This window comes from Ambystoma mexicanum, chromosome 7p (genome assembly GCF_040938575.1).
Source record: "Ambystoma mexicanum isolate Mex_15411 chromosome 7p, UKY_AmexF1_1, whole genome shotgun sequence".
NCBI classification, from domain to species: domain Eukaryota; kingdom Metazoa; phylum Chordata; class Amphibia; order Caudata; family Ambystomatidae; genus Ambystoma; species Ambystoma mexicanum.
In genome coordinates this window covers 584,908,199-585,052,377 of record NC_090939.1, presented here as the reverse complement: position 1 = coordinate 585,052,377, position 144,179 = coordinate 584,908,199, and positions in this window count along the sequence as shown.

The following is a 144,179-nucleotide window of genomic DNA, read 5'->3' as shown; positions in this document are numbered from 1 at the left end:
CTCTGGAACAGCCTCCCTGTCTCTCTGAAAATTGAGGAGAACCATCTCCGGTTCCGGAAGCTCTTCAAGACCTTCCTCTTTGCTTTTGCCTTCTCTCTTCCTCTCCCCTGCTGATTTCCTGTCTGATACTGCACTGGTCACCTGACTAACCTCTGGTTTTGGGCCGAGGTCCCTGCCTGCCCAATTGCACACCTGCACTGCCTCTCAGCAACCCTTGCACTTGGGTCTGTAACGGTAACCCTACAGTTCCCCTACCTGCATTTTTAGACACCTGCTGTCTGCACCTGCCACCTGCTGGCCACACTTCTTGTTATTGTTTTGATCCCATGTACAGCACTGCCCCCCTTTCCCCAGGGCACTTTTCCCTCCCTCTCCCCTGCACTTTCACAATCTCAATGTCACTTGGCCTAGTAAGATTGTTGTCTCTGTCCTCCCTCTGTTCCCCCTTCTTTGCCTCATCGCGCCTTGAAACACGTGTGTATAGGCGCATTACAAATGCCATATCATATCATAAGGGGCAGAGTTGTGGTAACTGTAAATGAGTTTGGCTTTAGTTCAGTGGATTTACTGCCAAATTACCACCAAACCTGTAATGAGGTCCCAATGTTTTATAAAACAAAGCATCACATTCACATTGTGACTATGATACTGTGAAATGAATAATCAACACAAATGGAGCACATTTTAATTTAATTATTAAAATCCAAAAGATTTGCAAAAATGCCTTGTGTTTCATTTTTAACAATCAGGACCAAATGTTTGTTTTTGATTCTGTTTAACAATATAAACATAAGGAAAATGAGTCAATTTTTCTACTGGCACAGAGCAATATGTTTTCACACTATATTTTGTAACAGCAAAGAACAAGTGTAAATGACACTTTCTAACTCATTGTGGGTACTCAGCAGAACTTGCAAAGTGTATCTGCGCTGTTTCAATAATTTCCAATGCAAAAGCAGGTTTTTAGATTCCTTCAGCCCTAAAAGCTTGCTTTGATTTTTTTGTTTGTTTTGTTTTATATCTGTTTTAGTAGGACATGTAACTTTACAAATATATAAAACTCTTATTTTTAAAATCATACAAAGGAAAACCAATTAAAACAGTATAATACATTGCATAATCACATTCTTAAAATATATTAATGTAAATTTCTTTTCTTTCTGATCCCTTCCTCAGATATATTGAGCTAAATTGCCTTTGTCTCTAATCTATTTCATTTATGGAGCACTATCGCAAAATAGGAAGGATCACTACATTACACTATGCTTCGATCTCTAGTTTCATTAGAAACCTAATTGTATTTAAATTTAGGGATATGTGATCGGCATTAAAAAACATTATCCACATTTGGTGGGGTGTCAAGAGTCGATAGTTCTAAAAGAACTTGTGGAAATAATCATGCCTTAACATGTTCAACTTTGGGCATTCTACTACCATATGTTCTAATGTTTCCAAGTGGCTCGTTGATTTACAAAATCTAAAGCTAGCTTTAGTTCTGTCACATGATCTTGATGCCAGGAGTGTGTTTGTAGGCCATATGTCGAAATGTAGGCGCATAAGGTGGGTGTGATATGTTTGGTCAAGAAACTTGACCGAATATCTTGGAATCTGGTTTGCTCTTTTTAGAATAAGATGTCTCCTGGTGAAGATCTTATATTTATTACATTCCTTCCAGGTCGCATTCCAGTCAGCGAGCCATCATGTTTGTTTAGCTCTGATAGGATTATTGTCATTCAAGGCCTGGTCAATGTCTGCTTTGATCATATTTAATACACAGTACTGCTTCCATGATGTTAATGGGACCTGGGTGTGTTTTCTAACAGATTAAGTAGTATTGGTAGAAGAGAATCACCAAACCTATCTTTCGTCATGCATTTGTTACTATTTGAATTGTCTCTAGATATTGGTAGAATATTTTTCCTGATCACTCCCTCTAAGTAATCCCAGTAATTTTATTATTGGCAAATAAGAGAATTTTCCATATTTCTCAGTTTTGCCTGGGAGGACAATGCTTGGGTTTTATATTTCAAGTCATGTTTCTATGGCTGTTCGGTTTTATTGTCATTCATATTTATACGTAAGTATTTATATTCATGGAATATATTTCTAATTTGTGTTTTCCTATTGCCCAATTGAAGGATACAACTCTATTTAGTCTGCTATTTGGGTAAAGTCTGAAAATATTCGATTTGTTTATTTTTATGGTTTATGTTTATGTTTATGGTGATCATATTCTCCGGTGCAAATTGTATTAGGCCTTGCAATTGTCTCTGTAGCCCCAGTGGTGTTTCAACTAAGTCATCAGCATAGAATAAATATGAGATTGGGTAGCTACAGAGTTTGGGCAGGAAAATTCTCATAGTTTGGCAATGTTTATACATGTCTTTTATGTAGAAATTAAAAAGGGCTGCAGCCAGAATGCAACCTTGTTTCAGACCCCTAAGAGTAGGGATAGGCTTGGATAAAAGGCCTTCCTGGGCTATTTTGACTTGTACAAATGTGTTGTAGTATAATTGTTGTAGTGCCCGCAGAAAGTAATTAGGGCATCTCACCTCTACTCATTTTTGCCATAGGTTTTCCCTAGATATAGAGTCCAAAGCCTGTTGGAAGTCGATGAAGGCTAGCTAGCTATATGTGTTGTTTGGATCTGCATACTTGATTTTTAAGGTCTGTCAAAATTAGTAAATTGACCACTGTTCCTAGACCAGGAACAAACCCAGATTGATGGGCGTCGATAAGGTTTGCTTTTTTAAGGCAATTGTTTCAATATTAATCTAGCAAAGATTTTTTCTGGGATGTCAAGTGAGGTGATCGGGCGGTTAATTAGATGATAAGCTTCAATTTCCCTTCTTGAACATTGGTATCAATATTAACTGTTTCCAAGATTCCAGGATGCAGACTTTGCTTATCACTTCTTTGAATATTACATAAAGAATATTTGCCCATGGTTTTGGATGGGTCTTCAAGGTGGCATTTCAGAGTCCATCCGGACCTAGGGCTTCTGATAGGTTCAGTTTTATAATTAGGATCAAGATGTCTATATGATGGAATTGGGGAGGCGGCAGGTCAGTATCCTGCGTTTGTATCGTAGTCAAAATCGCATCTGGGTCAGCAGAAATATCTAAAAAGTGGGTTACCCGTGTATCTTCAGAAATTGTGTTTAGAGGCAGCACCGTTGTGCCTGTATTATTTGCTTTATTTAGGAGTTTCCATATATTTTAACTGGATTTGGCTGCTAGAGCTGTTGGCATCTCCTCATTTTCTTTGTGCCTTTTGAGGGCTTTATGATGTTTTGTAAAGTTTTTATACTTGGTACGCATCTTAGAGATTTTCTCTTTGTATTTCTTGAAATTTATGGCTCTTATGCCTTTTATTTCTGCCCTCATTTTTGCTCTGGCGGACTTAATAATAGGGTCAAAAAGGTATTTTTGTCTGAAAGCAGTACACTTATGCGGATGGGGAATCTCAACAAAAAACATGAGCTCCTGGGTATACACTGGCTGGGACATTGATGTTGTAGCATGGTTTTTTGACATGAGGTTTGCCAGTAACTGGGATCGTTTTGGCGGCGTCCATTTAAATCTGTAGCGACCTTCTGACAACTGACATTGTGGGGGATAATATTGTCTTCTAGAGGTGGAAGTCTGTGTCCAGGTAATTTCTAGATTATTATGATCACTATGCCTTGTGGGCACAATTTTAAATTGATCTACCATTGTTAGGATATAAACGCATAGTCTAAGATTGCTGTTGACTGATCCATTTTCCAAGTTGGCTGAGGTGGAAAGTCTCCCAGAACTGTTTGATTAAGTATGGTAAAGTCTCTTTCTTGCATTCTTGCATTAACTTTAACCATCTCCTTGCCTTTAGTTTAAGCGATGTACCAATCTTGGGCATACATGGTATGTTCATATCTCCTGTAATTAGGGTTTTATATGGATTAGGTTAATTTGCAATCAAATCAAGCATTAGATTTATTTAATCGAAAAGTGCATCGTCCTTGAGTAAAGCAGGTTTGCAGCACAGCTTTAGAATAGCCATATACATCGTCTGGTGCATTTGGAAATATCAATTTTGCCAGTTGGATAAAAGGATTTGGAGATACCCAAGCAGAGAGCGAGGCTCTCATCTCTAATTTCATTCCAATCAGCAGGCCAGGCATGGGTCTGCCTTTTGCCTGTTTAATGGCAGGGATCAGGATAAGGGTGTAATTTGGCCAAATGGAGGGAGTTGTTATCCAGGTCTGTGTAAGATGATATATGAGTAGTGGTATTCATTAGATGTTTAAACCCTCGAATATTCCATATGGCTGTCTTGAGACTTTGTGCGGTCGAAGAAGGTTGGTGTTAATCCTTTTCATTGTGTTGGTCTCTTTTATCGCATCTTTAAGCCACTTCTATTTCGTTTTCTGCTCTGCATAGATAGGTCTATCAATATAGACTGCTTGTGTGAGGTTACGGCTAGTACCCTCACAGTTTATAATCAAAGGTTCTGGCTTTTCTGTGGGCACTCAGGTTTTTCTCTGAGATGGCAAGGGGATGGTTTCTCTCTCATATTTCTCGTTATACAATTGTGTGTCCCTCCTAGGATCATAATGCCTCATTACAACTGTTCCGATCTGGTAACAACGGTGCCGGTAAGCATACCGGCACCGTTGTTACTGGACTGGCACAGTACGACTCTGCGGGCGGGTGCCATCCCACTCCCCAGGGTCAGACATGGCTGGTGGAATGGTACCCGCCCGCAGAGTTTCATGGAAGCACCGGCACCGTTATTACCATTATTAACGGTGCCGGTGCTTCCATGGTCCCCATAGCCATTGAGTTCTATGGGACTGAAATGGAATGGGGATTTACAATTCACTGGTGCCTGATTTTCTGGAATGATGGGGTTGTAATCCCACTGTGTTACCGGCAAGCCAGGCGCTAGTAAATCTTGCAAGTCTGGCGGCAACCCACTGGTAGCACCAGCAGGGTTACAGCCAGACTTGTAATGAAGCCTATAGTCTTCATTCATCGATAATGTGAAGCATATATTTTTAAGGGCATCTTTTTCCTCATAGATTGCTTGTTTAACAATTTGTGAAGATATGGTTAATCTTCCTGTATCCATATTGTGAGTTCTTTCAAGGTAAACTAATTGAATGTCGTTTGATTCAATTAAAAAGTTTGGAATGTTTCAAAAAGACAGTAGAGTTGTACAATTTGGATATGGATCGCCTCTTTGTCTATCATTCATTATTACATTTAGTGTATCCTGAGAGTGTAGAGTTTTGTCATCTTTTTAGGGAATTGGGAAAAATAGGGAAAATCGAATCTGACTATTGTGCTTTTCCATGCTATAACGTTCTGTTCATTTGCACACTGTGTTCCTAGGCCCCCTAGGGAAAATCAAATATGACTATTGTGCTTTACCATGCTATAACGTTCTGTTCATTTGCACACTGTGTTCCTAGGCCCCCTAGGGAAAATCGAATCTGGCTATTGTGCTTTTCCATGTTATAACGTTCTGCTCATTTGCACATTGTGTTCGTAGGCCCTCCTAGTTAAAACTGAATCTACCCATGGTGATATACTGGTTCCTCACTGTATCCCAGGATACTCTGTCAACCTGCCATGCTGTGCTTAAGTCCAGCAAACAATTCATATGATCTCCTGATCCATGGCTAATATGTTAGGCCAAAACATCTTTCTCCCCATCTGGATATTATTGGCCCTACAACTCCTTGCCAGCAGTACTGTATTCCTTCCCAACGATACTATACCAGAAGAGTTCAGCTCTCACTCATCCATCTTGCCAATCATGGCTCCTAACTCTAGTAGCCTTACCCTCGCTAACCACCACTTGTGCAAGCCGTTAGGAGACCACACCACAGTACCATGCACTACGACCAATAGAAATCTTAAACTGCGCGCTAGACTTCCTAAACTATACAAGCCTCGGACTAGATCCTTACCTCCCTCCAATATGAAAACTAACTGTTACCGTATCTTAATGACTAATACTGCCAAATGCCCTTCCTCCCCACCCTCCCCCTGTACCACACCCATCCCTAAAACTATGGCGCATACCAGGTTGTATACGAATTGTTCGAATGTCAATTGTTCGAATAGCAATTGACCTTCTGCACAATTGACCGAATTTAAACGGTCAATTAGGATATATATGCGGGGGGGAAACCCCTGCAGCCCCCCACCCAATCCAACCCCCACCCCAAACCCCCTCCCAATCCCCTTATATTATTATTACACCAACCCAACCCATAATATATATTAAAATGACCATACGGTCAATTGTGCAGAAGATCAATTAGGACCCCTATTATTCGAACAATTGTGTCATTTGAACAATTGTAAACAAACAATTCGGGGAATACTGCATACCAGCCTTACCCTACGCTCAACCACAACCATAATAGATAATCAACTACTTAAAGGTGCCCTCCTTAATGCAAGATCTCTGGTGGCTCATGCTATTGACATAGCCGACATAATCACAAAAGACAGCCTGGACTTCCTAGCCATAACGGAATCCTGGTTACATGATGCTGCAGGACCCACACTCATGCTAGCCATTCCGGAAGGATATACCATCTCCAGACAAGACAGAGTTGGAACCCGAGGAGGTGGAATAGCTATCATATCGAGAGAGAGCTTATCAATGATATGATATGATATGATATGATATGGTATTTGTAACGCGCCTATACACATGTGTATGAGAATAGTCCCTCCCCAAACCCTGCTATCCTGCGAATACCTTTACATCAAACCCCCGTTAAACAACTCCCAATCTCTCACCATGCATGTAATATACAGACATCCTGGGCCCATGGGAACTTTTGAGGAAGACCTGCATAATATACTTGCCAGTAATCTCAAACTTACTTCCCAAGTATTACTGCTTGGTGACTTTAATTTAGGTTTCAACGATCCTTTGGATAAACAGGCACTCCAAATTGCCAACTCCCTCAAGGCACTAGGAATAATGCAAAAAGTAAACAAACCCACCCACATCAAGGGCAGAATTCTGGACTGGGTAGCTGACTATAATTGCTCAGTCACCATTACCTCCATTTCTACCTTTTCATGGACTGACCACTTCCTAATGTCCATGACTCTATCCACTACCAGACCAATAATCATAGCTCCTCAAGTAGCGCCACCTTGCCCAACAAGAATGAAAAAGAATATCACAGTAGACAGTGTGATCCCTAATATTCTACCTACCTAAAATTCTCTGCCGGACAATCTTGGCCCTAGCACCATGGTGCAGGAATACAATAAGATTTTGCTCTCCACCCTGGACAAAGTCGCGCCCCTCAAATTGAGACCAAGCAAAGCCAAAGCTCGGCTTAACAAGTGGTTCACTCCACAACTGAAGGACTTGAAAATTCTAAAAAGAAAATGTGAAACTGCCTGGCGCCTTTGCCCCTCTAGCAAGAATAAAAAGAAGCTAACTTCCACAGCACTACACTACAAAAATGAAATCTGTCAGGCAAAACGAAATACAAAGAATGAACGTATTGCTAACTCCAACTCTAGCATGAAAGAACTATTCATAATACTTAGAGAATTAGAGTCCCCCATCTCCACACCAGACATCGGTATCAAGAACAAGACTTGGTGTTCAGAGATCCAACAAGCCCTAACCAACAAAATAAACACCCTACAACTCAAAATAAAAAATAAGAAAGACGCACTGAATTTACCACAGCCAACTAACTCTCTCCGACCGAACAAACAAATATTGATCAAAATAACAGATTCCTTTTCACTAAAACCTCCATTCTAGAAGTTGAAAAAACTATCCTGTCACTCAAACCTTCCAATTGCAAAGGAGATGTGTGCCCAGTTTATATCATAAAAGATGCTGCTAGAGACCTCTCCCCTTTCATATCCAAGTTGATCAACGCCTCATTTGGCTCTGGCACCGTCCGAGCCAATCTCAAACAATCTTGGGTTCTCTCACTTCTGAAGAAGCAAACATCCGACCCACTCATCGCCACTAATTACCGCCCCATCACAATAATACCATTTTTACTTAAAATCCTGGACAAAAATTGCTTACCTACAGATCCAAAAATACCTCGAGCTACATAAACTCCTAGGGGTCAGACAATCGAGTTTCCGTCCGCTACATGGGACGGAAACTGCACTGATAGACTTGAAAACACAGATCGATGAGCTGAGAGTCAAAGGGAAGACAGCACTACTGCTGTTACTTGATCTCTCAGCTGCATTCGATCTGGTAGATCATAAGGTCCTCTGCAGGCATCTTGACTCAGCAGCCCACTTCTCCGCAGATGCCGTCAAGTGGATAGAATCATTCCTGAGTGACAGGACTAGCAGAGTATTCCCACCATCAGCGGCGGCCGATCCGACCCCCATCTTATGTGGGGTCCCTCAGGGCTCTTGTGTACCTCCATCTCTGTACAACATATTCACCAAGCCATTGTTCGATGATCTGGACCTTCTGGGTATCACCTATACAAATTATGCAGATGATACACAGATCCCCCACCCACTTTCTGGGGATCATGGGAAGGACTTGGCACTGGTGAATAGGATCTACCTCATTATTCAGGCATGGATGGCTACACACGGTCTATGCCTGAATGATGACAAGACAGAGTTGATAATTCTTGGTACCCCTTCCAACATCTCTAAACTAGGTCCTGAATACGATTCATTCATTATTGATGGCAACAATACTATAGTCTCTAAGGAGGAAAAAACACTAGGTTTCTACCTAGATGCCACTATGTCCTTCAATAAACAATTGAAATCCTTGGCTTCCACCACAGCCTACACGTGCAAGCTTATTAGGGCAGGCAAGCCTTTCCTCTCCAATGATAGCTGCATTATACTGGCTAGAGCATTAATCCTATCCAGAGTGGACTACTGTAATACCCTATACAGTAGTGCCAACAAAACTAGTATCTAAAATTACAAATTCTTCAAAATAATGTTCTTAGAGCTGCATTAGGCATCAACAAAAGAGTGTGCATGACCGAAATCAGACGCCAACATAAATGGTTATCCATTCATAATTAAATACAACTAAAAATTGCCTCCTTGACACACAAAGCATTACACAATGCTGCCCCCAGCTACCTAATCAACAAACTGTCAAGATGAACCTCCAGCAGACCCACCAGAGTTGTCAATACCAACTGCTTGGTGGTTGCAAGATTCAAATCTTCCAAGATTGGAGGCAATAGCTTCCCTGTGAAGGCCGCTAAACTTTGGAACTCACTGCCACATGAGTTGCGAGTCGACCTACCCTTCGCACTTTTTAGAAACAACCTTATCATACACTTAAATCTGATTGAAGACTAGACTCTACAGAGACTACCGTACACAAGCACACACTACTTCCATTATCACAAACTATTGTATATCACTGTACATTATGATGTAAATAACCTTTTTCGTGTAACCTACTACCTGTATATTCTGTGTCCTATTGACATTGTATCTCTTGTGTCAATGTATTTTGTTTGCCATTGTGTAACCTTGTAAGCCTCGCATAACCTTTGCTGCGCCCTGCTACCCCTGGGTCTGGTGCGCATTAGAAATTCAATAAACAAACAAACAATACAGATTTTGTTGGTGTCATATCCTGGTGTATTCCATTCATAAACAATTGAGAGTATGGCATGGGAAAGATTGCACTGACACATTGAATTACTTGCGCATAACATATTTCTGTTTCCTCTTGTTGATGAAGAGTCTGAGGAGTATTCAAATTGGGGGGTGTTTCAGTCAGTGTGTATGAACTTCCTTGCGTAGAATGCACTGAGAGCTCTGCATCAGTGAGTAGATTTAGCTTATGAGCTGGCTCACATATGGAATCCTCAATTGAAGGTATGCTGAGTGTTAGCAGTGAATCACTTGAAATCAGACCTATGTTTTGTTCTATTGGCTTAACCAGACAGACATTTCTAATGTCCACATTCAATGATTTGGAACGTTTACTTTTTTTACAAGCATATTTCAATTGGTTTCCAGAAATCGGGGCATTTCTTACATGGGATGTTTTATTCCGGCCAATTGCCGGTTTCCCACCAAGAGGTCTGCATGATTTGACATTGCCGTTTTCTAAGTATAAAGAGCCATGCAGTTGATGGTAAAGTGGCTGGGATCTGTTAACTCAAGGTTTGGTTTGTTTTATTCTGCGTGTTCAGGAGAATACGCTACTGGTGGCTACATGCGATATAAGAGGGGAAGAGAAGACAAGCAAGCGGGCAAACTGCAACAAAACAAGCAGTGGACATGGGGGAGGAAGAGGAGGAGTTGTTGAAAGGCTAATCAGCTGAAGCAGCTGAAAAGCTGAATAGCACTCTCGAGCACTTCCAGGATGCGTGTGCATGATGAACGCACCTTCCAGTATTTACAGGGGATGTTGCTCCCTTGTTATTCCCTGTCCGCACCCAGCCTGCTTGCACATATTAATGAATATGTTTTATCTAAACAAACTGCAAGAAATCTAAATAATACACTTTATTCTTGAAAATCATACTAATCATGGGGTGTGCTCTATAAGAAAGCCTCCTTTGAATGTATGGCCCACTCACGCCTTAAAAATACTAGTGCAATTTCTTGTGTGTCTACATAACTAATCCCTAAAACTAGTGCATGTTATCTCCTAGTTACATACTGAGATCTTTCCTCAATACAGCTGTTAATTGTTATAAAACATATCATCCGTTTTATCTATAGTGTGTGTAATCGTAGCGCTAGTGTGTTTGAGAGCATTTCCTCTCATTATTTGTTGCTTCCCCATTATAAATACAAATGTTTGCATCAATGCATGCACTTTTAACATTGTTGCTGAAAAAAGGTGTTTTATCTTATTAATTCTTGCTGTACCCCATAAATATTTACTGTGCTTAATACTTAATCTTGTATCATTTCTATTGTGGTAACCTACTTTTTTTAATGTAATTCGTATTCATAATTACATTTTTATTCTCGGTGCATGTCTCACAAACTGTGTGATCTTGGGCACATTTTGGTTTGCAGTGCCTCTGTGCTGTGCAGCGGGGGAGATGTTGTCCCCCCTCTTGAAGCTTGCCTTATTTTGCTGTGGCTTTGGTGCATTTGCTTGAGTCTGCATGTATAATATCCTTATGACTCTGTGTATTATGGCGCATATCCCATTCCTCCTCTCTCTGTCCTTAATTGCCAATATCCTCACAGTTCTGGTTACTCTTAGCACTCTCCTGTGCTTTCATTTGCAATCTCTGTCTTACTTTTGCTCTCCCAAATTGTGTCCCTTCCCATTCTCCTTCTCTCCTTCTGCGATCAATTTCCTATTTCCTTCTGCTGATATACTTCCTTGTCTTTTTGTTATAAATTCTATGAAAATAAACTCTGTGCATCTGCTATTCCTTTTGGTAGCCCACTGTAACTTTTTAGCTAAGCACCTTTCCTTTTTCCCAATTACTTTTCATCAATGTTTCTAGATCTGTTTAATGGTTTCTTCCCATTGCCTTTTTCTCATCTGTGTAATTGCCCTACGCATGCTTATAATACATGCTCTTTCAAAATGTCCCATTTATCACTAATAAACATGCCTATTTTGCTTAAAATGAGATTAAAAATCAGGGGTGATCTAGTGTGTGCCTAACAGGGAATGTATCTGGCATTAATTCCAAAATAACCAACATACCCTTTAAAATGGGAATGGTTTGTGCAATTTTAAAAAGTGACCTAATGGGACAAATCTAGTTCAGATACATGTAATGACTAGGAACAATTTCTAGTGCAAAACAGTAAACTCACAATGGGCCTCATTATGACCCTGGTGGTATGGGTTTAATGGAGCCGGTAGAGCTGCTGGCGCCGTTAAACCCATACGGCCCTATTACGAGGGAACCCGGACCCAAGTTTGGAGGCAGCCACATCCTTATTAAGGGCATGGCTGCCTCCAAACTCGTAATGAGGCCCAATATGTATTAATCACATATAGCTTTCTTGGCAAAACAACAATGTTTTCAAAATATATATCTTTACTTAACTGGACAAACACAATCTCATATAATTCAATCAAGTGCTCCTTCAGCACCTGGTTTCAACATAAGATGCACAAATCGCACAAAAAATGATTTCCTCAAAACCTACAAACTTTTCTATTTCGTCAACTGGTGTTTGTCATATGGACCTAAAGCTGAGCTCCCCTACTCAAGAAACACAAACATTACATGTGTGTGTGTCACAAAAAAACCCTAAAAAACTAAAGTTAGTTCAATGGGCCTCATTAGGACCCAGGCGGTAAGGGGTTTACGGCGGCGTAAACAGCGCCGACCCTTACCGCCTGATTCCGAGGTCCCTTAGCGCCATGTAGGATTTAACACCTGCTTTTAGTCAATCATTATAGTCAATCATTATAATGCTCTCTCTAATAATATAATAATGTTGATCCAAAATCACTCTACTACCATACAAAACATATTATTTTGTTCTCAAAAACTAAAAGTTACAATTTTTTGGTTGAAATCTGTCTTTTTTCTCAATTTAGTCTATGTATGGTCATAGATGCGTCAGCTCTAGCCACACTCATTTTGATCACATTTTCATGAATTGTTATTTATTTTTATGTCTTAATGTTCATATACATATATACATCTACACCAAGCTTATTTTCGCTGGTGTCTTATGAAAGTATGTCATTTTATTAAAAAAACAGCATGTTCCTCATTTCTCATGCAGAAGTGATCCACGGTTGCTTCACCATTAGAGCTATCTCATTTGAGCTCTCTCATGTTTTCCCTGGTGTCTTGCCTTTCACAAGGAATGCAAGCAGCTCTGTGGTTCTGCAACTATTAATCACTTCCTTGTTTTGTGTCAGCTCTAATCTCAACTTTGAAAAAGTCTTTGAAACTCCCTAGTCTATTTCAAAACAACAGAATGCTGTATCCATTTGAAATGTAACTCTCACGTTGCACAACATGCATGGTTTCTGTCCACACATTGAACTTTAAAATAAATACATATCTATTTTCTTTTCACTCCTAGGGCATGCCATGTTCAAACTGTCTTCATTTGTTCAAAGCACTCTTGTTATTTTAGCTCACAACCCATCCTGGAATGGTATTAATGGCACGCTTTCCTAACCAGAGAAATGCTTGTAGACTTTTATTTCACTCCACTCCTGTCTAGTTTTATTTCTGTTCATATTGATTTTATTTATTTTTTACCCCTTACTTGATGTCAATTCTTTGTTCAAAACGTGTAACACAAATGGTGTTTTGCATAAGTATTTTAACTTAAATCACCACTTTTAACATTTTAAAACAACAAATATGAGCAAGAACCATCAATTGCTGCTCCATCCTCTTATTTCAAAGAATTATCTATTCTTTTGATTGGTGCCAATTGTTTCACTACACTTATCTTTATTCACTGTTACTTCTTTACAATTCTATCACTCTTCAATACTTTTATTTCACAAACAAAATGTATACTAGTCAAACATTTACACATTATAAAGACTGTCATTACCTCTTCACCTCAACTTTACTTTTTACCCTATAAAGGGTTTGAGAAATTACATTATGCAGTCCTGACTGTGCATTTTATATTTTGTCCTACTCCTGCTAGTGTTTGAAATGTTTCCTTCTAATTCCCTTTAATTAGGGCTTCTAGGCAGCATCTCTTTATCTTCCCAATATTCCCCCATTACTCAAAATGATCACAATCCCCTTTATTTGTACATAAAACATGTTTATTCATTTTCTCCTGCCTCTGTCCTTCACAATACATACCATAATTCATAGATACCAGGTGTACTATATTGGCGGTCATGAGTACATGCTCTTGACAGAAATTAGATCATACTGCAGTTTGAATTTTATGAATTTTATGAAAGACATAGGGCCCCACATTTTAGCGGGATTCTCGTAATGAGGCTCCTTGTCTTTGTTTGGCAGGGAAAAAATCCCAGGTTCTCAGGCATCATCAGGCATTCAAAGCAAAACCTGTTCCCTGGCGATGTTTCTTTCGAATCTACCCCCATAATGTGCGCAAGACTTTGTGGGTCTGAGCTAAAAGAAAGAGCTTATCTTATCATGGATATCACATGCTTTCAGGCAACACATTGGCATTGCTGACAAAACAGCATTCACTTACAGTTCAAAGGACCCCTTTGCCTTTCCATGGTTGGTTACTGTCTCTTTTACAGGATTGCCATCAGGAAGATCTGGAACTTGCACCATAACAATCCTGTCACTGACAAGTGTATCAACTGACAGGTACTTGCAAAATACTTCCTAGCTTAATTTGCCACTACTAAATATTGCCATCAAATAACCATCTTCATGTGCCATTGCCAAGTTGTCTCATTAAATGCTACATTACAAGTATCTCTCCCAATAATTCACATGAGCTGCACGGAGACTCCTCTCACTAACCTGCTAACCACTTTGCCTTCCACCTTACACCAGACACATCAACCAGCCACCCACAAACTGTGCGTGAACACCAGCTAGTGCCCTCCTCCCGCACACACAATAAAACCAGCCGCATGCTACCCTTGTCACATGCAACCCCCGACCCATCTTCACTAACAGGGGACACTTACTTAGCAGCACAGTAGGATAGCTACAACTAGGAAACCCTGCTCCATACAATCACCACAACAAATAGAAGCATAAAAGCACAGAAAATACAGATTTTTCCGGACTGCAGTCATCAACACTACAGGTGTTGCTTTCTTCCTCTCAAAAAGCACCCCCCCACCATCGTAAAATTCTTAGGGGGAAACGCCAGTCAAAGCTTGTACTATTCATGACCACTTTACACCACAATACTTTCCACATCGCCAAGAATTTCCATCAACTTTCTGGACACACGAACTCTGCCTAGGATTTCTATCAACTGCCCAGGTACTTTCCCCGTCGACACTGCCTCCTCCCTTCCTCGCGGACTCTCATGTCTTTGTCCGCAAAACTCCTATGGTACAGAAGGGCTAAGCGGCTTTCATCTCCCATGCACTGACAATGAAGAGAGCAGGGCATGACAAAAAGGATACAGCATTGCAGTCTTCATCTCCCATGAAAGCGTGGCCGTTCTGGAAAAGGCAGATGGTCAAACATTTTCAAAACGTAATATGAATGTGTTCCAGGAGCGCAACTTATAGCGAGCTCCCCATTTTGGAGGCACAATGAGGACAGGGGCCATCATAGTGTCGAGCTCTAGGCAGTATGTTCCTAAACAGATCTAGGTTAGGGTGATAGAGGGCAGAAGAGTATTACATTGATTGAAGCCTTTAATGTCCCACATGCCGCTTCCCCACTGGCTCCTTCACAGCGATTGATTGGCAGAACTTGGAAATTTGCAGGACCTTATTTTGTATTTCAGAAACAAATAAAGTTGGGAGTCACACAAGAGTTCTGGCAAAATGGAGCATGATTTGTTCTCTTTGCCTGGACTCAAAATGTCACCTCTTAGACAGATTCGCCAATGGAGATGTATCCCTAAACCAGAAAGCAGCACAAGATAGTACAGTGAGACAGGAAGTCAAATGAGCCGCCAAAAGAAAGTTCTCATGATAAAAATGAGGAGTAGGCATCTATCTGAAAATCTGGATGAAGCCCATTCCTTTTTCCAAACAGGCTCCAGCCCCGGTTTGTATTATTGTATCATCCTTATAAAGGAGGACGTTCTGTCCATAGGAAATAGCCATGGGAAAGGGAGAGGAATAGGGAGCGAGGGAGAGGGAGTGTGAGAGAGCGAGAGGGAGAGAGAGAGAGGCAGGGGGGTGTAGAAAGAGATTATAAGCTTTACCTCAAGGATCTACAAGTAAATACTACAGGATCCAGTGGTAGCACTAGCAGTGTTGGTATGAGTGTTCAAGACACCAAAAGGAAGCCGATTGTTGCAGCTGTCAAGCTAAACAGGGTCTTTAAACAGAGTATAGACTTAGACTGAAAGGTAATGCCTTTGAGTGGTGTGACCCAGATACTGTCAAAGGAATGCACAGCAAGTTCAATGTCCCGGGAGGATAGCTCAGTGGCAGCGTGCGCGTCTTGGAAGCAAGACGACACGGAGCAACAACAGGTTCGATCCCCGGGTCCGCGCTTAGAAACCTTTGGGTGTTTAAGCGCGTTATAAATACGTAACTAAGAAAAAAAAAAAACACACACAATTACGCAAGACAATTCCTGTAACAGCGCCTCGATGCCTGCGGGCTGTGTGAGCGCTTTATAAATGTAAAATAAAAATAATGTATATTACTGAGTCTTAGACAAACAACCACAATGCACACGTCATGGAGCAGGTCTCCAGAGAGCATATGTTAGAGCATCACAAGGTTACATGGATCCTGTTAACAGGAATTCATTAGTCAATACATTTCTTAGATAGTCCTAAGTAGAAAAGGCGCCCTTCGCCATCTCCAATCGTCTGTCAAACAAGGACGAAGCAGCCAGCCAGTACTCAGTGTATCTATGCACTGTGGTTCTGCGGGTACGCATGTCTCTCACTAGTGTGCATACAAATCCCTGTGCCTTGCACACACAAGTGTAGTTCCTCTCCAATCAGTTATCTGTCTTAACCTGACAATGGCATTGGTCACCAATCTTGATCTACATTTTAGGCACAGATTAATCCACATTGCTACAATTCTTTTACTTTTATTGTTTTTTTTCGATAACAGAATCTTTACAACAATAGGTTAAACAACTTTTAAAAATCAAATCAAAGATAATATTTACATTTGATTACATGAAACGATGAAAAATGCAAATAAAAATGCAAAAGAAATATAAAACAATAAATATAACATTATATAATAGACGCATAACACAATCAATTACCAGTACAACTGTAAAACCATTCAAGTGAGCAACCAAGAAATCACTAAGGACCGTTAATTCAGCAATACAATTTACATTGAAGTGGGATAATGGGAGAAAAAGCTCCCCCCAATCTCCTCGCGACCATGGCCTAGCGGATCGCGGCCCAGACACCCACCACGAGATGAATTTGTCTATCTACCAGATGACAAAATACCCTGTTTCAAGAACATAAGGATATGCCCACCAGCCTGCCCTACTCAAGCCGACACCTGCGGCATGGATGAACTCGACTAAGACCTTAACAACAAGCACCCACATCGTTAGAGATGCCATAACGACCTAGCCAACTGCCAAGAACACACGTGCCACCATGCACACTGGTCACTCACACACCAACCTACACAAAGAATATATTCAGTGCTATGACGTAGGTGACGGATACACCCACTGACGCGCATCTTTATTATTTTTCACATAGGTTTTTTAGTAATGCAGAAACGCAAGACGCATAAAGCACTCGCGTATACGCTTGCTGACGCTTCTCCCACCCCTCGCATCGTGATGAGAATATAAAGAAGACGTAATACTGCCTATGAAGCCATGTCAAACCGCAACACAGGGGCCGTGCATTACACATCCCCACCCATGAACCAGGCCCAAGTAGGCCGCAAGCAAGAACTGCCATGAACACTGAATGAGCGAGAGTACACGTGCTGATCACGCAGAACGAGCCCAGCGAGAGCTCACAGCCAAGGGGGCGATGTTGCAACTCGTATGCTGCCAGCCGGCGCCAAGGTCACACCTGTAAGCAAAGCCTAGCACACAGAATCAAAATACGACTTTAAATGTGCAGAATTCCGCCCCAGCTACGGTCTCTCCACACGTGACCAAGCCGACCTGACAAAGTGCCAGACACACGAGGAAGACGTCGCCTGGATCCCACGTCTGGGACACAAGTTGCAACAGTGAAATGACTACATGGACACCTACAGCGATGGGAATGGCCTGCTCTCAGGCCTATGAGCAAACCACACATTGTCTGCACAAACACATAGTTACACATTGTTGCTAGTGACAGGTACACTGCGAGCTGGGAACAACGATGGTCCCAAACTGGGGGGCTCGCGGGAGGACCAATCAGAACATGGGGGCACTCATCACTGACGCCACTAACATTAGCCAATCATTAGGGGACTTCATGTAACAATTCTCAACTATCTAATAGAAGGGACAACCCAAGTATACCACCTGACTCCTCCTTAACCACTAATATTGCTCTCTATATGTATACTATACTAACCCTACCACTCGAGGAACCAATCCGGAGTGGCAATAGGTTTTTTCGCTAACTTTCCCAGGTGAAGCAAGTAGCGCATCATACTGCGGCAAAAAGGGCCTGCAAGCCCCATGAATTTTGAGAGTCTGGACGGACGCGTACAATCCTAGACCCATCCCTGCCGTTGTTTTAATAAACAGCAGAACCGCCTTGCTTCTTGTGTGTGTCTCATACTCATTTTTGGGGAACACGGGAGGAGTTGGGGCCTCCCAGCCCAGAGGTCCGCGGACGGCTCAGCCGACCCCGGGATAACCACCCCGACAAGTTGGAGGCACTGCTGAGATCTGTTTACGATCTACCCTTTCATTTTTTATTTTTCCAAGGCCTCTTGTTGCGAGAAGGCCCGGCGGTGCGGGCCCCCTCTGCCGCTGCCCCCTTTTTGAGGACTACAGGACCATCGCGGTACTGCAAGAAGACCGGACAGCGCAATCCAGATATTGGCCCTCGGGAGCCGGTTGAGAAGTATCCCGCCCGCGGTTGGCGAGTGTCCAGACGTGGTCCAGACGAGGGGAGGTGGCGAGCCGCTTGGAGGGGTGCACACAGTCGAGCAGCCCCGCATCAAGAGAACTTGGTGAGTATGTCACACCCAACAAGCAATGTGAGATTGTGAGGGAGGGGGGAGGAGTGTAATAAGGGCGGCGGGAGGTGTTACTAAGGTGTGCGGCGAAGATTTGATCAATTAGTGTTGACGGTGAAGTGAGTGGTAGCGGGACAGGTGCGAGAGCCGTCCGCTACAACGTCACAGAAAAGGGTGGGTGGAGAAAGAAAGCACCACGTGCGGTTGTTCATAGACACTGATTGGCCTAGGTCGTGGCCACCTGTAAGGGGGGTGTGTGTGTGTGTGGCTTTCCTACGAATTGGCGGTTGTTGATCAATGAGTAGATGAGGATCCCTATTGATCGATCAATGAAGCTCGATAAATAGATGATGTTTTCCTGTAGGTGGTAGCTAAATTGTTGCCTTGTACGGAAGATAATTGGCTGGTTAAGCCCTCCCTTTGAGGGGCGTATCACACGCGAGGTGACGCAGTGTGCGCAGTCCGATGACACAAGTGTATTGTTGGTTACCTTGTTCCAGGCGTAAAAAGAGGACAGCTGTGGGGATAAGGGGGACAAACAGTTGAAACTTATTGCGCGCTCTATTGAAGTGTAAAAGATCTTACCAGTAGTTGTTGGAAGAGGTCGGTGACGTCACCCGTAGGGCTTTCATAGGATACCTTGACCACACAGCATTGTTGAAGGGTGGTAGGGAAGTGAATAGAGGGCAGGGGGTGAGCACGGAGGTCGCCGGCCACCCCAAATACCGGACAGGTGGAGAGGGGGAAGTGACCGCGCACGGAGAACGCCGGTTACACCGAGTGAGGTGAAAGGAGGAGGGGAAGAGAAAAGTGGGACGGCTGTATAAGCACGTCAAAAAGGACACGCAGCTGCAGGGGGCTTCGTGCGCCGTGGCCGCGGGGGGTCGTAACGGTATTAAGGAAGAAAAACGAACACCGGAAAAGACAGTATATTTTCAATTGTTATATTTGGCTGTTTTCTTTTAGCGGACGGTCGCAAGTCCCCAAACTACGGGGCCAGGTAACGACAACTATACTGAAGAGAGCTAAAAACACAGTGTAACCATGTCATACGGGTTAGGATCGGGAGGGTGGGGGAATACCCTCACTATCCCACTCCAGCATATGTGTAAAACACTATCGCCCCATAGGGAAAAACTGATCAAATACAGCATAGAATGGACACAAGGGACAGACAACAAAATGACGACACCCTGGCCGCCTAACGGCAGTTTCGACACATACGTCCAACACTCACTACTGACACACATGCATAACACGTACAAGGGGAAGAAGTTGGCGCATCACGTGGAGGTGTTTAACTTATAGAGGATGTTCCAGGGGTCCCGACCAGGACCAACCGGGATGTTCACTGTGGAGGAAATGAAGGAGGGGAAGAAGATTAAGGAGGAAGAGGGAAACGGGGAAAAGGAGGTTGATAGCGCACAGTGTGCGGGAAGAGACCGAGAGGGGGACGAAAAGCTTGGCATCGCAAATGAAATAGAAGTAAAGAAGGAAAGGACCGACGACAGGCCCCTAGCGAAAGTAGCGAAGAAGGAAGAAGGGGGTTATATCCTGTGACGGAACTATGAGAAGCAGTAAGGCAACAACTAACGGCAGCTGAGGGATATTCGAACCCCGCGTACAGCCCACCACCATATACAGCTACAGGTAGCTACACAGGGGGGTAGGAGGTGACAAGTACGGTAGGCCCAACTTGTACGAAGGTGCACGCAAAGGAAGGGAAGAACAGTGAAGAACCCATCCCAAACATAGGACACGACGAGTGGGTAGCAGCGCAGGTGCTGTTAAAATTGCGAGGGACACTAACGGGATAAGAAAAGGAGGTAGTACGGAGAATGAACGATGAGGGTAGCAGTGAAATAAGAGGGGAGGAAGTTAAAAGGAGAGAAGGGGAGATGTCAAGAGAAGAGGAGGAGATGTTGGAGGAATGATTGGCAGAATTAAGGAATGAGCAAAATGCACTGATCAAACAGCTCGAAAAAGTGGAACGAGGGAGAAGGCGGGAAAGGAAGGAAAGTAAGGATGAGTTAGAGAAAATGAGGGAACAAACTGAAGAACGAAAGAGGGAAGCCGAGAGGATGAAGGCAATAGCAGAAAGGGTATCTCGAGCAGCACAGCATGACAGGAAAAGAGAGGAAGAAGAGAAAGAAAAGGAAATGGAAATATGGAAGAAGAAAATACTCTGCGAGAGCACCTGGAAATACAAGGAAGGTAAAGTAATAGGAAACATATTAGAAAGGGAGAGAGAGAGATGGGAAAGGAGGAGAGAGGAAGAAAGGATATTAGAGAAGGTGAGTAATGAGGTGATGGAGGAATTGAAAAAGAAAAGAGAGGAAATAGGTGGTGAAATAGTGGAGAAGAGGGAAGAGGAAAGAAGAGAGAGAAAAGGGGGGAGTGGGTAAGGACATATGTACTTCGGGATGCAGAAGTAGCCACAACATCAGCGCAAAGGGGAGCGATTGGTAAAGGAGAAGAGGAAGGAACGGATTTAATAGACTTAAAAACGGTGACGATTAGGGGGAAAAGGACAGATTGGGGGTTGTCGCTCCTGGATGAATTCTGCAGCGAAGAAGTAGGAATGGGGGGAGAAGGAAGAAGCGGCGGTAGGGAAAGCTTAGACAAATTGTACATCACTCGCACCAACCGGGAATCACCATGGGCATGCAGAAAGAAGGAAGAAGTGGAGGGAAGTGAGGAGAAAGAAGGAGAAGTGGCGGGAGGGCAAACACGTACAGTCACACCCGAATCATTCCGCCCAACATGCCCACCCACACCCACTCCTGAACACACCCCCTACGCCGGCAGGCTTAGAGATCTCCCCAGACGTAGGCAGGAAGAACGGGCACACACACCTGCATTAAATAAAGAAAATAATAAGAGAAGGGGGAGAAATGAAGGGGAAGCTACAACAAGCAGCGGTAATATGGACATGACAGATGATCTAGTTCACACAGAAGAAGAGGAGGGGTATACGGACTCCACACCGCGACAACTGGGGGGAAAGATGGGGCACAATCTAATGCCGCTGTTGGAGGGGAGGGGTTAGACCACAATACGTCCCTTGGAAGCATGCCGATAAGGAAAATATAAAGTGCAGGCTCCCATCACTAAGTGGAGGAGCGGGAAAATGGATATACGAGATGGAAAAGCACACTGCAGGACAGAAACTAGCAGGAGGAGACGTGAAGGGCCTATTAATATCAATATTAGGTGATGCGGCAGATGACATCTGGAAGAGGGCGGGATTCCCCGGGGTTACAATAACGAACACATCACATGACGGGGCGCCATTTGTGAATTGCAGGCATGCATTATGGCAAGCTCTGAGGGCACAATACCCAGACACCTCAGATATAGGAGCAATTACATCACGCAAGATGCGTGAGAACGAAGATCCTGTTGATTATATCCAGGAGATTCAGGAGAAGTGGCGCATGGAAACTAGAAAGCAATGGGACAAGACACCGGCAATATTTTACCACATACTAATACAAGGGCTTCCGGAGACAGTACAAAAACAATTGAAGAAGATAGTGGGGATGGAAGCCAAGGCCTGGCCGGAAATACAATTAACAATAGTACACCATTGTAGGATGTGGCAAGAAAAGATGAAACAAAAAGAAGAAGATAGAAAAGCGGAAGAGGCTAAATTAGTGCAGAAAAAACTGATTAAGTACACCATGGAAGGAGCACTAATAACTACACCAACAACAGTGACACCAAATCCCACGCAAGTATTGGCCGCACAGGATCCCTCACAACTACAAATAGCACCACTACCACAAGCACCACGACTTATAACACAACAGATGCCACCACCCCCACCATACACGGCTAACATAGGAGGAGGGTATATGGTACCAGGAAATGGATATTATAACAACATCAGAGGAAGGGGAGGAATGATGAGGGGGAGGGGATATGGCCAACCTGCACAACAGCAAGGGGGAGGATTTCGGAGTTTCTACCCCAATGGGCAACCAGGGTACCAAGATAATGCAGGAAGTTTCCCATGCCAGACCAGGGAACCACCTGTATGTTGGGTTTGTGGGATGTTAGGACACATGTCACGTACGTGTAGAATGAGACCCTCCCCATCAGCATGGGGGGAACAAGGACAACAAGGGCCTATGAGGGAACAGCAGGGTTACCAACAACCACAGGGACTACAACAGAGCAGCACACAGCAGCAGTTAGCAACACAACAACAGTTGCAGACATATTCACTACTGCAACAACAGGTGGCAATAACACAACAACACCAAGTGCAGCCAGTGCAACAGCTCACTCAAATACAGGACCATAAGTTAACCCCCACCGATACACAGCTACAACAAACACAGTTGGGAAGGGTGACTATCCTGGGACACAACCCTTACACAGGAAGCCGTCAGTCATTATACCCACAATAGGACAGCCCACAGACGTCCTTGGTGTGTCCCATCCTGTCGATAACACCTAATAGTGTGGAGGAACCACGCATTGAGGTAACGATAGGTGACAAAAAATGATCATTCCTTGTTGATACTGGGGCAACCAGGTCTTGCATAAGGGAGGCTAGATTCAAAATGTCAGGTGAGGCCATGAACACCCAAGGATTTTCTGGGGCTAGGGGGTTGGTTCCCTTTACTGATAACATCTCCTTATCTATTGGAGATTATGATATGTCTGTCCCGCTCCTGTATTCAAGGGAGTCACCAGTGAACATACTTGGGAGGGACATAATGAGCAGATTAAATATGACAATCTCCTTCACGGAGAATGGCATAATTTGCTCCACACCAGGAATAAACATGCTTACTGCACGACAAATACTGCAAGCGTACTGTGACCAGACAGTAGCTCGAGCTGAGCCGGTGGATGCCGAACTGTTCCAGTACGGAACAGACATGGCATTTGCCTGGATGCCAGGAATAGAAGGAAAGATCTGGAGGAGGCCAGCAGCATATATGTTCAGGCCTGAGACACCAGCCAATGAACCAGAAGAGAAAGTGATTTTGGTGAGCATCGAGAGTATTATAGCAACTGCTGATTATATCGCAGTACATGCCCAAGACAGGGAAGGGAGAGCATGGAGGGCAGTGATAGCCCTGGCTGAGGGATGCAGGCTCACCCAGGTGTCCGATGAAGAGCTCTTTTCAGAAGACAGGGAAGAAGGTGAGATGGTATTTATGATGAGTGTAGATATATGGCTAAGAGTGACTTATAAGCAAGTGGCACAGAAAATGGCCATGGCACTCGAGGCACCCGCATCTACCCCAGTTCCATTCTACGTGGAAGATATGGCTAAGGTTCCAGCATCACTGTGGACCACCAGTCCCTATGACGTGGGCTGGATAAAGAGTATCGGAGGAGTAAGAATAAAGCTGAAAAAGGGTGCAATACTACCTAGAGTGAAACAATAACCACTATCAAAAGAGGCAGATGAGGGCATATACGAAACCATAACGGCCCTGATAAATAATGGCATATTGGTACCATCAGAATCACCATGTAACAAGGCCGTGTACCCAGTGTGCAAAGCTAAAGGAGGGTCTCGGCGTTTTATCCAGGACCTCAGACCCTTGAATAACATTGTAGAGGCAGAATACCCCATAGCAGCAAACCCTGCCACAATATTATGTGGAATTCCGGCAAAGGCCTCACGATTCACCGTGATTGACCTCAAAAATGCCTTTTTCTCAATACCCCTGCACCCAGATTCACAAGACTTGACAAGCTTCACATACAGGAACACAAAATGGAAACACACCAGGTTACCACAAGGGTACTTCGAGTCACCCTCAATTTTCAACAGAGTAATACAGATGGACTTGGGAAACATTGAATTAGAAAGTACGGTGCTGCAATATGTTGACGATATAATAATTTGCAGCACAACTGAGAAAAGGTGCAGGGAGGACTCAATGAAAATGCTGACAGTGTTGGCTGAAAAGGGTTACAAGGTAGACAAGGAAAAGTTACAGTACTGTCAGGAACAGGTATTATACATTGGTCAACTAATATCCCAGCACGGAAGAAAAATTGCACCGCAAAGAGCACAAGCTATATCCAACACGCCACAACCACAAACGGTGAGGGAACTGCAGCAGTTCCTGGGATTATGCAACTACTGTACAGCATGGGTTTTTGACTACAGCTCAAACATAGGACCCCTACTTGAGGCATTGAGAGAAGCACACAAAGGGGACAAAACATTGGGAAGGACAAGGGAAATGAAGGAGGCATTTGACGAGTTGAAACACGCCATATCCACTGCTCCGGTACTACCCACCCCAGATTATGAACGACAGTTCTTTATCTTTTCGCATTGCGACTCAGCAGTAATGAAAGCAGTATTGACTCAGAAAACCAGCATGGGACACAAGCCAATAGCGTTCTACAGCGGTCACTTGGACCCTGTCATGCTAGGACATTTCCCTTGCGAACAGAGTCTCGCCGCAGCCGCATTTGCGGTGGAGAAATCATCATCGATTACAATGGGGTGCCCCACCACACTATTTGTGGAGCATGCGCTATTTGCAATATTGAATAAGCCTAAGTCCACACTAACCATACAGGGGGCGTCAGGTTATGAGATCATCTTGTCTAGACCCGAATTGTCAATTGTCAGATGCAGTACAGTTAACCCAGCCAGATTTATAGCGGAAGTTATTGAGGAAGGTGATTATGCTCACGATTGTAAACAGACTATCGAAACGTACTCATGCACTAGAAAAGTTGAAGAGGATGCACTTAAGGGTGGAGAGATTTTGTACATTGATGGGTCATCAACAATAGATCAAAGTGATGGGATAAGGAGAACTGGGGCAGCAGTTGTAAAAATGACAGAAGATTTGATGTATGTCCCGGTGAAAAGCGTGCAGTTACCACAGCATTATTCGGCTCAAGCAGCGGAATTGGTTGCACTGATCTTGGCGTTGAAGGAAAGCGTTGACAAAAGAGTTACTATATATTGTGATAGCGCATATGTCACGTCAACCGTCCACTCGGGGCTGATAAAATGGCAGAGAAGAGGGTTTAGGAGAGCTGATGGCACGCCAGTGCAACATGCTCTTTTGTTAGCAGAATTAATTGAAGTAATTAATGATCCCCAAGAGATAGCTTTGGTTAAATGCCCGGCACACACTAATGGAGACGACCATATCTCGAAAGGGAATGAAACAGCAGACGCACATGCCAAGCATGCGGCATACTTTGGTGAAATATGGAACCCCCCAGAGTCAGAAAGAGGGAGAGGGGGGGAATGGCAAAACAGATGATGATGAAAGAAGGGTACACCCATCTCCCCGCATCACAGATAATGGAATTACAGGCAGCTGCACCAATGACAGAAAAGTAACTATGGGTAAAAAGAGGATGTACGATGCCCCCAACTGATGCACTGTGGTGTCAAAATAACACTGGAAAGGTGGTCATGCCATTGGCACTGTTGAACACCGCCCTGGCCCAGCTCCATCATCCAGCGCATACAGGAAAGGAAGAAATTGCAGCACGAATTAGGGAAGATTGGTTCTGCCCCGAGTTAAATTCTCATGTAACAAATTTCATCAGCAATTGCCTCACATGCCAACAGTTTACGGCGGTCACACGCTGCAAGTGATAAAAGGTACTATACCCCAGCCAGAGGGACCCTTCCTACACATTCATATTGACTACGTTGATATGATCAATGTATGTCAAGGGCATAGGTATATGATTGTAGTGGTACGCCCATTCTCCAGGTGGATCGAGGCCGGACCCTGCTCACACGCGGATGCGTTCAGAGCAGCTACATTTTTAGTGAGAGAGGTCTTCCCCAGCTGGGGTGTATGCGAAGTGCTGTGGTCAGATAACGGCCCACACTTTGCTAATGAAATGTTTCAGCACATCACGTCCTTGCTGGGTATTAAACATAAATTTGCATGTGCATACCACCCGCAGGCCAACGGTATATGTGAACGCCTAAATGGCCTATTAAAAGAAGAAATCGCAAAAATTCAGTAGACAACCAAGAAGAACTGGTTGTACTGTCTTCCGCTGGCTCTATTTCAGCTAAGGAATAGGCCAGGGTCTGACCACCACCTCACTCCCCACGAGGTGGTGACAGGACGTCAAATGCACCTTCCTCTAACGCCTACATCAAGAGCATTCACGGACCATGAAAACACTGCAACTGTTCTTGGTGACGAAATGTATCAATATGTGTCTTCTTTGATTACTAGTGTAGCGTTTGTATCTCAACAGCTCGAGCGCACGCAGGGCGGGTCGAAGAGTTCTCAACAAGAAGAGACCAACAAGGAACTGGGAAAGGAAGGACTATGCACTATTGCTAAAGGTGACCATGTGCTACTCCGCAACTTTAATAGAAAGTGGAACGGCCGACGCTTTACTGGTCCTCATTTGGTAGAAGAGGTAGCTACCAGAGTGGTGAAATTGCAGGATAAGCGTGCCTGGAATCACTTACACGACGTAAAGATCTACAAACGCAAGACCCGCCCTAGCGTTAACAACAGGGCCATTGGAAGAGCAACGACATCAACAGCATTGGCTACAGAGAAGGAGACATCGACCACAGCTGATGACAGTAGTGTCACTACACCTGATCACCCCCCAGATTCCCCAGAAGCAACTACTGCCATAGACATTGGACGCTTGCCCACACCCCATCCCATGGTCACGAGATCACAAAGTAAACAAACTTCTGCCCAATTGAGCCCCAGCCCCCTCCCCTCTAAGGTCACCTTCGATCGAAGGACGTTGTATAACAAACTTGGGTATTGCACACACATATAAAATACTGGTATGTTTTCTCTATTTTTTTCTCTCGCACATGCAGGTACCGTGTATAATTGTATTGTTTAGAAAATAAGTAACTAACAGTGTGCTCTGCCCAGGAGTAGATGCTGCCCACAGATGATAACACCCCTGAAGCCATATCACACCAATTTGTATATGATATAGGAAGACCAAAGTACCTAAAAAGAAGGAGGGTACGCATATATTACACCGCATTTGTTTTGGCCATAGAACAATCATTTCCCCATCTTCACGAGCACTTACCGGCTCTAAGAGATAGATCACTAAGATTAGCGTGGTAACAGCTCTTCGCCTGGGCACTGAACGATTACTTGATAGGGAGAGCTTAATAACAACGACTAACAATAATAACAAGCATATTGAGGATTTTCAGGCGGGCACCTTTAACGTCGCAAGAATAAGCTCCCGGGCTGCAGCAAGGTAAGAGCAAAATGCCGGTTAGACTAGCTCTTGTAATAAAAATGATAGGAGTATTGGTCATCACTGGTCTGCTGGCTGCTTCTGTATGGCAGAAAAGTTAGGCTATCAATATTATGGCTGTACCCAAAACTAACATGCCCCCTCCCACGGCTGCAACAGGTATGACGTCAGGTGGTACTAGCAACCCTACGGATAAGGGAAGTAGAGTTAAACGCAGCACATATACTGATAACAGAGGTATTGATAATTACATAACAGATTCAGCACACGTCTCAAACAACATGTGGTACGAGCACATGACCCAAATTGGTAAGCAGACAACAGAAGATAGCTGTTATGTGTGCTCATTGATCCCATACGCCATGAGCGCTTCACGGACATTCGTCACCACAGAAATACAGGAAAAGACAGCGCGATGTATAGTATATCTGGCACTATTTCAAACGAGAGGACGATTTAAAGGGACGGTGGTGAGAATGCAGTGGGAAACAAGAGACACATACCCATACGAAAACAATTTCCTCAAGTAATATTTGAGTTACCATAAGAGCAGCTTACATGCTGAAGCATTCAGATACATGATGAGTGGCGCTGAAAAGGGAGAAATGAAGAAGATAACACTACAATACCTACCATGTGATTGGTACGCCACTGAAGTTCCTTGTATACAAGGATGTTGGGAAAGACCACTGATAACAATAACAGGGAAGGTATACATGAACAATGAATGGGAAATAGGAGTGGTCGGTAGCAACATGATAACAAGAGAAAATATTACCACCATACAGGAACACAACGACAGATGTTGGACGACATGGGGCAAATACGTACCCATGCTGACATGGATGGAGAAGGATGAAGACCCAATAAGCATACTACCGCTGACCGCGCCCAAGTTATGCTACCAACACAGAGGAGATGTGGAGGTGGGATATAACACCAACTGTGGAAGCGTGTTAGAACTACCAGAGGGGGGTGCTGAAACGGCAGTATCAATGGATCACTATTGGGTCTGCGGAGATAAGGCATATCACACCTTGCCTTTGTTGTGGAATGGTATATGCACAATGGTACACATCAACGTACCATCACTAGTGGTGCCCCAAAAACATGTGAACATGGCCAATTTCCCCAAAATGGATGAAGGAAACAAGAGGAAGAGGAGATCCGTACAACCACAGGAGGGAGAGAACAACAACAACAATAACGTCCTAACAAGGATAAAAAGACAAGGAGAACCCCTGACAGGAAACTTCCTGTGGGGAAGGTCGGAAACAGCACTCACTTCTATTCCTCCAGAACATAGATTATTCAGCAGGGCTGCAATGTTCTTCTCGTCAATAATACACCCAGGACTACAAGCTTATGCAAACGCTAAATGGCTCCAGATCACCCAATGAGAACTAATGATGACGATTAATTCAACAGTAAACGGATTCAATGCCATAAAAGAGGAGCTGCGAGCGGTAAGAATGGTAGCACTACAGAACAGATATGTACTGGATCTTCTCACAGCAATGTAAGGAGGAGTTTGTGCAAAAATAGGACAATCATGCTGCACATTTATTCCTGCTAACGATGCAGATAATGGTACACTTACTGAAGCAGTATCACAACTGGCCCAGATGCACTCCAAAATGATGGAAGAAAGTAAAGGAGTAAAGAAGGATAATAGCTGGTTTTCATTATTATGGTCATGGATGCCATCATGGCTGTCAGATGGGCTGAAGGTAATAGTTGGATGCATAATACTGGCTGCAGCTGTATTGATTGTAATAAGGTTTTGGAAGGCCAAGAAGGCACGCACTACAGACGAAATGATCGAAATGGTTAGCATGCACCCCTTGATGCCAACTGATGATGACCAGCACACCGACGTGATAATAAAGGAAAGAGAGAAACTGCGCAAACAGATCATCACCAATCACTTAGACCCACCAGCTGTAAAGCTTGAGAACCCAAGAAACCCGAGGAGCTATATTGGAAGATGGGTATACTGCAAACTGGGAGGGAGCTGTGTTTATATGTACTGGTCATTTGAAGACCATGTCAACCACTATGGACACCTGGGAGGAGTAACTAAAATATGGAGAGTAAGAGGAGATAAAGAAAAGGATATGTTTGTGGTCGACAAGTCAACCAGAGGGGGGACTGAAGTGGGAGAATGGGAGAAAAAGCTCCCCCCAATCTCCTCGCGACCATGGCCTAGAGGATCGCGGCCCAGACACCCACCATGAGATGAATTCGTCTATCTACCAGATGACAAAATACCCTGGTTCAAGAACATAAGGATGTGCCCACCAGCCTGCCCTACTCAAGCTGACACCTGCGGCATGGATGAACTCGACTAAGACCTTAACAACAAGCACCCACATCGTTAGAGATGCCATAACGACCTAGCCAACTGCCAAGAACACACGTGCCACCATGCACACTGGTCACTCTCGCACCAACCTACACGAAGAATATATTCAGTGCTATGTTGTAGGTGACGGATACACCCACTGACGTGCATCTTTATTATTTTTCACATGGGTTTTTTACTAATGCAGAAACGCAAGACACATAAAGCACTCGCGTATACGCTTGCTGACGCTTCTCCCACCCCTCGCATCATGATGAGAATATAAAGAAGACGTAATACTGCCTATGAAGCCATGGCAAACCGCAACACAGGTGCCGTGCATTACACATCCCCACCCATGAACCAGGCCCAAGTAGGCTGCAAGCAAGAACCGCCATGAACACTGAATGAGCGAGAGTACAAGTGCTGATCACGCAGAACGAGCCCAGCGAGAGCTCACAGCCAAGGGGGCGATGTTGCAATTCGTATGCTACCAGCCGGCGCCAAGGTCACACCTGTAAGCAAAGCCAAGCACACAGAAGAAAAATACAACTTTAAATGTGCAGAATTCCGCCCCAGCTACGGTCTCTCCACACGTGACCAAGCCAACCTGACAAAGTGCCAGACCCACGAGGAAGAAGTCGCCTGGATCCCACGTCTGGGACACAGGTTGCAACAGTGAAATGACTAGATGGACACCTACAGCGATGGGAATGGCCTGCTCTCAGGCCTATGAGCAAACCCGCACATTGTCTGCACAAACACATAGTTACACATTGTTGCTAGTGACAGGTACAGCTGGGAACAACGATGGTCCCAAACTGGGGGGCTCGCGGGAGGACCAATCAGATCATGGGGGCACTCATCACTGACGCCACTAACATTAGCCAATCATTAGGGGTCTTTGTGTAACAATTCTCAACTATCTAATTGAAGGGACAACCCAAGTATACCACCTGACTCCTCCTTAACCACTAATATTGCTCTCTATATGTATACTATACTAACCCTACCACTCGAGGAACCAATCCGGAGTGGCAATAGGTTTTTTTGCTAACTTTCCCAGGTGACGCAAGTAGCGCGTCATACTGCGGAAAAAAGGGCCTGCGAGCCCCACGAATTTTGAGAGTCCGGACGGACGCATATGATCCTAGACCCATCCCTGCCTTGCTTCTTGTGTGTGTCTCATACTAATTTTTGGGGAACACAGGAGGAGTTGGGGCCTCCCAGCCCAGAGGTCCCCGGGATAACCTCCCCGACAACATTCAATATAATTTTTTGTTTTGTTAGCATATCTTTCAGAACCTCATTCACCCGCGACTTTGATATTTACAAAATTCAGCTCTATCACAGATAAGAAAAAAATAAGTCAATGATCAATGGTTGCCTATAACCCCACATACATTGTATCCACAGTTATTCTAAATTATGTATTGCTGGTACATCCACATATTTCCCTTAATATCTTTGCCGCTCCTTTTCAAAGTAAGAACAATAAATCACAAGCTGTTTCAAAGTTTCATTTGATTGAGTTTTCCAGAATCTGCAACCATCTACACGTAAGAAGTCAGTATTTGCCAGCTTTTTATACGTTCTAATGTTAAGAACAGATAAAATATAAAGCGCATATATGTTGTCTGTATCTTTTGACAGGGGACCTGCCTAATATATGCCAACAACGGTTTCTGCTTGTGACGAAATTTTGCATATTCCTTGAATACTGTATAGCTCCCAATTTTATCAGCTGTCATTGCCCAGTCATGTTGAAATAATTTTCTCTTCACAATTTGTGGCCGTTTAATGAAATCATCTGTGTCCATTGCTATCAGGTTTTTTTGACAATATTGGCCCGCAACATAAATAGATTTAGGAGCGCCATGCTTGAGCATTTTTGTCAGAGATTTTCATATAGGGAATTTGAGACTGGATCTAACATTTTGGCATGGCTAGCTAATTTTTGCCCTAGATGTTTATAAGCTAAGGATGTAAGTCCCAGATCATGCATGATGATCGCATTTAGTAACGATGTCGGTAAATGCAAGACTTCTTACCAAATTTTACCTTGGATTTTATTCAAGGCAGACCCAATTTCAAGAGAACATAGGTCTAAGCCATAGGTGATTATTGCTTCCACTTTAAGCGTATAAAATTCAATCAGTGGAAGTAAAGAAAATTGGCAAACCTTTGAATATATTAGTTTCATCTGCGCAATCAATGGAGCAGATTTGACTGCAATTTCTACCTGCCATTTGGCAATTGATTCTGAGTTGTTTAAGTTATATCCTAGATATATCATGCCCAATGCACGAGGTATAACCAATCCTTTAATGCTCCATTGATACCTAATAATATTTCTCTTGTTCGCAAAGATCAAGATATTCGATTTTTTTGGATTTAAGTTCAAATTGTGAGTGTCACAGAAATTAACTAAAGATTCCAATTTATTTTGCAGACCAAATGGAGTTAGGTCAAACAGTATCAGGTCATCTGCGCATGCTAACCATTCAAGTCGTAATTCACCCAGTTTGACCGCAAAGGAATTGCAAGTTGACCATATGGTGCCAATCTCAGTTAGATATAAATTAAAAAGAGTGGCAGCAAGATTGCATCCTTGTTTAACTCCTATATGTGTAGCAATCGGAGGGGTTAGTGATCCAGTATTGTCTATTTTTATCCTATAGGTTGTGTTGGTGTGTAGGAGTACTATCACAGCTATAAATTGAGATGGTATTAATAGCTCTTGCTTTTTTTGCCACAGTATTTCTCTTATTACTGAGTCAAATGCCCCAGATATGTCCAACAGAGCCATATAAATAGGACCTTGATTTTTCTGCATAGAGAGCTTCAATATGTGTGTCAGCATAATAGCATTTAGGTGCGTGCCCATACCCTTCCGAAAACCTGTTTGGCATAGAGAAATTAATTTTTGCTTATCAATAAATGCATTTAAATCCCTTAGGATTAAGGCAGCGAAGATCTTTGCTGAAACATCTATGAGAGCTATTGGTCTAAAGTTGCCAGGATCGTTCAGCAAGCCTTTTTTATGTATGGGTATCACAATTGCCGATAGCCATGATGGTGGTACAGATTTGGATTGGAATACACATTCTAGACGCCTTAATATAATTGCTGACCACAGCTTCGGATCATCTTTTATGGCACAAGAGGGATACCGTCTGGACCAGCAGCCTTAGAGGGTTTCAATTTCCCTATTACCTGGACGATATCATCTATACCCAATGGGCAGTGTTGTGGCAAATCTGTTGTAATATCCAGACGTTGGAGGTTGCTGAATTTTTGGGGCATAGCATATTTTTTCTGGTATAGTTCTATCCAGACTTCCCCACTCACAGCCGAACATAAAATTGAAGTTCCCTTCAGAAGTGGATCTTTCAGCATCCTCCACACTTCCGTTGTATTTTTATTGATAAGATTGTGGATCCTTTTCTGGTTTGATTTAATATATTTATCAAACTTTAGTTCTTTAAGGTCATTTTTGTATCTTATCAGAATTGCCTTTTTTTCATCAGCATAAGAGGCTGTAGCTTTGAGATTTTTGAGTAGATTGCGTAAATCAATTTTTTTCAGTTTTTTCCTAGATGCAATTGCTGCGTTATAAGTACTTCCACAATTTTTGTGTTTTTCAATTGTTTTTTGAGCTGCCAGTATTTCAATATGTCTCCGTATCATGGAATCGTTCTTCATTTTGCAATGCTTGGATTCTTTTATGGACATCATTTGGGTATTTATTTTAACCATGTCCCTATTTACCAAATAGTTTAAATGCCTGTATAAGCTTCAGTTCCATCTAATGGATAAGGCTTTACGATCTATTTCCAATAAGGACAAGGCAGTTACAGAAGCATATACTGCAAAATTATATTCAAGCCTACACTCCAAAATGCAGTGAACACTTAGGTGAGTGGGTATGATGTTACACACCGATGATGTGTTAGCTAGGGGCCCAGAGATTACAATGTAGTCAATAGTCGAGGTCTTAAGGCCACGGGACCAAGTATGTAATGGGTCTTTATCAGAAAAGGGTATCACTTGCATATCCTGTTGTTCAAAGTAAGTTGTCCACAATTGACCCCTTTCATATTGTCATATATGGGCGCTCGTTCTTTTCCAAACTACGTGCTCGTGTCCTTTTAAGAAACGCGAAACCTGGTGCCTGGAAACTGGCATGGCAACGCTGGCGTCCGCTCTACTCCTCCCACGGTCCACGCCGGGTAGCACGCCGCGATGTCACGTGACTTGCCTCCTTATTAGCACCTCCTCCCGCTAGATCGGGGCTTCTGATTACTGATTAGTGGCGTTTCGAAATCTGTTCAAAGTTTTCCTTGTATCTTGTTCCTTCTGTCCCTGTCCTTGTTACCATGTTTCTTCCCCCTTCAGTTTCTGACTCCCTTGGCTCCTCGACGCGGACTGCTTATTGGATTGCTCTGCCTTATCGCCTTGCCTTGATTTGCCTCGTCTGGTATCTTGATCACGGACTGTTACTGGACCCCCCTTGCCTGCTCCTTGGATGCCACGTTACTTCAGGCCAGACCTCGTCTGCATACGTTTTTCCACCTTCGGATTATCCTTGGAACTTCTGGTTTTCTCTCTCTGGAACTTTGGAGTTTAGAATTAGTACACGGACTAGAGACTCCCTGTGTGTACTTTCGTCCTCGTGCCGTCGGGTCAGGGTGTTATTAGGCGTCCCCGTGCCGTCGGGTTAGGTTTGGACTGCCTTCTTTGTGGATTGCTTGGATCTTGTCTACGTGTGCATACCCTCTCCTGGGACAGAACCACCGGTAAGCAGCAAACCTTTCCTGTTAACTCTGGGGGGAAGAGGGGAGGTGGGTTTTTGTATCCTATGCTCGTCATTACTTGTGGGGTACGACTACTGGAACTCCCCTTTTGCCTTGCTTGGTTGTTGAATCCTTTTGGCACAACTCAAGTCTTGCTGCGGTGGTGTGTTCTTGTATTTCACATTTGCAGGTCCGGTCTCAAGTTGCTGTTGCGTTATCCAACTCCAGTCCTCCTTTGACATACAGCGTCTCGACCTGTGTTGTTCCATTGGTACCCCGGGATTTCCATCTGCATCAATTCTTTTCTCCAATGGATCGCTCTGGTTCTTTCTAAACCAAAACCAGAGGGGTACATTGGGAAGAAGAATTCATCGGCTACACTATGAGGGCAAATCTGACACATATGAGGATATAGCATATTGATTGATCATGGTTTCAGGACATACAGTACTTACACAAAGATTAGAGTTAAAATCACCACCTATAATGATTTGCATGTTTGGAGAGTCTGCCACAGCATCAGTCATTACATGATTCAATTTTTCAATTATGCTATCTACAGCCATTACAATAGGATGCCAGTAAAGTACAATAAGAAGAATATGTGAAAATGTTCGAATACTTGATGTAAGTTCAATAGCAAGGATGTCTGTAGATGTAAAAATTTGAGGAGCCTTTACACAATATGTGTGTTTTATAAATATTGCCAGCCCCCCAGATGGACGCCCAAGTAAACCTCTCACAGCATGTGCTCAATAAGCGATATAACCTTCTAGATAAATTTTCTGGAGTGCCATAGTTTCTTGGACTATAATTATCGCAGGTAAGTCCCTGTGTTGGAGATTCTGAAACCATACTTCTAAGTTTTTAAGTCCGCAACAATTCCAGGAGTTTATCAACAATGCATTATTTTATAGATTTTCTTTACCTGGCAGCACCCCTATTAATGTTTTCATTGGAGGTTCTAGCCACGCAAGGCTTGTCACAATTTGTGCCACTGATTCAGATTGGACTCTGATTTTTTCATGCATACTTGCAAATTGATTTTCTCGTACATCTGAACTGGATTCACTTTGGGTTAGTTGAGGCTGATATTCAACAAAACATGTGGCATCTTCCATCGAGTAGTACATCAATAAGTCATACCCAAGCATTACAAAGTCTTTTTCATGTTTCCATATCAGGGAGGCAATTATGACAGATTGATATTTGCAAAGCATCCTACAATTGGGCACGTAAGGGAGTCTAATCCAGTCAATATCATTAGATACTAAGTTACGTAAAGCTGGTATTTGGCGAAACACTTTCATCAAGGAAGAACGATTTAGGTTGGGTTTGTCGACTTTTGTTGGGTCCACCGTCCAACCCATCACCAGCTTCATTTCTGGGGGTACTTCTTTATCATTTGGGGTTCTTCCAACTCCATGCCTATCTAGTGTTATGATGTCATTGGTATGGTGCTCTTTCTCATACATCTCTAAACAGCTAGGAGTCACCTGTATGTTAGCATCCACAGGGACCTGTAGGGGGATCTTTACTTTATCGTCATTACGCACGTCACATATCTCACCAACATTCATTACATTAGTGACAAGGTCAATGCCGTCAGTGTTGGTCCCTGGGCCTTGAGAGTTTTGAGATAATGATGTTATTTTCTTATCCATTTTTTCAAAAAAGCGTTGTAACTGTGTTTGAAAAAGAAGTGGGGTCGATATTACCCCAGCCTCTTTAAGTTGTTCCTCAGTGTCTACGCCACCCCCATGGTCTTGTTTTTTATTCGGCGTCTTCTGTAACACTGATGATACATGCTCCTTTTCTTTACTCTCATTAATACCCAGTAAAGCCTGGCTTTCTATATTTAATTGAGTTAAATCAATAATCATTTCATCCTTTATTTTCATGTCAGTTTTTTTACATCTTTTTTCTGCCATTAACATTTTATTTTTTTTGTTTTTTTTACTGTTGGCATTTATTGAAATTGATTGTGGACTAACATTTTGTGCGCGTGTGTGAGCCTGCCTGTTCACGGCTCTCGCGTGTAGTTTTTTTTGGCATTGCGCGACATGAAAAAGTTAGAGTGTTTTTCATTACAATCTTCTGCCAGAGCGTCTATAGTAGCATGTCGCTCCAGATTGAGGCCTTCATTCAAGTCAATCAAATCGGTGAGAGTCGTAGGACTATACGGACTAATTTTTAATGCAGGTGGAATAGTTTCCTCATGCTCAGCCTGTCTCCCCCCATTATCTCAGCTGGCACTAGATTTGCAGCTATCAGTATCTTTTCTAGGACTAGTATCCTCTCGTGTTGGAGTTTAGCTATTTCTGCATAAGGGGGAAACTGCTTCATTTTCTGATCATTAACACTCGTTCCTATGTCTGTTTCGACAATGTCAGTTTCATCCCAGGAGATAGTTTGCATAGATTGTGACTTTGTCGGAGTCATCATTTCCACATTTACTACTCTTATGGGTTCCAACGGCATGTTCTCTTGTGTTAGTTTTCCCCTAAGCACTTGATCTGCCCAGAAAGTATGGCATTTTTCTTGTGCCATCAAGAATCCCTCTAGTCTACTCAGTCTAGTAGTAATTTCTGAGGTAGCTAGACTCAGGGCACCGATTTCTCCATGTGTATATTCGTGCCCTTTGTCCAACAAATTCAAAATCCTTGCTAGGACAGGAAAGTTCTGTAATTCCTGTTGATTGAGATCCACTAATGTATCTTCAAGTGGAAATAGTGGTAGTGATGTGTTTGGTTGACAAGGTATTTCTGAAATCCGTTTAGGTATGGATGAATCAGAACCTAAAACCGGAGAATGTGGATAGGTTATATCAGGTGGGTTACATCGCAGCTCATGTGTAGGTGAGCTAGCATTTTGTGTTGTCCCTTTTGATTCCCAACCAATATCGTTCTTCCTTGTTTCTGATAGTTGATTCAAGTTATCTACAATAGCTGCATGAAAATGAACCTGTTCTCTAAGTCCACGTGAGCTCGCTGCCAGCGTCAATGGCAATCGAGTTCTGCTGTGTAGTTCAGCAAGAACCACTGGTGCAACCAGTGAGGTGTCAGCAACAGATGTGCTGCATCCCTCGACTACCGCACCCAGCAGCGAGCTATCAGTGATCGGTATATTGCATATAGGATTCAGTGGATATGTAAGCCCCTCATTTGTGTCCCTGTGGATTTGGGCTAAGGTGTCTATTTTATTGTTATCTAGTGCCATTTTTAGAGTTCCTAGCACAATTGGAGATGTATCTGGTTCAATTGTATTTGGAGCTACTGAAGCAAGTTCAGTTTCACTAGATAGTTTACGAACACATCTGCCCTTTTTTTTGGTTTGATTTATCATTTCCTAAGATGCTTCTTCATCTGACATATTCCCCTCCCTTAACCTAGAGGGGAACCCGTTTAAACACTTTTTCCCGTTTCTCAGTTTTTTACCATACTATGGGCCCTTAGCAACAACAACTCAGTCCTTAATATAGGACGAGTCAGTTATTCACAGGATAATACCTGAGATGCTCAAGATGATTACGGCCGCCCCCCACCCAGCCAATCAGTCAAACAAAAAAGCAGTTGTGGCTGCCGTCTCATACAATGGTCAAAAAAAGTACACAATACATATGGCTGCCCAGTGAATACACAGTGCCACACATGGTTTAAATACCTTACTGCTTCTAATAACAGGTAAGATGTTTGCTTCGTCACTCCGCGCCCCGCGCCGCGCACCGTGAACAGTAAACAGTACTTGGTGCGCTGGAGCCTATGCTTTTGTCACGTCAGAGCAGGACGTGCGCGCTAGGGGGCGGGGTCAACGTGTTAGGCGCCTTTAAACAAAATAAAAAAAAAACGTTAAAAAAAGTATTTTCAGAGGGGAACTAGTATAAGAGACAGACACAACACGACACAAGCTATGCATTAGGCGCAACGTGCACAACATGCACAACTCGTTTGATGATCACAACTCACTCGAGTAGTCACCTTTTTCTGTTTCAAGCCTCCAGGCAATCAGGTGTTGCTGGAAAAGATGTCCTCCTTGTCGTCAAACTGCATCACCACAATATGCACGGAACAGAATAAAGATTCCGACTCCCAAGTCCAATGAAGAGAGCTGTTGTAGAACACGGCAGCACAATCCACTCGAAGTCTGCCGGCACAGTAAACAGTACTTGGTGTACTTGGGGCGCAGCGCAGGTGCGCTGGAGCCTATGCTTTTGTCACGTCAGAGCAGGACGTGCGCGCCAGGGGGCGGAGTCAGCGTGTTAGGCGCCTTTCAACAAAATAATAATTAAAAAAAAAGTATTTTCAGAGGGGAACTAGTATAAGAGACAGACACAACACGACACAAGCTATGCGTTTGGCGCAAGGTGCACAACGTGCACAACTCGTTTGATGATCACAACTAACTCGAGTAGTCACCTTTTTCTGTTTCAAGCCTCCAGGCAATCAGGTGTTGCTGGAAAAGATGTCCTCCTTGTCGTCAAACTGCATCACCACAATATGCATGGGACAGAATAAAGATTCCGACTCCCATGTCCAATGAAGAGAGCTGTTGTAGAACACAGCAGCACAAACCACTCGAAGTCCGCTGGCACAGTAAACAGTACTTGGTGTACTTGGTGCGCAGCGCGAGTGCGCTGGAGCCTATGCTTTTGTCACGTCAGAGCAGGACGTGCGCGCCAGGGGGCGGGGTCAGCGTGTTAGGCGCCTTTTTCTGTTTCAAGCCTCCAGGCAATCAGGTGTTGCTGGAAAAGACGTCCTCCTTGTGGTCAAACTGCAACACCACAATATGCACCGAACAGAATAAAGATTCCGGCTCCCAAGTCCAATGAAGAGAGCTGTTGTAGAACACGGCAGCACAATCCACTCGAAGTCCGCCGGCACAGTAAACAGTACTTGGTGTACTTGGTACAATTCTCTTTGCCCATCTGCGGTTTTATTTATTTATTGTGCATTTGTAAGGCGCTTATACATTAAATAAATTGTGTTTCAAAGCACCAACAGGGCAACAGGGAGGGAACGTGGGAGTGAAAGGCAAATATAAGAACAATGAAAAAAAAGAGGTGGTCCTACTCGGCCTTGTGAGCATTCAGAACCTGCAAGTGCAGAGAGAGAGAAGGGATGAGGCAGGGGGTAAGTGCTAGGAGTTACGTGATGGGGAGTGTTAGGATTAAGTTGCAAGCAGCTGTTAAGTGCCTGGCAAAAAACACTTGGTAAGAGTGGTCAACTGCCAATACAATAAGTGCATGTCAGTGGGCACCCAAAGGCAAGTGCTGGAAGTGGGCGGAGGCTGAAGGCGATTGGGGAGGGCAGGACCCAGAAGGACACATAAGGGCCCTGATCACCCATCTCAGTGACTGTGGGGTTTAGCAAGGGAGAGAGAAGGGGAAGGAGGAGGTGAAGCGCAAAGCCTTGAGGAGCTTCCAGAATTTTAGGAGATCCGGCTCAAGACGGAGAGGAAGGGGGAGGCTGTTCCAGAGGAGGGAGCAAGCCGAGCAGGGAGATTGGCATCCAGCTCGCTGTTTAGAGAAACTCTTGACACCCAGAAAGTTGGCGCTGGAGGAGCATAAAGGTCTTGAGGGAGCGCATTTGGTGAGAGCCAGTTGTTGATAGTTTGGTACCCAACCCAGACAGCCTTATGGATGATGCAGAGGGATTTGATTGAATGACACTAAACATTGCAGACACAGCACCAAACAGAAATACTCTGCTTGAAACAGAGAAATAGCAATCACATCCATCAAGCACTCGTATGACCCAGCTTGTGGGTGCTATCTAAGAAACCAATTACATGACATAACATGATCCTCACATTGAAATTGCCCAGTGGCTCCTGGCCCAGCAGAACATATAATTAAAGATCCTCTGTTGATGTGCTTTGTGCCTATTAAAAATAGCCCCACGTTACATCTGCCTGTGTCTCAACAGCTCGTATCTCTTCTTGTCCTTGTGTTGGAAATTGTGAAAGGCAGTGATCTACAGAGCTCCATTACACTGATTTAAGAGCAACATTCAAAAAGAGCATACCAGAAATGTTCAAGGAATATCCCAGGGGATGTGTTTGAACTATTAAGACCTCAACAGAGCACACAGAAAAGTCAGAGAGGATATTCATTTATTTTAAACATTTTTGTAACACCCACACCCAAGGGTATCACAGCATTTGGCACAACAGCAGAAACATAGGATTTACAAACAGAGACAGGCAATAGTTATGAATTAGGCAAAATGAATAATCAGTGTTAGTCATATTTATCAAACAGCCAGGTTTTTAAGAATCTTTTGCAAACGGTGCATGACCAAACAGCCCACCCTCATCACCAGGGATCAGACTGCATTCGGGGCCTCTCATTCTAATACCTTGCCCATCTACCGGACCACACCAACACAGGCACATTCTTTGTAAACCACAACCCGTGGCAATTCACCATCTTGTAGATGCAGCAATGAAGTGTCTGGAAGATGAAATGGCAGTGCTAATATAATACACACAATCGTTTTGTTAACAACTGAAAAAATAAATGACTTTGCTTAAAATTACATTAGAAACTTATTGGGCTGTACACTTGGTTCACAACTGAGCATGTTCTGCATCCAGCAGCCACCAATTTTGACTGATCCTTTTGAGCTGGCACAAACAGCTGAGAGGAATGTTAGTAGATGTTTACAAAAGACAAGTTCAGCGGGTGTAGGCAGACTGAAGAAGGGAACAGTCAAATGCTTTTCATCCCAAAACATTTCGCCTGGCAGGAACTGGTCTTATCCAGAGTACATGGTGCAATATCATCTTAGTCGATGATCCTGCTTCCTCCCTGGTTTCCCTCAAGAGTTTTCATACTCGGTCAAATCATATTGCTTGATTACATCACTCATTATACACCTCTCCTCATGTGTTCCCTGTTCACCATTTTGCTTTATGATTGTCTGCATTACTTTTCAGTCTTCCGAGCCCAGGTCAGCCTCTGTGGCATCCCTCAGTTGCAGCATCTTGAATTCATTTTCAACTGTCAATCGATTCAATATTATCCACCTAGAGCGCCATCACTGTTTCTTAGGCTGATCCGTTTTCTTCTTTACTAGAAACTTGCACTCCTCCTGTTGTTCCAGTGTCAGATTAGAAGAGAGATTGACTCCTTCTATCTTCTTATCTAAAGGCTGTCCTCTGAATAGGTCAGGTAGAAGTTCACTGAAGCTAGAAGCTAGAAGCAAAGCTCCCACTTCTGGTCTTGAGACATAAGTTTTTAGACGGTTGGTGTGAAAGACTCTGGGAGCCTCCTTAGGTTGCCTATGTCCACCAGATAGTTGACCTCTCCAAGTTTTCCCACAATCCTGAAGTGTCCAATCCATTTTTCCTTTGAGGCCCTATGCCTTGTAGGTACCATAACTAAAACTTTCTGGTCTTGAGTAAACTCAACCATGTTGGCCTTCTGGTTCTGCCAATGCTTCATCAGAGACTGACATGCTTTTAAGTTATCTGAGGCTTCGGCCATCATGTGTGACATTCTCCTGCGGAGACCTATCACATTGTCAGTGACTCTCACTGGCTTGGGGGAAGGGAAACTCTCCAAACCCTCCTTCATTAGGGCCAAGGGACCTCTAACTGGATGGCCATAGAGCAGCCCAAAGGGACTAAATCCAACTCCCTCCTGAGGGACTTCTCTATAAGCAAATAGAAGGCATTACAGTAGAAGGTCCCACTTTCTTCTAAGGGGTTCCTCTAAAGCACCTATCATGTTCTTCATTGTACGGTTAAACCTCTCTACCAATCCATTTGTCTGTGGATGGTAGGCGGTTGAGAACTTGTAAGTCACTCCACAGTTCTTCCAAATGGCCTGCATGTAGTGGAACATTAAATTGGATCCCCTGTCAGAGATGACTTCCTTAGGAAAACCTAGCCTGGTAAAAATACCAAGTAGGACCTTATCAACATCCTAAGCTGTAACAGTCCTCATAGGTGTTGCTTCAGGATACCTAGTATCATGGTCTACTACAACCAGGATAAACCTGTTGCCTGAAGAGGTTGGAGGGTCTAAGGGGCCAACAATGTTGATTCCTACCCTCTCAAAAGTGACTCCCACCACTGGGAGAGGCACCAAGGGTGCCACATTCTTGGCTCCACTCTTGCCAGATGTCTGACAAGTGTGACAGCTCCTACAGAATATATCTACCTCAGACCCCAACTTAGGCCAGTAGAAATACAGAGGAAGACTTTCCTTAGTCTTCTTGAAACCCAAGTGACCAGCCAAAGGAATCTCATGGGCTAACTGTAGGAACTGTTGTCTCTCTTTAGAGGCACTAGAAGTCTTCTGTAGTCCCCTGGGATAGACTCAGTTGGTTCACTGTAGGGGAGGCCATCTTCCCAGTATAACCTATACATCCCTGGCTCTTGTCCTTCCATATGGAAAGCTGCCTGTTGGCAAAGACCTTCAAGAGTAGGACACTCTCTTTGACCTCTGCTGAAGTCTGCCCTACAGGGTCCACCTTCTACCAGTAAAGACTGCAGCTCAGGATGGTCTGCAGGATCCAGATCTCCAACAGGGGCAAGGTCCTCTTCCAGCTCTGATTCCTCAGCTGCTGATTCAACCACACCAGGTTGTTCTTCACACTCAGCCTCAGCTGGTGGAGAAGTCACAGGTGTTACTTTGGGCATTCCTCTCAGAGATGTCCTTGTAGGTAGCACAGGAGTTCTGGCTGGCTTCTTCCTTGGCATTTTAGGTTTCCCTTTTTCCTCCCTTTTCTTAGAAATGGCAGTCAGTAAATCCTGTGGACTCGGGGATATAGTTTTCTCTATAATTTCCCTTTGAGAGCCTCTTAAGGTACTCTCTCTGGCCTTCCTTGTCTGCTCCTGTTTCCTTTTGCTGGGAGGCCTGGGGGGTGCTTGATACAACTCCAAGAGTTTTTAAGTCTTTCCCCAACAGGACTCTCCCAGGTACTTCACTCTGCACACTTACAGGTATCTTGACACTCATGGCATTGCACTGGAGGAGATCTGGTAACTGTGGGAGCATTTGGACAGGGCCTCCAGCAAGCTTAGTGAAGTATTTGGGTGCCTTAGCAATATCCTCTACCTTGAAAAAAGATTCATCCACTACAGTAATGCTGACCCCAGTGTCTCTGATGGCAGGGGTCTCCTGACCCTTCAGAAGAACACTGTCTTTATAATGCTCTTTAGTATTGTCTGGGATGGAATTGTAGACATCTAAGTTATGTTGTTCCCACAGACCCAGGGACACTAAAGAAACACTAGCAGAGACTTTCATGGGTTCCTCAGCCAGTAGGTGAAAGTTTCCACTTGCCATTTGTCCTTCCTCTGGGGAGAAGGCTAAGGAGTCAGTGTGGATCTCTGAAGGTTTACCCTTACATCTGAGATGCCCTTTCACATGGTCAATTGACGCACAAGCATAACATTTATCATATGTCTTTATGAATGGGGGTTTGGTCTGACCTACCTCTGGTTTAGTAGCCTGATTCAGTTTCCCAGGGGGCTTACCCTTCTTATGTTTGTGGCCCTCTTTTGGATTGGAGGTATTGGAATTCTCCTTCTTAACTTTCTTGTGCTGCTTTCCCTCATCCTTCTTCTGAGTTGCCCCAGAATCCTTGTGAGTAGCCCTGTTGGCAACCCACAAGTCAGCAGCCCTTGCTAATTTCTTTGGATCCATTTCCTTAAATGCAGCCAAGTGCAAGTGCTGTCTCAGCTCAGGAGAGCAGTAATCAAAGATAGACTCCAACATAAACAGATTTCTCATACCTTCATAAGTGTTAACTCTGTAACCCTTAACCCAACCGTCTAAGTTTTTCAAACATTCACACACCCAGGTAGCCCTAGTGGTACCATCATGTTTTTTGAGGGTTCTAAATCTCTTAATATACTGGGAAGGAGCTTTCCCAAACCTAGCTATCAAAGCTAGTTTCACACTTTCATACTCCAACCTGTCTATTGTTCCTATCTCCCTTACAATATCAGATGCAACTGGGGGTAGCCTTGACAAAAGCCAAGGAATCAGCTGATTCCCTGTAATTTCCTGATTCCCTGGTTATATTCAAAGGTTGCCAACTAATCCAAAATATCAAGCTTAACCTCATACATAATTACTGCATCTTTGGGCATGTGAGGCCTCTTAGGACAGGAAGACCTAGAAGACTCTGGGAGAGAACCATTCTCAAGAGACAATTTCTTCATTTCAAGAGCACCAGCCGCAATCAACAAACCATGGAAGCCGTGTCTCGCTTCCATGGTAACCGGCCATAACACGAAGGAAGCGGTGTCAGCTGACTCACGCATCGACGCAGCCGTTGTAGCCCGCAGCCCCTCCTCTTCCACTTTAAAGGGAGAGGAGGACCACCGCCAGGCACAGCCGCCACCAGGCAAAGGCCCACGGACAAGGCCTCCAACCCTCTCTGCAGCTCTCCGCTGCTCGAGGGTGCAGATGGCGCCCCAAAACTCTGCCAAACCAGGTCAAGGTAAGGCCAACATCTTCTATGTCCCCTTGATTCACGCCTCATCTGCGCCCACTCTGCTAGCATCTGCACGCCCACCGCTGTACAACAGCAGGAATGCGTGACTACTGTCCCGCACCCTGCCTACTAACCCCATCAGCTGTACCCCTATCGTGGGTTACCTTAACGCCAGGTTGGCCACAAGAAGCCGGCTGCCAGCACACTGGTGCGCTGCCACAAAATGCACCTTGGGCCCCAAGGTTGCCCCGCAGTCCTCTGCCACGACACGACAGGTCTTCAAGGGTTATACTTACAAACACTACCGCTCCAACAACATTAACTCTCTCTCTATACTTCCGCCCCTCTGCCCCACTGTACCCACCGCTACTGCCCCCACTGCCACTCTGGACTGTGTGCAGCCCAATGATGATCATATGTTTACTGGTCCTATTGCTGGCACCCCATTGATTGTGTGCAGCCCAATGATGTTCATATGTTTACTGGTCCTATTGCTGGCGCCCCCATTGATTGTGTGCAGCCCAATGATATCAATATGTTTACTGGTCCTATTGCTGGCGCCCCCATTGATTGTGTGCAGCCCAATGATGTTCATATGTTTACTGGTCCTATTGCTGGTGCCCCCATTGATTGTGTGCAGCCCAATGATGTCCATATGTTTACTGGTCCTATTGCTGGTACCCCCATTGATTGTTTGCAGCTCAATGATGCCTCTGTGCCCTCTGATCTTATCGCTGACACCCCCTTGACCACCCCACCTAGCTCCTCTGATCCTCCATCACCCACCAGCCCACCCCTCCCCCTGCCTCACTCCACCCGCACGCTCATGTGTGCCCTGCTCAATGCCCGCTCCGTACCAGCCCATGCCCTCAACATCAACGACCTGCTCATTAAAGACGAGCTCGACCTCCTCATCCTTACAGAAACATGGCTGAATGAAAGTTCAGGCCCAGCCTTATCACTGGCCATCCCACCTGGTTATACCATCTTCAGGAAAGACTGCACCTCTCAGAGAGGTGGAGGCGTCGCCCTCATCGCCAGAGACACCTTCTCCATCAGAGAAGTTGAAGGCATCCTTGACAGCAACAGCGACTACCTCCCTTTAAAAATTAATATCTCACCCAACTGCACCATATCCATGCACATTGTCTACAGACCTCCAGGTACGTGCACCGACTTCCACGACACCCTTATCACTGCACTGTCTCATAACATCAAAAAGACCTCACAGGTTCTACTCCTCGGTGACCTCAATTTAGGGCTGAATGACCCCAAAGACTCCCCTGCGAAACACCTCAAGAAGGCACTCTCCAACCTAGGCTTCACGCATTCTATCTCCCAGCCCACACACATCAAAGGACGCACCCTCGACTGGGTCAGCCATCACAGCTGCTCCCTTCTCATCAAGGACAACAACCCTATTCCTTGGTCCAACCATCACTACATCCAATTCAACCTCGGAACCAACAAAGTGGCTCTTTCTCCGCCACCACCATGCCCCGCCACGTACGCCTGGAGCTCACGCCTTCTCACAGTTGAGAACTTGGCACCCTACCTCCTTAACCCAGGCCTTCAAACCCCCTCTTCGAACAACCCCGATACCTTATCTAACACCTTTAAGGATGTCATCACGTCAGCTGTGGATGCTATTGCCCCCCTGACTCTCAAAAAAGCTAAAAAAGCCAAACATGCTAACTCACAGTTCTCCAAAGAACTCCTTGACCAACATGTGCAGAAGAGGATTGCATTAGCCACATGGAAAGCAAACCCGTCTGAAGCCACTAAACAGAAGTTCAAAGCCATCTCCAAATCATACAAGACCAACATCACTCTGGCAAAGGCTGCTTCCTTTAACACCCGGATCGCTGACGCTAAAACAGGATCTAAGGAACTCTTCACCATTTTCAGGGAACTCGAAAAACCATCTGCCCCCCCTCCTCAATCATTAAAGATGACAAATGGTGTAATAGCATTCAATCTGCCATGCTAGAGAAGCTCAACACCCTCCAAAGCAAAATTTGTGGCCACCAAAAAGCCCTCTCCGACATTATAGCGAACATGCACGCTAAGCCACCCACCAAGACCACGTCCTCCCCGTTGTTCGAATTCAAAAACATTACCAAGCAAGAGGTCATCACCCCGCTCAATTCCATTAAACCCTCCAATTGCAAAGGTGATGCCTGCCCCGCAAGCCTCATCAAAGACTCCGCACCCAGCCTAGCCCCCTTCCTTACGGCCTTTATCAACTCATCGTCCCAATCAGGCCATGTCCCATCAGGATTTAAGGAAGCTTGGGTACGCCCACTTCTCAAGAAACCTTCACTCGACCCAACCGTCCCGGGGAACTACAGGCCCATCACGACTCTACCATTCCTGCTCAAAATCCTGGACAAAGCAGTTTACCTGCAAGTCCAGAAGTTCTTAGAGGACAACCGTCTCCTCGGCCTATGGCAATCTGGGTTCTGCCCCCGGCATGGCACTGAAACGGCCCTCCTAGACCTTAAAAACCAAATGGATGATCTCAGAGATGCAGGCAAACCTGCCCTACTCCTGCTCCTTGACCTCTCTGCAGCGTTCGATTTGGTTGACCACAATATTCTGTGTCACCACTTAGCCACCCAAGCCAACTTTTCCCCCAAAGCCTGCCAATGGATCACCTCCTTTCTCCAAGAAAGAGCCATGAAAGTCTTTCCTGAAGTTGCCGCCGCCACCCCCAGCCTCCTCACCTGCGGTGTCCCCCAGGGATCCTGTATCGCACCTACTCTCTACAACCTCTTTACGAGACCCCTGTTTAGCATCCTGGACTCCCTTGGTATCTCATATACCAACTATGTGGACGATACGCAGGTACTCATCCCACTCACGGGCGACTACCTAGCAGACTCCAACACCCTCTCCTCTATCTACTCTACCATCCAATCCTGGATGGCGGAGAATTGGCTTTGCCTCAATAGTGAAAAAACCAAACTCCTTCTTATTGGCTCACCTTTCACTCTCGGCAAACTTGGAGAACAGTACGCCTCCTTCACTATTGATAATATTCCAATTAAGGTCTCAAACCATATTAAGACACTCAGAGTCTACCTTGACTCTGACGTGTCAATGGACAGACAGGTCAATGCCATCGCCGCCTCCTCAGCCTACTCCACCAAAGTCCTCAACGCAGCCAGGCCCTTCTTGGCCCGTCAAAGCTGCCTCACGATTGCCAGGGCAATCATCGGGTCAAGACTTGACTACTGTAATGCCCTTCTCACCAGGACTTCCAACAAAAACCTTGCCAAAATTCAGCTAGTCCAGAACAATGCACTAAGGGCAGCCACTGGCACCACAAGGAGAAACCACATCTCCAAAATCAGAAGGCAAGTACACTGGCTCCCGGTCAAAGAAAGAATTGTCTTTAAAACTCTTGCCCTCACCCACAAATGCCTTCACGAACGTGCCCCCCCTACCTGACTAACAGAATTACCAGGCACTCCGCCACAAGACCGCTCAAATCCATCTACGCCGACACCATTGTTAGGCCTACCTCTCGGAAAGTGCGCGCTGGTGGCTCCAGTTTCCCTATCCTAGCAGCCACGCACTGGAACGCCCTGCCTCCTCACCTAAGACTCATTGAGTCCCACCTAGCCTTTCGTAAGGCTATCAAAACCAGACTATTTGTGTGATTTAAATCTGTATCTTCCACTGCCTATATGCCTGCCAAATTGTAACTAAGAGCCTCTGGCACCCGTATGTAATCTTAAATATGTGTATCCTCTGTAACTAAGAGCCTCTGGCACCCGTATTAATCTTAAATCTGTGTATCCTCTGTAACAGCGCCTCAATGTCTTTTGGGCTGCAAGTGCGCTTAACAAATGCAAATAAATAAATAATGTTCTAATTCCTTTTCCCTTATTTTAAATTTTTGATGTTTACTTTCAGTTTGGGCTTGGATCCTTTTGAATTCTAACTCAAGTCTCATCTTCTCAATACACACTCTGGACTCAGTATTGGACCTGATAGGGTCTCTATGGCAAAAGGTTGAGGCCTGAGAGCAGTTAGAGGTTCAGTAGGGCCTACATCTTGAGCCTCTTCTGTCTCTTCTAACTCATCAATAACTTTTGAGTTGGACTCTGAAACATGATCATCCTCATCATCATTTTCCACATTTGCTGTAGGAGTAGGTATAGCAGACCAACTTCTCAGACTTTGAAACTCCAACAACCTTTCTATCAATTCATTTTTTGTGCCTTTAACAGTGAGGTTCCTAGCTTTACACATTTCTCTCAGTTGATCAACTGTTAAAATGACTAGGGTCTCCTGTCTGTAGTTATCCATATCAGGCATGATAAAACAATTGCTTTTCTAGTGGTGCTTAGCCTTGTGAGGGTTATTTAAACAATGGTAAGAGCAGCACTCTCAATGTAACAACTATACTTTATCCTCACCACTTGGCACCAGTGATAGCCATAATTACATGTGGTACCCTTTGGGAACACTAGACACAATTAAGACTGCAGGTGTAAGCACAATCTCACCTTTGGTACAAGCCTGTACTACACAGTTATGTGATACGTGATTATGTGAGCAGCCAGACCTATCTCAAGAGGGATGTGAGCAGTATAAAATGTTACACAAAGGACTTGCAATTACAGTAGTTCAGACACACACTTACTCAAGGTTTCTTGGTAAAATAATATACATTTATTTACACATTTACTTTCAGAGGCAAGGCAAATAGTTTCAGTTCACTACAAGAGGCAGTTCAATTCAATAGGCCTGGGCCAAAGTCAATGGTTCTGTGTCTTGGATAGGATAGCACAGTTCTGGTAGTAAACGGTTCAGCCTTTGCCAATATTCTGAGAAGTAGTTTGGCAGAAAAAGAGTTCTATGTTGGATTAAGAGCGAACAAGACTTCAAAGTTGGGAAAGTTTCACAAACGTTCACGGCGGCAGAAAGGATTTCCAAACCGCATTTGCACAGTACCTTATGGATGAAGAAAAGCTGTAGCTGAGGCAGTTCTTCCTGGCAGTTCTTGCAGATCTCGCTGTTCCTGAGATTCAGTCGTGGGGGCAAGAAGGAGGACGTTGGGAGGTTCCTGCACTGCGCAGGGAAGAAGCCACAAGCTTGGCTAAACATTGGTTTTAAGGTGTGAGTGCCTTAAAGTCCACAAACTGGTATCCTTCTCACTGGCTATCCGGTTTTCAACAGCACTCTGAAGAAAATTCAACCATTATGGAGACGGTTTCCAGGTGGCCTATAAGTTGGTTGTTCGCACCAGCTCAAGGGAAGAAGTCGTCCATGAAGGAGCTTCTCTGTCGAGGGAGTTTCAGGCAATTTGGACCTGCAGCAGGGCTTCACTGGGCAAACCAACAGTCCCGGAGTTGCAGCAGTCGTCTTCCTTCAGATCGTCTTTGGTTCTTTCGTTCCAGTGGTCGACTCTGCCTTCCAAGTCCCAGAGAACTGCTTTTAAACAGTTTGCTCCAAATCATTCCAGCCTAGCTGTCACTAACCCAGCAGGTTGGCTGTCCTTGCCGGACATTCAGCCAGCCAATCATGCCAGAGTGCATTTAGGTCTCCTAGGAGACTAAGCACAGGGAGTTCCGGGCACCTCCCTCACATCCTGTCTGCCCCAGACACTCAGGCGCCAGAGGAGGGCTTCAGCACTGAAGCCCGCCAAAGGCCAATGAACAAAGGGACCAAACCTGGTTTGGCGCGCACAGACAAACACTAGAAAGACCTTTCCTAAAAGAAACGGCAAAAAAAGATGACCAGAGTCTGATTTTACGTAGGGGTCTTGGGTGCCATATTGAAAAACATGGCTGACCCGATATTTAGCTACCAGTGTTCGCGGTCGGGAAAAATCATGGTAGTTTGTTCTAAAACCACTGCCACCAGCCATTTCAAGAGGAAAGGGTAACATTCGACTGTTACACAAGTGTTTAGACATAGGGGATGCTAGGCAACCCCTCCAGCACTCTATAGGAAGATAGGTTGTGCTGGGTCTGTGAATTTAAAAAGACTAGCATAGTCAATTTAACTTTACATGCACTGGAAGACAGTAGTCCGTCCCAGAGAAGGTATTTAAAAATTAGAAAGTCTGAAAGACATCCCTGTGCCACTGCACTGAGGGTGCTGTGTGCAACACAAGACAAAGATGCTGCCTATGGAGTTTGTCTAAAACTCCATATCCAAAGAACACAAAAGTAAAACACACATCAAAATACATGAAAGAGTGGGAAAAAAGGCTCACACTTTTTCCAGGTAAAAATGAAAGTCCTAGAAATCCAGCAAAGTTCCCGGGGGTCTCAAAAGGTAAGGGAAATTAGCACATTTATGATAATTCTCCCTAACAGACGGCTGTATCGTGTGTTGGATTTGGGGTGACTCTTTCAAAGACTATGTTGAAGGAAATTCCATATTTAATGTGCCAGGTCTGAAATGCCCCTGAAATGTATAGGTTGAAATTAAAATTAAAATTGATCAGAATCAGTACTAAACAAAATTTGAATGCGCCTTGAAGACCATGTGGAAACCCTGGTAATCCTAATAATGTGAACGCACTGCTTAAATACGAGGTGGCAAGGTGTTATCCTAATAATTAGTGGCACTGATTGTATCACTATTGGAAGGATGAAAGACTAAGTAGGCCCTGCCACGACACTATCATATCTAGTTGGAACTGAACTCACTGACCTACTAGTGCTGCACAGACTGGAACTGCAAACATGGTGGAGTATGTTGACAAACACAGATTATCCCACGCCAAAAGCATGTGGGAGGCCAGGGTCACAGTTTTAATAAATCGAAATGTTCTCTGCCCTTTTAAAGACACACAACTATGAGAGCACGTAAAATGTCCTTTGCTCGTCTTATTGTATGCCCCAGTCCAACCATGCCCTGCAATGTGTGCCTGTGTTTCCATGCATATGTCATTAAATGACATTCAGTTGACACAAACTTTCTCAGTTTGTGTAGTTACGCACAATTGAAAGCAGCAAATCTTTCTTTCATTCAAAGATAGTCATATACTCGATATCATGACGTCAGATAATGAGATGCCCTCAATAAGTAAACCTATTCCAAAAGCATCCATTTCCTAAATGGCTCCTGAGGCACTATCACTATAAGCCCCTCAGGGGTCAAGTCATAAAACAAAAATGGGGGGACTCATTAACATATGCAATGGTAAGTGACATCACCGGAGATTAGCATATCAAGGTGATATACACAAATTTCATTTAATTGGCTTTGCATAACCATACAAATTGCACCGGACGAATGGCATTTATCTAGTGCTGGAAGTGGGTGGGAGCTGTTGGGAGCGGCGCTCCTCTATTTTTTTTTATTAGGTGTTACTGTTCCTATACTTTTATTTGAAAAAAAACGTTCTGGAATGCTTTCTTTTTAAAATGAAAGAGTAGGAAGAAGTTGAAACTTGCAATTTCAGTGCACTGCAGGGAGTGGTCCCTTAAACAGTAGGCGCGTGTGTTTTTGTATATGGATTGTGAGTGGAAGGGAGCGTGGCAATGGGGTATGTGGCTAGTGGGGGCAGGAATGTAGTGGGCATAGTTCCTTCATAAAATCAACACACACACAAAAAACAAAGGAGGATATTTTCTTCTAATAGTGTTTTGAAAACTTTAAAAGGTGAGCATGTTTTAAACTCCAAGCATCAAAAACAATGATTTCTCTGGAACATGCCGTCCCGAAATGTGCCATTTTATCTTTAGTTGTTTCCTCTTTTTCAACAGTTTATCGGGTGCAGTGGTGAAGTGACCGGCCTGTGAACCTGATGACTGTGGTTCGAGTCCCAAGGACGGGGTAAATTCATAAGATTAAAAAAGACAGTATGTTTCTCATTTTACACACGGCCTTTAAAATACCCAGGGGCAGGCCCGGCTCCAGCCGGGTGGACAGGGGGGCCAGGCCCCCCCAGAGCCAGCCTCTGGCCCCCCCTAGAAAGGAGGCCATGTCAGTGGTGTGTTATACACTATTGCTAAACGAGGGAGTGGAGGTGGATGTCACTTTAAATATTCAGCAGCAACCTCTGAGACATTCTGAGAGGCTGAATTGCAGGAGGCCCGCCCAGGATTTGTTTTCTTACCCTAGACAATGATTTATGCACCAAAGCCATAAAAGTACAAATGACCAGGGAGATGGAGGGACATTCACACCTCTAAGTGAGGTAGCACACTTATTCAAACAGGCTGGCTACAACTATTTTCTGAAACCTAAAATCACAATTTTGGTTTCCTTAATTTAAAGTATGTTTGTTGTTTGTGGGAATAATGTGGTTTTTTACATCATGCGTAATAAAATGGTTAACTATATCAAACAATAAATGACAGGTAAAATTGCTAACACAGATTTCTGCAGAAGGTGCGTCAACTGACGGGGGGCACTTACAAATTACATTCATAGTATATATTCTGCTGCATTAACTACTTGAGCTTAAGTGAAAAGATAAGGTTGGTAGTAACACAAATTTAATGTTGGAGGGGAGAGTGTAGTAAAATCAAAAAGTGATAGATGTAATGCTTTGAATTAAACATTACCACTACCGTTGCTTTGCACAACATTCCATGCCATAATTCTGTAGTATATCTGTGCGATTAGAGAAGGGGAAAAGCCATCAGCAAATTACTTTTGGTGCTGCCACCAAAAGGTGCAGTTGAATCTCAATTTCTAGGCCGTGTTCCATTTGCAGTGGAACACAAACAACCACATGAATTTTTTGTCCCTGTGGTCTAGCAGTTTTGGAAGGGCTTCTGACATTAGTGACAGGGCCAAGACTGATATGCAAACAATGGTATAGAAGGCTAGCCAGAGCAATGATGGTGGTTCTAATTGATTCAGAGACTTTTTACCTAATAGGTACAACCAGAACGCATGCTGTGGACCACAGATAGGATGGCAATAAACTGTGAGGAGAAACACACATCTTATGGGTGTGTCTGGTCATTTACCCCCCTAATTACTAGCCATGGCTATGTTAATGCCTCACCACCAAAATCTAACCTTTCCAGAACCCTTTGAGCAAGCTCTATCCCAAAGTAACAACAAACGTGTTGCTGTATAGGGCCTGCCAGTGTTATAGCTAGGCATTCTTTTGAGTGTTTAATTACTTAATTGCCTCTGTAAATGAGCTCCTGCTGTAGTAAAATTCTCTTAATGTGTGTCTTCAGCAAGTTGATTTTATAAGCAATATATTTGTCAATGCTTCTGACTTGCACTGAAGTCCTGTCTTAAACAAGCAATCACAAAGCCAGCAGTTTTGGCATGCGTATAGGTAGTAGCAGACATTTTCCATGCCATCATATGCCCAATTACTGACACCATTTTCCAGCTTTTCCCATTTTATGGCCAGCTGGTAACCTTATGGCAGTGACTGGCAAATGCCAATCCATGCCTAATCAAAAGCCCAAGCTGTTGGCTAGGCCAGTGCATGTTGCCTTGAGTTTGTCTCTTTGTCTCCCTAAGTGAATGTGCATATGCCCAGATGTTGGTGTCTTGCTTGCTATGCCTATGGACTCAAGCTGCACCTCACTGAGCTGGTCCAACAAGGCTCTACCTGAAAATGATAAGACTAGGTTGGCAAGTATTGACCAGTTTCAGATCTTCTAATGCATACTTACCAGTGGGGCTCTGACCTAAATAGAATGTATCTTTGTTTGGAAGCATAGTCTACTCTGCCAGAACGTTTCATGATTCAAACTGATAAGTACTGCCTTAATAACCTCATTCTGTTTGATTAACTTTACAGAGTTTGCATGCAAACAGAATATGTCATGTGTGTTGTGGGATTTGTTTGGTAAGTATGATGTAAATCCTGGGTGCTGGGTGTTTAGGCAGTGCCGGAAATGAAACATGAACACCTGTAAAATAACAGAATTTTCTAAAATGTTACGGACAAAGAATAAAAGGTGTACATAAAAAGCAGTATTTAAATATATTCTAAAGAGTGCAATCAGAGGTGGATTTCCCTCCCATCAGATGCAAACAGCAGTGCTGAACAGGCCCTACCAGTGAGATCTTATCTTTTTAAAGTGTCTCAGAGGCAGATTATTTACAACAGGAAGTTGTTAGAGATGAGAAAAGGAAAAGGCAGTGACCATTGCTGTGACACTTAAAAAAAATATACATATAGGGTTTTAAGAAGCTATTTAAGTGTGATTGTTGGGTAATTAGTAATTAAGGGGATACAGAGCAAGCTGTGTGAAACAACCTTGTCATGCATTTCATTTTAATTTGTGGATGGAAATGAGTGGGATGGCATTAAATCATAGCAAGACCGAGCTTATGATCATCGGATCCAGACCTAGAATTGGAAAACTTGCACCACAGTACAAATCTTTCTGCATTGCGAATCACGACACCCCGACAAGGGACAACATAAAAATCCTAGGGGTGACATTTGATCAGGCCTTGAATATGTCCGATCATGTTAATAGCCTAGTGTCAACCTCGGCCTATTATATCAGGCTCCTTGCGCATATTTGTCCATTTTTATCCCAAAGGGGTTGCGAAACGATCGCTCAAGCGATTAAATGGATTACTGTGGCTCCCTTCTCATAGGAGTGGGTAAAACAGAACTCTGTAAACTTCAAGTGGTGCAGAACAGCATGATCAGAGCCATCATGGGGTTATGTAAGTTTGCACATGTATCGGAGATAAAAAGAAAGCTCCACTGGCTACCTATTGCAGAAAGGATTGAATTTAGGTTGCTTACCATCACGTATAAGTCCCTCAATGGATCCTTTCCTGCCTATATATCAAACAGACTGAAGTACAAACAGGTGGCGCGCACTCTGAGCTCTAATGATGGCAAAAATGAGCAAATTCCAAAAACCTCATTGGAACTCATTAAAAGGGGCGGCTTCTGGGCAGCTGCCCCGGCGAGATGGAACGCTCTACCTTCAAGCCTTAGAAACTGCCCGACACTCGAGCTATTCAAGAACAAACTTAAAACACTCTTGTTTAAATAAAGGGGTCCTCAGACTCCTACAATCTGACTGCTTGCTAACTACTATCTTCGGCGCCTGTGTGCCTCCGGGACACTTTGGCTGTGCCTAACAAATAATTTAAAGTAAAGTCTGTATGAAATTTTTTGTAAGTTCTCATTAATTGCTATGCTGAAGCTTGTAGGCTTCAATTCAGGATGGGGAAAATAAAGCTACAGTCATAGGGGATAATATTCCAGATCAAGCGTAGTGGAAGAAGTGGCGCTAAATGCATTTAGTTCCACTTTTTATGAGCTGCAGGTTTTTGTATGATTTGACAGGCGAAGTTGGAGAGCAAATCGGACTTAACAAGGTCCCCCTGCTAAATCCGATTGGTGTTCCACCAGCATGCATTTTTACATTGGCAGAAAACCAATGGATTCCTATGGGATCTGCCTGACTTTTACACCTGGTAAAAGCGGGCAGAGTCCAAAGGAATACATTGTGGATAGCTCCCACAATTGTTAATTGCGGAAGTAATTTACACTTTTCCAGACACATAGTGGTAAAGAAAGGAGCAAATGCAATTTTCGCCTGTGTTTTACTCTTTACTTTTCCAGTAATTGGTTAAAACAATTAACATTAATGAATGGCCCCTTTTGCAAAAAAGGTGCAAACAGGAGAATTCCGCTCAGTGCAATTTAGGATTCAAAACAAAATGCCCCCCCTCCCTTAATCTTTTCATCAATATGTTTCTACAATGATAAATACATTGTCAGGTTGTTTTATCAAGTCACTTGTGCATTTTTGAAGTAATCTGCATATCATTTAGTATTGTTTTAGGTATTCAAAGCCAAACTTCAACACATATTTGTACCAACTTGAGCTCGGAAGATGTGTGGACAAGTATCTAAATTTCATGCTAGGCTCAAATTATGGCTTTACGACTTGACAAAAATGTGTGATCTTTGGCATATTTTTTTAATTTCACTATGCCTTACCTGTTAAAATTAGGTGCCCCTAGAAGTGATTCAGTTTGCATTATAAGCTATTCCAAAAAGCCTCACTCATGGTTTAATAGATGGGCAGCACAGGCATTAGAATGCACACACATCTAACTTTGAAAATATCTGGGCCACATGTATTGAACAGAATTGTGTCATTAAATAGCAAATCAAAGTAAACACATCAAACAAAGAGTCGTCATGGACAATTGCATATTATAACCAGTATGTTAACAGTATGTACCAGAAAATGATGTATAGGGGCACTCCCCACCAGGAGTGATACCAGGAGGCTGCAAACCTCTCAAACAGCACCGTCTGCCTCCTGATGCAGCCCTTACAGCCCTTGCACTCTCAACTCAATTAAAATGTGCTGCAAAAATGCAACACAAAATAACATTTTGTGGTTAAAATGTAATTTTGGACATGAACCATTGATGGGAGACATTTAGAATGGGACTACTGTAGGGGTTCAGTTGTAAAGGAGGGGAGAGGAGGTTGTGGAATGGGTGGGTGAAGGGAGAATTGTATATACATGTGTTTATTATTGGAGGATATGTTGTTGTGCTCGAAATATTCTTAAGATCAACAAGGCTACCTGTATTGATTGGACATGTTATGTTCTTTCCTTGAAATGAAAAGAAGTTTGGAAAAAAATGTAATTTTATAGGAAACAAAATCTCATATTCCTTGATTCGGTATTCTAGGTGCAGGGGGTATGTCTTTCCCAACAAGATGGAGGGAGCACAAGAATCTCCTCTGGGGTCTCTTGGGTGTAGCCACAGTGCTCAGCAAGGTATTGTTAGGCGGATACCATCTGAGATGGTACAAAGACTGGGGGCCTCACTGCTCAGCCCTCTCAGAGGAGCAAGAGGAGGCATCACCCTCAATTCTCCCAAGCCAGGCTAGGAAAGGCATGCTGGGTGCTGGTGGGAGTAGGTGGGAGTGGAGATAAATGGGAATGGTGAGCTGGGGCAGCTGAAGGAAGGTGACTGGACGGTGAAAAGTGAAGGAGGGTCAGATATAACAGAAAGGGGAGAGCAGATGGGAAGGGAAGATAGGTAGATTGATGTTGCAACACCATTTTCCTTGCTTCTCTTTTGCCATGTACTGTTTTTTATAGAGGGGTGCAAATGTGTTTTTGCAGACCTGGGAAGACATTTTTTGCTGGTCACGGATCTGGGAAATCTGGATCAACGCCAGCACTTTGTTTATGGTACTCCTAGACCCACACCCAATGGAATGTGGGCCCCCCTGATTACAACCCTGGCCCCCCCAGATGAAAATTCCTGGAGCCGGGCCTGCCCAGGGGCATGGCGTCTGACCTCTAACAAACGTGGGCGGATGGCGTCCACCCACATGTACCCTCGATTTGAGCCCTAAAGCCCATTCTCCTTTTAATATTTCAAGGAAAAAGCTATTTGGGCAGCAGATGGTGAAGACGGATGAAGCAAAAGGCAACCATGGTGATAAACACCTGAAAAGCATTATGACTCTAACCTTCACCCCACAAGTATGTGACATTATTTACGAGATAACAGAGGAAGATATTATAAGGTTTAAAGACTTCCAAAATGAATGAAATAAACATTTTGCACCTCACAGAAATGTGGACTATTAGAGGTACATATTTCACACAATGAGACAAAACAGAGGTAAAGCAATGGACATTTATGTTATGAGAGTGAGAACAAGTGTAAAGCACTGTGAGTGTCCCCAGTACACAAATGAAGAAGCGATCAAGTCATATATCATAGCAGGATGCAAATAGTCCATACACAGGAAGAACTACTACAAGAAACCCAACCCCTTGAAGAGATAGTTACAATGGCCAGAAGAGCATCCGCCATAGAACTCTAACTGGACACAATGGGGAACTCAAAATGAAGACACCTTCCATTTTGTCAAGAGGGCCCATATCCTCAAGTCTGGCTCAAATGCAGTGAATAGAGTGAACGTTCGACAGATATGGATTTGAATACTCACATCAAGGTCCATGCCCAGCCATAGGAGAATTGTGTATGGCCTGTGGCAGGGAACAATATTATAAGCCAATATGTAGGGCTGGAAATCCTACACCGTCAATAACCTACACCAGAACAAATAGTCCAAAATAATGCAACCATGTACAAACTACTAAAGCGGACAGACACAGATGACATTCACCACTCAAAACAAAATATTCCACATATTGATACCGTCAATCAACCAATCCACTGACCAAAGAATCAACAAGAAACCGCAAAGTCGATTACAAAGCATAACATCCAAGTCTCATTTGGAGAGTGATTACAGTGAGTCATCTAGTAAAGAAAGAAAAATGAGCAACCTAATTGCTGCAGGAACAAATCACCATGCAACCGTCCAACAATGTCACTGCGTTTAAAAGGCCATGCAATGGAATTTCTCATAGATATGGGGACACAGTGATGTCATTGGAGAGCATAAATACTCAGTCAACCAATATTCAAAAAGGCAGATATTGACATATATCCATATGATTCCAAATCTCCACTTGAATGTAATGGAACATTTTCCACAACATTCGCTTACAAATCTCATCAAACTAAAATTTGCCTACCTGCAATCAAGACAGCATCCATTGTACAAAATGGCTGCATATTAAGCTTTTAAGCTTAATACACATTCTATGTTCCAAAGAAAGGGTTGGAACAACAGATTTGCATATGTATCAATATGAGATTACCCAATCAAGCCATACGTCTCTGACTTGATTCGCCAACTGAAGGAAGAAGCTGTAATCCCACAACTAGGACTCAACAAAGGATGTTACAAATTGAACTAGCACCTGAAAGCAGATATATCACCACTTGTGCAACACATTAAGAGTATACCTTTATAAACTACTAATGTTTGGCGTATCTTCTGATGCAGAAATATTACGAGAGGCGGTAACTAACGTTAAACAACACGTGTCACAATGTCGAACTCATTGTGATGGCATCTTCGTCTTTGGAGTCAATCATGAACAACATGATCATGTACTGCAATACTGCAATGGGACTACCTGCATGGCCCTAGTGTATGCCTGTCTATTGCTCAACTAAATATAGTGTGATTTCAGTAAAAGCACACTCACATTTCTGGGAACATATTCTCTGGGAAAGGCTTTCCACCTGATCCAGAAAGTCACTCATCTCAGCCAACAGATTTGACAACTTTCCCAACGCCAAGAAGCGCTTCTGCAACTCTGTGGCAAATATTGTCAATTTGTACTTCATATGTTTACTCTAATTGTTACACTGAACTAACTGTAGATGTCAGCTTATTGGGTTTAGGTGCCATCGTGGAACATTATTTTTTTTGTTATTTCATTTCTGTTCTGATGAAGACCTTAGCTTTCAATGAAAGTGGAATAATTGAAGGGTATCTTCTACAATTGTCGGAAACACAAAGGGCCTGATTCACAGAAGCGTTTCCTATGGGGTTGCACCATTATAAACTGCTTCTGTGAATCAAGCCCTAAGTGTCGACAATGCTTTTTTTGCTGCACTAACAAGTACTAGACTGAGTCTTATGCTTTGAAGAACTTGTCATCTGTCATGTCCATCCCATTGATGCTGATATATAAAAACAAATACATATTGGATGGATTATTTTGCTTCATCCTAGAACAGACTGGTCACGTTTGTATATAACCAATGGTTGAACTACATGTGGGAATTAGATATAGATTGAGCATAAGGGTGTCATTGAATTTGCACATTAGCACTGTTGCACTTTAACTCCATAAGCACTTTTTCATTGGATGATCTGTTGAACAAATGTGTGGTATTGTTTGGTTTTTCCATTATCCATTTTAAATAATAAAATATATTTTTCTTGAAAGTAGAGAGTGATTGTCTATCTAATGGTCCCAATAGTGTGTGTGTTAAAAAGTGGTGTACCTCAAGGTGTTTTTTCCTTGATTAATGACCGGAGAGTGAGGAGAAACTCGTTCATGTACCCCTTGATGTACGTAAATGGTTGTACGAGTGTGCAAACATTTCCATCTTTCCTGTTATGTACAAGAGTTCACAATAACAACAGACCATCAAGCACTCCGCACAATACATCAAAACCCCACAAATCCAGCAGACGTCTTGTCAGGATATCTACTCTCAACATATCAGGCTGGTAAATCCATTGCAGATTGCATCATAAATTACATAGTATATCATGCCAAGCCTCTGTACATTTCACTGGATATTATCAAGGACACATATCATCTCAGGCAAGTGGAAATACACCATGGCAAGAGAGAAAGGAATACGAGATACCAGGGAATAAAATAACATCCTGCTAATAAATGCTCTTTATCACTACATGACTCAAATTGACTTCTTACGGAAAATAGGATTTTCATCCTAATACCTTTCAGGGAACAAATTGCGAAAATGGCACATGTAGGACAAAGAGTCATTGCATCTAATGAAAGAGTGCCACGCCAAAATGTATGGTTTTCCAAATATGGCCAAACAAGTGGAGACCGTTGTGAAAAACAGACAGTCACACGTGACAAGCCATACATCCTCACATTAACCCGGAACCTCCCTAGATAACAACCCTTCCCAAAGGCATCTGGGATGAAGCTGCAATTGACTTCTTTGGGCCTTTACAATCTTGCTAATAAATACTGGTGGCAATCAAGGAATGGTCCCGAAGCCCGGACGGGCAGGTGGTCATCTGAACAGCTGCCATACACACCATACCAGCTCTTGATGATATCTTTGCACCCTATGGCATCCTGAGGGTGGTATAATCAACCAACAAACAATGTTTTGGAAGTCATGATTTTCAGAAGTTTGCAGGTTATATGGGTTTACACCATAAGCACATAACACCACTCTGGCCACAGGGGAATGGCATGGTGGAACATTTTAGGGGAAAATAAAAAGAGAAGTTCCTATATCGCATCTCAACAAAACACCCTTAGAACAAACACTTCATGAACTCTTAAGAGACTACATGAACACGCCACACAGCACGACAGGCAACCCCTCTGCGCAACTCATGTCTAAAAGACCTATACAAGCGCGGCTGCCACAAACAGTATCGCAGACAGATGAAAACAATAAAGGCTGGTCTGTAACTGAAGAAGATACAAATGCTAAAAAAGCCATGAAGCACTACGCTGATGTAAAGAGCGGAGCAAAGAGTCCAAACATAACGGGTGGCGACACTGTCTTAGGGCGACAGCTCAGGATGCACCACATTGTACCACCAATCTGTCCAGACGTCCTCACAGTCAGAAGAGCAAAAGGGATCTCAAGTGACAGTACAATATGACACGTGAGAAATAACAAAAAGACATTTGCCAGTCCTAGAGAACAATCGGACAGTGATCAAGTAGTAGGATACTCAGGGTGACAACGAGTACTGGGAAAATGAAGACATAGATGAATGGAATGATGACAGCAACATCACCCCTTCCCAAGCAAAGAGAGACCTATTCAATTAAGTAAACCACCCAGCCGATGGATTGAAGAAATGGGATAACTAAGTTGTGTTACAAAGTCTACAGGGACACTGTAATGTCCTGTCCTGAGCCTGACCTCATCGTTATATGAGGTGAGGTCAGTTTGAGGGCAAAGGATAGGATCTGCGGAAGATAGAGGAGGGGTGAGGGGGGGAAGAGGGCAGCATGAGCAGGAACAAAGAAGAGTTAACATGCACCTTAGTTGTGGCTGGTTTATTTATGTGCATGACAGTAGCCGATGAGAGCCGAGTTGAAAGGGCTCTATACAATAATAACAGCAGTCAGAGTAAGAATGTTGCTAAGCCATGTATGAGTAGTTAATCCAGTTCTGGATGTATTCGTGCTATGCTGAGCTTTTCAGGTGCCCATTGCTAGCTATGTAAACTGTTCTATTTTCCAATTTCCTTTTATAATTCTGTAAAAGCTGTCTTAGGCTTGGCTTGTTGCCAACCTGGAATCCTTCTTACATGACATAGTCCTTACCTGAAGTTGGACCATGGGATTTACTTACTGCTGGAAACCAGGGCTCACTAAAGACTAAAGGTGCTTACTTTCTGAGGTATCCTAAACCTCTATTTAAGAGCGAAGGAAGTACTTGTCAGCTCGACTTCAAGAGGTCGCGGGTGAGACCTCTTTGTGAGCTCCTTGAAGTCCAGAGTCATTTTCTCCAGGCACTGTAATAAAAACCCAGTGGCATTGGTGAAAGGATAAGTAATGTGAAGCATTTAATAACTTGATCGCATTGTTCCGAAATATTGAACAGAAAACAGAAAATATGAATGAACCATGAGCGTGAATGAGAGCAACAGAGCCAGCATACCCAAGGACTATAAATCAGCACCCAGCAAAGAACTGACATGGTCAAACATGTACAAATTATTCAGCAGGCACCTATCCTGGTTCAGCCTCTCTTTAGCTCCAGTCTGACTTCATGATAGTCCGAAATTGATTATCTCATGCAGTGCTCATCTGTTTCTGAATATTCCTTCATGACAGCCTGTGACCAGGCATGAGGCGAAATGTGTTTGACAAAGTGCTTTCTGGCAGCTGGCCAGTTTGTTGATATAGTGCAATTGATCATATCATATACATTCTTCTGTGGCATACTAAACTCAGTTTCAATCAATGTTAGGTTTGCAGCTGACTCCATGAGTCTGTCATCCGTGGAATCAGATGTGTGCTACTCGATTCATGGCATAGTTGCTGTATACTGTATAGCTGATGGCGACCAACCTCAAACGATACTAGCGATCCCATCGGTTTGCTGCTAATTCATTTTTTTAAGGGTCTTAATTTGAAAAACTATGCCAAGTGATTCAGTCATTAAAAAGTTATAATTGAGCATTCTGGCCTGACACCAGGTTTGTGTGTGTTATTCATGTTCAGCATGCTGGTTTCCAAATGGTGAATGTTGACTTGATTGTTATGCCAGCCAAAGTTTGCCACCCCACTAGCGTAACCCTATTGATGGCTGCAGCATCCAAACTAGGCCAGTGTTGAGCCAGTTTGCACATAGGACAAGTCATACATTTATCACACCATGCAAATCCTAGCTTTGCTCGAAAATGCCATTTGTGCGGTAAGGCCCCCAGGAGGACGCCGCTAAGTGACTGCTTCAACTGACACAGAATGACAGTGTGCAAGAAACAACCCACCGTTGTGGTGGGGAATAATGGCCCTCAGGCAAACGGATGCAGTCACAGATAGTGCTTAAACCCTCTCCTTGTTTCTTTCAGGCCCCCCTGCAATGGTCAGTTGCAAGCACGCTCTTTTAAATCCTGTTTGCTCTGCTCTAACTGCACTAGCACTTTTCCGCCAGGGCACACGCCATTTTTATTTTGTGAAGTTGCTTCATCACAGAAGGCCTTGATTCCATGCCCTCACAACAAGTACCACCAGCGGCATACAGAATCTCTGCCTCCCAATGAAGGCCAGTCATTAATTGTGCTGCCCAGGGGATACTGTGCATGTCTGTCTGCTTCTACTATGGGATCATGTAGACATGCAAAGGGCAATTTCTCATCTACTTGGTGAATGCTTCCTTGCAGATATGAGAACACTGCCTTGTCAATGTAAGATTGCAATACAGTGCATATGGCAGAAAGGGCTTATGCAGGAATAATGGCATCCTGTACTATGAAGTGCAGGTAAATAAATCTGTGACACGTTCCTTGCACCTTTTCTCAGATTCCCACTGACATTCAAAAATGTTCTTTGTTTATGATGCAGCATCTCAAGTGCTGCTCTTGGGGCTTTGTTCATTTTTCCAGGGAACAAAAAAATATTCCTGAACCGTGAGTGTAAATGAGATCATCAGGACCAGCTGATCCAAGGAGTGTAACTCAGCACCCACCAAAGAAATGATAATGAAAACATGTACAATGATTCAGCAGGCACCTATCCTGGTTCAGCCTCTCTTTAGTTTTCAGCTTGAGTTCATGATAGTCAGAAATTGATTATCTAATGCAGTGCTCATCTGTGTCTGAATATTCCTTCAAGTCAGCCTGTGACCAGGCTTGAGGGTTTCCTAAAAGTTTTCTGTATAAACCAGTGAGCAAAATGTGTTTGACAAAGTACTTTCTGGCAGTTTGTCGATATAGTGCAATTGATCTAATCATATACATTTTTCTGTGGCATACTGAACTCAGCTTGATTTTCTGGAGAAAAACTTGGTAAACTTGCAAGTATTGATGCTTCAATATTGTCTGACTTTGGATCATTAGAGAGTAGGTTATCAGCAGGGATGAACAATGCTTTTTTGGTACAGGTTGTGAGTACCATAGCTCTATAGTCGAGCTCCTGGAAGCATAAGTGAGATGGAATTTGGTGTTAGTCAGCTGCTTCATCTTACAGAGATTGTCTCTCTTTGGCCAATTAATTCTTGCTTGTGTCTTTGCTCATAACCCTCTTTCATCCTCATCATCAAAAAAAGCTTTATTCGGCAAAATAATACCATGAAAGCAATACAAATATAAACATGTACATCACGTTTAGAATCTGTGATAAAAGTCAATACAATACACCTAAAAGTCATTTATACTTCACAAACATGTTACATTCTGGAGCGGATTCATTAAATGAGAAGTCAAAATACAATGAAAAGACATTTAAGCAGATAAGGCCATATGTCTGTACAACTTCCACACATGGTCAATATACTTAATAACGGGAAATACCAGATTCAGGTCAAAGGACTAACTAATTAGTAACATTGTTTAATTAATATTTCTGACTTTCTTTAAAATAAGAAATGGTTTAGGTATTTGACTCTCAATGCCTTATAGCCATTGCACAAAAACAGAAAATGACCTGGAGATCTTTAATGGTGTTTCGTTAGATGAATTGCGTGGTCTAGTCACGTTCAGGACTTTGGTAATAATCGTCCAATTAATGTTGTCACATGGCATGCCGAGTGCCTATCTATATCAGTTCAAGATGAGGTCTGTATACCCAAATGAAGCCTGCTGTCTAGTCGCAGCAGTACTTTGGCAACTTGTGTACCATAAATGGTGATGTCACATGACATGTGCATTGGCGTGTACCATGTTGTGCCACAGACAGTTTCTGAGGATGCACAGTTATTTCATTGTGTACAGGCTGCAGTAATTGTGTGGGTTATCCTGTGAAAGTTAATTGAGATTTCTGCAATTCATAATCCACTTGCTGATGTGAGAATTATTTTCCTGGTTTTCACAACCCCAATGTTATGTGTGGTGAGATATTTGTAGAATATACTTAGAATTCATCTAGGAAAATGTATCTAAAATTAGGGTAAAAATGCTTCATATGGATTATTTGTAATATAAGGATTATAGGTGCCACAATGTCATTATACTGATGTTAGTATTTGAAGGAATGAATATGCATTAATCCACAGCTTCCATTTTATGTTATGTTATAGGAACTTGTTAAGTGCTCGCACGCCGAAGGCATCATGGTGCTGGGAGCTGAAGGCGGGAAGATACAGAAAGAGTTAGAATAACAACGTTTTGAGTTTACGACAGAATCCAAGATGGTCGGCAGTATTCTGCAGCATGAGAGGGAGGTTATTCCAGGCGATAACAACCACAATGGAGAAGGCACGGCCAACTGACCGGGCCCGCCTGAACCGGGCCTGGTTCAGGCGGGATAACTATAAGGAGAGCTGATTGAGAGCAGAGGGGATGAGTGGGAGAGTAATGCAAAAATTTGGCTTGCAGATACTCTGCACCAATGCCGTAGAAGACCCGATGGACCATGCACATGGATTTAAACATAACACGGGCCTCAACGGGGAGCCAATGCAGTTGCTTCAGAAGGGGGGACATATGAGTACCAAAAGGAGGATGAAGGATAGATCACTGTCATTGTACAGTTAAGATTCAATCCAGCATTTCTTTTTTTAAATCCTTATCATGTGAATATGGTATATACATTAAATTAAGGTTAATCATGGCCTGCAAGAGATACACATTGGCCCTCATCACAAGGTTGGTGGAATGGGTTTACCGGCACCTGTAAAGGTGCCGGTAAACCCATTCCACTCTACCACGAGGTCTCTTCGCGGGACCCGCAATGGGTGCCTGGTCATTAACGGGCCCGTTGTTAGCTCCATTCCCATTGAGCCCTATGGGGGCTCGATTGGGAATAGGGATGGACTGGGTCTGGGTTCCTCGGACAGGGAATTACCGGGTCCGCCAAGGTTGCAATGGCCCGGTAAGTCCTCATTTGAAGAACCCGGGCCCGGAATGCGGTAAGCAGGCAACCATGCTGCTAAAAGCGGCATGGTTACCTCCAACCTCCTGATGAGGGCCATTGAATAAGTTGTTGATGTAAATATTGTTGTTAAACTTGAGTCCAAGTAGTATTGTAAAATTGTTCATGTTTACTTAACTGCCCTGAAGAATACATGGGGCCTCATTACGAGGTGGGCGGAATGGTATTGATGCCGGTGCCATTAAACCCATTCCGCCCTATTACGAGGTTCCCTCGCGGGACCCGTTCTGAATGTCTGGTCAACCGAGACGTCCTTTGCGGGTTCCGCAAGGGGACCAGATAGCTAATAACGGGCCCATTATTAACGGGCCCGTTATTAGCTATTAGCTCCCTCCCCATTCCCATTGAGCCCTATAGGGGCTCAATGGGAATGCAGATGGGTTTTTTGAATGAGGAATTACCGAGTCCTCCAAGGTTGGAATGGCCCGGTAATTCCTCATTCAAGGAACCCAGACCCGGACCCCAGTTTGGAGGTACCCATGCCCTTATTAAGGGCTCATTGGGACTGGGGAGGGAGCTAATAATGGGCACATTAAGAACGGCCTTTTATTAGCTCCCTGTTCCCCTCGCGGGACCCGCTAAGGACACCTGGCTTTAGCAGGGGTCCTTACCAGGTCACGCAAAGGGAACCTCGTAATAGGCGCTCCCGTAATGAAGGGTGCCGGTCCCGTACCGGCACCCTTCATTACGGGACCACCTGGGTCGTAATGAGGCCCATAGTTGCCGATTTAAACTGTAGTAAGATTGACATCTGTTATTGGACAACCAATATACTGTGGTCAAATGGTATAAGTGGCATCACCATTACCTCTTACATTGCATGTTGTAATTGCTTGAGTTGGCGAGGAATTGTTTGCTGGGCATATGTATCAGTAGTTTTGTGCACTGGCACTTTCAACAATGTTTTGCACTATTTCTGCCTTTGAAATGTAGTATGCACGTAATAATTGATAAGTGTATTTTGAATCCTATTTCCACTGTGCTAAATTATTGTGTATCTATGGTTTATTGAATTGTGTCTCTCCTTGATTTCAAGTTTTCATATGCTGTTTTGATTAACTCTAATGTATAATATATGTCTGTAATGTATCCAATGAAGACTTTTACGATTGTAGTTCTGCTTGTCTTCATTAGTTATAGGGACTCCATAGTGTGACCAATTCCCTTTTGTCATAGGCCCATATATATGATCCTATGTTAATATTTTGAGTACCTTATCTCCCAGGGTCTCAGAAGCCCATGGAAAAAAGGAAGCTGTGCACAAGTGTCACTAAGACCTCACTACCAACCAAAACGAGGCCACATTGTTGCACATACATATATATCTGAAGGGTGCACAGTGTTTTATGCATCACCCAGACACATACAAATTGTAATTTTCTCGGAGTATTTGATTAATGCTTAGAAAAGTTTATTGACACTTTTAAACTAATATGTATGGTTTCAAGAGGAAGGCAGCCCCATATCAATGGTAAGCATAATGCTTCTTCTAAAGAACTGCTCGTGACATAACCAACAGGTCTAGCTTTGTAAATGAAGTGGTTATCATTTGGTGGTCCTGCAGAAGAGTATTGGCTTTGTAAACATAACAAGCATACCTTCAACATTTACAAATCCAGACATATCATTGCCAATGCTTGTGGTGTTTTGGTTTCTGGGCCTTCTTTTTGATTTCCAAACTGCCACTTATCTGCTATTGAGTAACGAAAAAGGGACGATGATAATGTATCAAAATATTATTTTAGGAACTATCTTGCTGGCTACCTTTTCTGCCCTGGGACATCCTGAGTGTGATATGTGTGTATTTCTGAACGACTGGTTGGTTTTTGCTATTTTATTTATTTCACATAAGAAAAAAAAAACCTTGAGCCCACATCCCTATCAGGCACATCACCACCTCTAAGCTCTGAGTACCATAAAACAGCCTCTATCTGAGAACATCCAGGCTAAATATTCTGGACATATATTTGCATAAACTTTACCTAATTTCTATCTATTTCATGGTAGTTTGCTGTGCAGTTGATCGCTTACAATTCTGCAAATGCATATTATTTAAATAAACATGCATTTCATCTTTAACTGAAATTGAATTAACCTGTGACCTGTAGTTTTCATCCCTGCTTACTGAACAGGTCAATGCATGAATTATGCAAATGAGTGTGCTGTATTTTGTATGTCCTAATTTGCCTAATAGTCCATGGTTCAGTGCTCGAATCCATCACAGTTTTTCATTGTAATTGAAACATTGCCAGTCATGCATTTGCGCAACTTGAATGCCGTAGGGGGGGTTAGTCATTATAAAAAGATTAATTCAGAAAGAAAATGATGTTGTTGAGGAAACGAAACACATTGCAAACATCTGTATGGGGTTAAAAACAGCTAAACCCCAAACCGTAACACTTTGCTATATCAGTGCAATGGAGGACATTCAACTGAAGAACCAATCGTGAAAGTGTAGCAGATAAACTTAGAATCGCTGGAACGACAACAAAACGTGGGATATTTGCACATACTGTGCGACATTGTCTTTCAGCAAAAGGGGGAGCATGCTACACATAATGGTAAAACCTATCACTTCGAAAATCGAATGTGCTTACTATCTCCTGTTTGGTTTTTTCTACTGAAACGCGCAAGGAATGATGGTTAGATTAATTAATATGGATAACGGTGTGAGTGCAATGTTATTTTCTTGTCACAGAGTTGTCTTCTTTTTGAGAATTTTCTGATAAAACCCAATGGTGCAAAGCTTCATCCATAAGCACATCTCTGCAGTCTACTAGGGGGCGCACTGTGAAGGCGCAGCATTTCCAGTAGGCAGGGAAAGGTCCATGTACCCCACCAAAAGGAAACAGGGACTCTGGGCCTCATTACACGGTAGGTGGTAAGGGATTACCGGTACCCGTATTTTACCGGTACCAGTAAATCCTTACCGCCTTACTACGAGGTCCCTTTGCGGGTTGGGGAATTTAACGCCTGCTTTTTGCAGGCGTTAAAAACCAACCCACAAAGGGACCAGGGAGCTAATTACGGTACCGCAATTTGCGGTGCCGTAATTAGCACCTTCCCCATTCCCATTATGCCCTAAGGGGCAAAAAGGGGAATGGGGAAGGGCAATGGGGGAAGGGGGAATTACCGCCCCACCAACCTTGGAATAGGGCGGTAATTCCCATTTCCTCCAAGGCAGTGCTGGTATTTTACCGCCATCTGTGTAATGAGGCCCACTGTAACTTCTAGTTCTGATGTTTGCCAGTGTGCAACTTCACTGTGTTTTTAGTCCAACTGTGAGTAGCATGGTGTGCACTCAACAAATTTAGAAATAGTTAATCAGTTGTCGTGCAATCTATTTAAGATATATTTATTAATTAGAATGTTTTATTTAGCATGCACACTAAATCCTAGTGTGTATTGTAGCACTGTACATATTTAAAGTGCTGCCTAAATGCCCCTGTAATGCATCGCGTGCAAGGCATGATCACCATATCAAAAGGTAGAACCACATATATGCACTTGCTGCTATCATACCCTATGTGCAGGTTCAAATGTCTCAAACACATGATATATAAAACCTCAAAATGGTACATCTATAGTCATTCAGCAAATCTTTAGGTAGGTTGTGGATAAGAATTGGTGAACTTCAGCCTGGAAAAAAAATTGCAAGTCGCTTGCGAGATCTAACAGGATTCGTTGCCAGCCCAAAATTGTATTCAAACTCGCATGGAAATTAGGTAGGCAGGTAAGGGTTTGGTGAATCAATGCAAACTGCTGAATTTTCTTGAGTGGCATGTTGAGCCAATCAGAGGGTTGGGGCCCCATTCACAGAACATTTAGCATGGAGCAAAGTGACTTTTTACTGCAAAAATACACTTTTTTTGCACCGGGCCCAATTCACGGAGCAGAGCAAACATGTTTATTCTGAAATAAGCTGAATCCTTTTCTACAACATAGCAAGCAAACTACTCAAAGGCAGAGGAAGATATGTCAAAGCAGAAAGAAATTGGGGTTCATTACAAGGTTGCCAGTAAAAAAACAATACCGGCATGCCGGTGCTACCGTGTTCATGTAGCACTGCTTCCGGAATCGCGGTAGAGTCCGAGCCAGCATGCATGCGCATTCCGGCGTGCCAGTTATGTAGCATCGGCATACCGGTAACGGCCCTCAAAACCTCAATACCAGAATCCACGATGCCGCAGGCACTGGCAACGAGGATGCCGTAAGTACTGGTATGCCGATGTCGAAATACCGGAACTGGAAGCAACTTCATCGTGCCCAAAAGGGAAATGCAGAGGTGGCCATCTTTAAAAATGCAATCCATTGCAATCCTCAGCCTACAGCACCTGGACCAGAGAACAGAGCAGTGAGGAAGCAAGCTAAGGAAGATGGCAATGAGACAAGGCACAGTGCATCGCAGAAAACCAAGTTTCAGCGACATAAAGCTGAATATTCTGGCTGACACCTTGGTCCAACATACAGATGTTGTTTTTGCGCTGACCTGCGCCGGGCAGCCCAACTGCGCAAGAAAGCAGTGTGGGAGGAGGTTACCCAAAAGGTATCTGTGGTGGGGACAACACCCCAGACGGTCCGCGACTGCTGCAAGCGGTGGGATGACCTCCACCTGCGAGTCCGCAGCCTTCTCTCCACTGACTGCAGCCATGGGTTGGGCACAGCAGGTGGACCACCATCCCCAATAAAACTGGCAACATTGGAGGAGACGTGCAGCACAGCAATGAATTTGGAGGGGATCAAGGGCATCAGGAATGCTGAGTTGGGAGTCGCAACATCTGACGATGACGGTGAGTGTCCCTTAGCATTATACCAAAGTCACAACACACACCTTCAACCCCAATGTCAATGCCGAAGTCCAAATGACAAGTATTTGGGAGCAAATAAATGCTGCATCACCTCCCACCTAAAGCCACCTACAACATGACCACATGTCCCTGCCACCGACACACCCAGCAAAACCCAATGACACAACCCACAGGAGTCCACAATGCCAACACAAGCAACATCTGCATGTGCACACACACATACACATCACTGTACAGATGCAGGCCTCACCACTGTGCCATCTCATGGCACGATGCACACATCACCACCGCCAATTGCACACATGAACTACCCACCATGACCATACACACAGTGTAAACATGAATGCATCCCCGTACAGAATGGGAGCACATCAGTTCCACAATTAGACAACACATAGCCCACAGCCCCTGTGGCATGGCCACAAAACGCAAACCACTAGACACCTGTAGGGCACCCAACAGACACCATGCACAACATGGCTGCAACAGAAGGATGCACCGACACTGCACCCCTCCAGTCCTGTATGCACCATGCCTGGCCTACCAACATGTCCATGACAATGAGCATGACTGCATGATGACCCATGACTAATGCTCTGCCTCACTGTCCCCCACAGGCACAGGAACAGACAGTGAGGCAGAACACGGCCCAACACCACAGAGAGCCGCAGCACGTCAGTGCCGTGGTGAAGACAATGCCACCCACGGGGAGCCTTCGACCTCAAGGGCAGGACTGAAGCATGCCACAGCATCCACACCACAGCCCCCAAGCCAAGAAAACACACAGGGTGCCCAGCAGGACGAGCAGGAACCACCTACCCACAGAAAGGCCCCCCCAGCCAAGACCCGGCGCTGTCAGCAAGGCCCCCCAGCCAAAACACACTGCTGCCAGTAAGGACCCCCAGCCAAGACACACTGCTGCCAGCAAGGAGCCCCAGACAAGAACCACTCCTGGTACCAAAGCCCCATGCAAAACTTCCACACCTGGGACAGACACAGGAAAACACTTCAGGCCGAAGATTAAGGATCTCCAGTGGCAAGTGACCTGGAGGAGTCACAATTGGGGGTGCCAAGTGATCAGGGTGAGGTGGCTCAATCTGCCCAACACAGTGAGGAGGAGGTGGCTGACCCCCCAGGCCACAGCCACCACGAGGACCTTGAATACATGCCACCCATGCAGGCAACACCACGTGCACCACCTCCATTACATGTCTCCAGTTTCCACAGCACAGTGGAGGCCAGTGGCCCAGACCGTGACATGAAGGAAGCTGTTACAACCCCAGAAGTCCACACACCCCACTTCCCGTGCCAGCACCTGCTGCACAACAAATCAGGGATCTGGAGGGGCGGCTGTCATGAATGGAGGGACGGCAGCAGGCCATGCAGGACATTCTTCAGCAGTATGTGACTAATGCCGAAACAACAAGGCAGGCCATGCAGGAAGCCCTGCAGGAGAACGCAAGGGTGGTCAGCTGGGCCGTGTACCGCGTAGCCCGGCGCATGCAGGAAGGGAGCACTGTGATGGCAGCCATGGCCCAGGCCATCACGCAGTTGGCGTCCGCTATGGCAGAGCAAAGGAATGAAAACACCAACCCCCCCACCTGCTCCAACATCCACCACGACATCGGCCAGTTCCACCCAAACAAGTCTGGTGTGTCGCTCTCAGCGATGTTTGCGCCGCTCAGACCCTGCACCCCCTCCACCAAAAAGGGGGACGTGAGTAGTCGTATTCACAGGTGCATGTTGGGAGGGAGTAGTAGTCAAGTAGTAGTGGGGACACTTGTGTTGGGGGTGGGGGAGTTTGGGTAATGGGTGTTGGGGTATTGGGTGTTGGGATGGGGGAGTTAGGGTAATGGGTGTTGGGGTAGTGGGTGTTGGGGTAGTGGGTGTGAGGGCATACAGGGGATGGTATTGGGGCTGGGGCTAGTGGGTGTGGGAGTGTGGGGTGGGGGTTGTCAGTTAAATACTATGGGATTGTGGTGCACGTGGAGGCATGGTAATGTGTACAAAGTTTGAATACAGTTGGTGTGAGTTGAAAAACACAACTGGATATTGATTATTGCTTGTGTGTCATTTGAATTGTGTACAGTGCCCAGTGCCCAGTGTGCCCCATTCCCAGTGCCTTGTGTTCCCCAGTCCATCAGAAGTATTGGGCAATCAGATCTTGGTATGACGTCTGTCCTTCATTCACATGGTGGCGCGGAGGATTGCCAGCATCTTCCCCATCATCATACTCATCCTCAGGTGGCATCAGGTCCATGTCAGGGGGGCATGGGTATGTTGCGCCGGATGCACATGTTGTGCAGCATGGCACATACTAACACAATCTTGCCCACCTTCTCCGGACCATAAATGAGTGCCCCACCTGACCTGCTGAGGCAGCTCAACCGGGCTTTCAACAGACCAAATGTCTGCTCAATAGTGACACGTGTGCGTGCATGTGCACGATTGTAGTCGTCTTCGTGCCTGTTGACTGGTTGCCTGATGGGGTTCAGGAGCCACGACTTCAGGGCATACCCAGCATCACCTGCATGGGAGCAATAAAAAGTGTACTTGTGATTAATTTGGTTATTCCCTGTAAGCACTGCCTGTACAGTGTTCATGATTACATGCAACAGAATATTCATGACTGCCCATGACATGTTCCGTATTCAAAGACCCAGGTAAGTGTACCTAGGGATGATCCATGATATGGGGGCGGGCACTGTTTGTTCACGCCTCAAGGACCTTTCAATCAGAAACAGCAATCCCACAAATGAAGTGAAAAGGCCATGATGTCCTCACATCTGATGGATGTGGTAGTAATGAGAATGGACTATGCATGTACAGTGCATAATGATACATTTGCCTGATGGTGCTTCATGAAACACAGTGGTTTACAAATCAAGCATTCCACTACTTGATGTCACCATGCACATGTCCATCAGCGCCTTCCACCAAATGACGAAGGCACATTCACATTGGTGGTATGGGCCGCCGGTGAAGGGTTCCGTTTCTGTGATAAGGCTGGGTGGGTACTGGCATGGTGGTAATGAGGTACTTTGGATGAGTCCTGCACCTCTCATTCATATGTTAGTGGTGGTAACTGCTTAATGATTGCAATAGTCTCCATGCTTGACCCATTGTACTTGGAGGTGTCCCTTAAGGTGACTGGACAGTATACTGGTTTAGGGTGTACCCGTGGGGTGAGTGCAGTGACAGAGTTTTCTGTGTGGCAGTTGGAATTTGCTGTGCCATGGCAGCATGACGGGTTATTTACTTTGCTGTGCTCATGTATTTCATGCATTGTGACTGCAGGGTGGTGGATTGTGGTACCTGTGGTTCGTGTCTTATGATGTACCTGATGCATGAACTGGTGTGGCCACTGCGTATGTTGCTTGCATGTACGCACTGATGTGTAGGCATGCTCCATCTGCATCCATTGGCTGTGTCAAACAATCTGTTTCATTAACTAGGGTCACAGTTTTAGGCACCCCTGACGCTGTGTGTGGTCTTGTTCACTATGTGTGATTTGTTGTTGTGCAGGTTGGGGATGTGGAGGTATGTAGGACTGGTTCCCCATTGTGACTTTGACTTCCATTGCCCAACGCAGTCTATTTGCACTTCATTACATCCATGGTAACACGCCCATTTTCAGGGGTGATTATGGATTAATGCATGTGGTGTGCACTTGTGTGACTCATGCATGCCATCCGGTGCTTTGTTCCTATGCTCCTCAAGACCCAGTCAGCAGACAGTTTGCCTATGCTTGTTGTCCCCCCCCACTCAACAACCCTCAAGACCCAGCCAGCAGACGGGTTGCCTATGCTTGTGCCCCCCCCCCACTCAACACCCCTCAAGGCCCAGCCAGAAGACAGGCTGCCTATGCTTGTGGTCCCCCCCCCAATCACCACCCCTCAGGGCCATGTGGTTAGACTCACCCAGCAGCCAGGTACGTTGTGCAGCGTATCGGGCCATGTAGCAGGGAAGCGTGGAGTTGCGCACTACCATGGCATCATGTGTGGAGCCTGGGAATCTTGCACAGCAATGCGTTATGATTTTGCATGCATCGCACACCATTTGGACATTAAGGGAATGGTAGAGCTCCCTGTTGAGGTACACTACCTCCACAGCATGATGGACTACTACCACATGTATGCATCGAGGGCACAACTTACATTTGGCATGCCTGCTAGTGCATGGAATGCTATTTCGATTGCATTCACCTCCTCCACATTTCGTGGTAAATTGATGTGGTCCCTTGCGTGTTTCAGGAGTGCATCTACCACCTGGTTAAGCACAAAGGAAAAACAGGGTTGTGAGATGCCATGCAGCTGCCCCACTGTGTGCTGGTAAGGCCCTGTGGCAAGGAAATCTAGCACAGACACAACCTTCAGATTCATTCGAAACCTTACACCCATCACTTTTGTGGTCACAGTTTGTCTCTCCATGTGAGAGAGGGTATGCCCAGACGTGGGTCCCTTGCTCGCTGCGCCACAGGGAACCAGGCTGCACCTCACTCAGGAGGTCCAACAAGGCCGAAACATGTCTGGGGTTGCTTGGTTTTCTCTGCAGAGGGGACCTGGCTAGCAGTTTGGGCTGGGCTGCTACCATTGGTGGCGGCAGCTGACTGATTTGCAGATGGCTGGACCCCTTTTGCAATGGTGCAGACGGGCTAAAAAACGGTGGTGTGGAAGGTTGCCCAGAGCAATTGCCAGTGGTTCAGATTCATTCGAAACCTTCCACCCATCACTTTTGTGGTCACAGTTTGTCTCTCCATGTGAGAGAGGGTATGCCCAGATGTGGGTCCCTTGCTCGCTGCGCCACAGGGAACCAGGCTGCACCTCACTGAGGAGGTCCAACAAGGCCGAAACATGTCTGGGGTTGCTTGGCTTTCTGTGCAGAGGGGACCTGGTCTAGCAGTTCAGGCTGGGCTGCTACCATTGGTGGCGGCAGCTGACTGATTTGCAGATGGCTGGACCCCTTTTGCAATGGTGGAGACGGGCTAAAAAACAGTGGTGTGGAAGGTTGCCCAGAGCATTTGCCGGTGGTTCAGATTCATTTGAAACCTTCCACCCATCACTTTTGTGGTCACAGACACAACCTTCAGCAAGGGGGGATGGCTGTCCGGATGTTGATGAGGCTCACCAGGTTATCATGAATGAGGTCCACCATTGTGGAGATGGTGTCCCTGTCCAAGCGGTACAGGGTGTGGATCTGTGCAGGGGTTAGGTCAAATGGACTGGCCCTTAGCGAGGGATTGGTGGCTACCTGCGGGGTACAACTGCCTGCACCATTGGTATGTGCTGGCCGAGTCTCACCCTCCTTCACCTCCTGCACCTTCACTGCATTCTCTGGTTGCCTGCCTGCTCAAAGAGTAGCAGTGCAGGCATGTCCTCCAGCTCCAGAATTACAACTGCAAATGGTAGCATTGTGAATTTGGGAGGGGTGTGGTGTGTGGGAGTGCTCCTTTTGTGCTGTGCCAGACTCCATTGCCGCCACCTGTGCTGATTGTGTGCACCTGTGGCAGGTTTCTACACACCAGATCCCTATTAACGCCTGCTCCGCGATGCTGGTATTTACGGCATCATGGTATCCATTGTTACCAGCATCTCAATGCTGGTAATTGCATGTCCGTGCAACTCTTAATGTGCACTTGACTGCGGCATGCCGCCCATGTCTGTGCTCATACCAGCAAAGGAGGACCCGGTCACAGTGGGTCCCTGTCGATGCCGGTGACACCGGCATCACTGCTTGTAATACTTCAGTCCGGTAAACGATGCCGGTACGGTGATACTGGCAAGGATTTTACCGGACTAGGTGCCTTGTAATGAGGCCCACTTTCTAAAATGTGCACCCTTAAAGGTTGGGTTTAAAATTCTCCATCTAATAACAGCATAACATGGGCAAAAAAACATAACATGACAAAGATCTTCCTGCTTCTCTAGATAGCATGAGCAAAACACATTGTTGGGATTTCTTCCATACCAGGTTACTATGACTGATTTAAGCGGCAGTTTGTTCCTCCTGATCTTGTCAATAATGCGCTAAATATATGTTTGTTGCCAAAGGCAGATATGGTTCAGGCCGCAATCTCTGTTTTCAACAGAATATAACAGAACATATGATTTTCTTCATAAAGAGTAGTAATCTGTGAATCTGTCTTTCACAGTCCTATATGATTTATCATCCATCAGTTTAGGGTCGTTGAACCAGTTAAACAGGCCTAACTTTCAAAATTCAGTTTGAACAAATCTCACCCAGGGAATTGTTATGCTGTATGTCGCCATGCAAAATGTCTGTCAGAATATTCCTAGCGAATGTAGCATAGGGCTTGGACTAGACATACCACAAGACGTTAAGCGGTTTTGTTTTTAAATAATTTCCTAAATAACTCAATCCTACTTTCTTGTGTTGCAGAAAAGCAGAAATTGATTGGAGAAGTCTTAAAAGCTTCATGAGAAAGTCTTTCTCAGTAGCATACAATAAATTCATATTTGTAATACCCTAAATGGCAGCAGCACACATCAGGACTCTATGGTGTTATTGGTCTAATCCATCAAAAGTTGAGGGCCCGATTTATGGAAATCCACGCATAGATCCGAAAAATCCTGTGCGCCGAGATTGAATCTGTGTGAGGCTGAGTGAGGCTGAGCGTAGCAGCTTTTCTGCATGCTCTGCGTATTCATGGCATTGGGGGTCATTATGAGTTGGGCGGTAAGGGATTACTGGCACCGGTAAGGTAATCCCCTACCGCCCAATTCCGAGGTCCCTTAGCGAGAACCGTAAGGGACGTGTGGTTGGACCACACGTCCTTTACGGGTCCCGCTAAGGGACCAGGGCGCTAATAACGGGCTTGCCATTTGCGAGCCCGTTATTACCGCCCTCCCCATTGAGCCCTATAGGGGCTCAAATGGAAATGTGGAATGGTTTGTTCAATGGGGACTTACCAGTCGCTCCAGGGTCGGAATGGACGGGTAAGTCCCCATTGAACTAGACCGGTGCCGGACCCGGTATTGGAGGCAGCCATGGCGCAAATAGCGCCATGGCTACCTCCAATCTCGTAATGAGGCCCATTGTTTGAGCAAATTAACTGTGTACGCAAGTTGCAGCCGGAATGCCACCAACACGCTCCAGGCAAATCCAAAACAGACAGAAACAGCCACTTTTGCATGCACCCTGTATACAGTGCATGTGGTCTCCCGCAAGTAAGCATGCTCCTCGGGACCCTGCGCAGGATGCCCCACAACTGTCAACTGCACCCAGACAACATGCGTATGATATTTCGTAACTCGGGTAAAACTCAGAAATTCAGCGTGCGAACCCCCGTAATACGTTCCTGCACCCCGCTACACTGCGTATGATCACCCCTAACTTAGATCAGAAACCCAGCTGCGTACACACACCCACAAATCCAACATGCAATCCCAACCTCTGCGCAGTAATTCCTATGCGCAAGTGCCTGTATGCCTGCATTCAGGTGGCGGAGGTCATGAGGGCTTTGCATGGCCGTTTCCCTGCTGAGAGGCAGCATGGGTGGTTCCATGAATACGTGTCATTTTGCGCAATTGTGGGCATATGATGGACTGCCTGCAGCCTGTCCCTCATAACGCTCATTTTATCTGCACGTTCATCCCCATTTTCTGGCTTCCACCCCCTTCTCAGCCCTCTACACAAGCCATGTGGCCACTAGCAGGGGGATGGCGGGCTGCTGCAAAATCCACGCAAGTCCAAGGAAAATGCTGCATATTTGATTCCATGATTCGACGTACGGTATTACGTACACAGTTTGGTGCTGAAGTTCCCTAATTAGCACACAAATAATTCCATGAATTGGACCCTATATATTTATGGAAAGACGTCTGAAATCCATAAACTCTGCATAGCAATCAAACACGATCAGTAAAGCTTTCAGGGTATGGGCTAGTAGTGCTCCATCATCAGCATATGATATCATTCTCAATAAGCGACCACGTGACCTAGGAATAATACCAACATCTGAACTGAATTTATCACAGTCAATTATATAAAAATAAAACAATTGTGCAAAAAAGCACCCTTGAGGAATAGTGCACATTGCAGGAAAAGGTACAAATAGTTGACCATGATAACCCTACCCCATTTTAACTTCCATAACGAAGTGGAGTTAGCATTTGTATTTGTAATTATTGAGATTTTTTAAATCACTTCCGCCAAAGTGTTGTGGGTTATATTAAAAAGGTACATAAATCAAGCACAAATGACAAGGAATGATCAAAAGCAGAGGTGTAAAGAAAGTCCATTTTAAGAGAACAGGCAGAAGTGAGAACTGAAGTTACAGAGAGAAGGTGAGCATTGGATAAGTAAGGGAAGGGGGCTCCAATGTTTACAATATAGGAACAAGGAGGTTTTAGAGCAGAAAGAAGCTACAGAGATTGAGACCGGAGAGAGTGTAACAGAGAATATAGACTGATCATGGAGGAAAGATAAAGTGGAGCAAGACCATGGACACACTCCTAGACAATGGATACACTTGTAGGGGGAAGTGTGCTAACTAGAAAAAAAGAGTGAAATTTTTGTAGGCTTGAGGTGAAGGAAGTGAGAATGCATCCAGGACTAGAAGAGTGTCTGCGAAAGAGGATAAGGATAAAAGGATCTATAGTTTTCTGCATAGAAGTGACATGATAGATTAAATGAAGACATGAGAGCAGAAAGAGGTAAAGTGTAAAGAGAAAACAGCAGAGAACCAAGTACAGAGTCTTGGAGAACATTATATAAAAGAGGGCGAGAAAAAGAATGTGTCAAGCCATGATACAAAAATAGGTTCTCTGAAAGCGATAGGAGTGGAGCCACTGAAGAACAGATACAATAATAAGCCATTTGCCATAGAGTCAATCTCTGGGATATAAGCCACTACAGAATTATGACAGTGGCCCTCTGACAACCCAGTTGCAAAAAGAGACCAAACTTTAACATGGTAATTCGACATAATTTATGCTATTTCCTTTACATTAAATCTAGCTGCTCTAACAGCGTTCTTATAATTCCTTTGATTTGTTAAGCATATAGTGTTGTCCCATGAGGAGATCTTCATGGATTAAAACTGACTGCTTTGCTAACCTTCAATGCCCATCACATCAACTGGGTTTAGCCACAGAATTTAACACCTTTTGTGTGGTCTGCCAGTTGAAACACAACGGCCTCATTATGAGTTGGGCTGTATCCCGGCTGTAATACAGCCCGACTCTAATAGCCCTAGCAGCGATCAGTCTGGCGGTATTACCGCCGGATCACGGGTTGGGTGTCAACAGTTAATCCCCATTTTGTAAAAGCAAGGAAATATCGAGGCTGAGTACCACACAGGAAAATACACCAAACATGTTTTGTTATGTTATGTTATTTTGCACTTATATAGCACCTTATATACCATTGGTATGGTCTGAAGGCGCTGGTAGGTTGAACGCCCTTGGGAGCCGAAGTTCAGATCAGTAGAGAGAGTAGGGAGAGTCAAAAGGTGCGTGTGAGCACCGGGTATGTGTGCCGCTCGTGCGGTACTCGTGTAATAGCTGCTTCTTAGCGGTAGGTGTGGTGGTTGAGAGATCAGGAGAATGTGTTCGTTCTGGCAGGATTTATCCGGAACGAATGTGGCTGCGTTAGGCCTGAGGAAAACGCCTGGCTGGGGGTGTGAAACCAGCAGTGTTTACATAGAATGATGTGGAGTAAGCGGCGGATGTTGGTATGAGAACAGTTATACCGAATGGTGTCATAGTATCTCTGTGTTCTAGTTGAGTGGTGATGTAAAGGAGAGAGTAAGTGTGGTGGTGTGATATGATGGGTTATATGCTCTTTCAATGAGCACACTTCTAAATGCAACTTTCCCAGAGAGGGTACTGGGCAAACTTCTAAATACAATTTTCCAGAGAGGTTACTGGGCACACTTCTAAATTCAATTTACCAGAGAGGCTATTGGGCAGAGGGCTATTGGGTACACTACTAAATGCAAATTTTCACAGAGCGTCTACTGGGCACACTTCTAAATTCAATTTCTAGAGGGGCTATTGGGCACGCTTCTGAATGCAACTTTCCAGAGTGTCTATTCGATACACTTCTATAATAAACTTTCACAGATGTTATTGAGAACACTACTAAATGCAACTTTCACAGCGTGGCTATTGGACACACTTCTAAGTGCAGCTTTCACAGAGGATATTGGGCACACTTCTAAATGCAACTTTCACAGCGAGGCCATTGGGCACATTTCTAAATTCAATTTTCCGCAGAGAGGCTACTGGGCGCACTTGTGAAATCAATTTTCCAGAAAGGCTATTGGGAGCGCTTCTAAATTCAATTTTCTAGACAGGCTATTGGGTACACCTCTAAATGCAACTTTTACAGAGCGTCTATTGGATATCCTTCTATAATCAACTTTCATGCTATTGGGCACACTTCTAGATGCAACTCTCATAGAGGCTATTGGGTACACTTCTAAATTTCACATAGTGTCTATTGGGCACACTTCTAGAAGAAACTTTCACAGAGTGGCTATTGGGAACACTACTAAATGCACAGTGGGGTTATTGGGCACACTTCTAAATGCAACTTTCCAGAGTGTCTATTGGGCACACTTCTAGATGAAACTTTCACAGAGTGGCTATTGGGAACACTACTAAATTCACAGCGGGGTTATTGAGCACACTTCTAAATGCAACTTTCCAGACTGTCTATTGGGCACACTTTTAAATGTGACTTTCGCAGAGGATCTTGGGCACACTTCTAAATTCAATTTACCAGAGAGGCTATTGGGCGCATTTCTAAATGCAACTTTCACATGCTAACATTCACAGTGGCATCTAGATGCGACGCAGGCCAATATTCACAATTCCGTCTAAGAGTGGACATGCTAACATTCACAATTCCATCTAAGTGTGGACATGCTAACATTCACAATTCCATCTAAGTGTGGACATACTAACATTCACAATTCCATCTAAGTGTGGGCATGCTGACATTCGCAATTCCATCTAGATGCGACGCAGGCCAATATTCACAATTCCGTCTAAGAGTGGACATGCTAACATTCACAATTCCATCTAAGTGTGGACATGCTAACATTCACAATTCCATCTAAGTGTGGACATGCTAACATTCGCAATTCCATCTAGATGCGACGCAGGCCAATATTCACAATTCCATCCAAGAGTGGAAATGCTAACATTCACAATTCCATTTAAGAGTGTACATGCTAACATTCACGATTCCATCTAAGAGTGTAAATGCTAACATTCACAATTCAATCTAAGAGTGGACATGCTAACATTCACGATTCTATCTAAGTGTGGACATGCTAACATTTGCAATTCCATCTAAGAGTGGAAATGCTAACATTCACAATTCCATCTAAGAGTGGACATGCTAACATTCACGATTCTATCTAAGTGTGGACATGTTAACATTCACAATTCCATCTAGATGCGACGCAGGCCAATATTCACAATTCCGTCTAAGAGTGGAAATGCTAACATTCACAATTCCATCTAAGAGTGGACATGCTAACATTCACAATTCCATCTAAGTGTGGACATACTAACATTCACAATTCCATCTAAGTGTGGACATGCTAACATTCACAATTCCATCTAAGTGTGGACATGCTAACATTCACAATTCCATCTAAGAGTGGACATGCTAACATTCACAATTCCATCTAAGAGTGGACATGCTAACATTCACAATTCTATCTAAGTGTGGACATGCTAACATTCACAATTCCATCTAAGAGTGGACATGCTAATATTCACAATTCCATCTAAGAGTGGACATGCTAACATTCACAATTCTAAGTGTGGACATGCTAACATTCACAATTCCATCTAAGTGCTAGTATTATGGCACTCTATGTTATTGGTAGGTAGGATAGAGTGTCAGGGGTTTTCTGGAGTAGAGTGATTGCTCTATTCCCCTCTATTCCCCACCCATGCCACACTCACGTTTTTTGTTGGTGTCTGTTGGCTTAGTTGGCGTCCCCTGCGGACACCTGCAGACACATCTTGGAGCCGGCTATAAAGATTCACAGATCTTTAATACTGCGCAGTTACAAAGAAACACAGATCTGATACAGATAGCTATCTGGCTCTCGACACCCCGCAATGAGTACCAGCCTGTAACAGTGGGGAGGGAGAGGTACTGGACATCTAAACATTCGCATTATTTATACATATCCTGCAATATTGTCCAGCCCCTCTACAGGTTAATAATATGCGGTCTAGAGTTTGTGCCGAGTTCACATATAGCTCATACAAAAATATGCACATGGATTACATAGGTTTGTGTTTCCAACAACTTACAATGGCGAAGTGTATTCCTGGATTTAGCAGTGAGCCTTAGTACATATCCCTTCACAATGTAGTTCTGCCAGTGTCCATGCTCGACATTTACATAACATTGTCCTCGATGTGTATTCGTGGATGAAGCTTATTAGTGCAGACAATCCTGGGACAACAAGTCAAACTTGGTGCAAGGTCGCATTACCTAGCCTAGACAGTCGTCCCTCGGACAGTCTAACCATTAACGAGGGCTCAATGTTCGGGAAGGCTCGGTTGTAAGTTAAACACAGTCCACCATTTTAGAACAGAGAATTCACATACGAACAGAAATCAAAATGGCAGACGATTCTAAAATGGCGGCGAAGTCGATCTAAAACTGAACTTTGCAACGCGGTTTTCTTCGCAGAGCGACTAAGTTTAGGTCAATATATATATATAAAGGACGTGCGATATGATTTCCCGTTTAACAAACTCTACTTTTGGCCTAAGCCAAGCGCTAAACTAAAACTAGTCACTTTATGAGTAACTCCACATCTCAATGTCCATACAACCTGAACCACAATCATCAGAGATATCAATCGCCATAAGGTATGTAACAGAAATTTCCTTCAACACAAATTCATTGGTCATTGTTTCCGGTTCGCGTACCTTTTGTCCTAATGTTCCCATAGTCTGTGCACAACATCCCCTAACATTGAACATATGGCAGGAAGACATTGTCTACAGCAACAACAAAACAACAGAATACCCAGAATAATCAATAAGACTGAAAGTAGCTTCCATCCCCAAGATCGTAAGAAGTCCCAGAACCAAGCGCTAAGATCCCAATTTTCCTCGGGAACATGCACTTCTGAACTAAGGACGTGCAGATTTTGTATAGCCTCAAACATGGTTGGGGAGGAATCTGGTGTGAAAACGCAACAAGCGGACCCCACTAATTTGCATACTCCTCCACGCTCAGCCAGGATGACGTCTAACGCCATCCGATTCTGTAGTGCCACTAACCTTATTGCTTTCTGTTCTAGAAACATGTCATAGAGTATGTCAGTGGTATGGTTGATGGTTCTCTCCAATACTCTCGCTAGTCTCCTAATATCCTCGGAATTTAGTATTTGCCCCCAGAAAGGTACAAAGGATTTTGCTACGTCTCCCAGAACTTGTGACAAAGTTTCGCCATTCTCATCCCGCCTTGGACGAGCCCTAGAGATTTCTGTGGTACTAGCTATAAATACCCCTGGTAACAGAATTCCTAAATAACAGGTTCCCTCCCAATCCCTAGGTAGCCATGGGAAAGCTTCATTACCGCAAACAAAGTAGACAGGTTCAACTACATACAAAGGTCTGTCCTCACTGGTCAAGTTCGCAACATTGGTGCAACCCTTGAAATCACCCATTGACTGAGTACCATTCCTCTGTATGCAGAAAGAAACTGAATCGAGGCTGTGGTTAACAGTATAGAAAGGTGGTGTGGCATCCCTATTGCCTATAGGAGCCATCTTGAAAGAGATCAGAGATTGAAAAGGTCGAGACAGTTCATTAGAAGACCTAATGGAAGCAACATTAAGCTTCCTTCTATTTCCGAAAAGTGAACATCCCAGGGGCGTTATAACTCGTCTTTCAAATCCGTTCAAATTTGTTCCATCAAAGTTCCCCGAGATGCTATCATTCCATCGGCCAAAGAATAGTGCCCTTAGAGAAGCATAGCATGCAGCAGTCAGAGGCAATGGATGAATATATCAGCCCAATCCTCTGTCTCCATGTTGCGGTAAATGAGAGCAGACCCAACAATTAGACCTGTTCAAAATGACATGTGTTGCAATCATTATAAGTATTAATGTGTTATTGTGGTAACTGTCTGTGTTGAGAGTCTCTAGGAGATAGAGACCCTCATTACAACCCAGGCGTTAAGGGTTTAACGGCGCCATCGGCGCCGTTAACCTTTAAACCTGATTCCCATTTTAACGCCTGCTTTTAGCAGGCGTTAAAATGCAAGTCGCTAAGCCGCCTTGGTGCTAATTACGGCACCGTAATTTACGGTGCCGTAATTAGCGCCTTCCCCACTCCCATTATGCCCTATGGGGCAAAAATGGGAATGGGGAAGGGGCCATGGTGAATGGGGATTTACCGCCCCGCCAAGCTTGGAATGGGGCGGTAAATCTGCCATCCACCATGGCGTTAACGTAAATTACGCCTTGGCGGTAAAGTTGAAAACTTCCCGCCAAGGTTGTAATGAGGGCCCGAGTGTGCAGACGTACAAAAGGTGTAGATACAGTAGGTACATTTTCAGTAGGCAAAAACGTTTCGAGCGGATGTATTTCTTCCATGTACCAAAATCCCAAAGCAATTAGTATTGTGAAACCGATTAATATGATTACAAGAAAGCAATACGTTTTAAAAGACCATGGGATTAGCGCGAACCCTTAAATCCGGCGCACTGTGCGCTACCGCCAGGTCGCGCTCATAGCGCGTGCTATGAGCGCGCACTCATAGCGCGCGGGAAACGCGTCACCGCCGGAACGGGAAATAAAGCGGTGGCCATTTTGGAAATCACAATCCGTCAGATATCTCAAGCACTGGAAGCCATCCACTCCATCCAAAGGCAGTAATGAGTCAGGAGCGCACCAGGGGCAAGTCTGCCATGGATAGGGTCAGAAAACCTAAGTTCAGCGACCAAGAACTTGAGGTCCTTGTGGATGAGGCACTGACTCACCACCACGAGCTGCAGCAGCGCAAAAAAAGCGCAATGCGCAGAGAGCAAATACGGAAAAGCATGGCACAAAGGGTCAGTGCAGTTGGCCGCGTGCCCCGGGATGGTGAAGACTGCCGCAAGCGGCTCAATGACCTGCGGTTTCGGGTGAGAGGCATCCTGTCCCAGCACAGGAGTGCAAGCAGGGCCACAGGAGGAGGCCCACCACCGCCCCCCCCGACCTCACACCATGGGAGGAGAAACTGACGGGCCTCATTGATGTTGGGACCATTGAGGGCATCGGTGGAGCGGAGGCAGGGACTGGCATTGATCCAACGGCAGGTGAGTCCCATCCCCGAATACATGCATCTGAATGAGAGTGAAGACATGTGTCTGAGGCACTGCATACACCCGTAAGTGAGGGCCACATCCCTAGAACGTCAGTGCTGCCTAGACGACCCTGTACGTGCAGTGCATGAATGACAGGGGCAGGGGATAGACTCCCATAGCCATAGGACAGCTACGTAGAGTGGTACTGTGCATCAACACAACCACAAAAGCCTGAGCGCAGTCCACCCCAACCACGCTTACCCATGCTGTGTCCCTCCATGCACATCCACAACAAGCCCCACATGTTGACTGAACAGAATGAAAGTTGAATGCGTCATTGTCACTGTCTTCATTCGCACTTGTTGGCATGACCTGCATCACACAAATGTATGTAGCATTGTACTCAAACCACCCCCTATGTACCCCACAGGCACACGTCGATCCCAAGAGGCCGTTGATGATGAGGCCACACCAGCAATGCGCCCAGGACACCGTGCCTCCACCAGCACCCCCCCCCCCCCCGAGGCGGCACCCACGTGAGAGAACACTGTGGAACACCCTCCTCACCCCAACTCAGCCCCGCCAGACAGCAGCAGCAGCCACATGGCCGCAGGGAGGCTACCGGCAGCTCACCGGAACCCTACATCTATAGCCCCGACGCTGAGGTAGAGAGGCCGGATTTGCAGCCGGATGTGGGAGTGACACCTTCACGTGGGCATCATGCCACCGCAGCACACACCCACAGCTGCAGTGATGGGGAAGGGGCATCCACAGCCATGGAAGGTCAAGCACTGGCAGGCAGCAGGCAGGGAGTCGGCATGTGGCTGTGCCCCGCTGCAGCACACCCCAGCCCTATGTCGACACCCCGTCATATGGGAGCCCTGAGGGCCATCGTTGCGAGCCAAGCAGCCCAGTCCGGTCTGGTGACATGTCACCATGCAGCACCCCCCAACAGCGCACAATTCGCGGTCCACCACCTGACGCACCAGGAGAGGGCCTTGTCACTGGGGAAGCAGTAATGGGCCGCCTGGACATAATTGAAGCCAAACAGGCCCGTGTTGAAGCAATGGCCAAAGTCCAGAGCCGCCATATTAAGGCTGTGAGCAACTCAATCCGGCATGGTTGCAAGTACATTGCCCGGGACAATGCACGCGCGCGCCATGTTGTGCAACAATGCACTGCTGCCCTCACAGCCTTTGGCCAGAGGGTCCGTGAATTAACGGAGGCTGTGTCTGCCCTAGCAGAGCAACAACGTGAGACCAATGCCCTCATGCGCCAACACATGATGGGCAGTGCTTCCGTGCCCTCGACCTCAACAACACCAACAGAGGGTTCACTGGACCCATCTCCAAGGCACCGGTCCTTGCTCCACCTGAGGGCACACACACCGGAGGGTCCTGGGAGAGGGAAGCGCCCGCGCCCATCATAGGGGTGCATGGCATCATTGGTGTTGGCCTGATTAGGCAACAGCACATTTTTGGGTGTTCACTGGGGGGAGGGGGGATTGTTGTGTGTTCACTGGGGGAAGGGGGGATTGTTGGGTGCTCACTGGGGGGAGGGGGGATTGTTGTGTGTTCACTGGGGGGTGGGGGAATGTTTGAGGGAATAATAAATCACGTTAAAAAAATCACAATGCATGGACAGTGGTGATTGTTACAAATGCAATTCAATGTAGAAGTGACATTCTGTATTTACCTATTATCCATTTTGAAAAGAATCCATAAATCAATCCCTGTCTGGCCAACCCCCCTTCCCTCAGGACCACCCTTTTTGCATGTTCTACACCTTCTGGACCTTCATCGTCCTCACTGCCATCCTCAGGTGGCTGCACATGAGCATCAGGGGGCAGTGGCACATATCTGCAACAGCAGATGTTGTGCAGCATGGCACATGTCAGTGAAATTTCACGGCTTCTTCTGGAGCATACATCATAGCACCTCCTGTGCGGTCGAAGCACCGGGAGCGTGCCTTCAAAAGTCCAAATGCCCTCTCCACACAGATACGTGTACGGGCATGGCCAAGGTTGTATGCCCGCTACGCAGCCGTGTGTGGGTGACACACAGGGGTAATGAGCCACGCGTACTGGGGATATCCAAATTCATATGTAGGGGAGAGAAAGCCGGTATGGGGACAAGCTAAGTCCAGTGGGTGTACAGAGCCCTGTCATCAGTGTGATTTTGTCATATTTCTCATTTGGCCTATGACATTGTGGAGTGTGTTGTCCTATGGGCACGATTGAATCAATGGGGTAGTCTCCACTTGGTACGGCAATGTTTCGATATGTAACAGTACTCATTCACATGTCGCAGGATGAGGGGGCCCTTCCATCTACTTCTGCTTGACAGAAGTGGCTGCCTCATGTGTCATTGCTAATCCATTGGCCTACAGTTGCATTTGCTGATCTTCACTATTCTGTACTGTTCTCAATGCATTCCCATGGCCATTTTGGGGACAGTGTTTGTGGGATGTCCATTGTCATCACTCGGCCTACTTATGTGTGGAGCATTCGTGGATGTGCCAGGTGATGGTTTGGTATTTCTTTGATGTCGGGTGGCCAGGGTGGGATGTCTGGAGTGTGTCAGTGTTGGGAAACATGGTGCTACTCACACTGGAGGCTTTGTTGTGGTGGGTATTCCATATGTCACGGTGCCGCTACATGACTTACATCCTGCATGGGTGTGTTCTGCTGTGTTGGACATGTCCAAGGTTCATCGTGCTTTCTGCTTGTATGTGTATGCTGCTGTGATGCTACTGACTTTTGGGAATGATGGATTCGGTGTCAGGCAACATCAGTTGTGGATTGACATGCTTTGTGGTATACCTTTGTACTCACCCAGTAGACATGTGTTTTGACCTTGGTGCCTTTCCATGTACGCTGGCAGGGTACTGTTGCGTAGGAGCATGGAGTCGTGGGTGGATACTGGGTAGCGGTCACAGCAGTGGCTGAAGGTGAGGGCAGGGCCACATGTCACCTGCACATTGAGGGAATGGTACAGTTTCCGGTTTCTGTAGGCAGCCTCATGTGCCTGGGGTGGTACAAGTGCCACATGTGTGCAGTCCAGGGCTTCTATTACATTCGGTACTTGGGCAATGGCATGGGATTGACGCTTCAGCTGGTGCACCTGTGCCTGTGTGGCTGGCAATGCAATGTGTTCGTTCACATGATTCAACAGTGCATCAAGCACCGGTACCAGCATGGCACTGAATGTGGACTGGACCATTCCATGCATCATGGCAACGGTATGGTGGTCGCTGCCAGTCCCAAGTGATAGTAGCACAGACACGATATTCACTAGGGGAGGTACTGCCGTGCTGCTGGATATGCGGCTGCAAATGTCCCCCGGATTGTGTCCAGCAACTGGGTGATGGTTGCCCTGTCCAGCGGATATTCTGTCACCAACTGACCATCAGTTAGGGCCCAGGGTGTTGGCTTGACCCTGGGGATGGCTGGGCGCCTTGCTGCTGCTGCTCTCATCCTCCTTCTCCTCATCCCCACTGGCCCCTACACTCCCAGGACCCTGGCCTGGTTGACTGGCCTCTGTAGCTCCAGGCGCAGCAGGTAGTAGTCGACATCAAGGCTCCCGGTTCCAAATGGCAGCATGGTGTTGGGGAGGGGGTGTTGTGCATGGGTGGGTCCTTTGTAGGCCTCTGGATTGCATTGCTTACACCTGGGCCCTCATTGCTGTGGCCTGTGTACTGTTACCTCCAGCTTTTTGCTGGAGGTATTTTCGGCGGATTATCCGCCGCTTTCATGGCGCTAATAGCGCTTACGCCACACTCCTGATCGATGATGTTTTAGCGCTAAGGGTTCCTGGCGCTGTTATGGCCGGTGCTTGTACAGCCGGCTGTCCTTGCGCCGGCTGTTAATCCGCCGGCGGTATTAGGAGTCCTGATCCGACGGACCCTTAAAATCAGCGCTATGAGCGCTAACGCCGATTTTAAGGGTTACCGCCCAAGTCGTGATGAGGCCCCATGTATTCGATTGTACATTGTCTTTACTGGCCACAGAGTCACTTATTTGTTCTGTACGGGTAGAGGCGATAGCAGGCATTGTTCCTTTGAAACGAAAAGCACCGAAGTTCATTTGCTGGTGATCTCCAGATCACGCGTTTTCTTAGTCTTTCCCTATCCCCAGCCAGCAACTTTCTTTTGTATGCAAAAGATAGGGCAAAGGACAAGCCCTTTGATGATTTTCCTGTTGGCACAACTGAACCGTGCAGTAAGTCTAGCTCCGTGGATGCAGATTGTACCTTGTGACTCCTGGTACAGTGTGGTCTGCGAACAACGTGTCGTTGCTTTCTGATGGAAGTGATGAATTTGCAGCAGAACCAGATGGAGATGCAAAAGGATCAGTGGGAGAGTGTGGAGATAAAGCAGCTGCTTCCCCAGTCCCCGCGGGCTCAGGGAGTGTCTTCAAAGCACTCTCAGTACTGCTCAATGCTGTGTGATTGCTGGGAGCAGAGCAGATAGGTTTCTCCATATCTTCTTTATCATGTGGCAAAGGGAAGGGTAACTCTTGACATGCGACGCATGTATCCACTGCCTCTTGCCTTCCACCCGAATCGCCGTCTGTGTGGCCAGGAGAACCTGGTGCGGCCCTCTCCACCGTGGTGCAAGACAGGATTCTGGTTCGAATGCTTTGATAAGCACCCACTCCCCAGGTCGGATACTATGACCTGGCCCCTCGTACGTTGCTGGAAGGGCTTCTTGCACCTGTTGGTAAATCAAATACAGATTTTTAGTTAACCGGTCACAGTAATCAGAAAGAAGTACATGCTCAATGTCCCTCAGGGCCTGGGGTTTTGGGAGGTTCCAAATGAGCTGGCCTACCCATGACCACGTCATATGGGGAAAGCCCAGTCTTAGTCTGTGGGGTGGTGCGCATTGACAGTAACACTATCAGTAAGGCGTCCGGCCATTTCAATTTGGTGCTGTACACGTTTTAGCGAGCTTGTTCTTCAAAATTCCATTGTGTCTCTCTACCAATCCAGCACTCTGAGCATGTCTAGCTGAATGGAACTATTTATCGATCTGCAATCCCGCGCATATCTGCAGAATTACAGCAGCAATAAAATGTGGACCGTTGTCCGACCAGATGACCCTTGGCAAACCAAACCTAGGAAAATATTCCTTAAGCATGGTTTTCAATGTTGTCATTGCTGTGGCATCTTTTACAGGAAAGGCTTCAACCCATTTACTAAAGGCGCAAATAACACCCAAGACAAATTTGAAATTATTACAACGCTCCATTTCAATAAAGTCAAAGTGGATCACTTCAAAGGGGACAGAAGGTGGACCAAAACTACCACTTGGTGTTGATGTGCCCTTTCCCATATTATTCTGTAGACAGATCATGCAACTTTGGACAAAACACTCAGCTGTTTTTGAGATTTTATCGTTCACCCAGACATTTTCTAACATTTTGCAAACTTTCCTTGCACAGATGTGGGTGGGCCCATGAGCCATTGCGACCATCATAGTAATGTACGTGTCTGGCAACATCCATTTTCCCTCTAACTTATCAACCCAACACCAATCATCATCCAACCTTGCCAAACCCTCAGCCCATTGCTTAGTTTCTTCTAAAGTGGCATTGGCTTGGATATTCTTTACGGATTCAATACCTTCATCTATGGTATAAACATTTGTGGCTTCCCTTGTAGTGTACATATCTGTATAGAGATCACTAGCAGTTTGTTTGGCTATCTGGCCTGCAAAAGCATTCCCTTTTCCTACATCATTTATGATTTTCTGATCCACTGCACAATAAATGATCGCTAACTGAGTGGGAAGTGCAAGCGCTGAAAGTAACCGCACTATCAAGGAGCCATATTGAATCTTCGTTCCATGTGAGGTCAAGAAACCTCGTTCTGCCCAAAGTCTACGAAGTTGTGAACTACCCCAAAAGCATACTGACTATTAGTATATATGTTTACTCTAAGCCCTTCGGAAAGTTGACAAGCTCGAGTCAATGCAATAATCTCTGCGGCCTGCGCAGAGTTATGCGAAATTCTTTTGGTTTCCACGATTGTGCTTAGTGTGGTGATGGCATAAGCAGCCGTGGATGTACCATCCCGAAGTTTGAAGCAAGAGCCATCGCAAACAGCTCCCCTTGTGGGTCGTTCAAAGGCGTATCTTTCAGGTCAATCCTGCCTTTAGTCTCTTGTTCTGTGGTGTAAAGGCAGTCATGTGACATTTCGTCACTGCAAGCAGTACCTTGCAGGAAAGGTAATAGTTCAGACGGATTCAATACACAACACCTCTGAATTTTAATGTGCGGTGCAAACAAGATCAATTTGTATCTTGTTAATCATGCGGAGGTGAGGAGGTGTGTTTGTGTTCTGTTTAATAGAACATCTACAGAGTGAGGTACCAACAAGGTTAAAGCATGGCCTAGGACCATACCCTCGCTCTGTTTTACAGACGCAGCAGCAGCAGCGACAGCTCTCAAACATCTTGGCGAAGCGCATGCAACAGGATCAAGGGCGGAAGAAAAGTAACTGCACGGCCCATTTTTCCCTCCATGCTCCTGCGTTAATACAGCCAAAGCACATCCATCACGTTTGTGCACATACAACTCGAAGGCCTTTTCATAATTTGGTGTGCCCAAAACTGATGCTGAACACAGTGCAGTCTTGAGAAGATCAAACACCTTCTGGCATTCCAAGTTCCATGGCAATGGCAAAGAAATGCCCTTCTTTGTCAAAGCCAGCATTGGTTTAATGACCAGTGAGAAGTTTGTGATCCACTACCTACAGTAAGAAGCCATTCCTATCAAGGCTCCGACTTCCTTCTGTGTATTTGGGACAGACATGCTAGAAATGATTTTAATCCGTTCAGGCGTCAATCTTCTTCCCTCCTTGAAAGGAGATTGCCTAAATAGGCGACCTCCTGTCGACAATGTTGAAACATTTTCAGTGAAGCTTTATGTCCATGCTTTGCTAGATGAATAAGCAACAACACATTGCCCTACTTACAGGCACTTTCTGAATCAGCAGCTAAAAGAAGATCATGTACAAGTGATAGGCAACTCGAGGCAACTCGAGTGTGTCAACCTGCTCTTTCAAAGCCCTACTATAAATGTTCAGACTTTCCGTGTATCCTTGTGGCGCACGGGTGAATGTAAACGAGCGTCCCCTTAAGGTGAACATGAACAGGTATCTGCTATCCTTGTGTATAGGAATGCTAAAGGAAGCATTCTTAAGATCTACGACACTAAAATGAGTAGCAGAAGCTGGGATCATAGTTAATATCATTGTTACATCAGGCACAATAGGAAATTGTGGAGCACCTATTTTATTGATCACGTGTAAATCAATGATAAAACTAAAAGGAATTGCATTATCTGCTTTCTTATACACAGGCAAAATCGGACTATTGCACAAACTATCTGCAATTTCTTCAATTACCCCACAGTGTACAAAATCGGAAACTATACACTTCAAAGCTTGCTCACCATCAACCGAGATCTTATACTGAGGAATACGTGGCAACTTTACTCCAGGTTTCAAAATGATTTTAACAGGTCCAATTTGTAAAACACTGATATCATTGTCATCAATCACAAATAAACACTCCGGAACATTACTAAATTCTGGCGGCAAAGGTCTAGTCAGGAACTGTGAGGCAGAAAGTTGCTGTGGTGAAATCGTCAAATGCACTCCATCCGAAGAACAATGAATTACCGCATTTAATTCCTTCAGCAGATTCAACCCCAACAAATTCTCTCCACAGTACGTTGTCAAAAGAAATGGACAGTGATCCGTGAATGGACCCAGTGTAATCAGTACCAGCGAAGAAACCGGACAGATAACTGATGTACCAGAAAATCCTACAGAAACATTGGTTTGCCCTGACAGTGGAATGTTTGGAACCCGTGAATGGTCAATGGAACACTTCTGCGCTCCTGTATCTATCAAGAATAGATGTTTCCTATTTTCCACTATCATTTCAACGTAGGGACCTTTCTGATTAACGGGAATAGGCATTGGTTCCAAATCCTGCTTCGGGCAATCCTAGTGAAACAATATATCGTCAAAGGGAAGATCTTCAGAAAGATATGCAGTGGAAGGGTGACCAAAAATGGTTCTATTATCCACACTCAGTGACTGATTGTCTTGTGAAAAAGGCTGTAAATTCTGAAGAAACAGACTTCTACCAGGACCACCTGCCCCAGGGCGGCCTCTGGATCGTCTACCCATAGTACCAAATGTGTTATTTGATCTCTGCTGGAGGATCGGGCATTGTGCTCGCCAATGACCCTCTTGTCTGCAATAAGCACATTGGTTCGCGTGTACAGGACCCAACGGTACAGTACCCTGTGGAACATATTGTCCCCTAAACTGTGTGCTACCCCCTCTAGGACCTCTAACAATCTGTTGCATCAACACCTTTGTTTTCAGATCTCCCTTTCTCTTTTCGATCCTTTTTCATTATTGTTTCGGTTTTCATAATACTGAGCCATATACAATACTTCAGACTGAGACCTAGCTTGCCAAGCGCTCTCAGAAGTCATAATTTGCAACTGGATGTCCGGTAACAACCCACGCACAAATTTGTCTACAAATAGTTATTTTCCAGATTCTGTGCTCAAATCCTGTCCACTGAAATACAAAAACACTTGTTCAAACCGATTAAGGAATTTGGTAGCACCCTCAGATTTTCCTTGGACACAAGCAGTAAGTTTGTCCCACACAATCCTTCTCTCAGGAATTAAGACTTTCAGTTTTGTCACCATTCTATTCAGGCAAAGTCAGTATTACCTGTGGCGGTCTCTCGCCAGCTAGTCTATCTCTATCTTGTCTAACCATATTATCCCATGTGTCCCCTAACCTTGCTGCATCATCTACTGTCCTAATCTGTTTCAACAAATCAATGGGTAGGAGCACAGGAAATAACAAATCTATATCGCTCAGAGTAAATACTGACGACTGCAAGATAGATTCTATCTCTTTATAGAACCCTGTTGGATTATTTCTGATATCTGAGATGGAATGTCTAAAACTGTTCACTTCCTGTCTCGAGAACGGGACGTGAACAAACTGTGATACATAATGTATAGGAATGTCGTAAGCAGCAGTACCTGCTGCGGCATTAGCTGGAACCTCAACCTTTGGGACAAATGTCGGAGGAACCTCTCTCATAGGCAACTGAGAGATAGAAACTCCAAACGCTTACTGAGCAACAGAGCTAAATCGAGCGCTAAAGCAGCTGAAGGAGTGTCAGACAAAAAAGTTCTCTTGCAGATATTCAATAATTCTGGGGGACAACAAATCTTTCTTTTTATACATTCACCCTGTAGGTATTCTACCATAACCTGTATCACTTTCCTCTGCATTTCTGGCGTATACTGACTATACGTGTCATATACTTCTACGGGAGATATCGACATGTCTGAAATCCATCTAATTGCATCTTTTGTGCAAATTTGGGTTTTCCTCACTCATCGACTTACAAAGAGGAAGGAACCGTTTCTGTACAAAATAAGCGCTCAAACTATCACCATCAGTTTCTTTATTCCGTAACCTTTCTAACTCCCTTCTATACTCAAAAACCCTCTTGACGTGCTCATATACTTTCTCCGCAGTATCTCTTGAATATTCTAAAACATTCAAATCCCTCAACCCTTGTGGGAGATCTACATCATTCAGTCTCTTCCACATTACAGATAAATTAATTCCCAGTCCTTCGATAAAAACATTTTTCTCAGGAAAACTTTCTAAATTAGAGTGTGCCAAAAACATCAGATTGTTCACCCTTCTCCATGCACTGCCTAGACCATGCAGTCAAATCACGCTTTCTCTCTTTAGACACAGTATTGCGAGTTACAATCTCTGATTCCGCTCCCTTATCAACTACAAGCGGAACAGAACCACTTGGAAGAGAAAGAGTAGAAGAATCTTGTACAATCGGTAACAAAGGTACTATCACTGGTGCAGAAGACAAATCTACCAGATCCGTAACAATAGGAAAAGGCGGAGGTACAGGTGGAGGAGCAGCAATAGGAGGAATAACAATAACCAGAGTAAGAGGAGCAATAGGAGGAATGATAGGAGGATCAAGAAATACTATGGGAGGAGGAACAATAGCAGGAAGAGGTAAAGCAACTGGAATAGGAACATACAGAGGTGGCGCAGGGGCACCAGGCCTTCATTCGTTTAGAAGCTTGTCAATTAATTCATCAGACACATGAAAATCTTTAGACGTATATATTTTCTGAATGCCAAGTTGAAAAGCCCTATCCATATTTATAACTGACTCTGATTGTTTGTTTTGATCATACAGTAACGCTTTCTCTGCGTTGGACATATGTCGGCGCGCATGTTTCTCTCTACTTTTAAGTTGCTGCATAGCTTCTTTCTTCCAATTTTGTAATACATCAAATGCTGCAGGTCTCACTTTTTCTTCAACAATATAGACTCTAAATATTCTATACAAGGACTCTCAAAGCTACCATTGATTGGCCACTGAAGTTCGGAAGCATGTCTAGTTTGTCTGTGCCAAATATCATTAAACACTATGCTACCAATGCCGTGCGTACAGTACATAGTACACGCCGGCGACCCCTCCTGTGGTGCCGGACGGCCAAATTCCAAAGATTGTCTGTCTCTGCGGAATAATGCCCTGAAACAGGCAGACAATTTCTCAAGCATATCAGATTCCTGGTGTTACCTGGTCAATAATTGTGCTCGCTATACAATACGCCAAATCAGATTATCAGGATACTTAAGAATTGGGTCACGACTCACCTGATCAAAGAACTAAAGGAGGTCCGATCGGATTACAAAGGACAACAAAGGACCCTCGTGGTTGGTGATTTCAGCAAAACTGCCCGCCTCGATATATGAACCCTCGTCAAGATGCCGTCTCGGTTTGCGGGCTCACCGTCCAGGGATCGGGTCGTGCAGTACTGTTGAAGTATTGTGTCTCATCCAAGAAGGGGCCCCCTTTCTCACCGTCCGATCCCGGTCCAATAGCCGCGTCAACACTTCAATGAGATGGCATCAATCTTGAGGGTCCCTATTCGGGCGCCATCTGTAAAAGCAAGGAAATATCGAGGCTGAGTACCACAAAAGAAAATACACCAAACACGGGCTATAAAGATTCACAGATCTTTAATACTGTGCAGTTACAAAGAAACACAGATCTGATACAGATAGCTATCTGGCTCTCGACACCCCGCAATGAGTACCAGCCCGTCAGAGTAGGGAGGGAGAAGTACTGGACATCTAAACATTCACATTATTTATACATATCCTGCAATATTGTCCAGCCCCTCTACAGGTTAATAATCTGCAGTCTAGAGTTTGTGCCGAGTTCACATATAGCTCATACAATAATATGCACATGGATTGCATAGGTTTGTGTTTCCAGCAAGTTACAGTGGCGAAGTGCATTCCTGGATTTAGCAGTGAGCCTTAGTACATATCCCTTCACAATGTAGTTCTGCCAGTGTCCATGCTCGACATTTACATAACATTGTCCTTGATGCGTATTCGTGGATGAAGCTTATTAGTGCATACAATCCTTGGACAACAAGTCAAACATGGTGCAAGGTCGCATTACCTAGCCTAGACAGTCGGCCCTCGGACAGTCTAACCATTAACGAGGGCTCATAGTTCGGGAAGGCTTGGTTGTAAGTTAAACACAGTCAACCATTTTAGAACAGAGAATTCACATATGAACAGAAATCAAAATGGCAGACGATTCTAAAATGGCGGTGAAGTCGATCTAAAATCAGAACTTTGCAATGCGGTTTTCTACGCAGAGCGACTATGCTTAGGCAAATATATATCAAAAGGAGGCGCAATTTGATTTCCCGTTTAAAAACTCCTCAGTAGGTCCATTGGATTCAATGGGGCATTTTCAGCGCTAATTATGCAGGCTAATACAGCCGTCGGTAATACAGCCGGAAATAGGGGATTTTCACCTCCAGAGAACGGCTTGAGGTAAAACAGCCCATTTAGCGCCTGTCAGGCTTTATCAAATCTGATGTTGTCCCCGGAAGCTGCTGAACCCCCGCAGTCCCCTTTGGATGCTAACCTCTTAACTGGTATCAAACAGTTCAGTTGGTTGCACCCCCAAGGGAAAGGGGGAAAATGTGACAAAATAATAAACTTCAGGTTTTGCTCAGCTTCTTTATCTGTCAACCTGTTGGTAAAAAAAATAACAACAAATTCACTTAAGTCACTAACCTTTGAATTTCTTGGCTCTGACTTCTCTTTATCAATTTAAGTAAATAAACACGCCACCATACCTGATTATCCTCTGTGAATAACGTAGAGGACGAGTGTAAATTCTACTGAAGAAAACAGAAAAATAGAGTCTCAGATGCTCTTACTAATTTCTTCAATTAGGTATGAAAATCTGCTAATCTCTCTCAGTTTAATGAGTTAATCTTCTAGCAGTTCTGATGTCGTTTGCCCAAACAACCCGCTGGAAATATTATACCTGTTGTTCGTATTAATTTCTAGCTTCAACACAAAATTCCAAAAATGACACTGACTATTCAAATTAAAATTGTTTGTTTCCTGAATATATAAAGTGTTCATTAATTGGATCTTCTGCTTGCAAAGAAGATCGCTCATAAAAGAAGCGTTCTTTTATCCAGAGTCTGCGCATGCGTGAAGATATTGTTTACTCCTTCTAAAATGGATGCGCTCATGAACAAGAAATAGAGTTCAAAAATGAAACTGGCATGGGCGCATGCATAATGGAATAGTATTCACTCTTCTTAATGTAAAGTGTTCAAACTGGAAAGAAGAAATTCCTCAGTTCCGGACACTAATCCTTGAAGAGGCAGCCCAGAGATGATCACGCGCCAGGTTAGAATGTTAGTAATTAAAACATAACGCCTAGGAGTCACGTGGCTACCACACTGTCACTTGCGCAGACAGTGTAAGATTTCTAACGCTAATCCGACGTTAAGAAAAGCACTGTTACCAAAAAATGGAACAATACTCAATAATCTTTTATACGGCCGAAAAAACACACGACGCTAAAATGATAAACAAACCTCCACACTCCAACTTGCCAGGTGCAAAAAATGTGACGCAGTTCAATAAATTTAAAATACAGTTCTAGAAGTTCCAAAATAAATTCTTGAAAGAACGAAATGAACTACTAATTAAACAAAAACTAAGAAAACAGGAACAAGTTAATTAATGGTATTGATATTTAACTCCTGCTTGAATATCACAAAGTTCCTTAAAATATAAAGAATTCTCTTAGCTTGCTTCTTTCTTGCACTGGAACGTTTTTCTAAGTTTCTTCTTAATTCTCCAACACTTTCCTGATCCAAATAAACAATTTTAGGCACAAGGGCCTAACTAAAGTTTTCTAAATCTTAAGAGCTTCAAACATAAGACCTTCCAGCTGGGCTTCTGACAATGAAAGGCGGTTTAGAATGTTCCAACAATGCCTTTCCTTTACTTCTGACCAATCACTGATCCTTTTGGAAGTCTCCATTTTGGCTTGGGAAGCTCTCCACACTCTGCACAGAAAGTTAAGGCCCAAACCATACTTTATGTTAATCATATCCTCATTCCACCACATTCAACCAAATCCCACGAAATCTGACAGCGCCCAACTCGTGATAGGGCCAGCCCTTAAATGCAGCGGTAATACCGTTACCACCTCATTTAAGAGCTGCAGCCCAACTTGTGATGAGGCCCAAGGGTCTGATCTGTCCTAATAGATTTTCACACCTTGACAAAACCACCCACAATTAAGCAGTATTCATAAGGAACGAGGCTTTGGGTAGGAAGGTTTCTTTACGCTGAACTCCTTTGTGCCCAAACTCAGCTTTATACCATTTCAAGAAGACTTTGGCAAACCATCTTGTAAAAGATTGGAACCTATCTACACATTGGAGATTCAAATTGGCTCCACAGATTTAAACCATCGGGAGCTGAGGCTTGAAATCTTTCAAAACGTTTGAAACAGATTTTGACATTGTATACATCGATTATTGCATAGTTCAACTCAGCTCTAATACTGCTATTTTGTAATACTAAATTGTAGCTACCAGGCCAATATCCTAGAAATCACTATTACTGATGGCTAAGAAAATGATGCGATTGCTCCACAAAAATGAATGCAAATGAAAAATGTGTGTTAATTTAAAAATTAGCAGATCACCTTATCCACAAAAGTGAGTTTCCGCATTTGAGGTGAGTTTCATATCAGCGCAAATGATGTGCTAATGGCCAGGACCCTTGCTAAACAAAGGGGTCTGTGGAATGATACCTTAGCCCCCTTTTGACTGGTTCACCTCCAACATTCCTGTCTTCTTTGTTTACTTTTTTGTCCTGCGAGTTCATCTGAAGCTTGGCTATTGACTGGTCTCCCTGCGTAATGGGGCTGCTTGTGTTCACACCAAACTCCTTATCTATTTTCCTCACTTTTGTTTTCACTGTCATCATTTATCTTCTGTATTTTACATGATTTCCCTATATTTTCAGTAGTTCCTTCTTAATGCTGTAAAACAGGATCAATTTGTGTTTGGAACTTACCTTGTACTTGTAACTGCACTTCATTGAACATCTGTTACACAAAATATTGTGGTTGCTCACCTGTATCTGCACTTTGATGAGTCTTTACATCTCCGAAAATATGAACAACATTAGATTCCTTGGGCAATGGAGCCCCATCAATTTTCTTTCCATTCACTCTCTCCTCAATGGTCATTTAATTTATTCATGTTTTATTTATTTCTGATTTGATCTGTACCGTCATTTGTGTTTTTGTTTAATGGATCATCCAAGGCACTATACGCGCTATGGTCCTTGGCCTCATCATCTATTTGAACACTGCATCATTCACCACCCATGCTGTGAGTGTCCCATGCTGCACTTTTACCTCTTTGGTGTATTTGTTTATTTGTATCCTCATTATCTTCATGTCAGTAAATGTTCCTTTAATTTGTTTTCTTCCCCGCTTTTATTTGGGCTCAACATTCATTCTGGTGTAACCAGGTGTATTTTTCCCATGTCTTTCACTGTCTTCATACCCCTGAATGAAGTGAATAGCTTGATTTAGGTCTAGGTTAAACCTCACATCTTTCTTGTGTGTGTTCCGATTTCCAATGTCATTATACACCTTAGTCTCATCATTTAAGTCACTTTAAATCCCTGTATTTTTATCTGATGGTGTGTTATTTTGTATCGGCCCTCCAGGTTGGGGTGTTTGTATGACTGGTCACTTACTAGTCTCTTGTTCAATCTGGCCATTATGCTCCACGTTCTCATTTGTTGGTGATTGCTTTGGCTAGCTCACAGTCTTCCTACCTGCTTAGCAATCATCCTCACTTATGTCTCTATCTTTCTTGATCCCTAAAGTCATTTCTCTGTCCTCTGCGTCTATACAGATTTGATTCAAATTGCACGGGGCTGCGATAGTTACCCTGGTTATGTTCTGATGACAGGGTTTGGCTGGTATTTGCCCTGAAATCCCATGATAATGGAGAGGGAGAGCATAGTGCTGTTCATTGTCCAGAACACCCTTGTGCTGTGTCTTGGGTATAGGAGTGTTGGCTATATTAAACATTAGTTCTTTCATTAAGCTGATACTGTTTTCTTTGTTGGGCACCCATTTCAATGAATCTGTCTAAATAGTCTGGTTCCATTTCTGCACCCATTCATTTGAAAAACAACCACTTTAAACAATATTTTAGAAGAGCTACACGATATTACATCTGATTAGCTTCAGCTGCCAAAGCTACATGACAGTTTTGCAGTATCTGATAATCTGGTAATCATAGTGTCTGTATTGTGAAAAAGGCAGACACCAGTATGTACCATGCTTTGACAATTGTTTGCTGCAGTTCTCTTTCAAAAAGTCATCAGGCCAGAAGATTCACTGTTACCTTGGTGGGAGAACAAAGACAATATGCATCATTTTGACCATTCTGTGAAGGTACAGGCAGTATGGATAAACATTCAGACCAAAAACAACTTGACATATCAGCTTGTGCAAGATGTGCCCACACTTTGGAACTCCACTGATTACCTGGTCAAAAGAATGGTAGAGCAAAAGGTGGCAGAAGTGGTGTACACCTGCAGCATGTAGGAGAAGAGGGTGTAATACCTAATCCATCACAGTGGTTCTTAACACAATTTATGAGACCTTTTAAAGAAGCCATTCACCAAATGCGTTTGGAGAATGCCACATTACGGAAAGTGATAACACTAATATGATAAAGCAACATATGAAGCCACAGGACAGTGCCTTTCTAAGAAAGGGGATGTTTCTAGCATACCCATTGCTGACCTCATGTTTCAAGCATTCCAAATTGCAAACGATTAAACAATCTGATGGAAACAGAAAACTGCATGGAAGAATCATTGCTTGACCTTTGTTTAATGGCAAAGCTATCAAAACTTCTGGAAGGTTTATTTTATAAAAACATACTAGTATCTTCTGTACTAAAATACAAGAAAGGTTTGTTAGAGGAATGTAATGAGACCACTTGTAACCTACCCACCACTTCCACCCAGCTTCTCCAGTCAACAAGTAGGAGTACCAGTTTAGATTGAAAGTACTCCACACCAGACGTAACAAATAGTACCTGTCAAGAAAGCCAGCTACTCATGTCCCCACCAGATGACACAATGATTGTGTGAAGGGTGTGCAGCACAACGATTAGCACAATGATGAGCTGCCTGCAAACCAGTGATTATTGTGAGCAGATTGTTAGCACAGCTGGAAATATCCTGGCCAAAAACATGTACTCGACTCATTGCCAAAAATGTTCAGCGCCTTTTTTCATGAAAATCACTTGAAAGTAGTTCCCCCAAACATTGCTGCCCATGGACATTGTAAAAGAGAGATGCCTTTTGTTTTGAGAGATTCCTTTTGTTTGCAAAAGCTTTAGTCCAATTTGAGCGCTAGAGATCTATTGGCTCAAAGTGGATTGATCTGATTCGAGATGCGTATACATCGGATTGCACATTTACCGCACCAGCTCTATTCCACTCGCAATCCATCACTATGGAGTCTCGAATGGCTCAGGTGGGGTCAAACAGGTTTTTTTGGAGTGTTTGAGATGGCATTTGAGCCAACCAATACAAGACTTACTATTTGCAGTATACAATACTGTGGTGAATCAAACATAAGATACAGACAAGAGGACGTTTTTTGGTACAAATGTTTATTAAAGTAATTTGGTAAAATAACTATTTAGTCCCTACCTCTATGATGGATTCCCTATGCTAGAAAATAAATCAGTGGTTATTTGGATATCTCACACATAAACTAGATCCTCCACCAAAAACTATGCTAACCTACCAAGAAAGAAAGAAAGAAAGAACGAAAGAAAGAAAGAAAGAAAGAAAGAAAGAAAGAAAGAAAGAAAGAAAGAAAGAAAGAAAGAAAGAATGAATTGAGTCATTGGAGCCACGGTGATTACCACGTTCCTTTATTAAGAGCCTGCAGGCTCACAGTTGCATGCACAAACAGCCCTCTATCTGTACTGCCAACCGCCACCCAGACCTCGCTCCCCGAGCGTTCCATGTTCCACATACTTCAACGTGGAACGCTCTAGAGCACAACTCAGCATATCTCCCCACTCATGAAAACCAAAGTATAGAACTGATGGAACAGGTGTCAACACAAATATTTAAACAAAACAAACAGTGCTGTAGGGCAAGGTGAACGAAGGTTAACTAGTAAAATACCCAATCTAACAAGACAACAAACAAAAGGCTGCCGTGTCCAAACAAGGCAAACCGTGTAACAACAGTAAAACCAAAGTTGAAAATAACCATATCAGAATGTTTTTTTTCTGGATGCTCAATCACACACATGGTCTCTCACCCAATTCATCTCCATTCTCACCCTTTTTTTTAACATTGGGCACTGTCCTATATCATGAGCATCAGCTCCCTCCAGAATACTCTCCTCCACGCCAAACTGTTCCTCCTCACTGGCTCTTCCTTCTCCACAGGGCACCAACCTTCTCATTGACCAAAGCTCACCACCCTCCACGATCACCACTCCATTCCTGATGGCAGAAATGTTCTTGGGTCCTATGAATTTACTCTCCAAACATTTGTAAATTGCTCGGGGATTGCGGATTAGCACCCAATCCCGAACCATCCAGTCACGCACCCTCACACTCTTCTCATGATCATATGCATCCTTGAATTGCGCTTATTTTCTCTTGATCAAATTCATAATTGCACTTCTGTCAACAGGGACCGTGATTGCAAGTCCCTTCCACCATGGACACACGTTGGTACCAGGCTCGGTGCCCTTCAACAAAACAAAGAGCGACACCTTAGTCACTGAATGAGGTGCAGTGAGATAACCCCACAGCGTGTGATTCAGAACCAACTTCAAAGGCAAACTTGAGCCAAGGGCTAGCTGTATGCCACCCTTGATGAATATGTTAATCTGCTCCACCAAGCCATTGGCCCTGGGGTGGTATAGGGCAGTGCAGGTATGTTTAATGGCCTAACTACTCAAAATGTCCTCATAAGCTCTGATCAAACTGCCCTCCATTATCAGTAACAACCTATGTTGGAAACCCCTCCTTGTAAAACACACCCTCCAGGAACTCAAACAATTTCATTGTGTTAACTTCTTTAACTGCCTTCCATTCCACCCACTTGGTATGATAGTCCACTAACACAAACACACATTTCAAATCACCAACCAGACCCTGGACTAGGCCCATAATGTCAATGGCAACCTTACACCACTGCTGATCAGGAACAAACACTAGAATGAGCGGCGTCTCTCTCACCACCTTGGTTTTATCACTCAAGCACCATGGCACGCATTCTCTCACCAGTCTCTCCACTAGACCATCCATCCCAGGCCACCAAAAACGTTGCCTCAATCTTCTCTTTGTCCCATTTACACCCAAATGTCCTTGGTGTGCCCCCTCAACCAATCTAGCTCTCAATCCCTATGGGGGAATGATACATACATCCTTCCTAAGTTTTCCATCAATCAAGGACAATTCATCTTTTACCTTCCACCACACCTCAAACCATTTGTCTAAAACATCTCTAGTAGGCGAACCTGAAATGATCCATTATTTGACACACTTCCATACATCCTCTGCACCTTCTGCCAGCTCCCACTCATCTTGTCTAACACTCTCCACGACAATACTGGCAAAAGTTGCCTCATTTGGTCTCCAAATGGTCTCCACAAGCAGACGTGACAGCAATCCGCCACTGCATGTTTAACTCCTGGTAAATAGTAAACCTGAAAGTCATAACACTGCAAACCTAACCACTATCTGCTGATCCTTGGCAACCCAACACCCCAACCTCCACACGCAAGCATTTGCACCAATGACTTATGATCTGAATGTACAACAAACTTCTGGCCCCACAAGAAAAATGTAAATTGCAATATAGCCCAATACACCGCTAGAGCTTCCCTTTCAATCAGCGAATAATTCTTCTCAGTCCCCCTCAAAGGCCTCGAAGCAAAGGCCACAATCCGTTCCTCCTTTTCTCCATTATTCTGAGTCAGGGATGCCCCCAACCCAAGCATTGTGGCATCCACTGTGAAAACAGTTTTATCTGTGACACAAATCTGCCCAAGAGAGGGTGCCTTCACAATGTCCTACTTAAACCTTTAAAAGGCTTCCTCGCAACACTTGAACCAGATAAACTGTACACCCTATTTGAACAACGATCTCAGTGTTGTGGAGATCATCGCAAAACCCTGAACAAACTTGTGATTTGTGATTTTAGTTGTTCCTTGTCCTTGGGTTCAGGTGCCTTGCTGATTGCCTCAACCAGACTAACTTTAGGAGTGATTCCCTTACCCACACATGGGGCCTCATTATGAGTGTGGCAGTAAGAGGTTAACGGCACTGGTAAGGATGCCGGTGCCGTTAACCCCTTACCACTGCATTACGAGGTCCTTTAGCGGCTCCCGCTAAGGGCGGCTGTATCACCAGCTGCCCTTAGCGGAAGCCGCTAAAGGACCAGGGAGCTAATAACGGGTCTGTTATCAACAGGCCCATTATTAGCTCCCTCCCCATTCCCATTGAGCCCTATGGGGGCTTGAATGGGAATGGGGATGGGTATTTTGAATGTGGAATTACCGGGTCCTCCAAGGTTGGAATGGCCCGGTAATTCCTCATTCAAGGAACCTGGACCTGGGCTGATTTTGGAGGCAGCCATGGCGCTAATAGCACCATGGCTACCTCTAAATTCATAATGAGGCCCACAGTGTACCAGGAACTCCACACTCTCCACAGCTATGCAACATTTGTTGCTCTGAACTGTCAAACCTGCCAACTTCAATCTGTGGAGAACCTTCCTACGCAGTGAACTCTTATTCCCAAGAGCCCTTAAAGATGAGGTACCAATACTCAGAGATGGATGGGGATGCAGAAGTTATTCAAACATCATTAATCAAAACGACTCAGGAAGTTTGGCAAAGTGTGTTTCTGTTTTAATATCAATTGTCTAAAACAGGGAGTACAACAGGAATCATCCGACGCCACACAGCTTGATCGTAAAGCATTTGACAAAAAACAGCTCTTTTATAACATAAATGTGTTACTGCTGATGTACTATTACGTGGCAAAATACAAAACATATGGGCACCCGTGATTGGCTCTCTGTGAACATCTAAGTATGCGTTCTATATAGCCACTGGTTATGATTGGGTACTTAAGTCAGCTGGGCAACAAAACCCACCCCCAATAACTGGTCACTATTGTCACTAAATACACAACGATTCATTGGATCTTCATAATATAGGTCTCTTCATTGTGCGGCACATTATGATTGGTTTGGCACACTTGTACCCTTCTGGAATATTCTGCACGCTAGCAACATGAAGGCTACCATTATAGGTGCATGGAAACTCGGCATGATCATGCCTCCCCTCCAATTAACCCACTATCTATCAACACTCCTTCAAGTTGCCAGACAATTAGCTTTTGAACTTGGCCTTGTAGCTGTGGACTTCGTCTGGTAAATAAAGGAAGGATAGCTTCACTGTGTCTTTTAGTTTCGGTACTGCCTGACCCAAGCTATTCTGATTTCACCGAAGTGACTTGAAGACCACTTTTTCAAGCCTTTTACAGCATTAAATACTTTTAAATTATTATTTGTAGAAACATTTACTGTTTTTTCATACTGCTTCAAACAGGAACATGTTCCTTTCTCACATTCATTGTAACTTTCTTGACAGGCATCAGTTTCACTGTGGTCTTATCTACTTGGTTCTGGGACAATCCCATCGTCTCTGAAAGTTGCCATACCATCAGTAATTTCCAACTGTGCCATACATTTGAAAGTATTTTTCTTGATCATGAATTTTCAGGCCTGCTAAAATGCGTGTGGAACATCCAGGTTATATACATTCCTATGTATATACATTGGTGCATCGCCGCAATCTAATTCACTACATAGCCAGCCTTATGAATACGTTCCCTACTTGCGTTTCCAGCAACTGTACACGTGTAAACTGATTTACATATTCTTCAGTGTTCCTGTAGACTGAGCATCTTCAGCTCGAGCCCGAAATATTGCTAATCTGTACCGTCTATTCTTTAATTCTTAGAGAATACTGTTATGTTTCTTCTCTCCATCCAATCTTTAGATACGTGAACTCAAATTTCATTAGACGTCATCAGGCTCCTTTCTGTGTTGAAATGCACATTTCTTCCAGTACTTCATCCAAAACAGTGCTATGTCTCTGTCCATTTAGATAGGGTTTCCTTAATGGATATCTTGTCTCAAAGGCTCCCCTCGTGATTGTTACACTGACTGGAACTGCACATGTCGTCATCTCTGGTTCCCAACATATAGACAACATGGGGTGGAGCTTGGAGGGAGGATGTCTGACTTTACCTCTACAGCATATTATAATGCTCCTCTTGATGGTCGCATTGACCGTCATAGGCTCCCAAATGACCACTCTGTTGGGAACCCCTTCCACCACCTTCTCCATGACCCTTTCAAAAACTGTGGCCAGCGAAGCTAGACCAAAGTGCATTCTACAATATCTGAAACTCCCTTCTGTGGTTATAAATGATGTGATATGTTGACACTCCTGGGCCAGGGAAACGTGATGGTAAGCTGCTGATAGGTCAATCCTGGTGAACAACTTAGATTTTCCCTAAGTTAATAAAACCTCTGAAATAACAGGTAGGGGATGACGGCCTATCCACATGTTTCTGTTGAGATCCCTCAAGTCCACACAAACTCACAGGTTACCATTGGCCTTGCATACTACAACCACTGGGGAGGGCCAGACAGAACTCTCCATCCTCTCAATGATGCCCCTCCGGAGTAGTGAGTCCAACTCCTCCTTCAATCTTCCTCTGAGTTGATGGGGAACCAATCTCACTTTGTAAACCAGAGGAATGGCCTCCTTTTTCACTTAACTGGTGTACTCAAAATCATCCTTGAGCCTTGCCAGGTCATCAGTGAAGACTTCCGGACCTATCCTTTCCCACCTATCTTTGATTTCAGCTACTGCAACAGGTTTGACCGAATTCGCTTGCTCATCCCAACCCAGTAATGAAGATCCTTTGGTTGCCACATACACATCAGCATCACAACTCCTCTCTTTATATTCCACTTGCACTGGGAATTTCACCAAAAAGTAAATTTTCTCTTCATCATAGACATGTGGTTCAATATTATGTTCTTGCTGGTCCTTTAGCCTTCCTACCACTACATTGTTGTATGTCTCACACAAGATGATAGTCCAGGGTGAACCACTGTCCACCTTCATCGGGATGACCGTACCATTGATCATAAAATCATCAATCTGAAATATCCTGGTACCATGAAGAGCAATGATTTCCAACACATGTCTGGCTTGACCCGGCGCTTGGATCAATCCCCCCTGTGTCAACTCTTACTTGGGCGGCGCCCCCCTATATCTATGGCATCCACAGTAGTTTCCCTGCACACTCAGGAAAAATTCCCCTTCTTTTTACACTTCAGACAGTTTGCGTTCCTTGCAGGGGAGACTAAGCTTGTCTAGATGTCTCTGTTGCTGCCACAATTAAAACATTTTATCTCTCTGTTTTTGCCCCCTTTCTCTGAGGTTTAATTGCTGATACCTCTTGACCTTGTCTCTCAGCCTTCATGCATCCCTCTTACCACTTCCATGGCATGGTCTGGAGACAGTCCTTTGGTGAGAAGTTTTTCTTGTACTCTGCTGTTATTAGAGCAGTGCACAAATTGATTTCTAATCAGATAATTTGCTAACATTCTGAACTCACAAGTGTAGCTCGAGGTCCTCAAGGCTGCCACATAACATTCCACTGGTTCTTGAGATTCTTGGCATCTTTGAAGGAATTATGATCTCGAAGGTAACATTCTTCTTAGGCTCAAAAAGACTTTGCAATATTTTAACTGCAATGGTGTAATCATCCCTATCTCCTTGGCCGCCATCCACTTCCTCAAGCAGCCCATCATAAACACTGCGGCCCTCTGCCCCCAGGTTATATAGTAGAACAGCTTGATTTCTTGCAGGAGCAAATATTTCGCCACCTATGGCCACCAAATGGATCTAGGTCAAAGTTTCGAATGCATAGGATTGAATGACCAAAGGGTCGAATCAAAAGGACCGAAAACCAAAGGGTCGAATAAAAAAAAATGGTGTCATTTTTTTTGGGGGGGGGGTTCCCCCCAAAACCCCTTTTTTTGTGGTAAAAACTACTTTTTTCCAAAACGGAAACCGAAAAAAATATATATTAAAAAAAAATGTACCCTTTTGTTTTAGGTCAAATTGAGTCGACCTTTTGGCATTCGATCCTTTTGTATTCGGTACTTTAACTGGATACCCCACCAAATATGTATCAAATAACTTTTTCAATCTATCCCACCTTATAGGGGTTTTCCTGGCTCACCAAAAAACCAGGGTGGTTGGGCCAGACTAGCAGCTGCCATAATTCAGTCTAGATGCTTATTCCAACACTCACTGCTGTGTTTTCTTCCCAATCTTACTTCCTCTACAAGCTCTCCTGCTCACAGCATTTTCCCTGACTTTTGAGAAGGGGCAGAAAAGGAAAAACATCAAAAGATTCATTAATCTGGGACTCCCTGGCTTGATATTAAAGTTGCACTGCACTGTTGGCTTTCCACACACTGGTTCACTTCACCACGCAGCAGGGTTCTGTCTTCTAGACTGTCGCCCTTCTCTTTTGTTTTCCTAGTTGATTGCTGCAGGCAGCATTTTTTCCTCATAAGCCACAGAGACCCTTGCCAGCCGACAGGAGCCACTCAGTGTATAAAACACAGAGATCTGGTCAGGAAGGGGGGGACCTCATCACTGTTCACCACTGCACCAGGCCTCACAGTCCAGTCCAGGCAGGGCCGATCCTCGCCAGCCCCTTCTCTCTGGAATACGAGGGTCCTGAAGGCTCCAGCCAACCTCCCGTGCCCTCCACCTTTGGACTCCGGAGTCGAGGTGAGTACCAGGTTCCCTTATTAAGAGCCTGTGGGCTGACAGTTGCATGCACAAACAGCCCCTCGATCTCTCCTGCCAACCACCACCCACGACCTCGCTCCCTGAGTGTTGCATGTTCTGCATACCTCAGCGTGCAACACTTGGGACCACAGCCCAACAGAAAGAGTAAGCTTCAGATTAGTAATGGGTTACTCCCCTTTTCTGTTGGCTGGTTTCCTGAACCCCACCAGAGAGTCCTGCTAGTCTCTTCTGGTTCTTGGTTTCACATAATGTTCAACAAAGGAAAGAAAAATGTTTTTCAATTGTTCTCCAGTTAAAATTATGGTCTCATCAGGTAGTCCATCTAGTGTGTGCTTTATCCCTTCTCCTGGGATAAGTTTTCTTGACCTTGATAGGCCAATATTTACAAAAACAGCTCAGTTCACTAGTTATTCTTTCTGGTCGATTCACAAACTAAACCTCAGGTAGACTCAAACTCTATTTCTCCATTCTTTCACCCCTCTTGAGGTATTTATTTTTCTCAGTCCCGGGTGAGCTCTGGGTCTCCTCAGCCATCAGGTGGTTTCTGCTCTTGCACCCCCTCCTGCAGTGTTCTGGTTGTTAGCCCTTTGTGGGCTGTGTGCCTGCTTGGCTCTGTTTGGTTCATTGTTTTCCTCTCCCCCTCCTGGGGTATTATCAACCTAGCTGGAGTTACGGGCTTGTACAGCCCTTCTTGTGGGGTTGTTTTATCACCCCCTTAAGCGGTATTCGGCTTCTAAATCCTGTGTGGATTTTGGACTTCTTTAGCTATGTTTGTTTGGTTGCTACTATGAGCAACTTCTGGGGTATCCTTGACGTTAGCCTTGGATGGGCTACAGGCCTTCTCAGCCCTGTATGGTTTCTGGCTTTTATCACCCCCTCCTGGGGTATTCACACTTTCTGGCCAGCGTGGGCTTGGTTCCGGTCTCACCACCCTCCAGCTACTTGTTGGATGCTGCTGTGGACCTTTTCTATGGCTGTGCTGCTCTGGACAGATGGCTGTCTCTTTAGCCCAAGTGAGTATGCATCCTTGCTTATGCTCTGGTCAGTGCAGTCTGCTGTTCCCTGTTCCTTCCCCCTGCTTAGGGCTTTTGCGATCGGGATGCTGGTGTGTCCTTTTTCCTCTACTTTTTTCTTCCACAGTCCCTGTGTGGTCAGCACTCCTGCCCTCGTAGATGCAGCAGGACTCTTTGGGCTGCCTTGGGTCATCGCTCATCACTCAAACTATGAATCGCTCATCTCCTCCTCTGAAGGAGTGTCACTCTCTGCTGCACATCCATGCACACTGGTGTCCCTGGCCTTCCAGCTGCTTCTCTCCTCCTCTGTTGGAGTGGGCTATTATAATAGGATGTTACAAGTTTTTTAATGGTAGATAATAATTTACTGGAAGCAGAGTCAGCTTGTATTTTATTTAAGCAGAACATTGAATAATGAAGCCACGTAGAGTCGCTTGAAGGCATCCCAGTTGTTATACATGGAAGTATGTTCTGTGCAATTGTCTTTTAACAGAAAGGAATTTAGATGTACGAACCAATCCCAATGTAGAAATTACAGGGGCATGATGTGAGATCAGAATTAATGAAAGAAGACGTTAAAGAAGAGTTAAGGAATATATCATCAATTCTTGACAGGGATTAATGGAGAGTTGAGAAAAAGGTATGCTCTTTAATATCTGGGTGACAGAATCTCCATGAATCCATTAGACTAAGGTTATCTATCATATTAAGGAAACTTTTGTGTTATTTGGATTTGATAAAATTGGAGGACGATTTTCGATCTAACATGAAATCAACTATTTGGTTAAAGTCCCCACAAATGATAATATGGTCAAAGCTTTTCTGCAGAAGTTTCTGTTTCATATTTAGCCAAAATAAGGAATCAGGGGATGTGGGGGCCATACACATTACAAAAGAAAGAAAAGTGTCCACGATCTGTGGAACACTCACGTCCCCTGCACACTCGAAGGATTGTACAATGACAAACAATTGGTCAATAACGTTCATAAATGTGTAATTCTATACATTCAGGTTAAATGATACTTTGTGAGTAAGTTGTTCAAGAACACTCTTTTCAAATATTCAGTAGTGGAAATAATGGGTAAATTCAATTATTTGTAGGGTGGATAGGTTGCCAAAGACCTCTTCAAAAGTCAACTAGGTTAAGAATAATGCATTTAGGATTAAGCAAATTATTTTTAATACAATTCAACAAAGAGGAGCAAAAGAAACATTCCAACTAAAAATACAGGGTTACAATATTGATTCCATATTGATATCATATAATCAGAGGTAATGGTTAATAAAAACTCAATGCGTTTCGGAAAACAATTTCCTTCATCAGCAGTGGTTATTTGTAGCTCTATTCAACACATAGGGCCTCATTACGACCCAGGCGCCAATGGGTTAACGGCGCCGTAAAAGGCTGCGGCGCCGTTAACCTATTAGCGCCTAATTACGAGGTCCCTTTGCGGGACCCGACCTTAATGGCTGGTGTAGACCAGCCGTTAAAGTAGGGACCCGCAAAGGGACCTTGGTGCTAATTACGGTGCCGCAATTTACGGCACCGTACTTAGCGCCTTCCCCATTCCCATTGAGCCCTGTGGGGCAAAAATGGGAATGGGGAAGGACCATGGAGGAAGGGGGAATTCCCACCCCGCCAACCTTGTAATGGGGTGGTAATTCCCCCTTTCTCCATGGCGGAGTCGGTAAGTTACCGGCATGGACCATGGTGCTAATAGCACCATGGTCTTCCGCCAGGGTCGTAATGAGGCCCATATTCTTTGATCCAGAATGCTGATATCTGCAGATTATGAAACAAATAATATTCTCTTAGAATACATTCAAGGTTTTCAAAAAATGAGGAATGACAAATGAAAAAAGGTCATACCTCAAGTAACAAGTTGGATTGTATGTATATAGTTGATGCATTACTTGTGGTTGCTCATAATTCTTTAAGGACAATATACCAAGTTTCCCAGTTCTGGGGTCTTATTGTACTGTCTCGAAACTGTAACAAAATGAGATATGGCTAAGTATCAGTTATAATGGCTTGAGTGTTTCGGACAAGTATAGATGTAATGTTCAGAGGCTTACCTCCCAGCAGGGAGCATGTAAGTAATAAGTCCTCGGGTCTTCTGCGCATAATACTGGATGGATAATAGGAAGATTCTGGGGAGGTCCCAAGGTGTCGTCCCAAAAGGGGTCCTGAATCAATGGATGGTAGGATTCTAAATTAAAACAATGAAGAAGGACTATTCTACTACTTTCTTGGACTATGGGAAGTCAAAAGGACTCTCAAGGTAAAAGTGAACAAAGTATCCATCCAAAATGAAATGGCGCGGGAAATAGTGTTATTAGTAAGTTTGTGTTGTATCCAGATTATCATATTCACAACAACTACGAAAATTAGTCAAGAGTAGAAAGGTACCAACATACAAAAAGTGCTGTCACGATGTGCTGTGCTAATTATTAGTATGTGCTGTGTCAGAGTTTAATACAGAGTAAGTATAGTGCTGAAGCGTAGAGTTTGCCACACAGTGAAACCCACCATACCCATAGAGGGTGTATGTGGGACAGGTCTCGTTAGAAAAACTATGTGCAAAATACAGGAGTCATGGTCCAAAGGTATATGTGTCACTTACTGCTGGTAACTAGAGAGTCTCGTCCGTGGAAGCTCAGAACAACAACCGGAACAACAACCGTAGGGGTGAACCGTAGGAGCGAGGATGCCTTCAGAGTGCGTCGCGTCAGTGAGTGGCATTAATTGAGGCGGGTGCGCGATGACGTCAGATGTAAACATCTGACGTCACCACGTTCCACGTCATAACAGTCCAAAGATGTACAAAAGATGTACTTTAAAAGTAAATGGCATTCATTAAAGTTGAATTAGGGTTTAAAGCAGAATACGAATGTATGCGGATGCTTGTAGATTGTGTCCTGCAAGTCAGGAAAGAGATGCCTGCAGTGATGGACGCGTGATGCCGTCAGATATACACATCTGACGTCATCACGTATCACTTCACGGCAAAACAACAAAGTTATGTCCGAACGGAAGTCCCTTTGAAAACTACAGGGAAATATCACCTGTACATGGATTTACTATTCAAATGAAGATAAATCAAGTGGAATGTATAAAGCAAACCGGGAATTCATGTATTGTGAGAAGTGGTCCCGAAAGGTTTAAGGGTACATGGGTGATGCTGGATTACATATCATCAATAAATTATGGAATACTGATAAATCAGCCAGTGAGGCACCTGTGCTTACAATCTGCTGAAGGGCGATCACCAAGTAAAAGCAAACAATGCTAACAGGCCATCTTTAGGTAATACAAATCTCTGTTCTGGCGCTCTGGTCCCATGCAATGTTCATACTGCTGACATCTTGAGTCAAGACTAGATTTCAATAGTGTAAGTAATGTTTGGACCCTCATAAAGGGTCTCAAGATACCTAGAAAGTTATTCCAATATGTCTATTCCCTCTAACTGGCAAGGTTACTGGTTATAATGGTAATTGTTTAGGTGTACATCATCAACTGGTGGTGCTGTGATGATATTACAAATAGTCTACTACCAAGTGTATGGACTGTATTACCAAAATAGTGTAAGAGCTATTGCATGAAATGGCTCCAATGTATCAAATTCGATTGATAATGCATTATCTCGGTGTCTTGCTTCATACGTGAACATCTGTATAGCCATTGTTGATGAGGGATAAAGAGATATAAAGTGTGCAGTGTGACTGTTAACATGCACCAATTGGTGCAGAGTGTGATGGTTAGAGTGGATTTGATTAGAGAAACGCTCCTAGATGGCAATCTTCATTCATTTTGTGGGGACTCATGCTGTCCAACTTATCAATCCAGTATAATTCTCGTTGGTCTATTTTCTTCCCGTGGTTGCCGCCCCTTGGGGATCGGTTCACTATCTCCAATATTTGGAAGCGGAGTTGAGCCACTGAATGTTTTTTCTCTGTAAAATGTCTTGCTACGGGTGAACGTAAATTATGAGTTCTGATGTTGCTTTTGTGCTCGTTGAGCCTTTCTTTCATTTTCCTTTGGGTTTGACCCAAGTAGTAAATTCCACAAGGGCAGTTAAGGGCATAAATCACTGATTTAGTATCACAGGTGGTATATTGTTTTAACTTTATTTTTGCTCCTTTGCATGGATGTCTCACATAATCACCTTTAGTAACGTTATTGCAGTTCAAGCAGTGCGAACAGGCAAAGGTTCCCACCTTCTTTGTATGTAGAGTAGTCTGACGAGATTCTGGAGTTCGTTCCGCTTTCACCAGTTGGTCTCGGAAATTATGGCCTCTTTTGCAGGCTATTAGCGGGGGTACCGGAAAAAGTTTCAAAAGATGTGGATCCATTTGGATGATCCTCCAATTTTTTCATATTAGTCTAGTTATATGATGACTTTGGCTTGAATATTTAAGGGTGTACAAAACAGGTGTTTCTTTGGATTCTGGTAATTTACTCAATAATTCAATTTGTTTTTTAGTATTGCTCTGTTTCTAGCTGTATTGACGATTTCCTCCAGATAACCACGATTAGAGCATTTCTCCGACATTATATCCATCTCTAATGCTAGTGTGGACTCAACCGATGTGATTCTTTTAGCTCGAAGGAATTGGCTGTATGGTTGATTATTGCGTAGACGCCTGGGATGGTAACTCCGGTAATGTAAGGTGTTGTGGACATCAGTTGGTTTTGAGAATAAGTTGGTATCAATTGTGTCTCCTTTGATCTCTAGTTCCACATCTAGAAAGTGAATTTTAGGATTGCCTATTTCCATCGTGAACTTAATCCTTTCATTGACTGAGTTAATAAAAATGAAGAATTTTGATATTATTTCTTTGTTGCCTCTCCAAATCAAAAACACATCATCTACGTACCTCATCCAACAAACGAGTTTACTTTTCCAAATCAGTGTTTGTAATGATGTTTTCACTTTCTAGATGGTGCATAAATAGGTTAGCATAGGCCGGAGCCATTGCTGAACCCATTGAGGTGCCAGAAGCTTGAAGGTAAAATTGATTGTTGAATCTAAAGTAGTTGTTGTGTAAGATGATTTTGGTTAACTGTAAGAAAAAAGTCTTATCAGCTGTGCAGTTTGGTTCTTGTAGTAATGCCCATTCCAGGGCTTCCATCCCCTTGCCATGCGGGATAGAAGTATACAAGCTTTGCACATCTGGTGTGACAAGTAAATAATTGGAGTCAAGATCCTCTATACTCTGTATGATATTAATGAAATGGGTCGTGTCCCATAGATAGGTACTGGTATGTTGGACAATGGGCTGTAGAACAAGGTCCACATATATAGCTAAAGGGTGAAATACACTGTCAGTACCAGCGAAAATAGGTCTCAGAGGTGGTCTTGGAAGTTGTTTGTGAATCTTAGGTAAACCGTAAAATACGGGTATGATCGGATTGGTTTTGTACAGAAATGTTCTTGTTTTTTCAGTAATTCAGTCATTCTCTGCAGCTTCCAGTAGTACTGTCTCAATCATTGCTAAGATACTCTGTTTTGGATCCTCATCAATCAGTATGTATGTGTTCCTGTCATCCAATAATGTCCTGCATTGTTCATTGTAAAAGGTGGTGTCCATTATGACGATAGCTCCGCCCTTATCAGCAGGTTTCAAAGTTAGTGTATTGTCGTCTGCTAATTCTTTGATAAGTTTGCTTTGGTGGTTCCTGAGGTATTTCTTGATTTTATTATAGTTGATAGTTTTTAGTTGGTTCAACATCTGTGTTTCAAATATTTTCAATGTGGTGTTGTGAATTGGTGGGTCAAAGATAGTTTCGGTTTGATCTCTAAGTAATAAGTATTAGTAGGAATGTCCATGGGTGGTTGAACATCAAAGAACACTTTGAGACAGATTTTTCTCATCAGGCGGTGTAAATGTATCCTTTCTTCTAAATAAGTGGTATTCTGCGTTGGAGTAAATGATAGTCCTCCACCTTAAGATATTGGACCGTGACTCCTAGACAGAATCACAGTGGGGCACCTATGGCAGGTAGGGTCCACCTTAGCTGTTTCAAAGACTATGTGTTGAATAGACCTACAAATAACCACTCCTGATGAAGGACATTTTTTCCAAAACGCATAGAGTTTTTATTAACCATTACCTCTGATTATATGATATCAATATGGAATCAGTATTGTAACCCTGTATTTTCAGTTGGAATGTTTCTTTTGCTCCTCTTTGTTGAATTGTATTAAAAACAATTTGCTTAATCTTACATTTATTATTCTTAACCTAGTTGACTTTTGAAGAGGTCTTTGGGAATCTATCCACCCTACAAATAATTGAATGTACCCATTATTTCCACTACTGAATATTTGAAAAGAGTGTTCTTGAACAACTTACTCACAAAGTATCATTTAACCTGAATGTATAGAATTACACATTTCTGAACGTTATTGACCAATTGTTTGTCATTGTACAATTCTTCGAGTTTGCAGGGGACGTGAGTGTTCCACAGATCGTGGCCACTTCTCTTTCTTTTGTACTATGTTCACTGCAACACAGTGCCATTGTTGTGTTACTCTCCTCTGCACCTCACTAACTTAGTTACTTCCAGTTAACTTTTGGAGAAACGTAGGTGTGCACCCGTTACCCTATTGTTTTCTCAGTGAATTTTCCACTCCTTTGTGAGTGTGTGGCACTATTACATGGGTAGCACCCAATTAATAACTTTATTGATACACACTAATATGTCTTTCTCAAAAGTTAATACCATCACAGATAAATATGCCACAACTTTTGCCTTTAATGAAGAAGAAGCCACACACATTTTAAGATTAATCAAAGATATTGAAACTACTAAACCAGCAGCTACTAACCAGGAGCAAATTATATTTCGATTGGAGAAACTGATACGCAGAGAAATTTCTCAGTAGTTGCACGCTACCACCATGGCACAATACTATCGTGCACAACGTATTCCACAAGGCCTGAGGGTCTACCTTAAACCCACTCTTTGTAAAGAGGTCCCTGATTTTGTTACGAAGTGGAAACAGATACTGAACAAGTGTTCACTTGATTTAATATTGTTAACAATAGAAGAATTGTCTAAATCTGTCACAAAGTTGGACAAAGAAATCAGTGAATTAGGCGCACAACTTAGCACATGTAAATGAAGTGATGAGCTAAAAACCATCCTGGACGACATCAATCAATCATTGGAGCAATACAAGAAGGAAATCGAACAGCGCAAAGTCCGCAAATTTAGACAGGACACCCTAGACTATTCACAGGATATTGTATAGTTGTGGCAGGAATACTACCAAAATACGAGACCACCTCGTCCTAACAGACCTCCTAGACAAGATAACAGTGACATAAGTAGCGATATTCCATCCAGCAGTGAGGACAGTCGACGTCCCAGGGACACAACAGAAACTCCATCTACATCCATACATCCGACCAGTGGCGGACTACACACATCACAAACAGCTTCAACATCATCAGCCACAGCACATACTTTTTTAGACAAAGGACTACACGAAGAGGGACAAAGAAATCTTAGATCAAAGAACAAACCCAACAACAACTAGTGATCAACTTATCCTCCAAACAAATGACTAAAACACAATTGAATGTTTTGAACCTTGGACTATCATTTACTCCAATGCAGAATACCACTAATTTAGAAGAAAGGATACATTTACACCGCCTAATGAGAAAAATGCTTCTAAAAGTGTTCTTTGATGTTCAACCACCCATGGACATTCCTAGTAATACTGATTACTTAGAGATCAAACCGAAAAGTATCTTTGACCCACCAATTCACAACACCACATTGAAACTATTTGAAACACAGTTGTTGAACCAACTCAAAACTATCAACTACAAAAATCATGTTGTACAAGAAATACAATATCAGAAAACACCAAAGCAAACTTATCAAAGAATTAGCAGATGACAATACACTAACTTTGAAACCTGCTGATAAGGGCGGAGAGCTATCGTCATAATGAACACCGCCTTTTACAATGAACAATGCAGGACATTATTGGATGACAGGAACACATACATACCGATTGATGAGGATCCAACACAGAGTATCTTAGCAATGACTGTGACAGTACTACTTGAAGCTACAGAGAATGACTGGATTACTGAAAAAACAAGAACATTTCTGTACAAAACAAATCCGATCATACCCGTATTTTACGGTTTACCTAAGATTCACAAACAACTTCCAAGACCACCTCTGAGACCTATTGTCGCTGGTACTGACAGTGTATTTCACCCTTTAGCTATATATGTGGACTGTGTTCGACAGCCCATTGTCCAACATACCAGTACCTACCTACGAGACACGACCCATTTCATTAATATCATACAGAGCATAAAGGATCTTGACTCCAATGATTTACTTGTCACACTGGATATCCAAAGCTTGTATACGTCTATCCCGCATGACAAGGGCATGGAAGCCCTGGAATGGGCATTACTACAAGAACCAAACTGCATAGCTGATAAGACTTTTATCTTACAGTTAACCAAAATAATCTTACACAACAACTACTTTAGATTCAACAATCAATTTTACCTTCAAGCTTCTGGCACCTCAATGGGTTCAGCAATGGCTCCGGCCTATGCTAACCTCCTTATGTACCATCTAGAAAGTGAACACATCATTACAAACACTAGTTGGAAAAGTAAACTCATTTGTTGGATGAGGTACATAGATGACGTGTTTTTGATTTGGAGAGGCAACAAAGAACTACTATCGAATTTCATGACTTTTATTAACTCGGTCAATGAAAGGATTAAGTTCACGATGGAAATAGGCAATCCTAAAATTCACTTTCTAGATGTGGAACTAGAGATCAAAGGAGACACAATTGTTACCAACTTATTCTCAAAACCAACTGATGTCAACAACACCTTACATTACCGGAGTTACCATCCCAGCCATCCACGCAACAATCTACCATACAGCCAATCCCTTGGAGCTAAAAGAATCACATTGATTGAGTCCGGACTAGCATTAGAGATGGATATAATGTCGGAGAAATACTCTAATCGTGGTTGTCCGGAGGAAATTGTCACTACACCTAGAAACAGAGCAATACTAAAGACACAAACTGAATTATTGAGTAAATTACCAGAATCCAAAGAAAAACCTTTTTTTGTACACCCTTAAATACTCAAGCCAAAGTCATCATATAACTAGATTAATACGAAAAAATTGGAGGATCATCCAAATGGATCCACATCTTTTGAAACTTTTTCCGGAACCCCCACTGATAGCTTACAAAAGAGGCCGTAATATCAGAGACCAACTGGTGAAAGCGGAACGAATTCCAGAATCCCATCAGACTACTCTACATACAAAGAAGGTGGGACCTTTGCCTGTCTGCACTGCTCGAAATGCAATACCATTACTAAAGGCGATTATGTGAGACATCCACGCACAGGAGCAAAAGCTAAGTTGAAACAATATACCACTGGTGATACTAAATCAGTGATTTATGCCCTCAACTGCCCTTGTTGAATTTACTACGCAGGTAAAACCCAAAGGAACATGAAAGAAAGGCTCAACGATCAAAAAAGCAACATCAGAACTCATAATATATGTTCCCCCGTAACAAGACATTTTACAGAGAAAAAACATTCAGTGGCTCAACTCCGCTTCCAAATATTGGAGATAGTGAACTGATCCCCACGGGGCGGCAACCACGGGAAGAAAATAGACCAATGAGAATTATACTGGATTGATAAGTTGGACAGCATGAGTCCCCATGGAATGAATGCAGATTTCCATCTAGGAGCGTTTCTCTAATCGAATCCAATCTAACCATCAAACTCTGGACCAATTGGTGCATATTTACAGTCACACTGGACACTTAATATCTCTTTATCCCTCGTCAACAATGGCTATACAGATGTTCACGTATGAAGCAAGACACCGGATAACGCATTATCAATCGAATTTGATACATTGGAGCCTTTTCATACAATAGCTCTTACATTATTTTGGCAATACAGTCCATACACTTGGTAGTAGACTATTTGTAATATCATCACAGCACCACCAGTTGATGATGTATACCTAAACAATTACCATTATGACCAGTAACCTTCCCAGTTAGCGTGAATAGACATTTGGGAATAACTTTCTAGGTATCTTGAGACCCTTTATGAGGGTCCAAACATTACTTACACTATTGAAATTTAGTCTCGACTCAAGATGTCACCAGTATGAACATTGCATGGGACCACATCGTCAGAACAGAGATTTGTATTACCCAAAGATGGCATGTTACCATTGTTTGCTTTTACTTGGTGATCGCCCTTCAGCAGATTGTAAGCACAGGTGCCTCACTGGCTGATTTATCAGTATTCCATAACTTATGGATGATTTGTAATCCAGCATCACCTATGTACCCTTAAACCTTTCGGGACCACTTCTCACAATACATTAATTCCTGGTTTGCTTTATACAATCTACTTGATTTATCTTCATTTGAATCGTAAATCCATGTACAGGTGATATTTCCCTGTAGTTTTCAAAGGGACTTCAGTTCGGACATAACTTTGTTGTTTTGCCGTGACGTGATACGTGATGACGTCAGATGTGTATATCTGACGGCATCACACGTCCATCACTGCAGGCATCTCTTTCCTGACTAGCAGGACACAATCTACAAGCATCCGCATACATTCGTATTCTGCTTTAAACCCTAATTCAACTCTAATGAATGCCATTTACTTTTAAGGTACATCTTTTATACATCTTTGGACTGTTATGACGCGGAACGCGGTGATGTCAGAAGTTTACCTCTGACGTCATCACGCACCCGCCTCCATTAACGCCACTCACAGACGCAACGCATTCTGAAGGCATCCTCGCTGCTACGGTTCACCCCTATGGTTGTTGTTCCGAGTTTCCACGGACGATACCCTCTACTAACCAGCAGTAAGTGACATATATACCTTTGGACCATGACTCATGTATTTTGCACATCATTTTTCTAACGAGACCTGTCCCACATACACCCTCTATGGGTATGGTGGGTTTCACTGAGGCCAAGCTCTATGCGTCAGCTCTATACTGATTACTCTATATTAAACTCTGACACAGCACATACTAATAATGAGCACAGCATATTGTGACAGCACTTTTTGTATGTTGGTACCTTTCTACTCTTGACTACTTTATGTAGTTGTTGTGAATATGATAATCTGGATACAACACAAACTTACTAATAACACTATTTCCTGTGGCATTCCATTTACTTTGTTCACTTTTACCTTGAGAGGCCTTTTGACTTTCCATAGTCTAAGAAAGTAGTAGAATAGTCCTTCTTCATTGTTTTCATTTAGAATCCTATCTTCCGTTGAGTCAGGACCCCTTTTGGGACGACGTCTTGGGACCTCCCCAGAATCTTCCTATTATCCATCCAGTAATATGCGCAGGAGACCTGAGGACTTATTACTTACACGTCATATGCTCCCTGCTGGGAGGTAAGCCTCTGAACATTATATCTATACTTGTCCAAAACACTCAAGCAATTGTAACTGATACTTAGCCATATCTCATTTTGTTACAGTTTCGAGTCAGTACAATAAGACCCCAGAAGTGGAAAACTTGGTATATTGTCCTTAAAGAATTATGAGCAACCACAAGTAATGCATCAACTATATACATACGATCCAACTTGTTACTTGAGGTATGACATTTTTTCATTTGTCATTCCTCTTTTTTTGAAAATCTTGAATCCAGTTACTTATGAACCTTTGGCACATTCATAGGTAGTCCTTCACCTTACGACATTGGACCGTGACTCCTAGACAAAATCACAGTGGGGCACCTATGCCGGGTAGGGTCAGCCTTAGCTGTTTAAGCTATTGAAATAAAACTGTAAATGTATCAACTCCAGATATGTATTCTAAGAAAATATTATTTGTTTCATAATCTGCAGATATCAGAATTCTGGATCAAAGAATATGTGTTGAATAGACCTACAAATAACCACTCCTGATGAAGGAAATTGTTTTCCGAAACCCGTTGAGTTTTTATTAACCATTACCTCTGATTATATGATATCAATATGGAATCAATATTGTAACCCTGTATTTTCAGTTGGAATGTTTCTTTTGCTCCTCTTTGTTGAATTGTATTAAAAATAATTTGCTTGATCTTAAATGTATTATTCTTAACCTAGTTGACTTTTGAAGAGGTCTTTGGCAATCTATCCACCCTACAAATAATTGAATGTACCCATTATTTCCACTACTGAATATTTGAAAAGAGTGTTCTTGAACAACTTACTCACAAAGTATCATTTAACCTGAATTTATAGAATTACACATTTATGAAAGTTATTGACCAATTGTTTGTCATTGTACGATCCTTCGAGTGTGCAGGGGACGTGAGTGTTCCACAGATCGTGGACACTTTTCTTTCTTTGTACTGTGTTCACCGCAACACAGTGCCAGTGTTGTGTTACACTCCTCTGCACCTCACTAACTTAGTTACTTCCAGTTGACTTTTGAGACACGTAGGTGTGCACCCGTTACCCTCTTTTTTTCTCGGCCATACACGTTAACCAAGATAACTGGTAAATAATTGACAATTACATCTAAAATAATCCAACAACCATCTGGATCATTTTCGTCTTTGATGAGGGAAAAACAATTTGTTTATTGACCAAAATAGAGGATCCTCCTTTTTTATTTAAAGCATTTGAGAAAAACATGTGGCCAATCCATGAGGCTTTGATTTTCTTATTCTCAGTATCTGAGTCCAAATGTGTCTCTTGAATGCATGCAAAATCAACTTTAAACGTATTAAGTTGTGAAATAACTTTGTGGCGTTTGATCGTGTTATTTAACCCTTAAACATTCCAAGTATCAAGTTTGATAGTCATCTGTAAAAGTGTTTATGTAGTTTGAGTAAAATGTAAAGCATTGTACACCAAATGCGGATAAACTGTAAAACTATATAACAATCAACAGGCGAATATAAAAGCTGGTGCATATGAGGAAGGGTAAAATAGACAAAATAGATGGAGATGCATCAGTACACGAGAGATGTAAAAGGATTAGGGTGGGAAAGGAGGATAGAATATAGGAGGATGAAAGAAGTAGTCCACTCAGAAAATGCATAAAGCTAGTACATCATGGGGGCAGCAGATGAAAACAACAAAAGATATAGTAGCAGATGGACTGCAGATAGATTACACTTGTTACAAATGAATGAAAGGCTAGGGCAATATAGATAAGATAGGAGTGCAAAAAAGAGTAACGTATTAAGAATATCAACTTAGCATTATTATATCTTCAAGTAGCATTCAACATGAAATATGGATTTCAAAAACAACATAATATGTTACGTTTGGATGGAGGACAGAGACGGTTCTTCTGCCTTATTGGGTGATATTGATTTATCTCTAGATCGGTAAGGGCTGTAAGGAGGTTTAGAGGGTGCTGATGATTCAGGTTTACTGTGAGCTGTGCTGAATTTATTTTGTTTATTTTTAATTCTTTTAAAGGTGGGTTGGGAGGATGATATATCATTAGAAGCAGGTATTGTTGGGTATAAAGATGAAGAGATTTCCATCAGAGTAGATTGTAAAGATCGAAGTAGATCGTAAAGTTCATTGGGATAGTGAATTCCTTGGTGGCACCATCTGGGATTGTAATGATCATTCTCTCCGGCTTCAATAGCCCATATCTATTTCCTAGATCTTTCGTGAGGGGTCTCACGTCTAGAAATCTTTTCCTTTTGGCTTGTGTGGGCTTGGTAAAAGTCAGGAGAGATAAAAATGTTGTGCCCCAGCAAAAGGATGGGAGAGTCCTTTCTGGCATATGTTTGGCAGGCTTGTTGATGTCTAAGAAAACAGGCAATGAAATTTCACGCGGAGCAATTACCGTATGAAACTTGAGGTCTAATTTGGTGGGCACATTGCAATTCCAACAGAGGGGAAAACGTTATTCCTAATACTTTAGGAATCCAATTACTAATTACATTAATTAGGTCATCTACTTCAATTTTTTAAAGATCTCATAAAATCGCTGGTTATCTCTTCTATTTCGGTCTTGTAAGTCTGTAATTTCAGACTCCATTTGAAGTATTTTATGCTGCATATTTTCTAGACCTTCAACTCTGTCTTCAACAAAATAAATTCTCTCTTCAGCTTCAACAAGTCTGCTTCTCATCACTTTTATTTCATTTTTGACGCATTTAATTTCCTCTTGTTTATTAGAAGAGTGTGAGTCTAGTGTGAAAATAGAGGTGCACATGCTGCTAATATTTTCTCCATACATGCATTTACTGTACTGTTTGATTTAGTTCATGTTTTGTTATAATTAGCCATTTTTCTGACATAAAATATTGAAGAAAGAATAGAGAATGTATGATTGAAGAAAGCAGAACACTGTATTCCTTACAGACAACGGGTGTCAGTAGATAGTAGGCCTTTGTTGAAGAATAGAGACCACGCTGTAGTGTAAACCATCACGCCGTGGAATGTGGGAGGTGTCGGCCAAGATAGGAAGCTGAAGAACAGCATTACAGATGTAAAGTGGGCACAGCAGACCAAGAGAAAGGGGCTTGGGATGGATCACATGCATCACCAGTAACCAACAGAGTAACGGCTGAAGTCGAGAAATCAGCCAGCAACCCTCCAGCACCTCAACACCTCTGATCGGGATGACAATACTACAGAAGTGAGCGGGTCAGGAGCGGAGCTTCCGTACCGGGCCAATTCAAAGCATCCACTTGGTGACATCCAAGAGCCCTGAAGTAAAGGTGCTTTCAAAGCTGCACCACTCCATTCAACTCTGGTGTAGCTGAAGAGGCAGAGGCATCCAGGCTGGTGTGATGTGGATAGCGGTCACCTCAGGGCTTCAAATACGGCGCTCCGCCTGTTAACGTTGAGTTTTCTAGCCAACAAATTAATCGGAGAGTGGGTAATTGTTTATTTAGTGCACATCCATATTTTAACAGACTTTATCTTTTGTGAATATCGCCCATATTAGTGATTATTTCTTTCTGTCAGAGAGAGCTATGAGCTTACGCCACCATCTTGGTGCTGCTTGGCCACGACCCTCCAGAGTTGTTACATATTAATAATAAAGTGTCCATTCATATATTGTACACCACACAATTATTTTGGTTTACACAGGAAAACCTGGCATCCAGTATTGGCAAAATAAAAGTATAATCCCATTCTTTTCACCGATCTGTTTCTATAACAATGTCTATATACTGTCAGGTTATTTATTATGTGATTTGTGAACTTTTCAAGGCATTTCTAGAAAATAATGGTTTAGCCTTTTGACTCCCAAACCTAAGCAAATACTGATATGAATTATACCTGGGAAGGTATGTGGTGAAGTTCTTACATCTCCGCCTGGGAGAAAATACTGGTTTCGCTACTTAAACAAAGTGTGTAATCCCTGGCAAATCATGCAATCTCATCATGCCTGAGCTACCAACATTAGGTGCTCATAAAAGCAATTTAGTATGCAACTTTTGCTATGAAATAAAATCTACTCTCAAGAGTCACTAAACTCTAGTTAATTATACTTATTGGTTATATTAATAGTGCTTTGCCAAACCACTTCACATGGAACATATTCATATACAATTATCACCCAGCAAAAGTTGGTACTGATTTATGGACCTCAAAAGGATGAAAGGCAGAGTTGGCCTTGCCAATATTAGAGTCTTCGACGTTGGTTGAGACGCTCCCAGGGGCAATCCACCCAAGAACAAGTCAATGGGCTGTGTTCGTGCTGGTAGAGAGTTTCCCAGACCCCCCCTGTTTTGCATATCAAGTAACTTTGGGTCTCACCCTAAGTTACCAGGGGACTCCAGACGTGGATCCCTTGCTCACTGCTCTTAGAGAGACACAGCTTCACCTCAATGATGATGCCAACAAGGTTGAAACACGTGTATGGGGTTGCTGTGGTACTCTTGTTGAGAGGAGAATTGCCTAACATTTCGGTGCTGGACTGCCCCTGGGCAGGACAAAGACTGATATGTGGGGACATTTCTTCTCTGTGAAAAGAACAGCAAGCTAAAGACTTAGTTGAGACTCTCCCAGGGGCCATCCACCCAAGAACAAGTCAATGGGCTGTGTTCGTGCTGGTATAGAGTTTCCCAGACCCCCCCTGTTTTGCATATCAAGTAACTTTGGGTCTCACCCTAAGTTACCAGGGGACTCCAGACATGGACCCCTTGCTCACTGCTCTTAGAGAGACACAGCTTCACCTCACTGATGAGGCCCAACAAGGTTGAAACACGTGTATGGGTTGCTGTGGTACTCTTGTTCAGAGAAGAATTGCCTACAATTTCGGTGCTGGACTGCCCCTGGGCAGGACAAAGACTGATATATGGGGAAATTTCTTCTCTGTGAAAAGAACAGTGAGCTAAAGACTTGGTAGAGACTCTCCCAGAGGCCATCCACCCAAGAACAAGTGAATGGGCTGTGTTCGTGCTGGTAGAGAGTTTCCTAGACCCCCCCTGTTTTGCATAACAAATAATTATTCAACCTTTTGATGACTAAACCTTAGCAACTACTGATATGATGTATACCTGGGAAGATATGTGATCAACTTCTTACATCGCCAGGAGGGACACAATCCTGGTTTCGCCCCTTAAACAAAGTGTGTAATCCTGGACAAATCATGCAATCTCATCGTGCCTGATCTACTAACATTGGGAGCCCATAAAAGCATTCTTGTGAAATAAAATCTACTCTCAAGAGTCACTAAATTCTACTTAAGGATAGTTATTGGGTATTTAAATAGCACTTTTCCCAAACCACTATACATAAAACACATTCACATACAATTATCACCCACCCAAAGTTAGCACTGATTTATTAAGCTCGAAAGGACTCAAGGCTGTGTTGGCCTTGCCAATATTAGAGTATTTGACCTGCAGATCACACACAAATTACAGAAGCGTGTGCTCAATCCACTGACCAACTTTGTTACATTTAAAAATATAGTGTTGATTCATATAGTGCACAACAAACTCCCTCTGGCTTACACATTAAAACCTCTTAATGTTAATACCAATGATGCAGTAGAGTACTGAAGATCAATGTCACTTTGTGTAATGTTATTTTCTGTGATGTTTTTTATGTCAAGCCATACCGTAGGAATTAGGGAGTCTGCATGTCTTTTGTTGTACTGGGCCCTCAGAAACCCAGGCAGGCCACAAAGAAAAATCTAGCAGTCAATGCCTTAGATTCCTAAGAGTCCTAATGTGTTATTTCACTGTGCTGTATATAAGTTAAATGCCTTTTGCCACAAATAATACCATAAGAGTTATGTTTGTATGATGCTCATTGTGCGTGCCACAAGCTGCTTCTATGTGCCATTGCCATCGGACCTAAAGTGGCCTGCAAAATGATTTTGTCATGGGAAGGTGACTCCCCCTAGGTGGCGGAGCAGCAGGGGAGGATAGTTTAAAGTGTGGGGCACAAAGGCTGGGAAAGGAAGCCCACAAGGCCCGGTAACGGATAGTGAAGTTGAGCAGCTTGGACAAAAAAATCTGGGCATTGCCCCAGGGACTGAAGTTGTGGGCCCAGCCCAAGTATCCTCCAAGGTAATGAAAAGTGGTTTGGGGGCGGGGGCTTCAGAGTGGTACACAAAGGTCTAGAAAAGAGGAGAGGGCCCCAGGGGAATGAGATAATCGGTCCAGCCCCAGTGAACCAGAAGGGCAGCTGGAATGGTCCAGCCGGGGCTAGAAAGGAGACGATATGCAAGGAAATCAGAACAGAGCCCCAACGGATGGGTGTGGGGCCGGGCCATTAAACCCCCAGGGCCCAGGTCACAGCAACATGCGTCAGTGAAGTGTGCAATGCAAGCTGGCACAAAGGGAGAGACAGGGGTAATACTTTCCTGGCTGCCTTTACGATCCGATGCTGCAGAAACCAACTTCTCTCTTCTTTGCAGTGTCTCCCTGGCCTTCAGCATGCACGCACCTTCAGGAACATTTACAAATAGCAGGCCTTGATCACCGGCACCCTGCTAAATATATGCCCCGTGGCCATGGCAGCTCTTTCTTCCTTGTGGACGGCACGTCCGCCGTACCTCCTCCACAATGAGACTGGGACTGGCCTATAGGCCCATGGAGAACCAGAAATGCAAAATGATGGTATGGGACAGTTTTTAAGGGTAAAATTGGGCCCCTTTTGGCCAATGTGCATCAGTTTGATGAGATACTTCACTAGGCACTAGTAGTTTGGACCAGTGCTGCTGAATAAATATTCTTTAAAATGCACAATTTGCATCACATTTGTTAGGTAAAGATTTGGGGTAGTACCCTTAGGGTGCATTACAACAACCGTAGCCTCCTGGCAATAAGGACCCAACCTTTGGTATAAGTCTGAACTACACAGGTTGGTAGTGTGGCCTAGCAGCCAGGCTTATCTCAAGAGGGGTCAAGGAGGGGGTCCCAGCCGTGGAGCAGACCCCCTCCTTCACCAGAGGAGCAGGAGCTCCCCCGGACCCTGCAGGAGCAGTGGTCTCCCTTTCCTGGATCCATCCTGAATTGCCCTCGAATTAGGGTAAGAATCATTATTCCATGCGAGATTCGTTTTTTCTTGCTGCTAATTGCACCAGTGATCCGCCGACCTGCAAGAATATCTACACAGCCTGCATGTTTTAAACTTGATGCCAACAGCTGCTGTGTTTGCCCCTGCCACCATTAGCCACCACGAGGTTTTTACACTTCCAAGATGGCCGCCCGCCATGTCTCAAGGAACCCCAGTGCCTAACTGAGCACATCCGACTGTCCTCGTATCCGATTGGCCATTGAGCCACCTTAAGCAGCCTATCGCCAGCCGGTAGGCGAAGCCGGCCCACTCCCAGCAAGGCCCAGGATAATAAGGCCAATACCTGTCTTCACCTGTCCCAGCCGTGGAGCAGACCCCCTCCTTCACCAGAGGAGCAGGAGCTCCCCCGGACCCTGCAGGAGCAGTGGTCTCCCTTTCCTGGATCCATCCTGAATTGCCCTCGAATTCGGGTAAGAATCATTATTCCGTGCGAGATTCGTTTTTTCTTGCTGCTAATTGCACCAGTGATCCGCCGACCTGCAAGAATATCTACACAGCCTGCATGTTTTAAACTTGATGCCAACAGCTGCTGTGTTTGCCCCTGCCACCATTAGCCACCACGAGGTTTTTACACTTCCAAGATGGCCGCCCGCCATGTCTCAAGGAACCCCAGTGCCTAACTGAGCACATCCGACTGTCCTCGCATCCGATTGGCCATTGAGCCACCTTAAGCAGCCTATCGCCAGCCGGTAGGCGAAGCCGGCCCAGGATAATAAGGCCAATACCTGTCTTCACCTGTCCTCAGCCTTCCTCGCCGTTCGCCCGGACCCCCTGCCGGATTCCAGACCAACCTCAACGGTAAACGCCACTTTGCTTTTAAATTGAACTGCCTAGACTCTGGAAAAGGCTTTGTTACCACAAGCTACTTATTGCAACTCTCGTGCACTCAGGCCTTATAACATGCTGTATCTTTGCCCAAAGTTGCTGCCATTTCCAGTACATAGGTGCTCAGTCGTATTTAGACTATTGTGTCGCTAGTCATCCCTGTAACATATAACTGCACTGTGCCTCACTGCTGCTCGGCTACCCTATGCAATTCTAGTTGCCATTTTTAACCGCATTGTGACCATCTGCTCTGTTCTGCTGATCTGCTCACCAATTGCCTCTAGATCTGTTGACCTGCAGCCCAATGTGTCCCCGCTCAACATACTTTTATAGCCACTAAACTCAATGTTGTGCTTAATCTGCTCTGAGTGCTATTCTGAAGTTAGGGGTTATTCTGATTCTAGGTGTTATCTTGAACTAAGTGTTACTCTGAACCTAGGTGCTATTCCCATTCCAGGCGCTATTCTGAATACATGCTACTCTGATCCAAGATGTTAATTGGTACACTGGCGCAATTCTAAACCTAATGCTGTGCTAATTGACAAACGCTTACTATGACCACTTTGCTTACCTGTACCTGAGTCAGATGCCAATCTGCAACCTTGCACTACATGCATTAGGTAGTATTCGGCTACTCCAAGCAGGCCGCACTGTCCACTGCTAGATTTCGACCCTAGACAGGACACACACTGCACCTTACCCCCCTCACACAATGTTCCTCCCGGCCCTTTACTCTATACTACTGAGAACCATTCTCCACATCACCAATTCCGCATGCCTGCCCAGCTCACCCCTTAACTTGACCAGCCTAGGCACCGCATCACCCACCCTCACAGAGCCCAGCACCACAATCATGCTTACCCTACTCGCTCCCCCATGCCTTTCGGACAGGCTGACCAGATTACGATCCAGACTTCCCAAAATACACGAGCCTAGAGCCAGGGACTCCACACAATCCATACTCACACACCGAACATCCATTAGCTCCTGCGCTAACCTTACGCTAAAAAAACCCGAACCTAAACCCGTCAACTCCACTACAACCAACAATAGAGCGCTCAGCACAGCTACCACCCCCACCCCTGCCAAAGCCAAAACCCTACCTATAAAAGGTGCCCTCATCAACGCACGCTCCATGATTGCCCATGCCACGGACATCGCTGATCTCATTTTAGCTGAAGATCTAGACTTCCTAGCCATAACAGAGTCCTGGCTTCATGCAGCCGCAGGCCCAGCCCTTTCGCTAGCCATCCCCACTGACTACACCATCATCCGAGCAAACAGAACTGAAGCTAAAGGCGGTGGTTTGGCCATCATTGCCAAGACCCACCTTAACATCAGACTCAACTCCGCCACACACCACCCATCATGTGAATCACTTACAGCCAAACTACCCATCGCTAACTCCCAAACAATATCCATTCACTTACTATACAGACCGCCCGGACCCCCGGGATCTTTCGAGGAAGACCTCAATGCCATCCTTACCGACAACCTAAAAAACTCCTCACAATGCCTTCTCTTAGGAGACTTCAATTTAGGCTACAAAGACCCCAAAGACAATTAAGCCACTCTCATCAGTAACACCCTGTCTGAACTAGGCTTCACACAAAAAGTAACCAGCCCCACCCATAACAAAGGGAGAACCCTTGATTGGATAGCAGACTATAACTGTGCCGTATCGATCACTAACAACACTCCCCAATCCTGGACCGACCACCACCTCCTCTCCTTCTCACTTGAGGCCTCAAGCCCTACAACCAACATGGCACTAGCCCCAGCCATCCACACGAGAAGCAAAAAAAATCTCACAGTAGAAAAACTGATCCCACTCATTCTTCCTACACTAAGCCAACTCCAAGACTCTAATCCCTATGACCTCGTAGAAGGCTATAACAACACCATGCGCATAGCCTTAGACGCCATTGCACCATTGAAACTTAGAAAATCCAAACCAAAAAAGCACCTCAACCAATGGTTCTCCAGCCATCTTAAAACCCTTAGATCGGAAAAGAGTAAACTGGAACAAGTCTGGAGACAATCTCCAACTGACCACAACAAACTATTGCTTAACAAAATAACAGCCAACTATAAAAAAGAAATCATAGCGGCCAAACAAGAATCCTATAACCAGAGAATCTCCCAATCCAACTCCAGCTGCAGAGAATTATTTGCTATCCTGAAAGAATTGGAAACCCCGGTAACAATCCCAGATACTTGCGTTAAAAACAAACAATGGTGCACCAGTGTCCAAAATGCACTAAACAACAAAGTCACTGGCCTTCAAACAAAAATTAAAAATAAGAAAGACTCCCTCACCAATCTTACCAACCCCATCAACGCCCACTCGAGCCCTCCACCCTCACACCACACACCTAACACTGCTCGCTTCAGCTTTTCCAAAGTCTCTTCCCTCGAAGTAGAAAAAATAATTCTTGGCCTTAAACCCTCCAACTGCAAAGGTGACCTCTGCCCCCCACAAATCATTAAAGACGCGGCACGAGACCTCTCGCCATTCATCACCAGACTCATCAATGCCTCTTTTTCCTCAGGAACAGTCCCCAGTAACCTTAAAGAGTCCTGGGTCCTCCCTCTCCTCAAAAAACCCTCCCTTGACCCGTCCATCCCAACCAACTACAGACCGATTACCACCGTCCCATTCCTGCTCAAGATACTAGACAAGACAGCATACCAACAAATTCAAAAGTATCTTGAAACAAACCACCTTCTAGGAATAAGACAATCCGGCTTCAGACCCCAACATGGAACTGAAACTGCCCTGATAGATCTGAAAGCCCAAATAGACGACCTTAGAGATAACGGGAAAACTGCATTACTACTCCTGCTAGACCTCTCTGCGGCGTTTGACCTAGTTGACCATAAAATCCTATGTAATCATTTAGACTCAGCTGCCCACTTTTCACAAGAAGCCATCAGTTGGATTGAGTCATTCCTCAACAACAGATCCATGCGAGTCTTCTCCTCCTCTGCCACCGCCGAACCCATCCCCATTACATGTGGAGTCCCACAGGGCTCGTGCGTCTCCCCCACTCTGTACAACGTGTTCACAAAGCCCCTGTTTGATGATCTAGATGGCCTGGGTATCACCTACACTAACTACGCCGATGATACACAGATCCTCATCCCGTTGACGGGAGATTACAACCAGGATTTGGCCTTGGTGAACAGGGTGTATCTCATCATCCAGGCATGGATGGCTTCGCACAGTCTATGCCTGAATGATGACAAAACTGAACTCATCATCCTTGGTTCTACGTCCAACCTAACCAAACTCGACCACAATTATGCCAACTTCATCATAGATGGGAACCTAATCAAGGTTTCGAAAGAAGTAAAAACCCTAGGAATATACCTCGACTCCTCCCTAACCTTCCACAAACAGGTTAGCTCGATGGCATCCTCTACGGCCTACACATGTAAGCTCATAAGAGCAGCCAAACCCTTCCTCTCCACCCACAGCTGCACTACACTAGCCAGAGCATTGGTATTATCCAAACTGGACTATTGTAACGCCCTCTACATAGGAGCCACCAAACAAATCACCAACAAAATTCAGACGCTACAAAACAACGCCCTTAAGGCAGCACTCAATATTCCCAGGAGGGAACACATTTCCAATATCAGGAAATCCCATAACTGGCTCAGCACAACAGACAAAATCCTGCTTAAAGTAGCATCGCTCACCCACAAATGCCTGAATAATGCTGCCCCACGCTATCTGGCAGACAGAATATGCAAACACAGCCCCATCAGACCCACCAGAACCTCCAATGCTAATCTGCTCACCGTCCCCAGGTTTAAACGCACTAAAATGGGTGGCAACAGCTTCCAGGTGAAAGCACCCCAACACTGGAACTCCCTACCACCATCGCTCAGAACTCCCCAACCTTACTCACTTTTTAGACGCAACTACATATATTGGTTAAAGAACACGAACCACTAACACCTCTAACACCACACGGCTGCTCTCCGCGTTGCATGCTTTAAGAGAATCTGTAAATTTGTAATACTAAACTTGTATATATTTGTAATTCTTTAAATACATCTACTGCATTCTCTCCTGCCAAACTGTACACATGTTCCTTCATCGTCACACTGTAATTATGTAATGTAAAGTATAATTATGTAATGTAAAGTATAAGCATCCTGTAACCAAGCTTTGAATCACCTTGCTGCTCATGCGCCCTCATACCCTCGGGTCTGGTGCGCAATACAAATGAATAAACTAAACTAAACTAAACTAAACTAATGTGAGCAGTTATGTAGTTACAGGGAGATTCACAGTGACAAGTATTCAAGTATACACTGATCTCACATTTTCTTGATAACACAATTATTAATTTATTTACCAGTCATTTAAACAAGCCTTCTTCAGAAGGAACAATATAAAAGCAGCACTCAAATGCAATTCATAAATCCACACTCTCAGGTTTATTAAATTCAGTAACTTTCCATTGGGGATGACACACATATAATTCCCACACCCGTAGGTGACAGAAATAACTAGGATACTTGTGGTCATTAATGTAGAACTGTTACATTTAGAGTAGGCAGAGAGTATGTAAAAAGAAAGGTTATAGCAGATTAAACAAGAGATCTCAAATATTTCTTTAAGCAGGCAAATACTTTTGAACCCCCCACGACCAATGTAGAGTAAGTTATCCCCTTCCTCGAAGGACACGTGCATCACAATAACAGAGGAGAGAAGGTTCTTTCAAGGAACCAGGCTAAGCCAGTGTCAGTTGGTAAAAGTCTATGTAACTGAAGCACTTCTTAAAGGTGAGTAAAAGTCTTTGCACAATGTTTATAGAAGTCTTTCATGAAGAAAGAAGAATCAAATGTAGGGCCACAAGCTGGGAGACTTGTTAAATAGAAGAGCAAGCAAATCTACAGTGAGAGGTAAGTTCTCTCAGATTTGACAGTACCTTTGAGTTTGAAGAGAAGATGCAGCTGGTGACCTCTGTTCCTGTGCAGCTCTGCAGATCCTGTTGTTCCTGTTGTTCCTGGGCCTCTGTCGTGGAGAATGTTAGGGAGAATTCTCATTCTATGACTAATTTCCCTCACCTAGTGAGTCCCCCAGCAGCTTTGCTGGATTTCTGGAGTTAATTTTTTTCCACTTGGTAAGAGCGTGAACCTTTTCCCACTCTTACATGTGTTTTGCCATGTGTATTTCTACTGTTTGTGTGATTGTGGGCTCTGGAGTACAACACTTCATGAGCCCCACATCTTATGTGTGTTACACAGCACCTTCAGTGCAGTAACACCGGGTTTTCTTTTTGACTTCCCACCAACTCCTTTTTCTGGGGTTGAATACTGTCCCCCAGAAAAGGTAAATTTGCCATTAACTTTACATAGTCTCTTTAACCACAGGTCCAGTACACCCCATCTTATATGGAGTATTGGAAAGGGTTCATTCCTAGCCCTTTTTATCTGTGTGTCCTGGAGCTTTGTTTCACTCCCTTAACATTGAGACTGGCTGGTGGCAGTGGTATCTACCCTAACTTTTCTACCACAATTATATTATATAATGTGGTAATGTTTTAGGCTATTTTAGTAGCCTCGAACTTTAAACCTGCTTGTCCAAATACTTTTTATTTCAGCTCCGGTTGGGTTTAATTGCCATTTCTTTTTGTTAAAGTCCTTCTTGTGTTTTCCTTTGCCTGGCAAACCAGGTTTGCCTTCTTTGTTCACCGTCTTTTGGCGGGCTTCTCTCAAGAAGCCCTCCTTTTGGCGACTGGGTGTCTAGGTGGGCTGAATGTGAGGGAGGGGTGTAGTCAACCCCTGCACAGGGTATGCTTGGAAACCCAAGTCGCACTTTGTCATGATTGGCTAAGGTGGTTGTCCGGGCAGGACAACCCCCCTGCTGGGTGATTGACAGCCAGGCTGTGTGAATGGGGGATTTTCGCATAAAAGGCACGACTCTTGGGCTGGAAGTCAGAGTCACCACTGCAACTGCAAGGAACCGAAGAGAAGCGGAGAAAAAGACAGCTGCTTCAACTACCAAGTCCTGGTGGAGCCCTGTTGCAGTCCTGAGCTATCTAGCCTTCGACAACAAGAGAAGATGCAGTCCGGAGTCTTCTTCCCTTGAGCTTGGTGGGATTAACCACCTCGTCTTCCACAGGCAGAGGATCCTCTTCTTGGTTGAAATCGCTGCACACAGCTGTAGTGGTCCGGATAGCCACCTGAAGAGCCTCTCCTGTTTTAAAGGAGCGCACCATTTATTAACCATAGTTTTTTCTGCTGCTGGCCTCATCCCTGGGTAGTGCAGATTGCTCCAGACATCCTCCTTCTTGTCCCCACGACTGAAGGCACAGGAACCGTGAGTCTGCAGGAACTACCAGCAACAACTGCTCTGGCACCAGCTCTTCTTCACTTGAATAAGGTACTGTTTCCGACCGCAAGGAGAATCCCTTTTCTCCTCACCAAAGGCTTGTCCTTATCTTCCTTCCATCTTATATCTTTTGCTTCCTCTTGTGACAATATCCAAGTACTCCTGGCAATCTTGAATCTGACTGTGTGTTCCTCGACAACAGGAACCCGGTTCCACTTGACACTGGCACAGGCCTATTGACTTTTATCTTTTTGTCAGAAAGTGTTCTCTGATTCTGTCTGCCTTGACAAAAGTATCGCCTATGGTTTTTGCCCCCAACTCTCTTTTGTTAACTCAGGTGCTAAGTGTGTTTTAACCCCGATAAAGTTTCTTCCCGCGGGTACGCGTATCTTTAGTAAGACCGAACTGTCATTACTGTCAAAAAGTGATCGCATATGTATTCCCGGTAACACCATTTGTTTCATAAAACCGGTCCATCAAATCATAAGCTACTTACCTTGAGTTGTTCTGCACAAAGAGAATTGGTTGTGGGTTGTGTATTTTTCGTGTGATTTTAAAGCACTATAAGTGACGTGTTTTACGAACAGATGGTTTAAAATAAATGTACTTTTATTTTTCAACCAAAAACCTTGAATCAGTGTTTGTTTGAATCACAGTAATTGTGGTCCTTTGTGGAATATCTACTACTGCTCATTTGCTCTAGAGATAAGTCTGGCTGCTCCGCTACTGTTACCAACTTAACAGTGTAGTACAGGCTTGTATCAAAGGTGAACTTGTATTACCATTTGTAGTCTTAATTGTGTGTAGTGGTCCCTAAGGGCACTGCACAGGATTCTGCCTAACAGAGACAAGAGGGAGGACGTCAGGGGACTCCTGCACTACAATGGTACGGTCACCGACCGCAACCGGCAAACTGTCAAACAAGTGGCACTTCGGTGTTTCAGCTTCTCGCGACTACCGCAAATAGCAACACTGCGGTTTCTGGCTGTCGAGATGGACCTTCCTTGCTTCTGGGGTCTGCACTCTATTGAGGGTGCTCAGGCTCAGTCAGTCCTGCTACCTGGGAGTCCGGAGGATCTTCCTGGAGCTCTTGGCTTGGACACTGGAGAATAGTTCAGCGGCAACGTGCTCACCTTGGAAGCAAGACGACACGAGCGAAACAGGTTCGATCCCCGGGTCCGCGCTTAGAAAACTCTCAGTATTTAAGCGCATTATAAATACGCAACTAAGAAAAAACAATTACACAACTAAAAAACAAACAATTCCTGTAACTGCACCTCGATGCCCGCGGGTTGTGTGAAGGCTTTAAAAATTAAAACATAAATACATTTTAAAAAAAAATAAAAACAGCGCACACAAACTTGTGTTCCTCTCCCTGGCTATACGGTTTCCAGCAGCACTCTGTGAAAATTTCAACCAGCTCCGAGGTGGATGTCCAGGTGGCTTACTTTGGAGTTGATTGGTCCCACCAAATCAAGGGGAGAAGTCGCCCTTGCTGGGCTTCTCTGTCGAGGCGAACTTGGAGCTTCAGCACAGAAGCAGGGCTTGACCGGGCAAACCAACGGTCCAGGAGTTGCAGCAAGCGTCCACTTTAAGTTCTTCTTTGGATTCCTTCATCCAGTGGTCGACTCTGCCTTCCAGCCAAAAAGCCTCGCCTTTTAGGCAGGTTTCTCCCATCCATTCCAGCCTAGCTGTCAATCACCCAGCAGGGTGGCTGTCCTTGCTGGACAGCCAGCCGGCCAATCATCACAGAGGGCATTTGGGTCTCCTAGGAGACTAAGCACAGGGAGTTTCGGGCACCTCCCTCAATTCCTGCCTCCACCAGACACTCTGGAGCCAGAGGCCGGTTTCACTCTTGAAGCCCAAAGGCAAAATGAACAAAGGGACCAAACCTGGTTTGGCGTGCAGAGTAAATCTTAAGGACCAAAACAACAAGAAATGGCAAAAAAAGAAGACCGGGCCATTTTGACAAAAATGGCACCCATGGGTGCTTTACTGCAGCTGTGAACGCAGCCAGCGGTAAAGACAAGACACAGCAGTAAAAAGTAACCACTGCCACCACCCATTAATTGTGTAAAGGTGTTAGGCAAGATGGAATGCAGTACCGTTAGGGTGCACTACAACATCCCTGACCTCCTGGCAGTAGTAACCTAACCCTTGGTATAAGTCTGTACTACACAGGTTGGTAGTATGGATGAGTAGCTAGGCTTATCTCAAGAGCGGTCAATTACGAGCTGTAGGGGAGTTACACAGAGGTTCACAATGACAAGTATCCAAGCAAACACTTACACACAGTGTTTCTTGATAAAAACAATTATTAATTTATTTACCAGTCAGTTACTGTAAGCCTTCTTCAGAAGGGAGCACTGTAAAACAACACACAAATATACTTCAAAATTATACACTCTCTTAAGTTCGGAATCAGTAAATACCCATTTGGGATGGCATACAACAGAGACCTACACCCACAGGTGAGTTCAATTGCTAGGGTGCTGTTGACATTAATGTATCACTGTGGGCATTCAGAATTAGTTAAGAGCAAGCCAATGGAAAAGATTATTAGAACAAACAAGATACCACAAATATTTCTTAAGCAGGCAAATACTTTCAGATCCCCCATAAGAGTAATTCAGTTAAAACAGGCTACGCCAAAGTCAATAGGCAATAGTCTACATGGGCTGAAGCTCTTCTTCAAATGTAAGTAGAAAAGTCTTTGCACAATGTTTCAGAAGTCTTTGAAGAAAAGGATAAATCAATGTAGGGCCACACGCTGTTAGACTTGTGAGTAGTAGAAGATGCAAGCAACTCTACAGCAATAGGTACGTTCTCTTATACTTTGTACAGTACCTTTAAAATGAAGAAATGATACAGCAGGTGACTCCTGTTCCTGTGCATCGCTGCAGATCTCTCTGTTCCTGGGCCTCAGTCGTGGGGACAAGTGGGAGGACATCGGGGGACTCCTGCACTGCACTGGGACGGTCAAAACTTGCGACCGGCAAACTTCACTTTCAGTGGCTGTTCAGTGTTTCAGCTCCTTGCGTCTACCGCAAATAGCAACACCACTTTTCCTGGCTGTCGAAATGGACTTTCCTTGCTTCTGAGGTCCTGCACTCTGTTGAGGGGGATCAGGCTCGGTCAGTCCTGCTTCCTGGGAGTCCACCTGACCTTCTTGAGGTTTTTGGATGAGGAGACCACATTTAAGGGAGAAGGTATGGTCCCATAGTTCTCAATAAAGTTCTTAGAGTAACCTGTGAGACCTAAAAAGGCTCTCACTTGACGTTGAGTAGTAGGGGTGGCCCAGTCTTGTAAAGCTTGTACTTTGCTAGGTAATGGCCTGATTTCACCTCCTCCTACCTCATGTCAAAGGTAGACCACTATACTCTGACCAATTTGACATTTACTTGCCTTTATGATCGGATTGCCCTGCTCAAGAGCCTGCAAAACATATCCCAAGTGGTCAATATGTTTTTTCTAAGTAGGGCTGAACACTGCAATATCATCCAAGTATGCTATACAGAAGTCCTCCATCCCATTCAGAACATTATTTACCATCCTTTGAAATGTAGCAGGTACATTCTTTAATCCATAAAGTATAACCTTAAACTGGTAGAGGCCTCCAGGGGTTGAAAATGCAGTTTTATCCTTGGCATGGTCTGTCAGAGCTATTTGTCAATAGCCTGATGTTAGGTCAAATGTACTAAGGAACTTGGCTGAACCAAGTGTATCCACCAGCACATCTGTCCTAGGTAAAGGATAGGCCTCAGTCCTGGTTACAGCATTTGAAGCTCTATAGTCCACATATAATCTCAAGTCCTTGGATTCTGCCTTTGGCACGAGTACAACTGGACTAGCCCATGGACTGGTAGAGGTCTCAATTACCCCAAGATCAAGCATCTTCTGGACCTCTTCCTTTATGTGGCTTCTTACATGGTCTGACATCCTGTATCTCCTGCTTTTGACAGGTAGACAGTCACCAGTGAGAATATCATCCTGACCCCAAGGGGTCAAGTCTGGTGTCTGAGAAAACAGAGGGGGAAATTGATTTAACATTTGCACTCTTCCTGTTGTTCCAGTGTCAGATCAGAAGAGAGATGGACTCCTTCTATATTTCCATCTGAAGGTTGTCCCCTGAGGAGGTCAGGTAGTTTCACTCTGCTCATCCTCTTCTTGAGCAGAGGCTAGAAGCAAAGCTCCCAGTTCTGGTCTAGAGACATAGGCCTTCAGGCGGTTGGTGTGAAAGACCCTGGGGGCCTCCTTAGGATTGCCTAAATCCACCAAATAATTGACCTCTCCAAGTTTGCCCACAACCTTGAAGGGTCCAATCCATTTGTCCTCTAAGGCCCTCTTCCTTGTAGGTACCATAACTAGAACTAGCTGGTCTTGAGTAAGCTCAACCATGTTGGCCTTCTGGTCATGCCAATGTTTCACCAGCGCCTGACCTGGTTTCAAGTTATCAGAATCTTCTGTCATCATGTGTGTCATTCTCCTTCAGAGACCTAACACATAGTCAGTGACTCTCACTGGCTTGTGGGAAGGAGCACTCTCCAACCCCTCCTTGATCAGCGCGAATGGACCTCTAACCGGATGACCATAGAGAAGCTCAAAGGGGCTGACGCCAACCCCTTCCTAAGGGACTTCTCTATAAGCAAAGAGAAGGTATTGCATTCAGTAGAAGGTCCCACTTTCTTTTAAGGTGTTGCCCTAAAGCACCTATCAAGCACCTATCATGCTCTTCATGGTTCTGTTAAACCTCTCCACCAACCCATTGGTCTAGGGATGGTAGGCTTTTGAGAACTGGTAGGTAACTCCACAGTTTTTCCACATGGTTTGCATATAGTGGGACATAAAATTGGTCCCCCTGTTTGAAATAGCCTCCTTAGGAAACCCACCCCTGGTAAAAATACCAAGGAGGTCCTAAGCCACTGCCTGAGCAGTAACAGTCCTCATAAGTATGGATTCAGGATACCTGGTAGAATGGTCTACCACAACCAATATAAATCAATTGTCTGAAGATGTGGGAGGGTGTAAGGGACCAACAACATCAATCCCTACCCTCTCAAAAGGGACTTGCACCACTGGGTGAGGCACCAAGGGTGCCACGTTCTTGGATCCACTCTTGCCTGAAGTCTGACAAGTGTGACAGCTTCTACAGTACTTATGTACATCAGACCCCATCTTAGGCCAGAA